This window comes from Acipenser ruthenus, chromosome 3 (assembly GCF_902713425.1).
Source record: "Acipenser ruthenus chromosome 3, fAciRut3.2 maternal haplotype, whole genome shotgun sequence".
NCBI classification, from domain to species: Eukaryota; Metazoa; Chordata; class Actinopteri; order Acipenseriformes; family Acipenseridae; genus Acipenser; species Acipenser ruthenus.
In genome coordinates this window covers 8,609,723-8,753,901 of record NC_081191.1, presented here as the reverse complement: position 1 = coordinate 8,753,901, position 144,179 = coordinate 8,609,723, and the positions used below count along the sequence as shown (strand labels likewise).

General features: G+C 38.8%; 1 protein-coding gene and 2 long non-coding RNA genes across 3 annotated transcripts in view; 1 reads left to right on the top strand and 2 right to left on the bottom strand.

The window, feature by feature from the left end:
- Window positions 1-261, bottom strand: part of LOC131709347 (uncharacterized) — a 3,291-nt gene extending 3,030 nt beyond the window's left edge. Inside the window, exon 1 of the long non-coding RNA XR_009311487.1 lies at window positions 1-261. This exon is cut by the window's left edge and continues 77 nt beyond it. This is a non-coding gene — a long non-coding RNA (uncharacterized LOC131709347).
- Window positions 262-836: 575 nt separating this feature from the next.
- On the bottom strand, window positions 837-3,826 carry LOC131709342 (uncharacterized). Its single transcript, XR_009311486.1, has 3 exons — window positions 3,533-3,826; window positions 1,419-1,476; window positions 837-956 (listed from the first exon to the last, which is right to left on the bottom strand). It is a non-coding gene; the product is annotated as an uncharacterized LOC131709342 (long non-coding RNA).
- Window positions 3,827-42,996: 39,170 nt separating this feature from the next.
- Window positions 42,997-117,313, top strand: ahr1a (aryl hydrocarbon receptor 1a). The gene is made up of 11 exons (XM_034058697.3): window positions 42,997-43,543; window positions 49,381-49,565; window positions 82,674-82,777; window positions 87,249-87,338; window positions 108,729-108,852; window positions 110,800-110,933; window positions 111,670-111,872; window positions 112,851-112,960; window positions 113,548-113,689; window positions 114,089-115,337; window positions 115,709-117,313. Exons 1-11 carry the CDS (start codon window positions 43,449-43,451, stop codon window positions 115,853-115,855), a joined length of 2,583 nt encoding a protein of 860 aa, XP_033914588.3. The 5' UTR covers window positions 42,997-43,448; the 3' UTR covers window positions 115,856-117,313.
- The last annotated feature ends 26,866 nt before the right edge of the window (window positions 117,314-144,179 follow it).

Below are 144,179 nucleotides of genomic sequence, written 5' to 3'. Positions count from 1 at the left end.
AATTGCTGTCACAAGTGACTAAAATAGTGTTATTTTCACCATGGTTTTATGGTTATAATAAGCACACTTTTTAAATAGTTGTTCACTGTTTTATTGTATTTTATGACACTATTTATTGTTGTTTATATTTTTACATGTGTGGTTTTTAACTGTTATATTAATTACCCAAAGGGAGACCTAAATAGCTGGGTTGAATATGTGTGCTGTTAATTTGTGTTAATTGTTTTATCACGGTCACAGCTGCAAGGCTTTCAGCCTGAAACGATGGCCAGGTGCTTGTCATCAGACACCATTGATTATTCCCACCCTAAAAGAGGAACTGAAAGTGCAGGAAGGGAGAGCAGTCGAGGGAAGCACCGTAAGGGACCAGTGTGCCCATTTTTCTGTGGAGAAGCAAGTACAGGATCCTGGACCAAAGAAACAGATGGGAACACTTGTTCAAGAAAAAGAACTGGATATATGGCTAGGAAGAAGGAAAGACTGCTATGCAGTACTAACCAAAGCTAAGTACTCACTACAACAAGGAAAGTTAATAAAAAAAATGATACAACAGAAGATTCATTTTGAGCTTGCCTGTTATTGACATATGATCCTTCATTGAAGAACGTTATCGGTACAGTAGTTGTGGCTTATAATTCAGTTATGATAAGAAAGTATAGTACAGAATGTGTAGTTTATTGAATAAAATATTAAAGATTCAAGAGCCAAAGTAATACTGGGATGCTGAATGGGGTTTCGTTTATCTCTGTCTCCAGGGTACCCTACTGTCTCCCTCTGGTTTGAACATCAGCCCGGGTCATAGGAGTGCCAGGAGGAAGGGCAGAACGCTGCATCATCTGAGACACCCCGATAAGCGAGGTCCTACTTTGCAGGAGTTGGTCGGGTTGGAAGACCAAGACCCGATTTGCAGGGAGGGCTGAGATCGGGGCGCGCAAGGGAAGCCTGCTCAGAGCGATCTGTGGAAGAGAGCAGAATAATAAGTGGATTTTCTTGCTTGTCTTCCAGGGGTCGACATTGTTGGAATGGAGGGAGGGGTTTGAGGGGTTTTTGTTATCACGTTCAGAACGAGTGATGGAGCGTTAACTTTGACCGCAGGAATCGGGACACTCAGAGGACTTGGAAGGCCAGGTGATTTATACAGTGATATCGTGAATACTTACTTTTGCCTTTTCAAGGAATTGGTTTGGGACATTGGAGGACTTGATAGCTTAGTTTTGTGGGAACTGTAATATTTACCTTGATGCTTATAATCTGTGCACTTTAGTTGTGCACTTGTTTTTGTTTTTTTAGGTATTTATAACATTTTTAGGATATGCATGGATAGATGCTGTATAGTGATGATATATCTGATAATTTTTATTGTGCATAGTTATTGTTTACATTTACCATTGTAATAAAGCGAAAATACTTTTACTTACTGGTCTGTGTGTGATTCCTGTGTGCTTAAGCTGGTAGTCAGTATGAGATTCAAACAACCTGTGGGGTGATAGAAGGAACAGTTAAAGTGTGTAATACATAACTGTGTTAAGTCAAGCATACCCTGTGACATTGCCAATGTTTTTTATATATATGTAAATTACCAAGTTCTAGAATGTTAAGAACATAAGAAAGGTTACAAACGAGAGGAGGCCATTCGGCCCATCTTGCTCGTTTGGTTGTTAGTTAAGCAGTTTCTTGAAGGATCCCAAGGTGTCAGCTTCAACAACATTACAGTAGCGAGGTGACCAGAACTGAACACAATATTCTAGATGAGGTCTTGCTAATGCATTGTAAAGTTTTAACATTACTTCCCTTGATTTAAATTCAACACTTTTCACTATATATCCGAGCATCTTGTTGGCCTTTTTTTATATAGCTTCCCCACATAAACTCCTAGGTCTTTTTCATAGATTCCTTCTTCAATTTCAGTATCTCCCATATGATATTTATAATAAATGTAATTTGCCATGTGTCTGCCCAGTTCTGAATGCTGTCTAGATCATTTTTTAATGATCTTTGCTGGTGCAACAGTGTTTGCCGCTCCTCCTAATTCTGTGTTTTCTGCAAATTTAACAAGTTTGCTATACCAGAATCAAAGTCATTAATGTAGATTAGGAATAGCAGAGGACCTAATACTGATCCCTGTGGTACACCACTGGTAACCTCGCTCCATTTTGAGGTTTCTCCTCTAATCAGTACTTTTTGTTTTCTACATGTTAACCACTCCTTAATCCATGTGCATGCATTTCCTTGAATCCCTACTGTGTTCAGTTTGAGGATTAATCTTTTGTGCGGGACTTTGTCAAAAGCTTTCTGGAAATCTAAATAAACCATGTTGTATGCTTTGCAATTATCCCTTGTCGATGTTGCATCCTCAAAAAAACCAAGCAGGTTAGTTAGACATGATCTCCCTTTCCTAAAACCTTGCTGACAGTCTCCCTGTCTCCCAGGATACTGGACTTTCTCTGAAATGTAAATTAACAGAAATAAGCACATGTTCAGCATAGCTTTTATTTCTTTTTTTTGTTTTTATTCCATTGCTCTTGTGAGAACTAGTTTATGAGAATACATTTCTAAGTTATCCATCAACATTACCATTTCTTTTAGAGATCAGGGATGTATTTTAATTTAAAAAGTACTGCCACTGTAACTCTGGATTCATCCAGATGGGGTTTTCTTCCATGAGTGATTAATAGCACACTAACATCTTGCATTGCATTAGTTTCCCGAAAGAACAAATAATAACCATCTGTAGCAGGGCAGAACCCTGCCTATAAAGTGTTTGTGGTGTTGGTTGGCAGGGATAGGGTTAATCTTATCCCTGCCAAAGGACTGTGGCTGTTCCCAAATTAGATAATTGGTGCTAACTGGGAACAGCCACATGCTATAAAAGGGAACTTAAAAACCCCATTAGGGGCAGCAGTTGGGGGTGGGGGAGTGAGAGAGAGAGAGAGAGAGCGCCTAAGCAGAATGCATAAATATGACCACTTTGTTTTAGCGCTTGTAGTTTGTCAACCTTAAATCAGAAATTAAAACCCAATACATCCACAGAAACGCCTTATCTGGCTGTTTCCAATTATATAATGTATTTTGTTGTGGAATGTGTGTCTATATACTGTGTATATATATATATATATATATATATATATATATATATATATATATAAGCCACACCCCCAAGATTTTGTCAGAGCCATGGTCTGTATGACAAAACGGCCCTATCAGCTATTTTATGGAAGTAGTTCAGACTAAGCAAAATATCACAAAGTACATTGCCAAATCATATGTAAAACTTTTTAACCATGAAATATATGAAGATAAAAATCATATTTATATACAAATGTTATAGAATCCATGAATATTTTTTTAAAAGTCTATAGAAAAATGTACTATAACAACAATAAAAAGTATATAGAAAAACAAACTATACTATAAATGGTGACAAAGCAGTAAACCTAGCTATATTGGACTACTGCAATAAATGTGGCCACCACTGTAAAGCTAACAAATAAATAAATCCATAAATAAAAGTGATGTTGTGTGGTGTACGTACTGTCAAGTATAAGCCTGCTCTCCATCTTGTCCTCTTCCACTTCAAAATACGCGCTGGTAGACGTTTTTGATACAATTTGTTTTGTTCCTAGTGCATAGCTTTATCCAATGACAAGGCTCAGAAAGACTGATTTGATTGTCCCACAAATTCTTATTGCCGTAAGACAACCCGGAAATGAGATTGCATTCAGGATTTAAGTCCTGAAAGTAGATTGCTCCGGCAGGATAGGGTTAAACCTAACCCTATCTTCAGCTGATTACTTTGGGTTTCAAAAATGAAACTGGTCATCCATGCCAGGCACTCAGCTCCCACAGTATTCCCTGGTGACTAAAATAAACTTATAAGCTGCATAAGGCTCCGGTGCACTCCAGGTAACCTCTGTGCCCACTGGCTATAAGCGGTTAATGTCAAACAGGAATTACATCTATCTTCCCCTTAGATATGTTCTCTTTAGACGCCTAAGAAGCTTCACCATCATTGAAATGGAATCCTGTTTAATCATAGATTATATTGGATGAGATAAAGGAGTGTCACGTTCTATGAAACCAGTTTGTGAAAAGCTTAAAAAAGGGGTGCGGGAGGAAGCGAAGGGAAATTTAAATCAGAGGCAAAATGTGGCAATAGCTATATTTGCTTTTTATATTAAGATATAGAGACTACAATGTTAGGAATTAGGAATTGTTCTGTTATTACTATTAATATTGGTGATATCCCAAAACCATAATACAATTGTATTCCAAACTGGGCGGTTTCTGCTACAATAACATTGAAAAATAGAGAAAAACCCATTCCAGATCCTTCCCATCAACTATATTTTAATCACAGCATCGGAAGTAAATACTGCACCACATCTGGATTGGTAATGAGGGAATAGCTGATTTATTGAATGGCCCCATGAGCAAAATAGTCCAGTACAGTAGTCATACAATCCATACACAATATTAAGCCATTTTAGTATTGTTTTTTTTACACAGGTATTAAGTTACATTTCCCAAACATATATTTTGTTATATGTATGTTTAATTTGTGTGGGGGCTTGATTGTACTATGATGTCATACAAAAAAAAAACAACCTAGGCTTGTTTTGAAATCGGAGTTCTACAAAGCCACAGAATTTAGACACCCTGCTAAATCCAGGATACTAACCTTAAAGATAAAATTTGCTCTTGAGTAAAAAATAAAAATATAAAAATCCACATTAAATAATGATATTGTGGTGCTTGCCTTTCCCATGTTGGGACGATCCTCAAACGGAGCACATTTGGCACAGCAGACCAGCTCTGAATCTCGTGTTAGTGGCTTCGTACAGTCTATAATATATTGTAGCGATCTCGGTTAACGCAGGCAGTCCAATCAGGCAATCCACACAGAGGCAGAGGGCGGACGCGAACCTGGGATCTCTCGCACTAAAGCATAGAGTTGATACTGCTGTAAAAAAGAGCCGGCTCCCTTGCAAGGAGCATATATCGGGCTTATGCCTCTGTGTGTGATTACGTCACCTACCAGCCCTGCTGCTGCCTTCCCCCGTGCACGCTACAATATGAAGGAAGTGATGTAATTTACCAGTGGGTCCTTACGATACCTATGAATTCACAATGCAATTACTTAAACGTGTGGTTTTTTCTATATTATTAAAAAAATAATAATTAGAAGCAATTACGAAGTCCTGTGTTTTGGGGGAAAGAAGGAGGATCTGTCGCACATGGATGAATACAAGAGTACTGACCTTGGTGAAACATAACTAACTTAAATTATTTACCATTTATTTATTTTAAAACACGCTCTTGGCGATGAAAGAATACACATTAAGAAATTAAGTATAAAGTAAATCATGTTGGGTCCTTTTACGATTAAAGTTACCTTACATTCATTGCTATACATTATTAATCAGACATATATGTTATTTCCTCAGGAGTAAGGTGGAAAATAGATGCATTACAAATAACCATAAAATATACTAGGGGTCATTTTTTTGTTTGTTTGTAAATAAATATATATTTTTGAGAGTTGGTTGTGTAGAAACACTTTGCACCGTTACATTTACAGTTTTATTTCTTTTCAGTGAAACTCCCTGTGGCTATTTTTCAAAACAACCAGATGTTTTAAGGAATGTATTTTCCTCCTGTTATGATGACAGATGTGCTTCTTGAACATGCAGTATGAAACGGTGGGGGCCTGCCATTGGAGGTCAGGAAATTTCATTTGTTTTCTCAGAAGCACTGCTAGTGGGCAAAGCCAGTAAATTCACTAAGACTTTCTCTGCAATTTATTGGGTTTGTCAACTTTAAGCTTTACATCCTAGTGATTGGAAACAACAAACTAAAAACATATTTTTAGATACAGTGGCTGCCAAGTATGTTTGGAAAACGTTCCTATCCATGTGTTCTGGTGATTTAAGTAGGGTTGCAGCTAAAGTCTTGTATGTTGTATAATTATCATTTTTTTCAGTTATATTGACCTCACCTAGCTATTGCCTTATCAGTACAATGCAGTATAAAGTAAACCTCTAAGCTTGGGATTCTTCTTAAAACCCTAAGAGTTCATCCAATGTTGCCAAACATTGCACAAGATCTTCTTATCTGGTTTACTAATGACTTGGAGACTTAAACACTGTTCACATTGAATGGTATTATTTCCTTTTTTTAGCATTGCAGTAACATACATTAACATTAGATGTGACTAATACATGCATATAATAATAATAATAATAATAATAATAATAATAATAATAATAATAATAATAATAATAATAATAATAACAGCCTAAAGAAAATTGTAAGAAAATGTGGAGAATTGCACTTAAGATGGATCTTAGAAAGACCTTAAATATTTTCATAAGAACGTTCTTGTTTTTTCTGAGGCCAGCAGCTGCTAGCTAATTATTTGAAATTCAGCTCTCTATCAATGTATATATGCTTCTCTCTCTCTCTCTCTCTCTCTCTCTCTCTCTCTCTCACACATATATACTATATAACATATTTGATTTTTGGGAAGTTTTCAAAATTATGTTTGTTCTGTAGTAAATGTGTTTATTATTTGCTAACCTGTCACTTAGTTACTAACTGCAATAATAACATTACATTAGAAAGCACTGGTATTGATTTCCACCGCCAAAACACAAGCTGGACTTTACCACGTTGCAGAAACTAAAGGCCTCTGGGTTTGAAAAACAGACTATAAAGGGGAAAAAACTAAGCAAGAAACCCTCTGAGGATCCACGTGGGGAGAGACGCCTTCCTCCAAACTTTATATCATGAATGATTTTTTATTTTTTTTTACTTTAGTTCATGTGATTCTAGTAAGAGTATTTGCAGGAGTAAAAAGTGTCTCGCATGAATGCCTGGAAAACAATCGTAATGTAATGAGCAACCCAATAGTCCCTATTTAGTAATAAGTATAATGTTTAACCCAAGAACCGCCGTGGCAGTCATTCTGACGGTTTGAGGTTTTCAGATTTAAATTACTCTGCGTGTCTGAAAGTTAGGCGGTTGTCCATTTATGACTTTTCCTAAATACATACATTAAATACCGTGATGGCGTTTCAAAGGCAGGATCACACAAAATAAGGAAGTTACAATCCCGTCTACTTAGATCCGCCAAAGCAGTTATTTTGACTGCCCTTTACAATACATGTTTATTTTGAATATAACTTACAATATTCTATTTTTTATATACAAGCCTGTTGTTATCTCTCCTGGACCTGGCAGCCATCAATTCCTTCATTTTGTACAAGGAATGCACCTGGGAAAATATCAGTAGGAAAGATTTCATCTTGAATCTAGCCACAGCGCTTCAGCAGAAACATTTCGATCAGTAAACTGCAAAGCAGCAGCTGCTGCAGCTCCACCTGGATTCAGTGCTGCACTGTCTGACACACGCAAGAGAAACTACTTTCGTTTTAAATTAAAAAATTATTTCGTTTTTATGGTTTTGTATGTATGTATATCTGTTTACACACTAGTTTCTTTGGAATGTTTATTTTATTATAGTTTTTCATTTTTTTAAAGTAGTGCTTTATATGTGGTAAGTTAGAAAATGAACCCTTTTATGTTTAATTGTTCATTTAAATACAGCATTTCAGCTGTGCAGATGTTTGATATGATGTGCTTGAATAAAACTTTCGAGTTGTATCCGATAGTTTGTCTTTCATTTTAATATCGATGTTGTTTTAAATGTAACAGTCATAATGACAGCCAGCGGTGGTTTTAGGTATGAGTATAACAGCGGCGGTTCTAGTGTTAAACACAGGCACAAGGTCAATTATCAGGGCAAGAATTAATTAACTCCATGTATATTACTGTTGCACCTTTAAAAGAGCTCTCTATTGTTGGCAGATAATGGACATGCACCAAGAGAGTATACCAGGGGTGTCCAATCTTTGTCCTGGAGGGCTGGTGTTCCCCCTGGGTTTTGTTCCAACTTTACAGTAAATTAATTAATTGGACCAACTTAGCTTCTAATAAGCACTTAATTGGTCCAATTAAGTCATTTAGGGTACAGTTGGAACAAAAACCAAGAAGGACACCCCTGGAGTTTATATTACCCTAAACATGCGTTCTGCAAATTAACTGTTGGAGAATGCACTCTTTGTGAGTGGCTGTTTAATGAACTAGCTGGCCAAGTGAGGGTTTATTCTTTATAACCTAATATAGATTTTAGCTTTTTGACAAACGTTGACCCTCTTGGAGGTATTGTTGTTTAGAAGGGGAAATTGAGCTAAATGGAATTAAGATCAAATAGTCATTAATATACGTGCTGAATTAAGAAAAGATTATAATTAACTTGATTTATTGCTGACTTCCTGTTGAAGTAAATGGTTGTGGTGACCACTGTCTAGCTGTGCATTACAACAGAGTTTCCCAATCCTGGTCCTGTGCTGGTTTTCATTCCAACTGAGCTCTCAATTACTTAACTATGATTGTAGCATTTCTGTTAGTTATAATTTTTAAAAACTTCTCTGGTTTTATACGTCATTATATGCAACATTAACTCAAAAACTATTCTGAAATACTGCACATCAGGTCACATCAGGTTGAATGTGTTATTCTTCATTCCCTGTCTGGTGTAAAGGCCTGTCCATATTTAGACACAGCTCTCTGCATCCACTGAGTTTGCAAGCAAGCCCAGGCAAAGAAGGTTGGGTCTATAGTTGGACAATATATCCAGAGGCTAAAAAATATAAACATGAAGTTGAAATTACTGGCATTTGCTTTTTTTTTTTGTCCTGCGGTTGCTTTTAATGTATTTGCTCATAGTACTGCTTCGTGTATATTATTTTCTTTTTTTTTAACACGTTCTGCTGCAGTAATGATTGTAACACTTTTTGATTTATTTTGGACACCCATTTTAAAATCTAGGTCTAATTTAATCCCTAACTGTATTACCAGTGAGATCTGTAGGTCATACTAAACCCGCCCCAGATGCCTGTGTCTACCAACCAGTGAGTAGAGCCCAGTTATTGGATGCTGTCAAGTGTCAATCAATAAATCTTGTCAAATTCATGGTGAGCTTTCTTTTTTAAATTGAAACAAACTAATAATCGCATCAGGAACCTGTAATGGTACATATAACTTCATTGGATTTTAGTGCAGAGTAAAAGTACACAAAACAGACCAGATTTCATGGTGCAGAATGAACCTCACGGTCTATGTCACATTTTTCACAGCAGTGAAATGGGTAGGGCCCTACTCATAACAATAAGGTCCTTAGAACGAATTAGCAGCCACACATAGGGATGCAGATAAATATATCACCAGTAACAGTGAAGGAAAATCTAAGGCATTTAATGTATTCAAAGTAAAACAATGATTTACACTATAAGTAAGAAACAAGAATACACAGCAGAGGTGTTTTAACGATAAAACACTGAACTTTATAAAAAAGACCTTCAAAATTTTCAACTGCATTTTTAACACCCTTTGACGACTCATATAAAATACACAACACTACTGCTTACTAACAAAGCACAACAAAGGCCCTGTCCACACTACTTAACCGATCTTGAGAACCGTACTGAAAAGCGTTTTAATTATTCCAGCTCAAAGCGTCCACACTAATAGTCTGGCTTAATGCGTACAAACACTATTAAAATAGTTTGGTTACAGTTCCTAGCAGCGCGATGGACTGTGGGACTTAAAATGGTAGTATCCCAAGATGCACTGGGCAACCTTGCAAATATGGAGCCCGTGCCTACGGAAGACATAGCGCTTCTTAACATTAATGTTATGGATTTGTTTCTTAAAAACACAAGGTACATTTTATCATATTGTGTGTGTTTCATTTTGAACTCAGAAGTTCTTCTTGACTGATTTCATCGCTGCAGATATCAATGTGCCTTGATTTCGGCATCTGATCACGTCGCTCCATGATCCACCATTTTACAACAAGCCTCAAAAAATTGTATTCGATACAGCAGTATTGATAGTCATTCTCATCTCCTCCAGACACCTGTTCTGAGCAATGTATTTGTAATGTGCATATGCCAAAACATATCAGAAAGCATTTTGGGATATTGGAGGATGCACAAAAAATGTAGTTCGGTATTACAGCATCCACACGTCTGATAAACTGCACTACCTGATGTGATGTTTAGAACTGGGCACGAGACTACCCCCTGAGATGGTCTCGAGTACGGTATTAAACACTGCGTACTGGAGACACAAACCGTATTTTGCACTTTTAAGCCGGTTTCAAGGTAATTAGTACGGTTTAAAGGCATAGTGTGGACAGGGCCAAAATATATTTGCTCAATAACATCTATGCTATAAAATATAACAAAACGAGATGTACTGCACCCGTACTTGCTGATTCCATACTATAATGATAATTTTAAAAAAAAGTCTGATTCCGGAATCAATCCAATATCAGTAGTAATAACAGCAGAACTCAAACAGCAAAGGCTTAACATTGCCCGGGTAGTTTACAGTCAAAATCCAAATTACAGTTTGTTTGTTTTGTTTTTTTGCCTGACCACTACGCACAGTAAAAGATGCAATGCTTGTTTTGTTTTTTTTTGACACATCTGTGTTTTCTTCCAATATAGCAGATGGGTGCTTGCATTTTAGATGATAGAGCATTTAACTTGTTGATTTGCGACACGAAATGCTTGTGCTGCAGAGATTAAATTGCACGTGGTCTCGTTAACTTCCATGCATTGCATTTTTTTTAAGATGTCATTTTCACTGCTCATGTACTCCCTTAGCCAATAGCAGAGCTAGTCAATTATCAATGAGGTGAGAATTGTATTGGCTGATCAATTTGAACTTCTTCCTCTCTTAAAAATACCATGCAAAGTTTTTTCGGGTGTAGTTAGAGCATTTTCAATTTGTTTTAGCAATGAACGAGTATTTCGAAACTTGGTGAAAGTATTCGAGTAGTCATTTTATTTAGATTACTCAATTACCCCTAATATTTAGAATGGCTGTATTAGGATCTGCCAGTGCTAAGATCATTTAAATAGACTCCATTAAAACATAGAGATGTGGTGTGTTTCAAGCTGTTGTATATTCAAGTACGGTAAATGCTTACATAGACTAGACATGCTGTTCATTCTGAAGCTTTTATCACTCGGTTCTAAGTAAACTGTGGGTTCCAATGTTGAATAGCAGAGGTGTTAACCTTCTCAACCACCATCTGGCAACACAGGCTTTGCATTCCACTAAGATTCTTATCAATTGCGGTATAAACAAAACAAAACAAAATTCTTGATGAGAGGAACTTAGAAGGAAAATATTTTTCAAATGATTAAGTTTAGAAAAAAAACACTCATGGAGGGTACTATTTTAAAAAAAAAAAAAAACAGTGGACTAAACATGTTATCAAACACTCCATGACTCATAACATATATCACCACCTACTACTGCTGTGCATTTTTTTTCAGTTACACCTTGGCTTTGAGGTTTTTATCTCTATGTCCTGCCCTGCAGTTTACATTCATAGTGATATCACTGCCTTACACACATACAGTACAGTAGGTACACATTCGTTCTTCATTTCACCTTAGGCTAGTCTTGGTGAGGTGAGCTTTTTTATAGTAACTCGCACCAAAGTGACACAGAAAACACATAGTTTGGTGCTTTTTGTTTACACAGATGGCAAATGCAAATGTTTTAAAACATCAATGCCAATCAAGGCCCCAGTTTCCTCCATTCCAGTCATGTGTGATACAGTGAGCCAGTGACCAGTGTTCATGCAGGGATAAGGCAAAATTACAACAAAATCTAAACAAATAATGTGACAGGGAAACCTCACCCTGCTGCAGCCTGTAAATATATTCCAACAGTATTGAAAGAATGTCTGATTGTCTGTGCATGAAGGCTGCTGGGGCACGGCTGGTTGTTTTTTGGCAAACACAGTTTACTCTTCAACATTGTAAAAAGTCTCAGGTTCAGGTGGTATAGATTTCTTTAGCAGTAAGAATCACCCTTAGCTTAGGCAACACCCTTTGTTAGGACAGAGTACAGTAGCTCCTACACTTGTTCACACCTTCCAAATGTCATCATCAGTGGTTATAGATTAATTTTGAGGATGTCCTGGGTGAAATCATTACAAAGACAGCTATGTATCTTAATTATCTGTATCATGTTATGGTGAAACAGCAGCTGGTGGTAGTTCTACAGAGTAAATCTATCATAAACAAAAACCACATTTTTTATCCTAATGTAAGTCGGTCTTTCCCATATAGAAATGACTTGTATTGTAACTTATAAGCCACATTTCATTCACAATTCTCTCCTGTTTTTTTTCTTCAGTTTTAAACAAGAAAATACTTAATTAGAAACACCTGCCATAATTTGTAGCACATATATTTGTGTAAATTGACTCATATGACTGATTACATACAGTATGTCACACTTCTAGTCTTTGCCGCTACGGCACCTGATGAACTTGGGGTGCGAGGACCCAAGATTTCCCCACTTGCTATAACTATCAGGTTTGTAAGTACAGTATGTATTTGTATTATACTGTGTGCATTGCAAAGTAGGAACAGTCTTTCTTCTTTTATATTGTAAAGGGTGATGACAGTCATAAGTGAATAGAAGTGTACCAGACAGCTACAGAAGGATAGAACAATCCTCTTTAATCAGAGGCTCAAGCTGGCAAATTACCAAACATGTACTGCTGAGGTTACACACCCTTCTATATTTATGACTTTCATTTTCAAGATGTATGCCTGAGGCACATTACACATTATTTTTGAGAACAGTAAGTGTGCGCTGTTTGGACAGCTGAAAAGAAATCTTGATCTTCTCATAACATTTGTCTGACCTTCAATTTATTTCCTATTGAAGCAAAATAAAGGAAAGACAGAAAGATAGGTCACATTGACAGTTTGACATATTAAAATGTTATGCTACAAAGAAAGGATTTATTATCAAAAGTTAGTAAGGTGTGTTACATATGTGCTGTTAAGTTACATGATAATGTAAACCATAGGTGCCCAACACCAGAATAGTTTATCTATTAAATAATGACCTGATTACGTTTAATTTGTCCAATTAAAAAATAACTGGTTGGGAGTGCATCCGGTAAAGGTACTCTGTCTGGCATGCAGGATGTGCCCTATAGCTTGAAGATCGCCGGTTAGAATCCAAGCTATGCCACTGCCGACTGTGGACGGGAGTTCCCAGGGGGCAGCACACAATTGGCCAAGCGCTGCCCAGGCGGGGAGGGGTTAGATCGGCTCGGGAGTCCTTGGCTCACCGCACATCAGCGACCCCTGTGGCTGGCCGGGTGCCTGCAGGCCGTCCTATACACATTTCAGAACTGCGTGGTCCTCTGACGCTGTAAGTTCTGATATGGCTGTACGGCGGGCTTGCAGAGCGAAAAAAAGTGGACAGCTGACGGCGCTCGTTTCGGAGGAAGCGAGTGCGAGTGTTCGTCTCTCCCGAGTTAGTTCGGGGGTTGCAGCAGTGAGCCAGGTTGAATAACTAATTGGACATTCCAAAAATTAGGAGAAAATTGGAAAAATAAATAAAAATAATTGTTAAAAAAAATAAATAATAATAAATTACTGGTTGGAACAAATACCTGGGCTAGAATGGCCACCATGGTATAATGTGTTTTTTTTTTACTCACCTATTTTCAAATATAGGAAATACAAATTTACGATAATTTAGTTAAAGTAATTAGTTCCAAATGAAAAATATTTGAACAAAAAACTTGCTTAATCCGGATATTTTCTTTCAATAGATTCCCAGTGCCTAATCACTTCCTCTGCTGTAGGGCAAGTGGTTGTGATTTACAACATTTGAGTAAATCTGACAGGAACGTTTCATCTATAGTGTTGTATTCTAAAATATATATATATATATATATATATATATATATATATATATATATATATATATATCCTTATAAAATAAATTTTAACAAGCAACAAACCAATCTTCAGTAGAGTAAAATTGTTTAAGTAAGATTTTTTTTGTATCCAGTTATCACTCACTTTCAGGCCAAAACAACACAGTGGTACACAGTCATTTGTACTATGATGTCTGGAAGATTTGAACCAGAAGTTGAATCAGTTGTTTAGTTAGTATTTCTAAGGGTTTGAGTCAAATTGGAAAATAAAAAAGGCTAAATCCAAACAAAGTAAAACCTCAGAAGCCGAGACTCAGTAGGGTGGTGTGCAGTTTATAAACTCAATCTGTCAATCTGTCTGAATTCATTCTAATAGATGTGTGTTAATTATGGCAAGCAGGCCTGTTCTCCATTCCATACAGCTCCAGATGTCATCCCAGGTATACACAGGACTATTTAATTTTTCAAATTTTTTCATTGTTATTGAAGAAAAAAAAAGCTGGACTTGTGCCCAATGTTAGCCTTTTGAAAATGATTCAGAAACATGTGCTTTTCAACGCAGCCTGTGTACAAAATTTGCCATTACCTCACATTAACGTGCTCCCACACTATAGTACTGCACAACTATGGATCACCGGGGAGGGTCTCTTTGACTGTGGCACCATGTTCAGGGCCCTAGTCCGGTCACGGGTTAAGTTAGAGCACGCCCACGCGGAGTCCGCTGGTGACATGCATGCTCTGTACCACCTCCCCTTTTGTTTTGCACATTTAATTTACATTTTTTGACTGTTTTTTTTAAATTTAAATTAGTTAATGTCCAGTCCTTGTTAGCACCCCTTTTTTGTTTAGGGGTGCTAAACTGAATTTACACCAGCGGCCCAGTGGGCCTTAAATAGGACTACTACTACTGCAGCCGTTCTTTCTGTTCCTAAAGAACCTCCTGCTGCAGTTCTGGCTGCACTTTTCTCCCACCCTTTTTATTTTCGGGCACCCTGTTTGTGACTCCACCAGGAAGAGGGACCTCCTGGTGAATCTGCTCCTGGATCTTGGTAAACTGGCCATTTACAAGACCAGGAAGCGTAAGATCACCGGGGAGGGTCTCTTTGACTGTGGGGCCATGTTCAGGGCCCTAGTCTGGTCCCAGGTTACGTTACAACATGCACATGCAGAATCCGCTGGCGACATGACAGCCTTTGTCGACCAGTGGGTTCTTAATGACATGCTCTGTACCACCCCCCCATTTTCTCTGACTATTTGACCCATTTTTCTTTTAAATTAGTTAATACCCAGTCTTTGTTAGCACCCCCTTTGGTTTAGGGGATGCTAAACCTGAATTTTTTCACTGGCTGCCATTGGGCAGCTGTTGCACCAGCTGCTACTGAGTAGCTGGTGTGGTCCGCCTGTTGGCCATTAAATAGGACTACTACTACGACTAATAGAAAGCTTGCGAGGTTTCAGGCAGGAAATCTATAGTACAAGTGCCTGCTACATTCATTGGTTAATCTACAAGCCTATTGCAAGCAAGTTCTAATTAACATGTAAGGTGCATATATACACCCTCTTCGCAAACTCAGTCTTGCCGTGCTTTCGAATTAACCGCTTGTCGTTTGCGTACCCCGCCGGTTGTATCAACGTTGTCCCTTACCTTTGCATTATGGGGTGCATTCTCAGAGATCATTTTGCGCAGATTCTGTTCAGAATCTGACCAATTTAGCCAACCCATTGGCTAAATTGGTCAGATTCTACACAGAATGATCTCCATGAATGCACCCATGGATTCAACTCTCCAAGCACAGACCAGTCCAGGATTCAGGCAGAAATGTCCTGACAGGAATCGTCAACCCCCCCCCCCCCCCCAAAAAAAAAACACATCCATCTTATAAATGCTGCATTGCTTAATTTTACAGCAATCCCTTCATCCCAGTCACTCAGCGTTTTTTCTGCAGGCTCTCTATACTGTGGTGATTTATCTGCAGTTAATATTGGTATCTTTTTTTACTGCAGCCTAGTCAAAACCATAGTTACTTCATTGCCTTATTGTGTGTAGCTCCCATGAGCAGTGCAATAAAATCCCTTTGCCTTTCACCAGTTTGCAATTATGGAAATTATTTTTCTTTTATTCGCTGTAGCTGGTCATTGCACATAATTCGTACCACTATTGACCGTTACCACTATTATACTTGCTTCTCTAATGTATTGCTTCCAACCCCTGATAAACTGGATGTTCTATCTCTCACTCACACACCAATCCTCCAGACCAACAAACCATCTCAACAGATCCAATAGAAAATCTATTCTAATTTGGAAATGATGCTGCGGGACATTCAAGTATCTGCTCCAACCTTCAAGATACAAATGTCATTCAGAACATCTAAGATCTACTCTAACCTTCATCTTCCAATCCACCCATCACAAAGGAGTCCTGGAGTTCAATCAACACTCTGCACTGCGGATGCTTCTCCCCATTCAAGGATGTCCTTCTAATAACAACATCGTCTCTGCTACTGTGGGTTCCTCTGGCACTGCAAAATCCCCACCGAAACCTGTTCCTTGATCCATTATCGGACCTCTGCATAGGAGACCTTAAACAATCTCAGGTCATGTATTCCGTACATATTAAAGCAAAAAATAAATAAATATCATATTAATCGTATAATTGCTCTTTCTTCTTCTAGCTGCCTGTTGGTGTTTTTGCTGCAGTTCGCGTGCACCTTGAACTTCAGTCTCGGGTGACCTATTCCGTGCATTTGGAGCACGAGCGGTTTGCGGTTGCCCTTTTCTGCTCCCTCTGGCTTCCTTGACTGGGTCCTGCTGTAGGTCAGGGGTATCTATCTTTCGTATTTGTATCTATCTTTCGTAAAAAACAAAGTAAATCTGATAATTTAAAAGGAGAAACTGTACACATTGCTCGCACTAATTTAGTTTTTTTCTGTCCCCATGCTTCCATGCTGAGATATCTGGCCTCCAGACCTCAATCTGCACCTCAGGACCTCCTGTTTCTAACTGCGCAGAACCCTGCAGTCTCCAGTTCCTGGTTTCTGCAAGACTCCAAAAAGGCGGCCTTTCTTCCTTGATCTATTCGTGCCATTCCGTCAGGATTGGAGCTGCAACCACAGCTGCTCAGCGAAATATTATTATTATTAATATTTGTTTATTTAGCAGACACCTTTATCCAAGGCAACTTACAGAGACTAGACTATGCATCAGCTGCAGAGTCACTTACAACTACGTCTCACCCGAAAGACGGAGCACAAGGAGGTTAAGTGACTTGCTCAGGGTCACACAATGAGTCAGTGGCTGAGGTGGGATTTGAAGCGGGGACCTCCTGGTTACAAGCCCTTTTCATTAACCACTGGAACACACAGCCACACGTATTCCTGCACATGTCATAAAAAAGCTTGATCAGTGGTCTTCAGAGGCTTATGAGATTTACATAAGGAACAATATTAGACATTCTTGTTGCCCAACAACATACGGAACCAACAACCTAAAGAAGGACTTTATTCCAAGATCAACCCTACTATATCCTTTGCATATATTGAAAGAAAAACAAAACAACTGCATTCTGCTATAATGCCACCTATTATGTATAATTATGCTATTTTTTTAGGCCTGGAGTGAAGGCGACTGAAGGTCTAGGGCCCCCGGAGATTTTTTCCTGTTTAGGTTTTATTTTCTTCCCTCCGTTGCCTTCAGTCACGCCAAAGTGGATATCACATTATGTGATATAATTTTTGGGGGGAGTTAATTATTTTTATATTTCTCATTCAGCAAAATGTGTGAGGTGGTGTAGGTGGCCATAATTATATATGTATTTACATATATTTTTATTTTTGGTTTTGTTTTTTTGGTTTTTGGTTTTTGTTCACCGGGATGAACACAACACACTAATTATGAGCGAATAGTGATTATCCGTGAATCTCTCAGCTTCTCTGCTCCTTTGGGGGGAGTATATGATGCTCCTCTGCCTAATCATTTTTGTTCACCAGGATGAACACATTGCACAGATTTATTATTTTATTGTTTGTTTTTTAGCAGACAGCACTGGGGTGCTCCAAGGGATGAGGCTGTGCTCCAACTACTTTTTATTTTTATACACCCATTGTTTGTGTTTCGTGTTTTGGGAAATCTGTAAGATTTTGTAATATAATAAAGGTGGTTATTTAACGCAAGACTGTCCTGACTGAATAATAATAATTGTACATATTGAGACAATGAACGCATGGCAAACATATTTAACAACATTTGTGAACTTCAGTGTACAGTTCTTTAATAGTTAATTGATTCACTGTGTCTTTAAGACATTATTAAATGTATTTACACATTTTTCAAAATAATGGTTACACTTTCTGGAGCCAGCATATACTCCCTTTTTGTGGAGTATATGAGGCTGTGGCAATAGTGTTGCCTGCATTTACAGAATTTTTATTCTTCCACATACTGAAGTTATATCTTGATGTACATTGGAGTTAAATAAAGAGCCACATATACAATAGCAATGGCTTTATATATATATATATATATATATATATATATATATATATATATATATATATATATATATATATATATATATATATACACACTGTATATATATAATATCCAAGGCTGGCAATGGAATGTGAAACAAGCAATGTGATTGGTCGAGCAAGGTTCCAGCTGTCCATATATTGGATGGATATGGACAGTTAGAGCCTTGTCACATATTCTAAAGCACTGCGCTGCCTCACAGAATTTAAAGTATCGGACGGTAACCATCTTGTTTTTACAGTTACAGATGTACGGCTATAACTATGAAATTGAGTGACCAATTACCTGCAAAAAATCCCAAAGTAGTAAGTAGACATGCCGATTTGGAGAGCAATTAAATGAACTGGAAGATAGCAACAAAAAGAAAAAACAATACCAAAAACAACAACAACAACAACAAAAAAATAGCTGTCTTTATACTCTGTCACCCCGACTTTGTCACTTAGAATAATGTATGTAAACACTACAGAAAAACACAAAAAGACACTTCTGCACATTATCCACCCATCCCAAATACATACCTTGAAAAATTACTGAATTCCGAGACATCGTTGTATTTATTTTCATTCCTCCAATCTGTTCTGCTCAAACAGTGTGTCTGTGACAGGGAAAAAAAATAACTCTGTGCCGTCTCAACTCCCTGGTGTATCTTTTCAATGGCAATGTCCACAATATCATAAATACAGATGTACTTTCTTTTGCATGTTCCAATAAAATTAGTCTACACTTAATTTAGTGTGTAGTTCAAAGTTATAAATGAGACTACTTTATTGAAATAAGGATATTTAATTAAAAAAAAAAAAAAAACTAGAATTTTTTGCCCAAAACATGATTTATGCTTTTTTGTCTTCAAATCCACTGTTTGACCTGGATTATAAATGCAATAAGGCCCTTCAGGGCATCCGTATACATTGAATATCTGGACTTCTCACAACACCCTGAGGAGTCTGTATATTTGACATATACAGACGCCCTGTCGGGCCTTATTGCATACATATGTAAGGGTGTATTTTTGGTGTATATAATATAATAGGTGTTATTAATAAACAGGAGCCCCTTACCCGATGTCCTCTCTGGTGTTTCTGGTGTGAGGTTTCAGCAGCCTGGGTTTTGGTGTTTCAACTTAGCTTGGGCGCACAGTGCCTCCAGGGGAATATAGGTTCATCACCTTAACTCTCCAGATATATAGAGAGAGGATTTTTGCAGCAACACAGTAAATATTTCACCTTGTAATATTAAAACAAAATAAAATAATAACCTTTAGCAATAGTTAAATCAAGGTATGTATTAAACTACACAGGCTAGTATTACTATAACAATAGTATTACCAATTTGATTATACACAGCTTAATATCTCTGTAAATACCATGACAAACAGTTTTTTTACTATAATAATAATGATTGGATTTATTATAGTAACATAGAACTAAAATGCCAATAAATGAGATTCAGTTTTCACTTTCAAACAATAAATGCACAATTGAAAAATACTTCTATTTAGTCCAAATTAGAGAGTGACACAGGAATGAAACTTCAGTCCTGTCCCATCCTGTCCTGTCAAAAATGTTCCTGTCCCATCCCATCCCATTTTTTTAAATCTCCTGTCCCATCCTGTCCTGTAAAAAAAAATCCCGTCCCATCCCATCCCGTGATAAACAGAGATTAACTATTATTTGGAGGTACAGATATTTTCGTATTCATGGATAAAATATGGGTTTATATGGTTTTGCATTAAACACTACCAGTGTACTACTAGTAATTTGATTTTAGTTTTTGTTTTTTCAGAAAAAAAATACAGTGCAAGCGGGTCTTTATAAGCACAATGTGCAATATAATGATGTAATATATAAATTCGGTAATATAAAAACAACTGTTTAGAGTTTTGTGCGGCAGTTTCAGTTTCTAAATCGGTTACTAAGCAACATGGAGATTTTAGTATGTAAATGCCACAATAAACTATCAGTGAAATACAGTACTGTATTACGAATCATTAATTCATTAAAAAAACAAAAAAAAAAAAAAAACATGTTATTGAAATAATATTACTGAAACTTTCAGGGAATATTCATCATGTATTTATTTATTAAAAATCGTAGTATTATACAGACCCCTTCAAGGTAGCGTCATAGCAGAACCTCAAAAAACTGTTGCTGCTACAGCCAAATCGTAGCCATTGGCATCTTTGCACTATGATTAGGGGTAATATTCATAAAAACCAAAAATGTGCACATCCTTAATATACTGTACATAAGTATATAGAGAGAGATATGTTAAATACATGCCAGTAGCAATCCACAGCGTTCGGTTATTCTGCTAGTATCAATAATTCATGTATCAATATTGTTAACTAAAGGACTGACATAACTAAACAATTATGGGTAATATGAAATATTTTAAGTATCAATATGTGTTAAATGTAAGGGTTTTTATTAAGCATTCTGTGTTGACAAGATGCTGATTCTCCGCGGACATCTGCTGTCCCACTTGTCCATCCACGTTGGTGTTGTCGGAGTCTCTCTCCGAGTTTGACCCTTCTGATTCGGAGGCATACGGTTCAAATTTATATGGGAGACAATCCCTGTTTTCTCTCTCTACATCAGATCCATCATTACATAATTCACATTCATAAGAGGTGTCTGAAACTGATAAAATTAGGCTACTCTCACCTTCACTGTCGCTGTCAGTCATAGTGGCAGATGCAAGGAGCCTGCGGGTATCTCCCTCTGTGACGTCACAGTCTCCTGGCCCCAAACCAGGAAATGGAGATCACCCTCTGTGTATTTCTGGGTATTATTTGATTAATTGTAGCGCGATTAAACATAATTTGGTCAAATTAATGTGATTATATGTTCAAGTGAGACCTGTTAATATTATTTTGTATGTTTATGGTAACAGTCAAGTTCCATGTCAGAGGCTCTTACGACTTTGAAGAGCAAAAAAACACTCTTCCTGTCTGCTGGTGGCAGAGTACTCCTGTTCCTTCCCATTCCCGGAAGCTTAAATCCCATTCTTGTCCATCCTGAGAGGGATATTTTTTTTTATTTCCCGGTCCCGCCCGTTCCCGTGAGCAGTCGCCATGTGTGTTCTAATTTTTCTCGAGACATTGTGCTCAAGCCAAATGAAAAATAACTGTTTACAAAAATAAATTTACAAACGAGAGGAGGCCATTCAGCCCATCTTGCTCGTTTGGTTGTTAGTAGCTTATTGATCCCAGAATCTCATCAAGCAGCTTCTTGAAAGATCCCACGGTGTCAGTTTCAACAACATTACTGGGGAGTTTGTTCCAGACCCTCACAATTCTCTGCGTAAAAAAATGCCCCCTATTTTCTGTTCTGAATGCCCCTTTATCTAATCTCCATTTGTGACCCCTGGTCCTTGTTTCTTTTTTCAGGTCAAAAAAGTCCCCTGGGTCGACATTGTCAATACCTTTTAGAATTTTGAATGCTTGAATCAGAGTACCGCGTAGTCTTCTTTGTTCAAGACTGAATATAGTCAATTCTTTTAGCCTGTCTGCATACAACATGCCTTTTAAACCCGGGATAATTCTGGTCGCTCTTCTTTGCAATCTTTCTAGAGCAGCAATATCCTTTTTGTAACGAGGTGACCAGAACTAAACACAATTTTCTAGATGAGGTCTTACTAATGCATTGTAAAGTTTTAACATTACTTCCCTTGATTTAAATTCAACACTTTTCACAATATATCCGAGCATCTTGTTGGCCTTTTTTATAGCTTCCCCACATTGTCTCGATGAAGACATTTCTGAGTCAACATAAACTCCTAGGTCTTTTTTTTATAGATTCCTTCTTCAATTTCAGTATCTCCCATATGATATTTATAATAATTTTTATTGCCTGCGTGCAGTAACTTACACTTTTCTCTATTAAATTTCATTTGCCATGTGTCTGCCCAGTTCTGAATGCTGTCTAGATCATTTTGAATGACCTTTGCTGCTGCAACAGTGTTTGCCACTCCGCATATTTTTGTGTCGTCTGCAAATTTAACAAGTTTGCTAACTATACCAGCATCTAAATCATTAATGTAGATTAGGAATAGCAGAGGACCTAATACTGATCCCTGTGGTACACCACTGGTTACCTCGCTCCATTTTGAGGTTTCTCCTCTAATCAGTACTTTCTGTTTTCTACATGTTAACCACTCCCTAATCCACGTGCATGCATTTCCTTGAATCCCTACTGCGTTTATCATTACTTTCATTGCACTCGAAGGAAATTATACAAATAATAATATACCATTTGGTAGTGATCTGGAACAGAGAAAAATTCAGTCTTGTGGCACTGAAGAAGCCCAGGCTTTTTCGTTTGTAACATTATAGTTTGATTTCATTGCCATTTGAATCATTACTAAAGCTTCAGAACTTTATTTCCGTTTTTTCTCTTTTGTGCTGTACTGGGTGCGTGAGAGACATTAATTTGCATCACATTAAATCAGTGTGATTTGAAGATATTAATGAATGTCCTGTTTAAAAGTGAACTATTGGTAATATAAATTCTATCAGTGTTCTCCCCAGGAATTTCGTATTGTCCGGTGGCAGAAGCAACCAGACTGCAGAACATTATTAGCTGGAAACGCTTTTTTCCGTACAGACTCCAAATCCAGCGTTTACTATTGTTCACGCTCTATGTACATTTGTGATACTTTATCATTTTTGGTTGAATTATTTTCAGATTCGTTCAGTGTTTCCCCCCCAAAACCAATGTTTATCTGTAGGCTTGCTCTATTCTACTTGTTTTGGAAGGGCATAAATTACCTAACAAAACACTCACCTAAAAGTTAATTGTTATGACTGAAATCTCTTAACTGCGTCAGTCTGCCTGGGGACAGGGAGTTTATCTATTAAATATGATAACTATGATAACTTTTAAGTAATTATTATGTATATTTTTTTCTTAATTCAATTGTGTCAGCCTTTTGAGTTTTTTTTTCTTGTTGGCAAATCTTGTTTCATGGATTTTTTTATTTTTATTTTTTAAATATTTTTTATTTATTTCTGTGTGGCTGCAATACGATTCTGTAATATCCTAACAAGGTAACACCTAAAACCTAAAACAAAACAAAACAAAACAAAAATGTAGTGGGCTCTGATTTCTGTAGGAAAAACAAATGACAAATTGACATGTACTGCTCATAAAATTACCGATAACGCATTCAGTTTAACGCATAGCAGGAAACGAGGTCAACAGACCTGATTAAGGATCTATAGTGGTCTCGGGCAGTGAAATCATGTGAATGAGGAGACGGTATTTTCATTTTATTTATTTTTTTTGTGCCACGTGGCTAGAATGAAACAATCATTCGTCTGGTGGTCGTCATGAAAACATTTGTCTCTCCGGAGAAGTGTATAAAAAAGAATAAAAAACAGATGGGAATGGTTGAAAGAAAAAGTTGATTTCAACCGGCCAGTCGAGAAATGGTTAAAGAAAACAGACCAACGTGGCCAGGCGTGTGCGTGCTGTGCGACAAGCCATTGAACTACGGTTCTAACGGCAAGAACATGCGAAGGATCCTAATCACAGGTTCGTGAATTTTCATTTTTTAACTTCATAAAGCATAAAGGGCCCGGGGGCTGGTTGTACTAAATGGATCCGATCTTGGATCCAGGCTCCGATCTTGATCCTATGACGTATTGGGTTGCACTGAAAGGATCACAGCTGATCTTGAGCTCAGTTTTGGATCAAAATCTGATCCCATTTCGATCTTGTTTCAGACCAAGGTCAGAGTGGGATCAGAGCTTCATTGATCCAACACTGTATTTAGATAACTGATCGACAGAACAGTAACTTAATAAACTTTTGAAATATTTGCCCAATTTCACAAAAATATTTCCCTCAGATTATTATATGAAAACGAAGACACTTTAACATTTTAGAAAACATTAACGTTATCTAAGTGTGTTTTAAAAGTAGCCATAAATACTATATTAAGAAAATATCGCTGTATAGAAAACACTCAGGTCTATAATATATCATGGCCTAATACAGTAGACCTGACGGAGTGACAAAGTCATACTGCTGTTATCATTTTATTGATTAAAATTAAATCATTGGTTTAATCAGATTGAACACTGTGGTTTTTTAAAAAAAAAATGTAATGCTTTGGTCAATTCCCTTTTTTTTCTAATGAGATTACCTTCTCTGACAGCTTCGATCTCCCCCTGTCTGCGACATTTTTCTAGTGGCAGCTATCATCAGCCCTTGATTCAATTTGCTCAAAACATGTTGAGAATTTGCCCTGAACCGATGCTGCAGCTAGTTGTTTGACCGTGAATGGTAACATTTATTATAAACTTTTTAGAAGTTAAAAAAAAAAACAACAACTTGATATTAACATACTCAATCTGTTTATATAAGCGTTGGATTTTTAAATGATTAATATAGTAGTTGCTTCTAATAGGTTCCAGTATGGACGGGATTTTAAAAAAGAAGTATGGATGGGATTTATGTCGTTTTTAAATTAAATGTACTTGATATTCTGACATTCAGAACCTTTAAACGCTGCGCCACAAATATTCGCTTCTCATTGGTCAGTTCCCCTAATTATGGCATGTGCAGCGCCAGAATCGGATAAGAAAAATCAGATCAGTAACGCCTTCTCAAGATCCGACTCCAGTGATCCCGGATCCGATCCTGTTTTTTGATCTCGTTAGTACAACCGGCCCCTGGGCTCCGATCTTGATGTTAGTTTGAGCTTGCTGCATTGTACTAACGGAGCTCAGCTCAAACTAAGCTCAATTTGGGCTCAAATTCTTATCTTGCTCTTCAGGATGTTGCTTGATCCTACTTTTATATTACATAATATTCATTAGATCATTTTGTAACTTTCTGAAAGGTTTATTTTTCACTGTTTCATCATAGCTTTCCCAGGTGGATTTTACTGTTTTTATTTATTTATTTATTTATTTATTTATTATTACCACTACTACTATTATTTTCTGATGTAAAAGAAAAAGCAGCTACATTATGCATATTACAGAGCACACCCTAGAAGCCCAACAACATTGTAATACATACTGTCACTTGTCTCATCTAAAGAGTAAAACCAGATACATTGTTTTCAAGCTACTATGGTTGGTTCCTTTTACAAATGCTCTCCGTTTGACGGTAGAAAACCTTTTTTTTAAACAATTTTTCCATCATTTTCTTTTAATTTTGCTGTTACTGTTATGTATTAAATGTGCTTTTCCTTTGTTCATATATATATATATATATATATATATATATATATATATATATATATATATATATATATATAGATACAGTGCCTTGCATAAGTATTCACCCCCCTTGGACTTTTCCACATTTTGTAGTGTTACAACCTGGAATTAAAATGGATTTAATTAGGATTTTTTGTCACTGATCTACACAAAATAGTCCATAATGTCGAAGTGGGGAAAAAAATCTACATATTTTTCAAAATTATTTACAAATAAAAAACTGAAAAGTCTTGATTGCATAAGTATTCATCCCCTTTGCTGTGACACCCCTAAATAAGCTCTGGTGCAACCAATTGCCTTCAGAAGTCACATAATTAGTTGAATGGAGTCCACCTGTGTGCAATTAAAGTGTCACATGATCTCAGATTAAATACACCTGTTTCTGGAAGGCCCCAGAGTTTGTTAGAGAGCATATCTAAACAAACAGCATCATGCAGACCAAGGAGCTATCAAAACAAGTCCGAGATAAAGTTCTGGAGAAGCACCAATCAGGGTTGGGTTATAAAAAAATATCCCAAACTTTGAACATCCCCTGGAGCACCGTTAAATCCATTATTAAAAAATGGAAAGAATATGGCACAACCGCGACTCTGCCTAGGGAAGGCCGTCCACCAAAACTCAGTGACCTGGTAAGGAGGGCATTAGTCAGAGAAGCAACCAAGAGGCCAATGGTAACTCTGAAGGAGCTGGAGAGATCCACAGCTGAGATGGGAGAAACCGTCCATGGGACAACTATAACCCGGACGCTCCACAAAACTGGGCTTTATGGAAGAGTGGCGAGAAGAAAGCCATTGCTGAAAAAAAAACATATCAAATCCTGTTTGGTTTTTGCCAAAAGGCATGTGGGAGACACAGCAAACATGTGGAAAAATGTTCTCTGGTCTGATGAGACCAAAATTGAACTTTTTGGCCTTAGTGCAAAACGCTATGTGTGGCACAAAGCCAACACTGCTCATCACCCTGAGAACACCATCTCCACGGTGAAGCATGGTGATGGCAGCATCATGTTATGGGGATGCTTTTTATCGACTGGGAAACTGGTCAGGATTGAGGGCAAGATGGATGGAGCCAAATACAGGGAAATTCTAGAGGAAAACCTGTTAAAGTCTGCAAGAGACCTTGGACTGGGGCGGAGGTTCACCTTCCAGCAGGACAATGACCCTAAACACACAGCCAAAGCTACACTGGAGTGGTTTAAAAACAAGAACCTGAATGTCTTAGAATGGCCCAGTCAAAGCCCAGACCTCAATCCGATTGAGAACCTGTGGCAAGACATGAAAATCGCTGCAGCAAATCTATTTTTAGATATTGACAATGTCCTCACTGACTGTGGATTGCCCTGGGACAAGGTGATTTTTACCTAATGGACAATTGCAGTAATGCAAGGGTGCAGAGGTGGTGTAGAAACACTGATGAGACAAGCTAACAGATATCTCTTGGACATCCACGGTTACACAGTGCACACAGTCAACAATGCTGCCAAACAGTTCTGCAAACCATTTGAAGATTTGGTAGAGATCTTTGCCAGCGAAATTTTCTATGACATACAGCAGTCTATTTTCAGAATTAAATGAACTGTTAAATATGGAAGGAGCAAAAACCTTAATTAGGCCGATAGGATCCAGGTTTCTTCAAATAATTGAAGTCACAAAAAGAATCCACAAGCTAGAAGATGTCCTTCTAGTCTTTTACTTTAGCTTCTTGACAGAGCATGAACAAAAACAACATGCTGGAAAAATTGAGAAAATTCTGGAAAGCCACAACGTTGTATGAAAAACTATGTGTGAGGATTGCTGAAATTCAACACCACCTTATTAAGCAGGCCAAGTCAAAAGCAAACAGTGGCAGGAAGGACAGAATCTTGGTTGAACTATTCAACAATTACAGTTTTTGAGCCTCTACATGAAGCCAGAATCAATAGAGAATCTCAGTGTACAGGACATCCTGAAATTCAACTGCACTACCAGATCAGCTCAGTTTCCTGACAAATACCTTTCCACGGGACAAGACTGTCACAAAGACATGAAGAAACTGAGAGATGACAGACCTAAAAACCTCTGGCTGGGGCGTTTCTACTTGCATCTGAGAAGTGGCTATGAGACAACAGCTTCTGCTTTGATCACCAAGTTGCCATATGACAACTCTACTTTGACCCAGCTATTGGTATTAGACCCAGCTATGCATAAAAGTACAGCGTGCATCATTGCTTTCAACAGACTGGGGGAAAAGCTGCCAAATGTGATCAGTGTGGATGAGCTTGGCCAGCTGCAAATGGAGTCCAGGATTGCTGCTGCAATGATGACTTGGATGCCATCTTCAGTGCATACAGCATCAAGTCAGTGAATGATTTAAGGAGAGATTGTGATTGGTGGGCATTTATCTTTGATGTGAAGCAACCAGACAGTGAAGTCAAGCGATACCGAGTTCTCACAAAGCTTGCGGCAGCATTGCTAAGCATTTTCTCAGGGCCACTTGTTGAAGCATCTTTCAATATCATGGATGATATTATTGAAAAAGACAGAACCTCTCTAATTGCACTAGCTATGATCAAGTCTGATCTGAGAGCAAAACATGTGAGGAGTGTTGCTCTGGATGTGCCTCCAAAGATGAGGAGAAAATGTCACAGCAAGACCACACCAAGGCAGGCCTTTTCATTGGACAGTTGGTTGAAAAGGCCAGCACCTCAGAGCAGTGTTGGTAATGAAACTCCAGCCAAAATACCACATACTGAACTGTTCCTAGATTTTTTTCTCTTAGTGACAAATTAGCATTTCAGTATATTTTTATGTTTTGTCCATGTTCACCATTGGACACCATTCAATGTTATGAGTGACACATTGTGTAATGCTTACAGAGGTCATGCACATATCAAATTAATATGTGCATATATGGTGTCCTGTTTTTTTTTCCAGTTCTATTTTCTCGACCTTCAGAGCATTATTAAAAAGACAGTATGTATGGACAGTATTGTGTGAGTTGTACCAAATATTTTCAGTCCTGGAAATTAGGAGGTGCTAACACCCATGTTAATATAAATGATATAGACATCACAATAAGTGCGTTCCCTAGTATATATATATGGGCAGCTGGCTCTTTGAGCTAATATATATATATATATATATATATATATATATATATATATATATATATATATATATATATATATATATATAGTTTTGCCTACGATGCATGCGACTAGTCCATTTTAAAATCAATAAATTGTTTAATATAAGTGATACAGGCGTCAAAATAAATGCGTTCCCTAGTATATTTCCATGTTGACAAAACAAGTTAATTGTCATTAAACTCGGATACACATGCGTGGATAAAAGTGCCTGGGGTCTGCAAAAGAATACATTAGGAGAAAGAGAAGAAGAAGGACATTTTTACCTTACTTTAGCGACTTATTTCTCTTACTGTATGACAGGTTATGAACGTGTGGGTTGCAGTACTCAGGTGTACAGGTGATGCAGGTGCTTCAACAATGACAAACACAAAGTTGACGGTTCAAAACAGTTCTTTTATTTCACTTTCGTTCTGTTTAGACTGTTAAATAATAAACACTGGCTCTACACACCAATGTGTATTGCCAGATTTAAACCATGGGGTTCAGTCCCGAAATAATGATTACAAACAACACACAACACAGACACAGCCTCTTCTCCTGACAGTGAGTGCTCTGCGTGCAGGTGCTGGTGCAAGGAATGCAGTGACAAGTGGTGTAAGTGTAGTCCGGGCTTGATGATGGCCTGTAGCGACAGCTTCCCGGCTCGTGTTAGCTGTCTAGTAGTGACAAACAGACAGTTAGTTTCCAAAAACAAACAAAACACTTAACACTCACGATACTTTGTACACAGTCCATTTCCTTTTTGGTGGGTCTCGTAACCACATCAAAACAGATTACATTGTCACATCCCCAATTATACCCTTAGTCACGTCCCCTGCGATAGCTAGGTCAGTCACGTCTCCTCCAATCCATGACTGACACATTGCGTACCACTTTAGGGCAATGACGTCGAGTATTGTGACTCCTCCCCCTTCCTGGCTGGCTGGCTTCTGATTGACCCTGGAATCAACTGCGAGACCAGCTGTTAAACAGCACCCTCACACATCGGGAAGGAGATTGTTGACTAGGATTCATTCGCTCTCTGTCACGCAGGTATTTACTTTTTTTTCTACAATTCAAAGTGAAATGGTGCTTTTGGCAGATGTACTTTTGTTGCGCCAATACCCTGAAAACACGTAAACTATCTGTGCTGTATAGATAGTCACTGGCAGTTTTCGTGCTTCGCTGTAACTTGGCGCGAGGAACTATCGTTCCTCTCGATTGTTTTGCTGTAAATTATTATTATTTTTTTTTATCTAACAACTTTTTGAACCCAAATAAAACCACTATTAAAGAATTTATGCTGTGTTGTTTTCACAAAACAGAGATTTACTTCACATTAATTTAAAGTTTAAGAGCTTTCCATTCCTGATGTGAATATGGTTCCCTCCCAAAAATATTTACTTCAGTAGGTTTATGTGTATACCTACGTGATGCAAATAAAATAGGCACTGTCAACTGAAAACATCTTGATAGAAAATGAAGGGAGATAGTGATTATTGTAGCCTGTCAGGCATTTGTTTGTGCATAGGAAACTACAAATCATACAAATCTCACTAGCAAGCCAACACCATGCAGCTCAATCAATATTGCTTTAGCTTGCGGTCATCATAGTATTGAATGCTGCTATTGGAAAGTATTTAACACAAAGGTAGGTCTCTTATAATAATTGTCATTATAGCCTTTTTTGAAACTTGAATGGGTTTGTATATCTTTTACCAGACATATTTTGTTTCAAAATATTACAGTGAAGCTAATGATACTTTGATGGCCTCATTGCTAAGTGAAGAGGGGTAAACACATAACAGACATAGCACATAGTTAATCAAATATACAATATAATTCGTAGTTGTGGTAGCATATTGGCATACGTTTTTGTAACAGCATTCTAAAATCTCACAAAGTTGTTTAATTGACAGTACGGTTCTTATGATGTGTGACATCCAAATTATTACCATAATCCCTCCTTAATTACCATACAACGCCACCCACTCCAGCAGCAATTAGAAGAATTACTTTCAGAAATAATACTGCTACTATCATAGCATGCCACCTCTATGTTTGTTGTAGTCATAGCCATGGGAATTACCACATTTATAAATTAAACATTTGAGATAAAAAGGCACAAAGATTTTTTTTTTCACATATTAACATTCACCAGAAATATTTTTAACAGTATGGATGGGCCTCAGCAATAAGGCATAATCAGGTTTCCAGGACTTTCCGCCAGCTCTCTAAGCCTTTTGTTCGGCTTCAGGTTGTAGCATATGCTGTAAATGTTATTAGATACTCTGATATTATGTTTAATTGAGTCTGGTTCTGCTCCAAAGTCTATTTTAGCCTGATTAAACACTTTTGAAATGTGGAATAAACTACACGAGATGACTAGGAAAAACATCTGTCTGTTATTAGGCCAAAAAGTTTCTTTAGTTGCATTTGGATGTTTTGATGATTGGTTGTTCAAAGCTATGGTAGACATTAAGAATAAATGCACAAGGCTTGAAGTCAGTTTTTGTTACATCTAAACTGTTCACTGGCTTATATAACCCTTCAGGCATTTCAAACATAGTTAAAAAAGCAGTGCAAGAAAAGTCTCTGATTAAATTAAATATCAACCATTTTAATCCTGTATTTATTATTATTTGCTTATTTAGCAGGCACCTTTATCCAAGGTGACTTACAGAAACTAGGGTGTGTGAACTCTGCATTAGCTGCAGTCACTTACAACAATGTCTCACCCAAAGAACACAAGGAGGTTACAGAAAGTGACTTGCTCTGGGTCACACAGTGAGTAAGTGGCTGAGCCGGGATTCAAACTGGGGACTTCCTGGTTACCAGCCTGTTTCTCTAACCACTGGACCACACAGCCTCCTATGGAGCTCCAACTCCTAACAAGTAGATGCCAATTAAAAATTACTTAACTTTTTATCCCAAACAAGATCTGCAGTGTGCTCTTAAACCACACTTACAGGATAAAAATATATTAAATAGTGTTTTTTTCATTAATTAATTTTTGCTTAGGTCTTGATCCTTGAATTATTTAAAATGTAAAGCTTATGAAAATACCAAAGACCAAGGGACTTTTTAAATTGTGTGCTTTAACACGTAGTCTATAAAGCCAAGTTTTGTAGGCTACAGTATAGCCTACACATCGTATGTGTTATGTTCTGTTAGTTGACATTGTATATACTGTTCTGACTGTTGCGTTTGCAAAAAAATCAATGCCGTTGTGGTTGCTGGGTTACATGTTATCGGATGCTGTGGAGTGTTGTAATCTGTGTGTGCGACAGAGACGCCATCTTAGGTATTATAGTACACATCAAATAATAAATGAGCTTAATTTACAACACTGTTTTGTGTCAGTTTGTACAGTACAACACTGGCAACAAGAATGGCAGAATTTTTGTTTGCTCCACCGCCTCCCTTTTTGGCTTTTTGGTGAACCTGTGGATTGCTGGTTGGACTTGTTTCAACATACCTGCTTGCAATGGGCTTGGAAACTGTGGCTGATCCACGTAAACAAGCTATGTTGATTCACTGTCAGGGCACAGAGGGACAATGCGTTTTCTTGACACTGGGTCCTGCTCCCACTTATGATGATGTCATCACTGTACTCGCTGCACATTTCAGAGCCACTCAGAGCATCTTCATCCGACGGTTCAAATTCCAACAACGGGGTCAACGACCTGGTGAGTCAATACTCCAATACATGTCTGCATTGAGAGAGTTGGCGTTGCCTTGTAAATTTGGTACATTGCACAATGAGATGATTCAAGACCAGCTTGTTGAGAAGACATCTAGTACACAAGTGAGGGAGAGATTATTACTGGAATCTGATGATTTAACACTGACTCCAGCCATAAAGATAGCCAGCCAAGTGGAAGCAGCTTTTCACACTGCTAAAAAGATTACTGGGGCACCCTCACCTGCTACAGCTACAGACTCTGCAGTTCAGAACATGCTGCAACCTTTCACCACATTAGCCACAGGCTCTGACCTCGCTGTACAACAAGCGCAGCAGCGCCCTGCGCATTACACGCCACGTGGTGGGAATGTGGATCCATCAGTCACAAGTCCAGAGCCTCTGACTGCCTTGCCCGGTGCAGGAATTGCAGCAAATTAAACCACTTTGCCAGGGTGACATGTTAAATGTGTGGGTAGTCACTGGAAAATACTGACAGACACAGAGCATTGGTGTTGATACGCTGCTCAGGCGCACATTTATAATTTTAACACAGAGCTGACACTTGGGTACCAGCAATGGTAGACCTAGTGTCACAATTAATAAAGAAATAAAAACAAAAACAAAAGCTAAAAATAAAAGTTTGCCACACAAAATGACGAGCACTAGTCCACTAAAAGGAACTTCCTGCTCCAGGAACCTTACTACTCTACGGTAACCCCCTCTATACTGTTTTGGAATCCACATCCCCTAAGCTGACCTACTTCTGTTCTGTTGCTTCTGAAGTCCTGGCCTCCCAGTGACTCCGGGCCATTCCGACGGTCCTGGCTGGGCAATCGCCTTCACAGGCCCCCCGTCGTGCAGTTAAAGGGCTCCGTGTTAGTAGTTCCCGCAGAGCGGACGCTTCCCTCTTGGATTTAAACAAACTCTCTCACTCAGCGCCCTTCTGTACAACAATGGCCTTGCAGCAGCCCCGAGCTGTAGCGCAGCCGCTTTTTGAGCTCTGCGCAGCACCCCCAGGCGCGTCGTAGCTGATTTCTCACAGGCACACACATTTGCACAGGAACCAGCGAACCAGCTTCCTGTCACAAACAGCTCCTCCACTGCCCTCAGACTATGGACATGCCAAAATTGATGTACTGGGTACATTGCAGCTGCCGGTACGTTATGGTACCAGTCTATTCCTACATTCACATTCTACATTACAAACACTGGGAGCAACTTAATGGGCCTTGACTTATTTACTGGCCTTGGGTTTTCCTTGATGGACTACAGTGGCACAGAAATATTGCATGTCTCCTCCCCTGGCAGCAACAATGGCCTGTGCTCTTTGATGGTTTGGGCATTCTCTCTCATTCATCCACCACAGAGCTGAAACTCCTGCTGGAAGCTGGCCTTATAGAGCCCATCAACGCATCCCCCTGGATCTCCAACCTGGTTATAGTGAAGAAAAAGTCTGGGGGACTCTTGAGTTTGCATGGACTTGCGTGCAGTGAACAAGGCCGTCATTACTGAAAAATATCCACTCCCGACAGCTGAAGATCTCACTACCCACTTCTATGGGTCTACTGTTTTCAGTAAGCTGGACTTACGCCAAGGCGACCTCCAAGTTCCCCTTGATCCAGCCAGCAGGGACCTCACAGCATTTGTTACTCGTGCTGGAGTTTTTTGTTGCACCCGCATGCTGTTCGGCTTGAGCTCCACACCCAGCTGTTTTAAAAAAATAATGTCATCTATCTTCGCCGGCATCTCGGGAGTATCCTTGTACTTGGATGACATTGTGGTGCATGGTGCCAACACCTCAGTCCACGACAAACGCCTCCTCCAAGTGTTCCGAACAATCACCCAGCACAATTAAGACTAAGCGGTGACAAATGTCTTTTCGCGGCGCCAGAAATAGAGTTTGTGGGCTTTAGATTAGGACCAAAGGATTTCCTCTCTCCAGGCCAATGTGGAAGCAATTCACTGCATTTCTGAGCCTAAATCTGCTTCTCAACTCGCCTCCTTCTTGGGTATGAAAGCTTACTATCTCTAGTTCTTACCACAGTACTCAGCCACCACTTCACCATACGTCAGATTCTTAAGAAGGAGGCCTCTTGGGACTGGACACTGGATTGCCAAGTGGCTGTACACACACTTAAAATGCAACTCACCACAGCACCTCTTCTGGCTCATGTTGACCTCAACAGCACCACCTTGGTCACCTGTGATGCATCAGCCATGGCATTGGGGGCTGTTCTATCCTAGATGCAGGATGGTGTGGAGAAGGCAATAGCTTTTGCTTCCCGTGCTTTGAGCCCCACAGAGCAGAAATACTTCTGGGCGTGTGAACACTGGCACGTGTACCAGTACGGCCAGGCACTTACAGCTTTGATGTCTGAGCATGATCTGATCCAGCTGTTATGTGGACCCCTCCAGGACGTGGTGTCCCTCCTAGAGCTCCGGCAGGCAGACTCAGCTGTATTTAATAAAATATCTGACAATCTTCCTTGGTAGATGACTGTGATATGATACAATGCAATTACATTGTGGGTGTTATAAATCTTTTTCATGTCCAAAGTTTTAAATCTGTTTTTTAAAAATATTATTAGCCTGTGCAGTGACTTGGTCTTAGGAATCAATGTGATTCAATATCCCTCACACAAAGGACATTCTTTATAGATATTTATGGTTCCAATTCTGCATTTATCTTTACGAGCTTTAGGTACAGTAATGCATGAGTCATGGGAAAATTGCTCATTATTTTCTTTAAGTGAGTCGATTTCTTGCAATTATTCCAGATAAAACGTTTCCTGCAATGCTATACAAACTAATGACTGGCTGTTCTGTGCACTTACAAAGGTCTGGAATTCCCACAACATTAGTCTAAATACTACAATTCAATTAGAAAGTTTAAAATACAATTGTTTGGTTCAACAAAGAGTAGATTACTTCTGTATGTAATTATTAAATAGAGGCTTGAGTATTTGGTGGCTTATCCCTACTGTAAATAATATGTAGAAAAAAGAAACAAAACCTGTTAAGGGTAGCTTAAAAGGAAAAATCAGGCTTCATATTTAGCCTCATATTACAGTAGGCCCCTGTGCTCATAAGTAAGCAATAAGGCACGACAGGGTGTGTCTTGTTGAAAATAGGAGGCACTTTTTTACACAGAGAATTGTGAGGGTCTGGAACCAACTCCCCAGTAATGTTGTTGAAGCTGACACCCTGGGATCCTGCAAGAAGCTGCTTGATGAGATTCTGGGATCAATAAGCTACTAACAACCAAATGAGCAAGATGGGCTGAATGGCCTCCTCTCGTTTGTAAACTTTCTTTTGTTCTAATGTTCTTATATGTGATGTACTCTAATGGTGCATTGCAAGTCACAAGGCGAAGCCAACTGGCATCAACCGCCTGGGGCGAGGTGATATTAGAGTATATCACTGTGACAGAGACAGAATGATTCTTGGTGATAAATCTCCCTCTCGACCTGTGACGGCGCTGTACTGGAGTGCCCTGGACTGGATGGCCAAACAATTAATTCCCAGGGTTAGGCGGAAGTTGGCCATCTAGAAAGGGGGCGGAGCTACGGTTCACCAAATCATTGACCCGGAAGGGAAACGATGTGGCAGCTGCGGATTGGAGGAGCGACTCCAATCATTAACCAAGGGGTCATGATTGACGGTATAAAAAGGGACATAACGAAGTTATCTGTTCCTTTGTTATTGTTAACGCTAACCGGAAGGAGTACCATATTGTGAATAGTGAGTGTTTTGTTTGTTTTTGTCGTGTCTAATTAACTTGTTTGTTATTTAGACGGCTAACACGATCCGGAGCTGTCGCTACGGGCCAGCACAAAATCCGGACAACACTGCACTTTGTTTCACAATAAATTGTATTTGCACCACAGTAAGCTTTCATGTGGTGACCGTGTTTGTATATTGTGGGTGTATTAAAGACTGTGTTTATTGTTTCGGGACTGAACCCCTGGGTCAAACTGAGTAGTACACGGCCTTGTGTACTACTATTCATTATTATTTACCGTTTGTCATCAGACTTTGGATCATAATTAAAATGCCCTTGTACCTTATCATTGTCTGTCTGTTATTGATCACTGCAACACTCTTGCACCTGCACACTGCTAACCACTTTGCCAGAATCACACACCCTGAAGTGCCTTATTGTGCATTATTAACTTACTAAATTGAAAAAAAAGTAAAAAGTTTTTTTAATTGACAAAAAATATATTTTTATTAAATATCCTTCCGCCTAAAACTGAGCTAAGAGAAAATAGTTCCATATAACTTTTTTTTTTAATAAAACCAAAAATGCATTAATTAAAAAAAGAAACAAGCAATTTATAGATTTATTTTGAATTGAACATTGCAATTGAAAGTGCAGTTTTTCTTTATTTGATTTGTTATACTTCTTGAAACTCTTGGTTTGTTCATTACATTTAAATAAATATTACTGACAATTTTCATCATGACAGCACAAACGAGTCTGCCTTAAAATCATGCAGAACCTTCCTCACAAGACCTGCGACAGTATCAGGTGATAGTGTGTGTTTTTTTTAATCATCCTTTGTTATGCAGAGTAAAGACGTATCCATACCAGATTTGTGCTACTGCTTTACAGTGGCGAGAAAGACGTTTTGCAGTTTACGGCTGGACAACATGGAGAACTACTAGGCCAGTGTTAAGAAACAAATTATTGACCCGAAGAAAGATTATTGTTACCGACAGAGGGCTATAATGCCTGAAGCCAAATAGTCTTCCTGATGGGCATAATTTTCCACTATTAGTTGAGCATGCAGGTACATATTTAATATATGAGTCAGTCAAAATAATGAGAGGCAAGGTTGGAGAGTAAATATAACTGTATATACTGTAAAGCTACTTTATACACTGTAAATATTTGCAAGCCTTTATTATGTGTTTTTTGCTTATGAAAAAAAAAATTGGCACAAATATCTTAGTGCTGTACATATAATGAAGTAATATACTACTAGCAATGCAACAGGTTGCCAACACTTCTGGAGCAAAATAGGTTTTATGAGTGTGATTTGCCCAAATATTTTTGCTCTCAAAATAATAATAACACTATGTAACACAATTTTTGTTCCTGGGTAGTAAGTGTTATTTCCTAATTGCTTATGCCTCAAAAGTATAGAAAATGGCTATTATTCCCCACAAACTTTGCTTTTGTGACCAGGACAGTGGTATTTTGAAATTTACCTATTTCCAATGAGAAAATGGGCGAATTTGTGTCTTTTCGTTCACATAAAGTCAGAAAAAAACAACATATGAATCCAAATTAACATGTATTTGTACTAAAGTAAACCAAAAATGCCTACAAAAAATTTAGAAGTGAGTAGTTTTTCGAGATTTACGATTATACTGTAAATCACTTTCACGAATCAGCCCCCAAATGTAGTCTCCCATCATGTTCTCGTTATACTGTCCTTGGTAGCAGCGTTTAAAGTCCAGTATATCCTGGTGGAAGCGCTCGCCTTGCTCCTCCGAGTACGCTCCCATGTTCTCCTTGAATTTATCAAGATGAGCATCAAGGATATGGACTTTGAGGGACTTCCTACAGCCCATTGTGCCATAGTTCTTCACCAGAGTCTCAACCAGCTCCACGTAGTTTTCGGCCTTGTGATTGCCCAGGAAGCCCCGAACCACTGCGACAAAGCTGTTCCAAGCCACTTTCCCCTTACTAGTGAGCTTCTTGGGGAATTCATTGCACTCCAGGATCTTCTTTATCTGTGGTCCGACGAAGACACCTGCTTTGACCTTTGCCTCAGACAGCTTAGGGAAGAAATCTTGAAGGTACTTGAAGGCTGCCGACTCCTTATCTAGAGCTCTGACAAATTGTTTCATAAGGCCCAATTTGATGTGCATTGGTGGCATCAGCACCTTCCGGGGGTCCCAGCCATACTCATCATACTTCAAGGCGTCCAGCAAGGTCTTGATGCTGTTGTAATCCTCTTTGAGGTGCACCGAGTGAGCCAGGGGAAGAGATGGGTACTTGTTACCATTATGGAGCAGCACGGCTTTGAGGCTCCTGGATGAGCTGTCAGTGAAGGACAGTATAACGAGAACATGATGGGAGACTACATTTGGGGGCTGATTCGTGAAAGTGATTTACAGTATAATCGTAAATCTCGAAAAACTACTCACTTCTAAATCTTTTGTAGTCATTTTTGTATTACTTTAGTATAAATACATGTTAATTTGGATTCATATGTTGTTTTTTTCTGACTTTATGTGAACGAAAAGACACAAATTCGCCCGTTTTCTCATTGGAAATAGGTAAATTTCAAAATATCACTGTCCTGGTCACAAAAGCAAAGTTTGTGGGGAATAATAGCCATTTTCTATACTTTTGAGGCATAAGCAATTAGGAAATAACACTTACTACCCAGGAACAAAAAAAAAAAAAAAAAAAATGTTACACGGTGTAATAATAACAAAAGGTGAAATCAAAAAGAGACAATAAAACACAGTAATCAAAACTACAAAGCAAAGGTGCTGCACTCGGCAGGGTTACCCCGACCGTCGCTGCCTGCACTGCCCGGGTCCCCATCCTACACTTCACTGCTCCCTCAGCCTGCTTTTTATATTATTATTATTGTTAGTTTACTTAGCAGACACCTTTATCCAAGGCAACTTACAGAGACTAGGGTGTGTGAACTATGCATCAGCTGCAGAGTCACTTACTATTACATCTCACCCGAAAGACGGAGCACAAGGAGGTTAAGTGACTTGCTCAGTGTCACACAATGAGTCAGTGGCTGAGGTAGGATTTGAACCGGGGACCTCCTGATTCCAAGCCCTTTTCTTTAACCACTGGACCACACAGCCTCCCATATACTTTATGGGGTCTGCCCAAAGTTTCCCCACAACAAATATCCTTTCCTAGTTTGGTGTTTCTTTTTGTTTTCTTTTTCTTTCTTTCTTTTACCAGCCGGGCTCGGTCCTGGAGCAGAACTCCCGCTGACTCATTATATTGTCTTATAGGGGCTGACCTGAGGGAACAACAGAACGTTATTTATAGGGCCAGCAAGCCCATCAACGCCCGCCTCTCAGCCACTCAGAGAGCGGGAAAGCCCACACACCCTCTCTCTGGAGAGGAGATCAAAATAAGAATATGAAAAATATAATAACAATTGCTACCGTGTCTGTTCGTTTTGTTTGTCCATTTATTTTGGCCCAAAGTGCTGTGTTTTGTCTGTTCAACCTTTTATTTTCTGTTTCAATAAACAGGCGCAAGCAAGTGCATTCACATTTCAACCTCAGTACAGTGAGTTTCTTCCGGGTCTAACGTTACCACTCAAACCATCCTGTCACACCTATTATATTCTAGTGCTGTCTTGTGACTGCTGATCCTATTATGCATTATCCTTGCAGACAAAAGTGGTGTTAAAAAAAAGAAAGATGTTGTTGCAGATTTAAACATTCCCATGAGCACTATCAACCATCTGCAAAACCGGAATACAATAATGCAGGCCTATGAACAGCAAACTGTGGATGCAAATTGTCAGTGTTTTTGATTTGCTCAGTACCTTGGTGTTGAGGACACATTGCTTTTGTGGAATATATACAGTACTGTGCAAAAGTTTTAGGCAGGTGTGAAAAAATGCTGTAAAGTAAGAATGCTTTCAAAAATAGACATGTTAATAGATTATATTTATCAATTAACTAAATGCAAAGTGAGTGAACAGAAGAAAAATCTAAATCAAATCCATATTTGGTGTGACCACCCTTTGCCTTCAAAACAGCATCAATTCTTCTAGGTACACTTGCACAAAGTCAGGGATTTTGTAGGCATATAGTCAGGTGTATGATTAATTATACCAAACAGGTGCTAATGATCATCAATTCAATATGTAGGTTGAAACACAATCATTAACTGAAACAGAAACAGCTGTGTAGGAGGAATAAAACTGGGTGAGGAACAGCCAAACTCAGCTAACAAGGTGAGGTTGCTGAAGACAGTTTACTGTCAAAAGTCATACAGCATGGCAAGACTGAGCACAGCAACAAGACACAAGGTAGTTATACTGCATCAGCAAGGTCTCTCCCAGGCAGAAATTTCAAGGCAGACAGGGGTTTCCAGATGTGCTGTCCAAGCTCTTTTGAAGAAGCACAAAGAAACGGGCAACGTTGAGGACCGTAGACGCAGTGGTCGGCCAAGGAAACTTACTGCAGCAGATGAAAGACACATCATGCTTACTTCCCTTTGCAATCGGAAGATGTCCAGCAGTGCCATCAGCTCAGAATTGGCAGAAAACAGTGGGACCCTGGTACACCCATCTACTGTCCGGAGAAGTCTGGTCAGAAGTGGCCTTCATGGAAGACTTGCGGCCAAAAAGCCATACCTCCAACGTGGAAACAAGGCCAAGCAACTCAACTATGCACGAAAACACAGGAACTGGGGTGCAGAAAAATGGCAGCAGGTGCTCTGGACTGATGAGTCAAAATTTGAAATATTTGGCTGTAGCAGAAGGCAGTTTGTTCACCGAAGGGCTGGAGAGCGGTACACAAATGAGTGTCTGCAGGCAACAGTGAAGCATGGTGGAGGTTTCTTGCAAGTTTGGGGCTGCATTTCTGCAAATGGAGTTGGGGATTTGGTCAGAATTAATGGTCTCTTCAATGCTGAGAAGTACAGGCAGATACTTATCCATCATGCAATACCATCAAGGAGGCATCTGATTGGCCCCAAATTTATTCTGCAGCATGACAACGACCCCAAACATACAGCGAAAGTCATTAAGAACTATCTTCAGCGTAAAGAAGAACAAGGAGTCCTGGAAGTGATGGTATGGCCCCCACAGAGCCCTGATCTCAACATCATCGAGTCTGTCTGGGATTACATGAAGAGAGAGAAGCAACTGAGGCTGCCTAAATCCACAGAAGAACTGTGGTTAGTTCTCCAAGATGTTTGGGCCAACCTACCTGCCGAGTTCCTTCAAAAACTGTGTGCAAGTGTACCTAGAAGAATTGATGCTGTTTTGAAGGCAAAGGGTGGTCACACCAAATATTGATGCACAGTACTGTATATATATATATATATATATATATATATATATATATATATATATATATATATATATATGGCGTGAAAAATGCCCAGGTACCCGGATCTTTTTCAGGTGATGATTTAAAAAAATCACACATATTAATGTTTTAAGTGCATGATACATATTTAAATATAGTACACATACATTTAGTCCCTTCAGATCTGTAGACTTGTGTAACCTTTTTCAGTGCTGGAAACATTGAAGTAATAATAATAATAATAATAATAATAATAATAATAATAATAATAATAATAGCTGCAAGCAGCAATGACCGGGGGCCAAGCGCAACATATGAGTGGACATTTTTTGATAGAGCATATATGGGTTCCTATATGTGTTCCATAGTGACCCTTACTCTATCTGCACTCTCTGAAGAGTTATAAGCTAGTTTTTCATTTGACCTTTAGGAGAGGTCAGAGGTCATGGGCAAGGACGTTTTTTGGATAGAGCATATATGGGTTCATATGTGTTCTATAGTAACCATGACACTCTGCACTCTCAAAGGAGTTATAAGCAAGTTTTGCATTTGACCTTTAGCAAGGTAATATGTGCAAATATGTGAAAATTGATCATAGCTAAAATTTGATTAGCTTGCGGCAGCCATGAACAAACTTGATAAACAACCTTGCCAAGCCATGTATGCAAAGTTTCGCTTCAATCGGCATAACAGTTTTAGAGAAGAAGACATTTGAATATGTTTGACAAACGAACCATGTGAACAATCAACTTCTGTTGAACAAATCTAAATATAGGGCATAATGGTAGTCTGTTCCACATCTCTACCATAAGTGGTTTCGGAGAAGAAGATTTTTTTAAATTGGCCCAGATTTGCAAAAAAATCCAATATGGCTGCCAAACCGTGTGACCTTTGATCTTCGTTTCGCTCTCACAACTTCCCATAGGCCTCTACCACCCTACTTTTTCGTGCAATGGTGTTGATTTTACAGACATTTCAAAATTAGGCGTAATAATAAAAATAATAATCCAAACAATAACAATAGGGTTGCAGCAACTTCATTGCTTGGCCCCCTAATAATAATAATAATAATAATAATAATAATAATAATAATAATAATAATAATAATAATAATAACATCTCTATTTAAATACAGTTATTCATGTTAAATGCAAATCATGCTACATTTAGTAATTTGGCCTTTAAAGTCTATCAAATATTTGAATTAAGTAGGTTTCTCTTTAAATTAATAATAATAATAATAATAATAATAATAATAATAATAAAAACATATTTGATGTAAATACTGTTGAGGTTGAAGTTCTTGAAATCTGGTACATCCCACTATTTTATTACCTATAAAGTTCAAGCATTTTGTCATTCATGTCTGAAATCCTCGACCTTCTTGATAAGATTTTCCACTGTCTGACCTTATCAAAATGGCATCCTTTAGAAACATTTTAAAGCCTGAACTTCCCACGTTGAAGTTACGGGAAACGTCAGAAAAAATGTGACGCATTGTCTGGGTTTACGTACCTGGGACTTGCCCAAACGCAAGGCAAGTAAGCGACAGTGAGTGAGAGTGAGTTAAGTGGAGAAGCAGCAGGTTTGAGGAGGAAGTAGGACTGATACGGTGTCATGAGAGCAGCCTTCCACACTAAGTACATGAACCAAAACACCCCCACATAAATACATCGACACTGTAGACTTCTTAGTGGCTATACTGCAAGAAGAGGATTGCAACATCTGTAGAAGATCAAGCTGGAATACCGTAGCATTCTGCACACATTTGCTTTTTTGTTTATTATACGTCTAGAGTCGCGTAATACAATTTGACATCTGTCAAGTTCACAGTGTGTCCTTTGGCTGACAGTTTTAATGAAACCGGTGGAGTGGTATGTTTTGGTCTAAAATAACTTCCCCCTATTGTGACCGCTGTGTAAGCTTGCTTTCTTTTTAATCTACTTCAAGGACATCTTTTGTGAGACGAGGGATTCTGGCTTATTTTTTTTTTCAAGAAGCGAATTGTGTCGCTTATTGAGACATGATGATGAATATTAGCAGTAGTAATAGTGGTACTAGTGGTAGTACCAACTGCATTTATGCAAGCCGTAAGAGGCGAAAGCCAGTGCAGAAAAGGTAAGCACTTTTTTTTTTCTTTTAGTTTAATATTTGTGTGCAAATGTGTACTCCTGGTTAGGTGTCACTATTTTTTAAACTGCTGGTACTGCTTTCGGTTTTCTCTGTCATTTTGTGCAATACTTTAATGCGGTTTATTGCTCCTTTCTACAACTTTATGGGGAGAACATGGGAACACGCTTTTAAAACGATTAAGTTCAAGGTCGTTTGTGAATGTGATGACAAAAAAAGCACAATCTGACAATTACAGCAACAACAGAGGGCGTGCAAAGGTGATGTGTATGTCGCTGGAACAGACTCTCTGAGTCAAATAACCGAAAGGGAACATTAGGTTTTGAGGACACCTCTGTCACGCGAGAATGCACAGCAATGCGCATTTCGTTTTTGTTAACACCTTTCTAGTCAAATATTTGTGTTGATTTAATGCATTTATGAGACTATGCTTTGTTTTTTAAAGTTTGTTATTTTTGATTTTGGAAGCAGTTCGTCATCAGTATGCTCTGAAGTTCAGGTTCCCTTGCCTTTTTAGGCCACTGTCTGTGTTCTTTGCATTACACTATGTGATGTTTTCATAATGTAGACTGCAATCTACTGTGCACATTGTACTGCTGTACTCATTTTAAAAACAAAATTAGATTTGGACATGTTTAGACTTCTAGTTTGGTGATCTAAGCTGAAGACCTGAATTCCTCCACCATACACAAGCCTTTCTACACTGCATTGTTATTGTTCTGAGATCACACTCTCATACCAGTGTCCTCTGCCCCTATTGCTGAACCATGTCTAGTCAACTGAAACTGGCAACAAGACCTGAAGCTGAGCTTTGTGCCATTACCTAATAGAGTGTTTTGGTTAATTATTAGCAATGTATACCAATGCATTTAAGTGATACATTGAAATCAGGTTTGCTATCTTTTACAGCCTCTGTTCTTGTTAATGGTGAATTCATTTTGCTAAGTTAAAGCAAGGATCATTCTTTCAAAGAAGTTGCCAGTTTCTTATCAAACTTTATAAAGAAAAAAAAAATGACATTCAATTTTAGTTTTAAAATGGTGTCTTGCACATAATGCAGAATTTGGGGTATTTTCTGTGATAACCTGATTGCCTTTATTTTTGTTTATTTTATTTAGTTTTGTTTTTGTTTGTTTCTTGTAGATTTATGTGTTATGTGATTATTCGATAAGTAGATACTACTGGACAATTCTAAAAGCAATTGGGTGGATTATTGTAAAAGAAAAAAAAATATTCAAAGGTTGCTTTATCCAAGATTTTTCTTTCTTTGTAGCCTCGAGGTAACCTTATTAAGATGTGCTAAGTTCTGTTAGCAGTTGTTGAACTTGCACTTATGCTACCTTGCGGTAGTGGATGTGTTTGTTTTTTGATACATCGTTGGGATTGCTTTTCTTAATTATTATAGCAGGGACTTATCGAATGTTTTTTTTTTTTTTTTTTTTATTTTTTTTACAGCTGTTCAGTTTTTAAAGATCATTGGAAGGAAAAAAAAAGAATTGCATTTAGGAAAAACAAGTAAAGAAATAATTGTTCTGTTTCATATATTTTATATACAATGTAATGACTCATAAAAAGTGGTTACATATTTAATATACAAATTTCAACTTCGAACGTGTTTGTACAAAATCAAGTGTCATGAAACCGAACCTTTTGTGTTCATACGGTAGGCTAGACAGCAGTAATATTTTATATAAAGGTACAGCTTTATAATTATAAAGTGTATCATCATCGTCTTTACTGCAGGTCGGGTCTCTGTACAAAATCAGTACACTGTAGATACCTCAACCTTAAGCCTAACCCAAAGATTAAACCACAACCTCAACTGAAAACCTCTCTGATTCTTTCAGTATTTAACCAAATGTACTGAATTACAGTACAGTAGTATGCCGTTTTTGACAATTGTATCAGGTTTTAAATATGTAAAATATATTGTTTGAAGTAGCTGTGAGTGCTAAATAGCCTAATTATTGTAAATACTGCTCAATGAAAAACCAGTAAATAAATACATAAGTAAAAACTGAAATTATGAAAACATTCGCCCTACGAACAAGGGTGGGGATCTTCTACAAGCTGTAGAATGACCCATATATGCCATTACTTTTCCTATTTTTCCCATTGAATTAAAATAATATGAATGATAAAATCTGTGCATGGAGCACTCCAGTTAAGCTGCGTAGTGGAAAACTATGAATTACGTAGGCTATTTAAATTTAATTTCTAAAGTATACTCATAGCAGTTTTGCTGCACAGCTGGAGTTCACATGTCATCAAGCTTTTTGTACTTTGTTGTTTCCCGGCATCTCAGTAGTCAATTGTGAATATACTGCATGCGGGTAGCTTGAGAATGGATCATGGAAATTCCGGAACAGGTAATTGTACACTGCCTGCGAATGCTTGCCTGGGATGCTTTATATTGCTATAGCAAAGCGATCAATAAGCAATACAATATTATCGATTTTTTATTTGCATTAGTGCCGTATCATTAAAAAAAACAAAAAAACAAAAAAAAAACACATTTATATATTTTTAGGGAGAGTGTGTCGACTCGGTGAACGCAGTAGGTAACTACATCGAGAGTAGTTACTTCCTGGTGTAATATGATTGAGGCAGGACTTATTTTTAGGTGGAAAATAAGGAAAGCTCAGTGTAAATTAAATTGTTAAAGTTAAAATGTAAGGCTGTAGTTAATGCATACCTCATAAGTTAGCATTAAAGCATTTAAAGTATTTATTGAAAGTACTCATGACTTCAAGGTAATGTTGCATTTTACTCACATCGTGTCTAAATTGGAGAGTAAAAAATTACTCAATGACCCAAAGTCTTATCTGGAGCGCGGTGTGCATGTATACATCATGTATATGTATTGATTTATGAAAGTACTGTATGAATGTACAACTGACTGCTACAAACATGTAATATACAAACTTCTTTATAGTTTTATTGCAAGGGGTACAGTAAATACAGTCTTTACAATAACATACAAAGCAAGAGGTTATTTTTGTTTTGGAAAATCATAGCAATGAATGGAGAACAAATAGTAATTACAGTGCAATTCTTTTTTATTGCTGGAGCTAGATTTGGATATGTAACAGCATTCAGGTTACAGTAAATATTTAGTTATTTATTTTTTAAACATGAAATAAAACCATTTGTTTGTATGTATCTTAAACATTTCTAAACTACTGCCCTGAAAAAACGTTTTGCAAATTTTTTGTAGATTGTGCAAGACCTTTTTTTTCAGGATTCTTTTTTGAAATGGCATTATTATGCTCGTTAGAAATCCATGTGCTTGAAAGGCTAATGTTTGTTCAACTCCAGATGCAAAAGTGAATGAGCACTGCAGGTACCAGATTTTGAAATTATTGTAAGTTGGTATTTTTACCCCTGAAATTGGTATAAAATAATAGTATTTGAAAAAATGTCCATACATTTATACAATTTTTATTAACCCTTTAGAGTCGTGTGTACTACATAGTCATATACAATAAAGCAAAGCAGACACAAAAGTTGTGTATATATAAAAGGAATACAAAAAATATATATTTTTTTGTAAAATAAAACGAAATACTATCTATATACTTTAGACAGTAAAAACCCATAGAACAGACGGCAAACCTTGACGTAAGCAGGTACTGCAAGTGCTCTTTCATTTGATGTACATGCATATGTCCTGGAGCTGAAGTGGTTAAACCACGCAAATCATTTTATTGTTTGGATTCAAACACTTCCTAATTTGGTGTGTACATGCGGCTCTACGTGTTGTAGCCCAAAGAGCACTGCAGCCATTATGGCAGTGAATAGACATACATTTTTAGCCCTCATTTTTATAATGAACAGTCCACCCACATGCACATTTCTTTTTTATAACCAAAGGGGTCATTGGTCCAAAGTTGTTGATACAAAGAACTTCTTCAGTGAGATCACATCAGTATAGTAAAACCTGACCTTTCACTGGGCTTTTTGATTCTCAAAATCAGTGTGCCAGATGCAGATGCTTTTCCTTTGTGGAATACTCAAGTGACTCCACAAAACTATTCTGACATGTGACCAGAGACAGAAACTGGTTGGGCAAGCTGTTCGTATGATTTAGACTTGGACATGTACAGTACTAAGTTATACTTAACAGAGTAACAGAAAAGCGTATCATAAATCAAGACTGACAATGTATAGTTTTGCAGCATACTGTAGTCAAATCACAAGAAATTCCAGGAAACCAAAGGATTGACTGACAGAAGAATAAAAAATGAATGACCCTGACAACAGAGTAACTGGAAACCTCATGTTATTCTGTTTGCCCAATTTCAAGATGTGTCCCCATGCATACCAAGACGTTTACCATGAGATCATCATCACCCAAGACTGAAAATCAGTGCAGCAGTATAAGTAGGGATTGACAGAGATTATGGAATTCCCCAAGGACTGAGAAACTGCTTTGGATAGACTTGTGGTGTCGCTTACTGTAAATACATTGATTAAGCATGGTTACTACTGAGTTTTTGATGGGGTGGATTATAGGATGGCTACAGCTTTTTAAGATGAAAATAAATATAAAAGAACAGGTCATTAGAATTGTGCCAAACAATTGCAATCTGTAGTAGCTGTACTGCAGAGTAGAACAGATAACTCCTGTCAGAGGAGGCCCCTGATGAAAGATAACAAGCAAGGTGTGTTTCTGTGTCTGCATGTTGGCTTATACAGTTTATATAGTATGTGTGATTAGATTGTACAAGGAGCTAAGAAAAAAAAAATGTACAAATAGAAAAAAAAGAAGACTGGAGCAACACAGTTTTCATGGTATGGGTATTTTAAATTATGGTCAGGCACAACTTTGGCATGGCTTTTTGTGTTTTGTGTAATTATGATTTTATTGACTTAATCTTGGTTTTCACGAGGATAGTCACATTCGTTATATATTGTGTAGTAACTGGAAATGTTAACATTTAAATGTAAATGGGTCTTATTTAACAAAACAAGCACCAGTGGAATTACAGACTTCTATTTGTGCAAAAAACTTATATCCTCTCACTGTAGCGACCTTTGATCTGCTGTGCAAATGAGTGGCTTTGTTTCAATCAACTCAAACATTTAAACTGAGCCACTTTGTTTCGAGAAACATGCCTTCTGTTGATTCCTGCTAACATTTTAAAAGCCAACTTTTGTTGGCATAGTGCCATTTCTACTGCTTCCCATCTTGTGGAATTAGAACCATTTAAAGTCTCTATTGGGTCATGATGACTGTATATATGCCTGCACATGTAGTTTTCTGCTCCACAGCTATGGATTTATACACTAGGAACTTCCTCTCTACACTAGTAGTGTACCTCACATCAAAACCTAAAATAAAGCTGATGACATGTTGTACTCATTTATTTTGCAAATTGATCACTTGAAGTTTACAGATTTCTTCTGCAATCTTTGAAATGTTTTGGTGAATTAGTTAAAAATTAAATGTGTGGCACATGCAAGTAAACTCTCCAAAGCATGACATACTTAAATGTTTATAGGCAAACATATAGTTGATCCCATTGGCTGGGGATGCATGTTACTAATATACTGTGGTTCTTTTAACTAAACTGTGGCCAATTCGGGTGTCATATACATGTAATTTAAAAAATATGTTTTAAGTTGCTCTACAACAATTGAGGTGTCGTCCTACATTTAGTAGCAGCCTACATTGTATATCTTTATTTAGTAATCATTACAGTTAGAAAGTACAAGTTGACTGCAACCCATACAACATAAAAAGTTGGTTAAAGGTCTTAATTTGTGTTTTTGTTGTCTGTTTATGTAAGAAATTAACACTGCTAATGTATTTTGCCCCACAGTGTAAAGCCATCGCTTCCTGAAGCCAAGTCCAACCCATCCAAGAGGCATCGAGACCGGTTGAATACAGAGCTTGAACGGCTGGCCAGCCTTCTGCCCTTCCCCCAGGATGTTATCTCTAAACTGGACAAACTCTCAGTACTGCGGCTGAGTGTCAGTTACCTGAGAGCCAAAAACTTCTTCAGTGGTAAGTCACAACAAGCCTTGCCGTTTGTTCATGTATGTGGGAATTTCTTTTTAAACCTTGAGACAGTCACCAGGATCGCTTAAGAGACCCTCTGGACCATCATAGCAACAGCAATGATTGTTGAGGAGTGGGAGCCTTTCTTTTGTTCTTTGTGCATTGTGTACATTTTTCATTTCATGAAAAGTAAACTGTTTACTGTCATTTAAAATGCATAAATACTCTGGTTTGAGTTGATGTTATATAAATAAAAATGTAATTTATCATCTTTGTTAGGGTAAATTAATTTATTTTATTTTATTTTATTGCCAGAAGTGGGACATGTTGTATGTAGGATCATAACGTCAGGACATTTGCAAGACCAAAACTACATTATGTAGGCATGGATGATTAGCCCTGATTTCAGACAATGTCTTTACAAACTGTATTCTACAATTCAGGTGGTGTCTGGTTGAAAAAACCTTTTCACTGCCACATTGCTTAACTTCTGGACATAATAATGATACAGATATTTTTCACATTTCCATTTTATTTTAGTTGACAAACCATTCAATCAGATATGACATACCCCTTAGATTATTTTACCGGGGAAGCTTTGTTTTTGTTAACAAAAACTCTCAATTTTTAGATTGAAATATTATTGATAGTGTATGTGTGTAGTTTAATGGTTGAATCTATCAAGTAAAATGTCCTTGGACACCAACAGATCAAATCATTCAACACTTTGATAGGCAGATAAAAAATAAAAAAAAATAGTTATTTACATTTTAGATGATTTATTTTGAGTGGTACATATGAATGGTCTGTTCGTATGTTTGTAATGTGTGCCAGAGGCCCCCTTTTATTATGAATGCAGTAAGCTAAAATAAGGGAAATACTGTGAATAACAGGATGCAAACAGGGTGTGTTAATTCCTGCGGAAAGTAAAATATAAATGTTTAATCACATGATCTTGTCTGAAAAGGAAGCCCAAGTAGTGCTGTAACAATAGATATGTTTCAGAAGAAAATAAATGCACTTGATCTCGGTTTGAATAAACCAAAAGAATGAAATCATATCCTCATGATTTTAGCTGAATATACTACACAAGGAACTTCTGTTAATGATACACTAGTGGTGTTGATAAAACAAGATTCTCCACGATGGATTTCAGTTGCTGGGAAGCCTGGATATTCATAACATGTTAATTAATCAGTTTGTATTTATTTATTGACAGTCAGTCATTGAAATCTAATTCATTAATAACAAATAGTTTACCACAATATGAAAACAATGATATCAAGTTACAATGTTGTAACATTATATTTAATACATTCCCGTAGGGAATATAGGGATGAATACATTAATAACAGGGAGATGTTTTGTTTATACATTAATAATAGAGATATTATTAGATTATTATAAGACATTCTGTATTTTGGAAGGAATACATCCAATGGACAGGGGCTTTGTGCTTGCCTATGTCAGCACATCCCTTTCTATCGAAAAGTGGGAAGAAACACACTCTCAGCCATAGCCCAGATATAGCTATGACTGAAACTTTTTTTTTTACAATTTAACAGTGGTAATACCCATGGTTTACCCCTTTTAACTTGACTGTTGTTGCTACTATGAGACTTGATTCCTCCTTGTCATTGTCTAATCATCACCCAGTCTGGAATTAAGTCTTCACACCCCTTGAGTCAATACTTGGTGCAAGCCCCTTATAAGTGTTAGGATAAGTGTCTACCAACTTAGCACAGTGGGATTGTGCACTTTTTGCCTATTCTTCTTGGCAGAATAGCTCAAGCTCTTTCAAGTTGGCTGGGGATCATCTGTGGACTGCAGTCTTCAAGTCTTGCCACAGATTTTCTATAGGATTCAGGTCTGGGCTTTGACTAGGCCACTTGAGGACATTTCTTCTTCACTTTCTTCTTGCTGAGCCACTCCATTGTTGCTTTTGCTTTGTGCTTAGGATCATTGTCCTGCTGAAAGGTGAATCTTCTCCCCAGTCCCAGGTCACTGGCAGACTGGAACACGTTTTCCTCCAGGATCTACCAGTACTTTGCACCATCCATCTTTCCCTCAATCTTCACAAGCCTCCCTGTCCCCGCTGCTGCAAAGCATCCCCAAAACATAATGCTGCCACCACCATGCTTTACTGTAGGGATGGTGTTAGCAGGGTGATGTGCCATGTTTGGTTTACGCCACACATATCGCTTAGCATTGAGACCAAAAAGTTCCACTTTGGTCTCATCAGACCACAAAACCTTCTTCCACATGCGTGCAGTGACCCTAAGTGTTTCTTTGCAAAAGCTATGCGGCACATCATATGGCTTTTTTTCAGCAGTGGCTTCCTTCTTGCCACCCTCCCATACAGGCCATGTTTGTGGAGTACTCTTGAAATTGGGAAAAATGTTGACTGTTCAACAGTCTCAGCCAGAGACCTCTGCAGTTCTTTTAAAGTAATCTTAGGCCTCACAGTGACCTCCCTCAGCAGTTTCCTTAAGCCACGGCTACTGACTTTGGAGGGACAGCCTGATCGAAGCAGTGTCTTAGTGGTGCCAAACTGTTTCCACTTTACAATGATGGACCTGACAGTGCCCCAAGGGATATTCAAAGACATTGAAATTTTCTTATAGCCTGCCCCCAATCTGTACCTTTCAATAACTTGATCCTGGAGTTCTTTTGGTAGCTCCTTGTTTGGCATGTTTTGCCATTTGCTTCAAATTCACTTCATACAACAGAAACAGCTGGATTCTTCATCCAGGAGTATTCAAATCAGTTGAACTACTGTGATTAGACACAGGTGGGCTCTATTTTACTTATTATGTGCCTTGTTAAGGCAATGTGATGTACCTGAGCTAATTTGGGTTTGCTATGACAAAGGGTGTGAAGACTTATGAAATCAAGACTTTTTGGTTTTTTATTTTTAATTACTTTTTGAATATTTCTATAATTGTTCTTTAATGTTGAAAGTGTAGATGATGTTGTGTAGATCAGTGAAACAAACTCCTACTTTAATGCATTTTGAATTGTATTTTTTAGGCAGTAGAATGTGAAAAATGTTCAAGGGTGTGAAGACTTTTTCAAGGCACTGTATATATTGTTTTGATGAAAGACTTTAGGTGGCGCTTCATTTATTGAAGCTTAATTGCTAGTGGTCAAAGGCAAGTGTCTGCAAAAAGCCATTTCAACTACTGTAACAACTCCATATTTTTAATGTTATGGAAACTCCGTGGGTTCTCAGTCAACTTGTCCCAAAATTAGGTCGGCCTAAGCACTGTTGAGCATAAATGAACTCGGATTGAGGTGAAATCAGAGGCAAAACCATTCATGAATAATCCCAACCAGAATCAAGATTTCACTAACTTTTGCGTGACAGACAGCAAGCACATTTAATAAATATTGAGTGAGCTTTCATTACGGCAAGTCAAAATGATAAAGCCAGGACGTGATTTGAAATTTGATTCACAGTTTATGCTGTTACGTAGCAGAGGGCATCTACTGTCTGACAGAAGCCTGCTAGAACTGGAAGCTGATTGGCTGATGAGACTGAATCTAATACATTTTCTAATTTAAAGTAACCATTTTAATCTGGTCATAGTTGCTTTTTTGACCAAAATCCAATTTTTGCCCTGGTGGTGGTTCACTAGATTGGATTTGGTAAAAATCATCATAATAATAAAACAACATTTGAAAAACTGTACTGCAGTTCCTTGACATTACATTTCTTAACGAATTGGATCCCACAACTTCTGTTTATGTGGCACCAAGATGGTTTTTAACATCATGTCATAGAAGAGGTTGGATTTGTGGCTACCCTTTGATGGTTTAATGGGTGGAAGGATAACAATTGATAACAATTTGGAAAGTAGTGGTGACATCAGACTATAGACAATAGGCCTTGGAACTAGAACATAGAACATTCATTTTCTTTACACTGATTGCATTTGACATTTTTCTGTGTAGTGTTTTTTTTTTTTTTGAAAGACATATTAATACTGTAAGAATACTACACAATTTAACTATTTAGATATGTACCTAAAAGCATGCTTATATAGAGAACAGAAAATCCATAAGTATTCAGAAAGAAGGGGTCAGGCTTCCTGCATCTTTTTTTTAATATCTTTATATCTTTATTCCAGGTATTAGTTTTTTTTTTTTTTTTCAAATGTGTCAACTCAGTGACAGCAGGTGTTATCTTGTGAGCAACTGTCTGGAGTCCTATGCTTTGCACTAGACTAGGTGGTTTTCCTTCTCAGACACTCGACTTCCTGTTGGTGAGATTAAGGGTTATGTTTGGGCAGGGGTGTAGAAGCAGTTGCAGTTTCAATTACATACAGGCTTTTCCCCTTTTCACCGTGAAATATATATATATATATATATATATATATATATATATATACACACACACACACACACACACACACACATACATAGTGGAGAAGTTTGTGTGTAAGGGAAATTGCACCTTGTAACATACAATAAATAATATCTGTCATAGTATTCTATGTATTGATTCTATAAAATACTATGAAGCCAGTTGTTTCAGTTTAAATGTATTTTATTATTAAAGTAAAATAAAACCATATCAACATGTTTTAAATGCACTTAAACCACAGTTACGTCTAATTTGTATAGAAAAATATAATGCCTAATACAAACCATTAGGAAATATAAGTGACCATATCAACATGTTCCCTGACTGAAATAAATAAAATACAGGTATATATGTATAAGTGTTTTAAAATCATACAGTATATATTCTCCATTTGAATATTCCATACTCACTGTGTTAACTCATTTGATACAATCTGACATTTTTTTCAAGTCCACTGCTGTGCTTGGGTGGACCTTTACTGACATGTTGGCACCAACATCAGAGAAAACAAAATGGCAGTAAGCATAATGAAATGTGTCCATAAATTACTACATCACTTGCCAGACACACATCTGTGGCTAGCATTATTTTTTTCAGAGCCTCATGAAATATAGTATCTTTTTAGCTTTTTTTTTTTTTTTTGGTTTATTCAAAGCGAGATATAAATACACATTTTCATTCATCATTGTTATGCTTTGGCAGTTATGATTTTCTGAACATTTTAATTTAATGGAAAACATACTGCTTTAGAAGCAAAGGTATGCCATTATTTTTATATTTAGCACAAAGCAGCTGTCACAACCCATTGCTCCTCTTATGGATATGTGCAAAATAAGTCTTGGAGTCTATTTGGGAGTTGTTGTTTTTTTCTTACCTAAAAATAATTAATAAATGAGAGGCAGAAATAAATGATGTATAAAATTATAAAGACACAATGTTGTTGTTGCATGGTACAAAGTAGCAGATTTCTGCGGTATATTCTTATGATAACTTTTGAGTATCTTCCTCTGTTCTCTTTTTTAAGTGTCTGATTCAGTGGTTAGTTCAGAGCTCTTCCACAGCTAGAAAATATGGCACAGCTGGACTCCAAACTGAAACTTGCACTGTTGATTTAAAACATGTAAAAATGGAGGTCTGACATAAAAACAGATGGCTCAAAATACTCCTATATACTGATCTGTTCAGTAACCTAAAGAACTTTGTATCGTCTCTCCAGTGAGGATAATGACTTTGCTGCTGTACTAATGTGCAAATATGAGAGTTTATTAATGCTCAATGGTACAGTAACACACCAACGTGGCAAAACTCTGGTCAGAATTTTAGAAGTAGGTCACTTCCATGAAGAAACTTCCATTAAGTGCTTATACACTATATGAAATGGCCATTAGTACACCGGATATTGTACAATACAACGAGAAACAAGAATTTCATTATTCATCTGTGAGTCAGACTAAAAAATTATTGAACAAGACAGGAAGGTTCTTAATGCAGTGCTGGAGGTGAACTAGAGCCCTAGGCAGCAGTTGCGGTTTATTCTGTAAAATTAATAATAATTCTGTTAATAAAACTACTACTCCTCCAGTCTCCTTGGCACGAACTGCAAGTGAAAGCTGCAGGTACCATGAAAACCTCTTCCTTTGTTTATATTGTTCCACATGGCTCCATAAGTTTATTATTTTGTGTTGTGTTGGGTACAGTATCAGTGTCTGTAAATAATACTTCAAGGACGTTCTACCCAAAATAATACAACAAAGTAAACAGTCTGTGTGACAGGGCGGAAGCCCTGCACATGGGGAATTATGTATATTTGAGATTAATTGTCGTAAATACGGGTTTGTGTAAATAGATTAATTGAATTATTTAATTGTGATGATGCTCTGTTTGGGACCGCTGCCTGTCTGTGTGGAACAGCAGCTGAAAGCACTGAGCTGTTCCAGCAGGCAGGTGGGCGTGTCTCAGCGGAGCGTCAATATAAAAACATGGCGATCCCTAGGATCGGGGCTGCTGCAAGGCCTGCTGTTTTCACTGCACCTTTGTGCGGTACCATTGCTGGTAGTGTCACATGACATTATTGTTTACTTTTTGTTTGTGTTTATAAATGAAATCCCGTAAATCTTCCGACCTCAGTCTTTGTGTTTTCTCCTTGGCCGCCTGAGGCAAGTACACCAGGACACTACCACAGTCTGGTTTCAGGATTCCATTCACAATAATGAGTAACAATCGACAGCAATGACCCCATTTACTTCCTCTCGTGATGTGCAGTTCATGAATGATTAGTTCTTTTTGAATGACTCATTACGGTGAATCATAGGAATATCAAACAAACTACATGACATGAGTCGAGCTAGCAGCCCAACAACAACTCATGAAATGATTCAGAAATTACTCTCAAATCTACCGGTACCATAGTCATTCTGAAATATCGAACTCACGAGCCCACATAAATGAATAAATAAATACGTCAAAATAAATAACACAGATTTCCCAGATTTAGCGTAAAAGTTTAATATTGTACTTCTTAATAGCAGCTTGGGACATGCGCTGCGTTAAGTCAGACATGTCATATTGAAATGTACATGTCTGCTATTTGTTTAAGATGTTTATGTATTATTTTGAAGTCCACGTGGTGTGTGCTGAGCGCAGCTAATATCCCAGTCAGGATTGCCTTGCCTTGCTCTGTTTTTGTCTTTGATTCATCGTAACCAGGCAACCGTTATAGTTGAGAAAGTTATGAAACTGAGGCTGTATCAGTGGCTAAATCACATAGTTTAAAATACTTAATACTCTAAAGTTTTCTCCTTTTTACGAAAATGTAGTACTTTTTAAACTATGTACCATTTCATGTGTAAGCACAACTACCGAGACAATCCGTTATTATTTCTGGACATTTTCTGTTCAAATACATTTTCTTAACCAGGTAATTCAGCAAAGATGTATTTGTTTCGCACCAGTAAATCAGTGAATCAAATTAACAAATATTTCAAATTGATTCACTAAACTAAACTGAATCAAACGAATCGAGTCAGTAAAAATAATCGGTCATCACTGTCAAAGCACATCACTACTCTCTCTTGCACACCAAACAGGAAAATATCAGCAATTGAATTACAACGGCATTGTACTCACCCTGTAGTAACACAAAATACCCACTAGAGAACCTTTACTGATTGGTTAGACTTTAGCTCCAGCCTTTTTCTTAACTATCCCATCTTAAATTGTCTGCTTACACCAACAATTTATTTATTTATTTATTTATTTATTTATTTATTTATTTATTAGCAGACACCCTTATCCAGGGGGACTTACGGCTGTTACAAAATATCACAATACAAAATATTACATTACAGATAAGAGCAGTTGTAAAATTAGTAGTAAGGGCAAATTCAAACGAGAGAAATAAAAAACAAAAAACTGTATATATATTTTTACATTTGAGAGCGATTACGATTAAGACCAGTTAAACTTACAATAAATGGATAAGAACGATTTAAAATAAGAGCAATTACAAAAAAATGTTAATAGAGTTACCTTTAAGGGTAAAATCAAGTACAAGATACAGAAAATATAATCTTCACTGAACAACCGTTTTTTCGAGCCACTGTCAGTCACATACCTTATAAAAACAAGACAGCTGAGCTGCGTTTCCATCGTCGATTGTTTAATCACACGAATTACATCAAAACTTTAAGAATACTATCGCACCATCCTCAGAAAGATAATCAGATTTCTTTTAGCTCTGTCCTAATGAAACATTGCTTTTCTTTTTCTTCGTTGGTGCAGCCACCGTGTTGAGTTTCAGCAGAGACATGGAGTGAAGTCACATGATGAATTAACTCGCAAAAAAAATAAAATAAAATAATGGACATGGTATGTCGTCATCAATTACTATTCATTTAAATGTATATTTTCCACTAATGTGAGGATTACATTTTTACCAGGTTCAAAACGCTTGAGATGATTTCTGAAATGGTCGTTTTTTAAAAGGGAAGTAAAACAAAAGCTGTCAAAGTGAGAGTATTGTGATTTTATGTTTAACAGAGTATTTGTACTTCTAAATAATGCAGGAAGATTATTATTTGTTTATTATTTGTTTATTTAGCAGACGCCTTTATCCAAGGCGACTTACAGAGACTAGGGTGTGTGAACTATGCATCAGCTGCAGAGTCACTTACAACTACGTCTCACCCGAAAGACGGAGCACAAGGAGGTTAAGTGACTTGCTCAGGGTCACACAATGAGTCAGTGGCTGAGGTGGGATTTGAACCGGGGACCTCCTGGTTACAAGCCCGTTTCTTTAACCACTATTCAATTATACGACGAGTTAAAAACTGTAACGTTCATGAGCAGCACCGAGCAGCACTCTCTATAATCGCCAGACGCCTGCTTCGCCCGCCCTGTACCAGTAGATTCGCTGGTGCCCGAGCAAGCTCTGCACTCATGTGACGAGCATTTTTACAGGGAAATCAGAGAGTCAGCTGCAAGACAGACACAAATATGCTTATGTTAATGCTTTGTAAGAATGGTCTCAAAATAATAGGTTTACCCCGAGAGGCTGGAGTCTCGATTGAGGTTGATATTTATGATAATAACTTGCGGAAGTTAGTAAACTGAATGTGAAGGTTGTTGCCAGTTACTGCGAAAAATGCGCACATTTTAGCCTTGGAGGTAACACGGCTTGCGATTTAATGTTTCTTGACAGCATTCTTTGTATTTATACATTCTTGAGTAGGTATCCTCGAGTCTGGTGGAAGATCCTGGAATGGACTAGCTCTTGTACTGGTTCCAGTTTTTTTTTATTGGCCGAGAGCTTGTCATGCAAGAAAATTCCACAATATAAAATTTGGCTAAAAATTAGTTGGTATGAAAATCGGAAACACAGTCCCTCCCCACCCACTCATTTAATGAACGGAATATATATATATATATATATATATATATATATATATATATATATATATATATATATATATATATATATATTTTTTTTTTTTTCCTTAAACTGCTTTTTTACCAATGTTTAGGATAGCATAGCTAAAAAATGGTAATTTAATTCCATACAATGAACATCTGTTAGAAATTATGTTCCCCTATCTTCATGAATCTGTTCCTCTAACTGTACTTGCAGACAAAATCAACACAATTCAGTATTTTTTTTAACTGAAAATGTACAGCGCTGTTTTCTTCTTTTGTTGTTTAAATGAAAGGACAATGCTACCAGTATGTATTTTTCAAATGTTTTGCAGCAGTAATGTCTTTTATAATTTTAAAACAAGATTTGATATTTTTAGATTGTTTATGCTATAATAATATGAGAAACTTTGCAACAAGACCTCATCGGCTGTCAACTTTCTTTCCTTTGTAGGATTTCATGAATTTATCCATGTAGTTCACAGTCGTTTAGTTACACAATTGGTGCATTATTCAGTTTGATAAGTGGTGTTATATGTAATTGATAATTGTTGTATATATTGTTAACGTTTATAGCTTGGGAAGTATCTGTAAATTTGAAGCTTGCAAACAAACAGTCCAACCATCAAAACTTTGAATACGGGAGAAGGCAGTAGCAGGGCACACGAAGACGTAAGCCCGATATATGCTTCTTGCAAGGGAGCCGGCTCTTTTGTACAGCAGTATCAGCGCTATGCTTTAGTGCGAGAGATCCCAGGTTAGCCTGCCCTCTGCCAGTGTGTGGATTGCCTCGCCCTGTGTGATGCGCCTGCCTGCGTTAACTGAGATTGTTACAATTTGTTACGCTGAAAGTCAGAATTTGGTCAATCTTATGTTTTACCGGTGTAATGTTAGAAAGTGGTACATCGTCAGAATGTGGTACGCGTACCAAAACTTGACCCGTGTAATGTCTGATTTTGGTACAGGTGCAATCAATTGGTGTTTTTCTATTGTCAAACAGAGGTACATTTTTTTTTTTTTGCAAACTTAAACTGGAAACAGACAATCAATTTCTCTAAAAAGAAAAAAAAAACAATTCAAGATGAAATGAGAAGTCCACCGCAAAGTTGCACAAGTAAAAAATGTACAAGACCCAATGTACTGCATATGATAAATATTTGCATACTATTTTCTTAATGGTGGTAAAAGACCGAAAAAAGCATAATGTACCAGATTTGAATGGCCGCTTCCCTGCTTTCTTAGTGGAAGTTGTTTAGGCATGCGTGAGCAAGCGCAGTGTGCTGCGTACCATTTTTTACAATGTACCTGAAAATAACACTACACTGGTAAATGTCAACATTTACCAAATAAGGAGGTAATTGTCCGAAATAATGAAGAAAAAGATTGCATTTCGGACACTGACAGGTTAATCTTAACATTTACCAAGGCTTATTGGTAAATGCAAGTATGTCATCATAGAATGTATTTATTCCTGCATATACATGGTCAATTAACAGAATTATCATTAATGTCGAACAATATATTAATTTCTGCATCCGCATTTAGCATTAAGAAAACAGTCATGAATGAGCTTACAGTAATGTACAATTGAGCAACCTGCACAAATGCATTTTGTTTAAAATAATGTAAAAACAAGCACTACATTAACTTCTCTTACACATTTAAATCTGTGTTTATGATACAGTTACAATTTGAATCGTAAGGTAAATTTGGCATTTTCCCACTTTATTAGTATGATTTTAAAGCCTTTGAAGGAAAAGTTGTGTCAGGATTGAACATTCTCTGACCCAAATAGCATCATGAATGAGAAAAAACAAGCAGTAATTGGGCCCGTTTACAATGAGTTAGCGTGCTGCACTTTGTCAATGTCTTTCTTATTCTTAAAATAAATTATATAAATTAATACATTTTACCTGGTCATAAGCAATATATATATATATATATATATATATATATATATATATATATATATATATATATATATATTTTTTTTTTCCTGCAAATGAATTCCTCCTTGCTGTCTCTCTGTCATAAGAACATCAGAAAGGTTACAAACGAGAGGAACCCATTTGGCCTATCTAGCTCGTTTAGTTGTTAGCATCTTATTAATCCCAGAATCTCATCAAGCAGCTTCTTGAAGGATCCCAGGGTGTCAGCTTCAACAGCATTACTGAGAAGTTGATTTCAGACTTCCACAATTCTCTGTGTAAAAAGTGCCTCCTATTTTCTGATCTGAATGCCCCTTTATCTAATCTCCATTTGTGACCCCTGGTCCATGTTTCTGTTTTAAAGTCAAAAAAGTCCCCTAGGCCGACATTGTCAATACCTTTTAGAATTTTGAATGCTTGACTCAGATCGCTGTGTAGTCTGCTTTGTTCAAGACTGAATAGATTCAATTATTTTAGCCTGTCTGCATATGACATGCCTTTTAAACCAGGAATAATTAATTCTGGTCACTCTTCTTTGCACTCTTTCTAGAGCAGCAATATCCTGCTGTGGCAGACATATTAAAACATTTTCCTTTGACTCATCATGATATCAATAATATTTTGTTATAGAAATAATAAACTACCAATCAAAAATGAATGAATGTCCGACAATGCTTTGAGACTAAGCGTGAGCAATTATATCACATAGCAACCATCGCCGACTTCCGGGATCTGGATTGGATTAAAAAAGAATTGTGTTTGAAAACACAATTATTCATTCGCGTAGAAAACTTCAATCATCTTATATGTGATTATATTATATTCTGCAGTGTCTGGGAAAGACATAATGGAGCATATAGGCCTATGACAAGTCTAGCTCCCCCCCGCCCATAGCAATTGACACCTCTGATCGTATGTTTTCTTTGTCCCTATGCTGTTCATGTAACAGTCTTTTATTGCAAAGTGTGAATTTTAATGTCTACATTGGTAAAAATGCCCTCAAACAAAACTCTATTTGATATTGGATTGTGTATTAGTATTAACCACTGCAGTTTAAGTATAAATAATTATACCATGACTGCTGACAATACTGCATTGTATGCTGATATCTCTTTTTTGTGCAAAATATCTCTATTTTTTGTAGTCTCTTGTATTAATTAAATTGATTTAATAAAATATAATTTTAATACATGCAATGGTGCAAACCAGCCTCCTGTGCTACCCATAGCTACAGTATAGGTATCACCCTGCACTTTTAAAAACGCGTGTTTTTTTTGTCCTTCAGTGGCTCAGTAATTTAGATCCATAGAAAGAAAAAAGGATGCATTTATAGCACTACATTGGGCATCAGACCTATTTATATTTGTTGCAATACAAATTGTATTAGCACTTTTCTAATCGATTATTTCAATTAGACGTTCCCATCCCTAATTTCTTTATCGTTGTTTTCATTAGATTGCATTTCTTTTAGATCCAACCCCCTTCATTCCTCTTTGATGTTCTCAATTGCTGTGAGCAAGTTCCCCTTTCAGGGGCCTGATGATTAGAACAGTGTGTCCCGGTGTGGATCAGCTCTCACATTACCACTTCCTCATCCTGTTTTCCTGTATGTGAGATCATGTACCCTTTTGTTATTGCTTGACAAACACAGGGACAGGGAAGAGATACTCTGTTAAGCTACTCAAGTTTCAACTCTTGTAGTGTAGCTGACAGCCAAAGGTTTCTTATTAAAGTGGTAATATATTGCTACTGTACACTACCAGTACCATACCCTCCAACTGGACCCATTTGGCCAGTACAGTACCGGTTGTCTTGCTTTGGTACCGGATCCTCACAGCTTGAAAGTGTGGACAAAATTTTGAAATCCGCTCTGTCCCGAGTAGGCTGACAATGACTATGCTTTGTTGTGATATAAATAACATATCAAAAACATACGTATTTTAAAACAAACTTCATGCTTTTCTATGAAATTTCACTAGGATTTGAAACATATGATGCGTCCAAAGAAAACAAAAACTTGCATAAACTGAATTCCCACCATAAAATAAACACTGATCATTTCTGAAAAATAAAATGCTGCATTCCAGTCTGAGGCTGTATTTTTTAAAAGCCAAAACAACTGCTTTAGATTTGCTCTAAACTTAATAATAATAATAATAATAATAATAATAATAATAATAATAATAATAATAATAATAATGATAATAATAAGACAGTGTACCTATTTTCTTCTATCAAATGTTGGAGGGAACACATATACATTCTCAAAGAATGAAAAGTAAATTACTGAAATCTGAATTTCATTGAAAGGTGTGTATTTTGTTTTACTGGTTTGATTTCTTTTTTTTGTTGTTGTGCTAATCTATGTAAATATGTGGTGCATTAAATTAACCTTAAACTGTTTTAGGCTTCAATATAGACTCTGTTACTGTTCACCTTCACACAAGATCATGGAATGAGTTTACCCAGCTCCCAAATCTAATAAAACTGCACCTAGAGGTACTGTAGTTGATTACTTGTCCTCATACAGTTTATTTGTTACTGGTGCCACAACCTGAAATTGATTTATTCAGCATTTAGCAGTGAATGAGAATATCACTTAAAATGCATGAAACATTCTTATATTGCTGTACTCTCAATTTTGCTGGAAAAATGACATTTTAAGTTTCTGGTTTTGTATCGTTTGTTTGTCATTTCTCTCCTTGTGTATATATAAACATGATGAATTAAAAGTGTTTCTATACTGTGCAGTCTTGGTAAGTGTAGTACTGTATAGATCTGTGAATGGATCAAAATACAGTACTGTGCAAATAAGAAGGTTGTATAATACAAACAACAACAACAAAATACAACCCTGTGCTGTTATTGAATTGATTCACATGTACGTGTAATTGTATAGTTGTAAACATTTCTGCTAATCCTGTTCGTTTACTCACTGACTGCTGTATCTTGTTATGCAGTATTTTTTACCAGTAAGGTGCAACACCTTGTCATTTTCCCCTTCATTATTTTTTCATTAGATAATACAGCAGGCAATATTTAGGGCACACTGACAAAGCAATGCAGGGTAATTTACTTTTGCACAGCTGATTTCTATTCAGAGTCTTCTAAGCAGTATCTAAAAGAAAATACTGTAAGGATAAGTGGTGATATTCTTCCATTAGTTAGCAGGTTTCTGTTATTTTCTGGCAGTCTCGTAAATTTGAGTTTGAGATTATTATTTGTTTTAAGGGTGGAGAGGAGTGGTTGAAATACTTAAACTAATAGAATTGACATTAAGCTGTAAGTGCTGTGGATTTCTGTTTGCGTCCAGTAAAAAATTAGAAACATGTTTTCAACAAAGTAGTTTAAGCATCTTGAGTGAGAAAAGGCAACACTAACTAGACCCATCTGTATAACAGAAACTCCACTGTTACAAATTAAAACTGGCTAGGATACAGTATTGGGGATTATTGTCACTTCAGACTTGTTCACCAAGTCTGTATGATTGTTGTATTCTGTAGGATGCAAGTGCGTATAGCAGTTGTATTCTATAGGATGTTGAGTGGACTTGTCTAAACCATACATTCCACATAAATTGTAATGTCCGCCTTGGTTTCCATATAGTGATTCACAAGTCTGCTATGTGTGTATATGTATGTGTGTATATGTATGTGTGTTGTGTATGTGTAGGTGGTAAATGCTCCTGTGTAGCACCATAGAGACTGTGATAACTCTTTGTTTACAGATTATGTAGATGAGCAAGCAAGTTAAGTTCCTGTAAAGTTTCCCTGTCTGCAGAGGAGGACATTTCTAAAGTCACAATTGTAATAAGGTTTTTATATATATTGTATAATTTAATTTAAAATACATTTTCCAAATGATTGTGAAAATATTATATTTATATGAAACCAAACCGTTCTTTGGGGGCACGCCAGGAAATTATGTGGGACGCAAGATTTGCTTAATTTAACAAAAACCTCAGTAAATGGAATCTGATTGAAATGTTTTTCTTTTCTTTCTACTGTAGGACACCTTCCCTAAATTCTTTGCATCAAGAGTTTAGTCAAAAAACTTAGTCAAAAGCCTTAAGGTTTTCACACACCGGACACGATGCGATTTGTCCTGTGAGAAAATGATACTTTCGCTGTGACACTACCTTTTTTTTTAGTCGACTGATAAAATATTGTAACTTGTCATGCACTTAACTGATACAGTATCTGGCTACTACAGTATGTTGTCTTTTTTCTAGGGGTGTTGCAAAGTTGACAGTAAAAAAATGAATTTAAGTTTTATGAATGAAAATGTGATCTAGCAGTATAAAGCCTCTCTTTTCTTGGCACGCTGGTGTTTAATGAAATATTAAACGCCTATCTATATTAAAGTGCCAGTTCATGTTTTCTTGCAAGAAATGTAAGCATGCACAGTCCATAGAAAATCAGGCCAGACTGTGCTTTGAGTTGTTCTAATTAGTGGGCTCATTGTTCAAAAATATTGCATGGTATTTTACTGAGAAACCTCCTTCAGGCACAGAATATTTTATAATGCTCTTGAATGCACAATGAGATGTTGTTTTTTTTTTCTAAGCAAAGGAGACAATTGATTTTAGTCAAGAAATACAAGCCTGCAGCTGCCACTTAATGACAGCCCTGAGACGATATTTTATTGCCTGTATTTTACTGCCTTGAATAGGATTTGCCCAAGCAACAAAGGTTTCATTCAAAGCCACTCATTGAAAATGAAACACTGTACTTTTTATTACATTTTTTCATTCTGTGTGTTTTATAATGTATATGCAAGTTTACCTATCATAAGTTGCTCAAGGTGTATATATAAATTATTATAATCGAAAGTAAACCTCATTTGGATAAATTAAGTCTGTCATATGCCCTTTTAAAATCTCTGTGTTTGTGAGATGAATCCATTGTGAGCTGGCCTGAGTATGAGGGACCTGCTCTGAAAGGCCAGTGATATCTATCACAAGGCAAAGACAAGAACTTGGCAGGAGAGACTTGTTTTCTGGCTCCAGTTAAGTTACACTGTGGGCCTCAAAGACTTGCCCTAGATTTACCAGAAATCACACCGTACGTTTGCTGGATTTTTATTATTTTCTGAATTGAGCTAAGAATGTCTAATCTGATAGCATTGCAAATGTTGGTTTACTGTTACAAGATACAGAGTGTTTTTTCTATTGCTTAGGCTAGAATATATATATATATATATATATATATATATATATATATATATATATATATATATACTAAAAGAAGTTGTCAAGCACCTGAGACTCCTAGTAAACAGACTCAAAGTGTAATGGATTTGGAATGTGCTTTCTTAGTTCTGTGTGGTTTTAATGTTGCTGTTTACGTTTTCTACACTTTATAAAAGGCTCACAAACTGAAACATGATGAGATACGTTGTACAGTAAGCTTCCTGGCAAAGCCATACTATAAACTAAAATCTTTTGTACAGACAAAGTAGACTCAATTCAAGGCAAGGATTTACATTATGAAACAGAATAATAAGCTTTAAACATAATTTGCTGCAAAAAAAGAAGAAATTGCATTAAACACTCAATGTTCCAGACCATATGCAAGTGTAGGCTTGGCATAAGTGCAAGGTAGGTTGGTGAAATAGTTAAGTAGTGCAGTCTTGTTATCTGTGCTCTGTATCCCATCATCCTGCACCAAGCTGCAATGCACACTGAAAGCCAACACTGCATTAAAAATGATGATGATAAAGAAGTAACAGAGAAGGTGCCAAAATACAATATAAAGAAAGAATGCGTTCTAAATGCCAGACACTGAGATATGGGTTCATATCTAGGAAGATAAGTTGTTAGGGTTGGGTGGGATTTAGCTGTTGAATGTTTTTTCACGGTTCTTTTTTGAGAATGAAATCTGCTTGCATTACATTACTGGAATATCATTCCTTTGGATACTCACATGGCACTAATTCATGATGGAAAAAGTCATACATATATCTATGTCTATACAGTGTGTGTGTGTGTGAGCGGGTCGGGAGAGGGAAGGAGGGAATGGGCTCGTCCCAGGTTCGGCTGCCTGCGTGTATGGAGGACCGAGACTTTTTGACTTTTAACTTTTTGGGAGAGAGAGCTAATAAAGAGTAGTTTTAATCGCTATTAAAACCAGCCCTGGTGTCCTGCCTTTTCTGCGCCGCCACTGGAAACCCAGCACACAGTCGCTACATTGTTGTCAGAAGTGGAGGCGAGGCAGGTAACCTGGCACGCACTTGGAAGCTGGCAGGGTAGAGTGTAGAAATGCAAAACTAGACTCGCCCAAATTAATGGCATGATGGGCGAACCAGATTCGCCCAGCATCGATTTTGAAGCGTTGGACGAAACTAGACTCGCCTGGGCTAGCCCCAAAATTCAGTGAAAACAATTGAAAAAACGGTTTCGCCCAATCTTCTTTTTCAAGTTCTGGGCCAGTCTAGATTCGCCTGATTGGACGTGGGCGAGTGCCGAAAAAAAGTGGTAACTTCGGGATTCGCCCAGAAGCCCTTGGCGAAACTAGATTGGCCCGGGCAAAACTAGACTTGCCAGACCACCGGGTTTCGCCCTTAACATATGGATTATTGCGGGTGGGAATATAATTTTGATCAGGTAATTAGAATTATTTGGATTGACCTCTAGAGTTGAGTTTTTTACAAAGTACTTACAAAAAAACATCGACTTGCATAAAGAAGGAAAAACATTGAGTGAAATAGCTCGCATCACTTGATTTTCAAGGTGTGGTATCTGAAGCATAATCAACAAGTACAGAGAAACATCATCTGTAACTGACAACAGGTGTCGTCGTCCATCCATCAACAGTCCAAAGTACCTTTGACCATTGTTCCATAGTCCAAATTCTGTGTTCTTGTGCATGTTTTAGCCTTTAAGTCTTGTTCCCCTTTCTTAACAGATGAATTCTTACTACAACACAAATCCTGTAAGTCCTGATTTCAAGAGTGACCTTTGTACTGTTGATGGATGGACAACGACACCTGTGCCTTCTGCCAGTTCTGTTGTCAATTCAAGGTTTCTCTTCTTTCTATTCCTTAAGGCTATTGAGTATTGCTCATCCTTGTTAGACAGATTTTTGAATCTTCCAGTCCTGGGTTTGTCAATTACAGCTTATGTTTCTCTGTACATGTTGATTATGCTTCAGATACCACACCTTGAAAATCGAGTGATGCGAGCAAGTAGTGACAGTATGTAACACTAAATTCTCACTCTTCTCTATTTCTAAATCATAGCGATTTATATAAAAACCCTCTGTCTAAAAGTTTTGCAGAAAGTATTATACTGTCAGAAGCACAGTTTTTCCATTACTTTGATGCACCACAAGGCATTATTAAAAGCTTCTATAAACAATTAGATTTGTACGATATACCTGTGGTTCTCAGTTATGATCCTTTTAATCCATTTCAATTCAGGACATAGTTAACAACACTATCCTTGACTGGAATGTATAGAAAAAGCCACTACTGTATGTTGTACTATACAGATGGTTTAAGGTTGTTTAAAGTATTGTATTCCATAGTTTAGCCTCCTGTGCCCTCAACTGTATAATAAGGAAAGAAAGCTAACCTCAACTTCCAATAGTTTTATAATTCACACTACAAACCAAATATGCATGCTTCTACTATTCTTTTAAATGGCATTTGCAGGGAAGCGTTATTTTGCCTTAACTGTGTAAAGGCATTCCAAGTGGTAACCACCCACCCACCCACCCCATACATACACACACACGAACACACACACACACACACACACACACACACACACAAGATCCCTTTACGTGAGGCTGGACGAGGGCACTAAGGTTCTGCAGTTTACAATACACATTCCCAGCTGGTTTGCCTGATCATGGGAATCTGTTGTGTTCCTGGGCCATTTCTGAACAGCATTCCAGAACGCAAAGTAAACAGAGAGCTTAGGTTGTTTGCTCAAGTAATCCACACATTTGTTACTGGTACGTGTTACGCTTTTCTTCCAATAAAGAAAAAAAAAAAGAAAATAATTTATGATTTCTTAAGGGGGTTTTATTTTTTACAATGTGAAACACTAAAAATAGTGGTGGGCAACGATACGGAAATTGTATATCGATATCGATAATATCAGTCTTCCAAAACACAGAAAAATATAATAAAACAATTGCAATATCAAACATATATACACTATAGACGTTAACAGATAATTACATATGAAAAGAAAATCAATGGAATAAAATGGTTAAATAATACTTTAGTGTGTGGTGTTTGCCAACGAGACTCACAACGATTGGTATGCATAGGGTTTGTTGTATCTTAATATACAATTCACTTGATTATACTGCATTTTGTATTTTTAGCAGTATTAGCAAAAAAAAAAACGTATGTCCCTGAAAGTGTATGTTATTTATTTATTTTTTTAAATCCCACAATGTCACAATATGGAAATTATTATCGATATCGAGCTTTAATAATTTGTTTATAAATAGCTCTGCTATTATAATTTTTTTAAATCTACAAAACAGTTTCTCAGTTTCTTTTTTGTACCACTTTTGTTATTGGGCTTTGTGTGCTTTGAGGCTGGGTGATTGAACAGACTCCCAGAGGAGAACGGACTTGGTTGCGTGCGTAGTCTAGAACAGACTCGTTGAACTCTTGACTCTACTAGAGGGGTTGTGAAACAGTTTGATAGTTGTTGGCTCAAAATACAAACTTTGACCTGTTTGACTGAATAGAGGGGGCCTTGCCAAAACTTGATATAAACCAGCGCTGGGGAAATTCTTTAGGGCCATGTTGTGGGGTTGCATGTGAATGGTGCTAAGACTCTGTAAAAGATGGTACCTCATGTTTTGTTTGCAGAAATGGCAAATATAAAAGGAACATTTGTGTAAGGCTGAGGAATCACTAGATGGGTCAGTACTGTAGATTTACATCTGTCTAACTGGGAATTGGTCATGAAATTGGTCATGAAAGGCAGCAAGTTAGAAGTGTCATGTTCCACTTCCATTTCTAAGTCTACAATAAAATGTTGTCCTATTCTTTTTCAAACTTGTGGCATATTTTATGACTGCATTTACAGCCTGTTCTCTAAAGTTCCTCAGATTTGGCGTCTTTGTGTTTGTAAGCTCCCTCTTCGGAGGAGAGGAGTTTTTTTTTTTTTTTTTCCACGACAGCAAGATCCTAATGTTCAAATAGAAAATATTGTTATAGTATTGAGACCATGAACATCAGAAATGGTACCACAATTGAGAAATTTCACAATGAAAAAAATATACATTTGTAGAAACAGATCTTTACTACTGGGCTCTGCTTTCTCATCTTTGCTTGAGTTTGCCCATAATGCACTGTGTGCTAACGCTTGTCTTTTACAGCATTACTGGTAACTGTATAAAAGTCGCTTTAGTTAGATATGTCCAAATTGTAAGTACAATGTAATTATGTCCATGGTACCACATCAAGAGATGTCTGTTTTTTATTTCATTTCATTTAATACTTGGCATGCAGTACCTCCTGAATGAGTTGATACAATTGAATGCACTTTTAAGGTTTGGTGGTTATTGTTTTTGGAAATAACAGGAAAAAAGTCTGGGTGGGGTCATGAAGTTAAATGGGAGCGGTGGTTAATGTGTAAGTTATGCACGATTTGGTTTAATGAGTATCATTGTCCTTATTATAATATAACTTAACCAATATTCTGAGGTTGGGGTTAGCATAAAGAAAAGTATTGCATTGCTGTGTGGCAAATGCTTTTAGGTGATGTACAGAAAGGAAGATGCAGTGAGAATGAAACTCAACAGTGAACTTTGGACAATCATTTTACAGTATCTCAAAGCATATTGTAAATTGAAGCTGCTTTGATGTGGATCCAGCCATTCATAATACTAAACATAACTAATTTGGTTCTGTTAGATTAAATACACTTCAAAGCAAGCGAATGGATAGTAGCTAGTGTTGGATATTGCCGTGATAACTACTGTAAATGAACAACACAACCTTGTACAGTTTATCATTCACACATTGTGTCTTCATGTGTGAATCAGTATTTGATGTTTAAAATGTTCTTGTATAAGTTGTTCAAGTGTAAATAAAAGTATATGGTGTATGAAAATGTATAATTCTGTAAATCTGATCTAAGAAATATCCTGTCATAACAAGGCATGAAAAAAATGGTCCTGAGACAGTGAGAGTTGTGTAAATACTGTAGTAAATGTTTCACTGTGCAGTGCAGTGACTCAATTATAAAATGTCTGGATTCAAGTATGTTTGTTTGTGTTTTCACTTATGTGGAAAATAATTGCCAGCATGATCAGGAAGATATTTCTTTCACATGCAAAAATGTGATTCTGTATACTTGGATTAATCCATGCCAGGATATCCTGAAGAGAAAGTCTGATATGTAGGGTACAGTCCTAGAGAAAGACACATGTATGTATGTTTCTGTTCGATGGGGGGAGGGAAGCTGGTTAGTGCCACATCTGCTTTATAGCAGCATACGTTTTCTATACTGTTGGACTCTTGAATGGAAGTTTCACATATTACAGCATAGTAAGCCTTTGGAAACAGTTTGCAGCATTGGTATTTGGATAATAATAACATAGGTTCGGATATAAGCCTGAAGTGCATACTTTTAAAAGTAGATGTAAATTGCATGTATTGTACAGTTTACAGTTGTGTTAAAGGGTATATAAAGACCTTTTTATTTTAATGTGGTACATGTTCCCATGTCTTGCAGCAACTGTTTACGCAAGGTATATGTATTGTTTTAATTTTTAATTTTTTTTACATTTTGACCACGTTTTTAAATTTTTAAATTGTATTCCATGCCTCAAGACGGCTTCACATGTACCCACATGGACCTCTCAGAACTACATTTCCTATCGTCCTCCTGCTCACTGGTAAATCCATCTCGGTTACATATATGAGCAAGAGGATGATGGGAAATGTAGTTCTGAGAGGTCCATGCGGGTACAACAGTTGTAGCAACACATGGGAACATGTAACACAATAAAATAAAAAAGGTCCTTATGTACCCTTTAAGTGCAAGAGCACAAGTTTGACTGCTTAATTTACTAAGTTGCTAAAAAGAGATGGGTCGGGTCGGGAAGATGTATTTTTATAAAGTTTCTATCTTTGGAAATGGCACAAAAAATATACATTGCCCTTGTGTGGTGTGGGGAAAGACGTATATTTATGGTATTCCTTTGTGATTCAGTATCTGTGACCTAAGACCTAACCTATAAATAACTTGTAGTGTTTACATCGTTCTGTGCTTTGAAGGTGTGCATAATGCCCTTGTACATAAGCTTATCAGACCTGTCTTGAGCCGTGTTTATACAGGGGAATTGAACTGTACTTGGAGCAGGCTGATATTGTCCTCCTCTATTTACACTGGATTGGAGCAGAGAGAATGGTCTCGGTTGTTGATGTATGAACAGAATGTATGCTCAGTCTGCACACAGTGGGGTAATAAAGGCTCCATATGGGAGCTTGGCCTTAGTTGAAAATAAGCAAATACATAAAGGTTAATGACTTGTTGGAATATCTTACAGTGGGGCAGGGCTTTATTTATGTATTTATTAATATTTCAGCTTCTGGAGGTGTAGAGCTTTTGCCTTCAATGTTGAAGGGCATTGGAGCATTGGCATCTAGAGTGTAGACTGAGAAAGAGTTAAGTAAATACTGAAGACTATTGAGATGTTGATGGGAAAACATACCTAAAATAGTAACTATACACTGTAAATGTTTGAAGTAATTGTTTGTATTTAGTTATTTATGTATTTATTTTGTTATAAGCGGTGCTCAATGACAGGAATAGATTTATTTGTCACAGTAAAAGGACACATCATGAAGATACGGTAATGATGTACTTGAAATTCCGTTCCCTGCATGTGGCCTCGGAGTGATTTCTCACACATCACACTATAGTGGGATACCAGTGAACTTGTATAACACACACATACAGTACTGAAGATGACTACCATTCTCAGTAGAAAACATCTGTGCTTGCAGTTTAATGACACGTATCAAAATAAGGGTACATTTACTTGTTTTGGTTTATATAGGCATTTTGTACCAGATGCATGTTTTATTGACAGCATATCAATTTAAAATGTAAAGAAAAGTAATGTAATGTCCCTCAAGGACTTCTGCTGAGGTGTGGTATTCCTTGTGTTGAGTTTAAATCAGTATTTTGATGAACATTTTGCAAAAATAAATAATATCTATGTGAAAACGTCAACAACAAACAAAATATTTGGGCACTTTTAGTTAGTTTTGAAAATAATAATGACTGTTTAATATCTCTTTAAACACTACAAGGACTTGGCCTGTGTCCTCATAAGATATGTTTTGTCAGTCATGTTTTGTTCCTTCCTTGTGGAGACTTTTTTGACACAGCAAGCACTAGAAACACAGCAAGTACACATTACAAACTGTCTACTCATTATGTGGTTTTGTATTGTTACAGTCATGTAGCAAAGACCTTTGGACTGCTGATTCTGAAATTATTAGAGCAATATATATTAATGTATAGTCTTATCCAGTGGTTTTAAGATGCTTTATGAATGTGGGCCAGTATATTAGGAGTTTGTGAAATAACTGTAATTAACTGTCAGTGCTATAGTATTATTTTTAGCTACTGACAAGTAGCTGTACCGGTACATCTCATTTACTTGTAAAAGGGCTTTTATGACTGTGGCAAAGGTGCCCACACAATGTAATCCATATAGCTATAAATTTCAAACACAATAAAAGCATTCATAAATTGGTTTGTGGGCGCCAGATTGTCTCTCTTCAAAACTATTGTCTTGAATGTCCTGTTTCAAAGATGGCAAGTTAGATATTTTGGTGCCTTATTGCACGATATTATTATTATTATTATTATTTATTTCTTAGCAGACGCCCTTATCCAGGGCGACTTACAATCGATATTCCAGATAAAACAGTTCAGTTTATTCATACAGTATGTTCAAAAGTATTATCTTCCATGAAAGTGAGTACAAGTATAAAGATGTTAATACAAACTGCACTTTGAAGGCTTGTCTTCTCTCAACAAAAGTACCAACAATACCCAGATTAAATGTTTCCTCCTGAAATTACACAATTGATAGAAATAAGAAATCCGTATTGCACCGTGTTTTGCCAAGCACTGATTTACCACCTTGCCAGAATTTGCACTGTGGTTTCTAAATTTAGCAAGCGGAAAAATAGCTCTGTCTTGTGGGATTTCGGTATAAAAAAAACAGGTTGCCACAGTTGCTCGGTCCCCAACACCAGCATTTTAAACAGAGTCCAGATTAGGATGCCCCGCAAAAAGATATTTTTTAACCGTAACTACGACTGTATATGACATCCATTTTATAGTTAATTCAGTGGGGATAAAGTAAGGCCTTTACCCCACTGAATTAACACAAGTAAGGCCTTCGCAACCTAATCTTACTTTTTGTGATTTTTTTTTAAATGTTTGCAAATTAATGAATTTTCAAATACTTGTCTTAATCTTAAACGAGTTACAGTACTCTAATAAGGACAAAGAGGTTAACCTTTTTGGTCCTTTTCTAAAAATTAATAAAATGTGTGAAGCCAATTTAACAAAGCCTTTTTGTATTTAATTCCAATCTTGCAACAGTTCAGTGTGTTAGTTTTATTTTCTACTTGTGTTTTTTTTTGAGGGGGGGGGTTTGTGTTTTTTTTTTGGGGGGGGGGGTTGTGTTTTTTGTTTTTTTTTACCAAATCCACCTTTTTAAATGTAATTTTTTTGTGTGATATCTTAATATACATTGTACCTGTGTTGTGTTTCTGTTTGCAGTCTCACCGTTTCACACGTTACTCGGTTGTTTTCATCTGTATCCTAACGTCTAACTTATTGGTCTTTTTGTAAGCAGAATGTCTGTCTGAATTCACGTTTCTTGGATAGATTCTTACCACTGACCCTGTTGAATATTGGAAATAATAATCCTTTTTGAAGGCCTCACACAGAGTCTGTTTGGCTTGTTAAATCTAGCTGACTGAATAGTTTTGCTTTGGCAAATGTTGTCAGTTCAAATTTTAATTGCTTTGAGTATGCTGAATGCACTGAAGCCAGCTACACAGTGTTTACTTTAAACTCAGTAATTACCTTTTATTTTATCTGAATACCAGAGAACGCATGCTTCAGCAGCTGTGGTTAACAGATATTTTTTTAATTTAAATTCTTGCCTAAATGCATCAGTAAAAACATATCAAATATGGAAATCAATCAATCAGTCTGTTGTAGGCACACCCTAACATTTTTAATAAGTGCTCCAGGAAGCGTATTTATCTGGTCAAAAATTCTACTTTAGTACTCTATTGTACTGTGGAATCACAAAACCTTGCTTCTGCATAATGTAGTTTAAAACCAAAGACTGAATCTTCATATAATCATTTAGCAAGATTACCTGAAACAATGTACAGCTGTAATACTAATAGTACTTAATAGCTCCCCTTGCCACTGACCCTCAATTTCCACGGTACATGAATTGACTTGAAATTGTGAATTTGAAATATTCTCATGAGCCCCATTTATCATGGGTCAACAACTGAACTAACTTCCTTGTTTTGTGTGAGTTGGCACAGAATGACACCAATGAACTACAGTATATTCTTGATGAAAACGTGTTGTTTGAGAAAGTTTTACTTTTGAATCTGGGAAGCAGGGGGGCGGGGGGGCGATGCTGTGGCCTATGAAATCACCCTCTTCAGAACCACCAGTGGGTTTATTCTGCAGCACAGTATTGTTTTCCCTCAGATCCAATATAGTCATTGTTTTCTAGTGCTTTTTAAAAACATGAGCTCAAATGCATGATTTAGGAAACCATATATTTTTGTGTAGAGCAGGTGGATTTTTGTAATGAAGATCTATCCTGTCAGTCTGCCAATATGGATTGCTTGGACTCTTGTTGGTTGGCTGTACAAATACTGAAATGTACCTTTTTATCTCCATTTTAAAACATGAAATGTTTATACATGTTTATACATGTTTATACATGTTTATACATGCAACCATAGCCCGCTGTTGAGTCGATGCCCCCGGCTTGTCTCAGCCCACCTTCCCGGCGCACTTAAAAAAAAAAAAAAACATTGCAGTTCACCCGCCTGGCGCGGCGACTGTTTTTCTTTTTAATTCTACTACAGTGTGTCTGTACCTGTGTTTTTCTTATTACTGCTTACAGTAAAAAAAAAAAAAGTTCCCTTTTCCAATGCTCCCGGCCTCGGAGCCCTCGTGCCCTTGGTGCCTCAGGAGCTTGGGGTTTTCGGCCCTCAGTACTTAGACGTGCTCTCCATCAGTGCCCTCAGTGCCACAATGCCATCAGTGCCTCAGAGCCTCTGTGCCTTAGTGCTTCGGCTCCCTCGGTGAGTGGACGCTCTATGCCTCGGTGCTTCGCCCCAGCACGTCAAGAGATATACAAATTCCACCCTTGCATGTCCTGTGGGAGGATGCTCACTCCACAAGATAAACGCCTACTCTGTGTATGGTGCCTGGGCATGCAGCACGGCTCCTCCGCCTTGGGGAATGAGACGTTCTGCGCAATATGCGCAGCGTCCCAACCACGGACCCTATGTAGGAGGCTGGCAGAGTTCAGGAAGAGAGGTCCAAGAACTGACTCAGGAGACGGGCCCCAGCTCAGAGGTCAACTCAGAGGCTGATGTTACCCTTCTCTCAAGCTCAGTTCGGGCACTTATGGAGCGAGCCTCCAAGTTCCCTGGACGGCTTCCCACAAGTGGATTCTACCGTTGCAGCCCTGGTGCGAGCCCCCCCTGTAGGAGGTCTGGCTAAGGACCCTGCATGCCCTAATAGCCAATGCAGGATAACAGAGACCTACATTAAAAGGGCATATGCGGCTGAAGTGCAGGTCACGCTTCTGGCCAACATGGTGGGTCTCCTCACGGCCTACCTAGATGGCATTTTGCAAACAGCGCCTCTCCCTGAACTAGTATTTCAGAGCTACGTTTGGTTTCAGGCACCCTGCTCAACAGCAGACTCCAGCTCAACCTCAGCAACCCAGGCAGGGCCCCTGAAGGCTTGCGGCCTCAGACCCACCCTTTTCACAATGCCAACTACAATACTGGCGCACTTGCACCTCAGATACTTGGGTGCTTGCCACCGTACACACACCGGTTACGCACTGCAGTTCCATGCGGGCCCTCCTCCTTTTTGATGGATCACGGTCACATCCATGAGCGACCCTCTCCAGGTCTTGGCTCTCAAGTTCTCAAACAAGCGATCCGCCTCGTAGAACCCAGCTGTCAAGAGGAGGGGTTCTACTCCAAGGTATTTTCTAGTGTGGAAAAAGGACGGCTGCCTCCACCCCATCTAAGACCTGAGACACCTCAACGGGTTCTTTAAGGTGGACTTAAAGGACGTGTATATTCATGTCCCTATTCGTCCCGTGCATAGGAAACATCTTCGCTTCGCTTTTCAGGGAAGCGTTTTTGAGTTTTCCGTGCTGCCATTCGGCTTCTCCTTAACTCCCCACACATTTTCAAAGTGAGTGGATGCCATCCTAGCCCCACTGCGGCTGCAAGGGATCAGGGTGTAGAACTACCTGGACGACTGGTTAATCTGTTCCCAGTCGCAGGAAGGAGTAGTGGCCCACACGGTGATAGTGACAGAGCATCTGTTGAGGCTGGGTCTCACCCTCAACGATGCAAAAAAAATGAATACCATTACAGAGTATGGTCTACATAGGACTCCGTCTGGACTCCCTTACAATGACAGCCTACCTGTCGGACTACAGAGTAGCTGCCATTCACAACTGTCTAGCCTTGTTCCAACAGGGATCGACAGTCTCTCTGCTGTTGTGTCAGAAATGACTGGGTCTGATGGCTGCAGCTGCATCAGCTATCCAGCTGGGCATTCTCCACATGCCCCAGTGCTCAAATGGAGACGTGTCCTTGTCAACGTGGACATGATGTCTGTAGTAGCATATGTCAGCCACCAGGGAGGGCTTCAGTCCCCGGATTTGCACCGCATAGCCTTTCGGCTGTTGACCTGGGCAAAGAGGAACCTGTTATCCCTCTGGGCTGTCCATCTTCCTGGAGTAGTGAATTGGACGGCGGACCTCCTCTAGAGGGAGGGTCCTCACCCGTCAGAATGGCGGTGGTAGAGAGCATTTGAGAATGTTTGGGAAGGGCACAGCAGAGACCACTCATTGCCCCTTATGGTTCTCCCTCCACCGCTGCGGTGGTCCACTAGGCGTTGACGCCCTAGCTCATGAATTGCCCAGGAAGCTCTTGTACGCATTCCCCGTCAATACCGTTGCTCCCGGCTTTCCTACAGAAAGTCCGGAGGTAAGAGGTGACAGTTCTCCTGGTGGCCCCCAGATGGCCCAAGAGAATCTGGTTTATGAACCTTTGGGAGCTCCTGCAAGGCCAGCCCTGGGAGATCCCTTTGTGCCTGGATCTCCTCAGTCAGACGAAAGGCTCTTTTTTTGTGGTGTATGACCAAAGGTCATGATCCCATCTATTGCCCTATAGCAACTATATTACAGTTGCTGCAAGATCTGCAGGCAGGTCCCCCTGTACGCTGAAAGTGTACCTAGCAACTATATCTGCATTCTACGTCCCCATTTCCCCGGGCACTTATTCTGGCGATCCATTTTCTAAAGGGTGCTATGTCCTCCTAGAAAGGATGCCTGCCCTGAGTGGAGTCTGGATGTGGTATTGGAGGCTCTCACTAAGGCCCTGTTTGAGCCCATACATTCCATAGAGTTTAAATATCTCTATGAAGACAACCTTTCTATTAGTCATCACCTCCGCTAAGTGGGTTAGTGAGGTACAGGCTCTGTCAGTACACAGTGCCTGTATGCGTATTTGGGATGATGGAAACAGGGTATCATTACGCATGAACCCTGCTTTCCTCCCTAAGGTGGTTACAGCTTTCCACTTGAATCATTCAGTGAAACTAGAGACTTTCCATCCCCCTCCTTTTTCTTCGGAGGAGGATCGGGGATGAAATACCCTCTGCCCGGTTTGGGCATTGAGAAGTTATGTGGATAGGATGAGAGCTCTGCGTCATTCTGACCAGCTCTTTGTCTGTCATGGTGAAAGAACCCTGGGTCAAGCCCTCTCGAAGCAACGACTGTCCCACTGGAATGTGGACACAGTTTCCACTGCATATACTAATGTCGGCTTACCCCCGCCTTGGCGGGTGGCTGCGCACTCTACCAAAGGAGTGGGCCCTCTTTAGAGGTGCCTCACTGACTGATATTTGTACTGCGGCTAGCTGGGCTACTCCACATACATTCACTAGGTTCTACCAGCTTAATGTGGTAGACTCCTTTGTGCCTTCACTAGGCACAAGGGTCCTTGAGGTTGCACACTCGCACTGCTAACTGTGGTTTGGCAGTGTCGAGTCGTCCCTCGTCAGCTGTCTCTGCTCACTCCCTCACAACGACTTTGGTATACTTTTCACAAAAGTATTGGTTGGTGGTCACATTACTCGTATTCGGGGGTTCGATGCAAAAGAGGAAGTGAGCTCTGCGGAGTGACCACTTATTCCCTCAGTAGGTGGGACCGAGGATGTCACTCCCCGGAGAGGCAGCTCTGACATAAAATGCTCAGTAAATACCTGACCTGTGGCAGGCATAGCCCAAAAGTATTGGTTGGTGGTCGTCTTTCTTCTCTTTCAAGGAACCAGGGTTACATCCGTGATCTAACATTTTAATTTGCCAGATTGGCAAAGATTTATATTTTTAAACATCATTTAAATTTGTTTATTAAAACTGTTATTTCTCCATCTGGCTTATCTGATCATAGTTTGGTATATTTAAACAGAACTATCCCTTCTTTATTATTATTATTATTTGTTTATTTAGCAGATGCCTTTATCCAAGGTGACTTACAGAGACTAGGGTGTGTGAACTATGCATCAGCTGCAGAGTCACTTACAATTACGTCTCACCCGAAAGACGGAACACAAGGAGGTTAAGTGACTTGCTCAGGGTCACACAATGAGTCAGTGGCTGAGGTGGGATTTGAACCGGGGACCTCCTGGTTACAAGCCCGTTTCTTTAAACACTGGACCACACAGCCTCCTATGTGTGTAAGTTTCTTCAAAACTTACACTTCTTATTGGCACTTCAATACTAAACTGCTACAGGACACACTTTTTAAAATGTTTCAATTTTTGGGGGGAAAGGGGGAGAAGGAAGCAAGGTGATTTCTCATCTCTAAGACAGTGGTGGGATGTGGGTAACATTCAAATTCAGCAGTTCTGTCACAGTATACTATGAAAATTAGGCAGAGCACTAGAATAGCGATAATAGAGCTGGAGGAGGGCATTACCAAGCTGTACAGAGCTCTGGAATCCGGTTACAACGATAAGCTGTTTCAGGATTTAAAATTTTTTAAAAAAAGAAAAATGATCTGATCTGGTGGATGCACAATTACAAGGGGCACTGGTACGTTCAAGGGTTAGAATTTTTTTTTTGCCCTGGAAAAGAAAGCCAAGCAATGGAAAGCTGCTGTATGAGCCTGAGGAGAGCCGGAGGTTTCCTGTAGACTTCTATTGACTTCTATTGAATGGCGCAGGCTGTAGATGAGTGTTAGGGAGCCCGTCAGTTCCTTGAGGGTCTGTCTCCGGTTCCTGAGGAGCAGAAAAATCAGCTTGAGGGATAGCTGAGACTGCAGGAGCTCTCTGAGGCTCTGGATGGACTGCACAGTGGCAAGGCCCCAGGGATTTATGGATTACCTGTGGAGTTCTGTGGAGACTCTCTGGCCACTGAACGGCAGAGACCTATTCAATGTCTTGGGGAAAGCATTTAGGAACATGAACTGCCGGCGTGCAGTGTTGACTCTGATCCCTAAGAAAGGGGACCTGTGCGATATTAATGCCTGGCACTCTGTGAGCCTTCTTTGTTCAGACTATAAGATCCTCTCTAAGGCTTTGTCCAATCAATTTGAGGGGAGTTATGAACTCTGTTGTACATTTTAACCAGGCATACTGTGTGCCTGACAAATCTTTTTAATTCGAGATCTTTTAAGTGTTTCCAGTCTCTTTGGTTTTAAAGCTGATGTAATATCTCCTGATCAAGAGAAAACTTTTGATCGAGTTGACCATGTGTATATATTTAGTGTTGTTATATCCTAAGTATATGTAGAATATTTTGGACCAGAATTATTTTTTAGATGGTCACCACACTTTTTAACAAATATGTGTGAATGCGGGATAGTCAAATATACATATTAAATATGCAATCTTCTCACAGAGCTATAGTGGGCAATTTCTGTCTTTTGTGTATGACATACAAGCTCCTAGGTTTTTTCAGCTTTAACCGCTAGCATCTATAATATTTTAGAGGGCGGCACGGGTACCCAAAAACCCTACCCGGGTCTCTTTTTACTACCCGGTTTCGGTTTATTAATTTGAGAATTTAAAGAAAATTGAGAAAATATGACATTACAATTGTAAGCGCGGGTCTCTGGCCGGCGTAATAAAGACAACGTTAAAACAAGCTATTGCATTGAGGTTTTTCTTAACTGACAGGATATCAGAGAGCGCTGTTTGTAAATGAGCAGGCAGAGCAACCATGCAGTAAAAAGAACGCGAGAGAAAGACATTTAGTTTTTTTGTTTAAGAAGCAATATTATCCAAGTATCGAGTAAACAGATGGTTAGTGCTGATGCGGGCTGGATTTGCTTCCTTTGGAGTTGTTTGTTCGGGCCACCATCGCCTGGATTAACTGGGACTGTCAGCTGTTTTACTCGTTACTATACACTGTCAATTTTTGTGGGAGCTGGGCAAGAAGACTTTGACTTTGACCTTTTTTGGGTTTTAACAGAATAGAAATGGCATGCCATAATTGCTGTGAAACATTTTCTTTCTACTAATCTGGGATATTTATAAATGTGTCAACTGATTAACTTGAATGACTTTCTATTTAAAGTTACATTCTAACATGTATGACATGTTGTAATACTGTGAAATTAAAGTTGTGCTGATATTGAAATATTGAATCTTATGCTGATAATAAGTGGATCGGTGTAATCAATTAGTCTTATTAATTCTGATCGAGGTTATAATAAGAGTTAGCGATTATACAATTAGTGTTGTTCTGCCGAGTCCTAGTACTGGTTACATATAAAGGTAATTCTGTTTCGGTGGGTTAAACACTTAACCTGCATTCTAGGTAAATCACTGTTGCAGAATTTGGCGTCCACGAATGAGCACTGTTACATACTTTGTCTACAGTTATTGCACAGATATAGTTTTTTACCAAAACGATAAAATAAGTAAGGAAATAAATACAATAAAATAATGTGGAGCACATTAAGTAAGTGTGCTTCTTCCTTTTGAATGAAATATTTCCTTGGCTGAGTTTGCAAAATCCACTGGCTCAATCTATGGTAGCTATTGCGACAGTGCAAACATAACAGCGGTGCTTTACTACTGTTGGTTTTAAAACTGAACATAACAGCCATGTTAACAACAACATATGGCCAATATATGTTGCAAAGAATCCCACAGCATAATGCGCTTTTAACATTAATAACTGTATTTAAACGGAGATGGGTTTCTTTGTATTATTATTATTATTATTATTATTATTATTATTATTATTATTATTATTATTATTATTTCGATGTTTCCAGTACTGAAAAAGGTTACACAAGTCTACAGATCTGAAGGGACTAAATGTGTGTGTACTATATAGTATTTAAATATGTATCATGCACTTGAACATACATTTATGTGATCCGGGTGGCTGGGTATCTTTCATGGCGGGTACCCGGTTCCGGATTTTCTACCCATGCCGATGTCCTATATATATATATATATATATATATATATATATATATATATATATATATATATATATATATATATATATATATAATGACTTAATTTGTTGGTAATTGTGCTTTTATTTTTTTAAGTGTGTTCTTCTAAAAGATTTTTTCTTTCTTCTATTGTAGCATCTGTAAACTCTAACCGCTTCAAAAGACCTGCTGGAAATGGCCTCCATGACATTAATAAACTTCCTTGTGGTGAACTGCTAGAGGGAGAACTCCTATTACAGGTGAGACTGAGAACATTGAAAAGTGGGAAAGCATGCACTGTGGGTTTGAATTAAAATTGCATATATAAAATAAAATATAAAATTGTTGTCATTTTTGTGAGTTACAAAATGATCACAGATTGTGAAACAGGGCCTTCATGTTGTGATTTGCCCACTGGCGCAATTTTATTAGCACTGACCAATGAAGAAAGAGTAGTGTCCAGTCTTTTTCCGTCTGCATTTGTGCCAGTGGTTGACCTAACTTTTGGGGTGTGGCCTCATTTGCATGTTATATAATTTTATATATATATATATATATATATATATATATATATATACAGTACTGTGCAAAAGTTTTAGGCAGGTGTGAAAAAATGCTGTAAAGTAAGAATGCTTTCAAAAATAGACATGTTAATAGATTATATTTATCAATTAACTAAATGCAAAGTGAGTGAACAGAAGAAAAATCTAAATCAAATCCATATTTGGTGTGACCACCCTTTGCCTTCAAAACAGCATCAATTCTTCTAGGTACACTTGCACAAAGTCAGGGATTTTGTAGGCATATAGTCAGGTGTAAGCACAAAGAAACGGGCAACGTTGAGGACCGTAGACGCAGTGGTCGGCCAAGGAAACTTACTGCAGCAGAACAAAGACACATCATGCTTACTTCCCTTCGCAATCGGAAGATGTCCAGCAGTGCCATCAGCTCAGAATTGGCAGAAAACAGTGGGACCCTGGTACACCCATCTACTGTCCGGAGAAGTCTGGTCAGAAGTGGCCTTCATGGAAGACTTGCGGCCAAAAAGCTATGCCTCCGACGTGGAAACAAGACCAAGCGACTCAACTATGCACGAAAACACAGGAACTGGGGTGCAGAAAAATGGCAGCAGGTGCTCTGGACTGATGAGTCAAAATTTGAAATATTTGGCTGTAGCAGAAGGCAGTTTGTTCGCCAAAGGGCTGGAGAGCGGTACACGAATGAGTGTCTGCAGGCAACAGTGAAGCATGGTGGAGGTTCCTTGCAAGTTTGGGGCTGCATTTCTGCAAATGGAGTTGGGGATTTGGTCAGAATTAATGGTCTCCTCAGTGCTGAGAAGTACAGGCAGATACTTATCCATCATGCAATACCATCAGGGAGGCATCTGATTGGCCCCAAGTTTATTCTGCAGCATGACAACGACCCCAAACATACAGCGAAAGTCTTTAAGAACTATCTTCAGCGTAAAGAAGAACAAGGAGTCCTGGAAGTGATGGTATGGCCCCCACAGAGCCCTGATCTCAGCATCATCGAGTCTGTCTGGGATTACATGAAGAGAGAGAATCAACTGAGGCTGCCTAAATCCACAGAAGAATTGTGGTTAGTTCTCCAAGATGTTTGGGCCAACCTACCTGCCGAGTTCCTTCAAAAACTGTGTGCAAGTGTACCTAGAAGAATTGATGCTGTTTTGAAGGCAAAGGGTGGTCACACCAAATATTGATTTGATGTAGATTTTTCTTCTGTTCACTCACTTTGCATTTTGTTAATTGATAAATATAAACTATTAACATGTCTATTTTTGAAAGCAATCTTACTTTACAGCATTTTTTCACACCTTCCTAAAACTTTTGCACAGTACTGTATATCTTTTTTTTTTTTTTAAATAAGCAGTAAATAATATAGGGGTACAAACTGTGATGTGTAATATGCCTTTGTTAACTTTAAGGCTGCTCTGAAAAAATGTAGATTCATATGGGGGAAAAAAAGAAGTGAATACAGATATATATCATACTTCATAATGACTGGAAGTAATTTATTCCAAAGTGTTTTACATTTGAATATGTATGTAATCATGTAATCATCAGCTTTGTAGCATCTTTTGGAATTTGCATGTTTCAAACACTACACAAGGAGAAAATATTTTCTTAAAAAAATACATGATCAGAAATACATTATTTCACACATTTATGAAGTATGGGCTTTATATTTTTTAAGGAACAGTTTTTGTTTGTCATACTTTTTCATAGCAGCACTAAAATGCATGAAACTGGCAGGATCACTCTGCCTGTACAGTGTCTTGATTTTTCACCAAATGTTATCGTAAACTCCTAAACTCCTATAGACGTTTCGGTTTGCATTTGGCTATAATCCGATAAACTGCTCCTCCACTTGGGAAATCACAAGGTTATGCCAAGTTCAGATAAGCAAATGGAAGTTGAAAGAATAAACAAAAGCATTTTATTACCAGATGCATTGCCAATGGTGTGTTTCTAAGTGTACAGCTCCATTTTAAATCCTGTATAAATATAAACATTAAAAGGGATTGGCTGTGCATTGGAGGAATTATTCTGAAGGTAAACCTAACCACACTGAATACCACCAGTCATGTTTTTGAAAAGTGCCTGTAACAGTTATGTGTTTTTTCCTTAAATATTTTTCATACTATGCTTTTTTTCACTCTCTGTGTCACATTAAACTTATTGCTACACATATTTTTCGTTGGTGTTTTTCAACATGTTCTGTTTTGCTCAGTTATGTTATGTAAACGCGATTTGCTGTTTTAGTTCAAGAGTTTTACAAGCATAGATGTACTCAATGTAACTTACCAAGTTTTAAAAGTAACTCCCCAGAATGTACAATTATTTGTACTTTTTAAATGTAGTTTTTGTTGTTAAGGCATCACGGCAGCAAAGAAAATGATTTGTCAAATGTAGCAAGTTAACTCTTGTCTTGTTTAGAAGAACTGGCAGATAAAATTCCCGCCAGAAGTGTCTAACTCGCCTCCAAAAGTTTCACTTTCATGTCCTCTTCAGTTCGGTATTGTTTTCTTTTCTCTGTCTAGATATTAGTACAGCTTATCTAGTACAGAATCACAGTAGTGACTTTATAAACTGTATTAATGTTTTCTGGCTCTGTGTCTGCAGTTGTAATATTGCATACTAAAAGAGCACACCTTCATCTTCCCAGCAATTCAGTAATTCAAAGGAAAACAATATATCTCAGCAGACGTCACAGCTATTTACATGAATTCAAACTCCTACAGTCACAGTGCTCTCCTATACACCTTTATAGAAAATCCCCAACTAGAAGCAGTGGAACATTATCAAAACCTATTAGACGATATGCCAAGTCCTAAATGTTGTATTTGCTATCGCAGCAAACACCATGAACTGTATTGATTGAAAGAGCAGATAAATGCCCCTTGCGTGACTTATCAAAATGGAGACGCTTTGTCTAGTGGCTTGTTAAGGGGAAATCTCTTCCAAAACATTGTTTGTTTGTGCCCAGACTGCAAGTGTAGGGGGTTTTAAGTTAAATTACTACTGTTTGTTTCAAGGCATACCGGTACTCTTAATTTTATAAGTTGCCGGATGCAGGGTGTTTACATGCGTGAGAACTGAGATGATATATTCTTTACACCATTATGTAAAAAATATAAAGCAACCACTCCACACATATATGCCCAGAGAATACTTTTTTTCCCTTCATGGCAACAGTTTGCTTTCCTACACACAGTATTTGCCTTCCTATTTAGACACATTGACCAAATTGACTAAAAGATCTCAGAATCATCATCAGTTGGCTTCAGTAATTTTGTTCTTGTAATGTAAATCAGCTGTTGCCACCATTAATAGCTAATATCCTAGAAACCATTTGAGATCTCTACTTCAAGTTATGGAAATGTCAAAGGCTGCTCTTAACTTTGACTTTATTATGTATTGTTTATAGAGATAGTCCTTATTTCCTTCACATTTGGTACGTGTTTTCTATTATTTTTCTCAGTTAAAGGAATACTCTGCACAATATATATATATATATATATATATATATATATATATATATATATATATATATATATATATATATATATATATATATATATATAATGTTTAATATCCTGTAATTTATGTTTAACTGTATTAGAAATTTTACCTTCAATTCAATCTCTGAGCAAGATAAAAATGATGACTACAGCCATACACACCATTACATTCCTCAAGTAAAAACAAATGGTTTTGCTCTTAACTGTCTCCTTGATATAGATTACACCATTTACTTATTTAACTAACCATTGCATAGATTTGCCATCCCATTTATATAATGCCCACAAGGATGCTTTTGTTCATTAATATACCCACATTTTATTTATTATAATAAAGTGGCAGACACTTCTGCTTTTTTACAAACCTTTTGAAAAATATTTGCATTTATCCTATGAACATTGCTACAGTTATAATGCCACCCCATCTCTCTCTCTCACGCACGCGTGCGCACACACCACACAAACACGCACATGCACACGCACACACACACACACACATCATACATGACCAAGTGTACATTGCTTGTCTATTATGTTGCACATAGCCAAGCAAATATAAATTCAAGTTAAAAAGTTCAGACACCACTGTACATTTTTTACTTTTTTTTTTTTTTTTTACCAACGTTTTTTGTCTCTTGATTTATGTGTTGTGCATAATCTGTATACTTTTTTTTGTATTGTATTCCCAGGTCCTGAATGGATTTGTGCTTGTGGTTAGTGCCGATGGTTCAGTCTTTTATGTTTCACCTACTCTTCAGGACTACCTTGGATTTAATCAAGTAAGGTTTTTTTTTTTCTTCTTCTTTTTTCAGACTATTGGTTATTGGCCTTGACTTCAGGAGGTTATTATTTCCTAAGGTTTCGTGCACACAGGCGACAATTTGCGTGTGAAATTCCAGTTAAGTCCTATGAACTTAATTACTTTGGTATTTCCTTAACATTAGCGGATACAGAGATGCAATCTAATGCCAAGGAAAATAAGAGCAGTTTTTGTTTCTGCCATGTAACTAAGCAAAGGTTGAACTTTTACAGTTACAAAGAAAGAAAGAGCGACTAGCCATAGCATAAAATAGGCAATTCAAACATTACTGGAATTAAAATAACGTCTCCCTGCTCACAATATATATATATATATATATATATATATATATATATATATATATATATATATACACACACACACACACACAGTGGTTTGCAGAAGTATTCACCCCTCTGCAAAGTTTTCACATTTTGTTGGCACCTGAGCGTACTCCACGACGCTTTCAAATTAGATTTTACATGTAGAATCTACACAAACTACTCCACATTGATAAAGTTAAAAAATGCATATTGAATATAAATAAGTAAGATTTACAGAGAAAAACAGATTCATCTCAGTTGCATAAGTATTCAACCGCTTTGCTACTGCAGCCCTAAATCAGCTCAGGTGCAAATGTCACAAATTAGTGAAATGGTTTCAGCCTGTGTGTACTCAAAGTGGATAACTTCACCTAGGTATATAAAGACTTTCAAGCTGCAGCTCACACAGTGATCCAACAAAGCAACCATAAAGACCAAGGAGCTTTCGAAACAAGTCAGGGATAAAGTGGTAGAGAAGCATTACTCAAAAAAGCCTCATCTTAAAGCACGTATGGAGTTTGCAAAAAAGCATATAGATGATACTGCAGACATGTGGAAAAAGGTTTTGTGGTCAGACTAGACAAAAATTTAACTTTTCTGTCTAAATTCCAAGCCAGTCAACACCATTCCAACTGTCAAGCATGGTGGTGGCAGCATCATGTTATGGGGATGCTTCTCTTCAGCAGGGACTGGGAAGCCTGTCAGGATAGAGGGGAGAATGGATGGTGCAAAGTTCAGGCGAATCCTTGAGGAAAACCTGTTTGAGTCAGCCAAGACTCTGAAACTGGGGAGGAAATTCACATTTCAGCAGGACAATGACCCGAAGCACAAAGCCAAAGCCACTCTGGACTGGTTGAACAAGAAGAGAATTAATGTTCTTGATTGGCCCACTCAAAGTCCTGACTTGAATCCAATCAAAAATTTATGGCGAGACTTGAAGATTGCAGTCCATCAATGATGCCCAACAAACTTATCAGAACTGGAGCAATTTTCCCGTGAAGAATGGGCAAAAATGTCACCATCCTACTGTGCAAAGCTAGTAGAGACCTATCCAAAAAGACTCATAGCAGTAATTGCTACAAAAGGTGCTTCTACCAAGTACTGACTTAAGGGGCTGAATACTTATACAACCAGTAAATTTCATTTTGTACATTTTCTTTGCAAGTTTTGCTGACATTTAACCTCCTCCTCATATAACAGTGTTCAGTTTAACCACTACAGCTTTGAATAAAAAAAAGTTTGTTTGAAAAACTGTGCATAAATTATTTGTAATTCAACAAAATGTGAAAACTTTGCAGGGGGGTGAATACTTCTGCAAACCACTGTATATATTGTGAGCAGGGAGACGGTGAATACCTCCCTGCTCAAGAAAAACATGTGCAAATGCACGTTTGTTTAATAATTGTGTTCTGTGATTGCGTTGTTATTAAGTATCACTTGCACCTGGTTCTCATTGTAAATTAGAACCAGGTTCAGGGTTTAAAAGAAAGACAGCCAGTCTGTTCTGGGCTGCTGTGTGTGAAGAAGCCCATCTGTCCACGCGTGTACAGCCGTATGAAAGGTAGTGTTAAAAGTGTATATTTCGTGTTCTGTAAAGGTGTGTGTTTTGTTTGTCCGGTGAACAGCTTAGCTGTCTGGCTGTAGCTGCATATGCTTTTGTAGCATCTCCTGAAAACATGCAATAATTGTATTTAGCGACTGCCGCTAATTAGTCCCTGCTCACTGCCTGCACTTCTCCTTCCCAGAGTCCTATTGGAGAATGACGTTGCAGTGTAGTGGAGAGTTCACCTCTAAATGTAAGCATAATGGTGAATTTGAGAGAGTTGTATTAAACAAGACAAAACAAGTTAGTTGGCCCTCCAATTTAGAGCCCCTGCAGATGTGTAACAGCAGCGCACCCCATAGACTAAAATGTCCCGTTGGTAAGCATTGAATCTCCACGTAGTTGTGCGAAAACGTATTTAAAATCTAATTTGTGGCTTGACACCAGTATATTTCATGAGAAGGGTCATCGGTTAGGTGAAATAAGACGTTTTGATCACAGTTCAGGTGTCCACACAGGTTTTATGGACAAAAGGAAAAACTTGGACTTGGTTTTTTGTCCAGTGGTGGGTTCACAAATTTTTCCTCGGCACCGTGTACATTATATATATATATATATATATATATATATATATATATATATATATATATATATATATACAGTGCCTTGCGAAAGTATTCGGCCCCCTTGAACTTTGCAACCTTTTGCCACATTTCAGGCTTCAAACATAAAGATATGAAACTGTAATTTTTTGTGAAGAATCAACAACAAGTGGGACACAATCATGAAGTGGAACGAAATTTATTGGATATTTCAAACTTTTTTAACAAATAAAAAACTGAAAAATTGGGCGTGCAAAATTATTCAGCCCCTTTACTTTCAGTGCAGCAAACTCTCTCCAGAAGTTCAGTGAGGATCTCTGAATGATCCAATGTTGACCTAAATGACTAATGATGATAAATAGAATCCACCTGTGTGTAATCAAGTCTCCGTATAAATGCACCTGCACTGTGATAGTCTCAGAGGTCCGTTTAAAGCGCAGAGAGCATCATGAAGAACAAGGAACACACCAGGCAGGTCCGAGATACTGTTGTGGAGAAGTTTAAAGCCGGATTTGGATACAAAAAGATTTCCCAAGCTTTAAACATCCCAAGGAGCACTGTGCAAGCGATAATATTGAAATGGAAGGAGTATCAGACCACTGCAAATCTACCAAGACCTGGCCGTCCCTCTAAACTTTCAGCTCATACAAGGAGAAGACTGATCAGAGATGCAGCCAAGAGGCCCATGATCACTCTGGATGAACTGCAGAGATCTACAGCTGAGGTGGGAGACTCTGTCCATAGGACAACAATCAGTCGTATACTGCACAAATCTGGCCTTTATGGAAGAGTGGCAAGAAGAAAGCCATTTCTTAAAGATATCCATAAAAAGTGTCGTTTACAGTTTGCCACAAGCCACCTGGGAGACACACCAAACATGTGGAAGAAGGTGCTCTGGTCAGATGAAACCAAAATCGAACTTTTTGGCAACAATGCAAAACGTTATGTTTGGCGTAAAAGCAACACAGCTCATCACCCTGAACACACCATCCCCACTGTCAAACATGGTGGTGGCAGCATCATGGTTTGGGCCTGCTTTTCTTCAGCAGGGACAGGGAAGATGGTTAAAATTGATGGGAAGATGGATGGAGCCAAATACAGGACCATTCTGGAAGAAAACCTGATGGAGTCTGCAAAAGACCTGAGACTGGGACAGAGATTTGTCTTCCAACAAGACAATGATCCAAAACATAAAGCAAAATCTACAATGGAATGGTTCACAAATAAACATATCCAGGTGTTAGAATGGCCAAGTCAAAGTCCAGACCTGAATCCAATCGAGAATCTGTGGAAAGAACTGAAAACTGCTGTTCACAAATGCTCGCCATCCAACCTCACTGAGCTCGAGCTGTTTTGCAAGGAGGAATGGGCAAAAATTTCAGTCTCTCGATGTGCAAAACTGATAGAGACATACCCCAAGCGACTTACAGCTGTAATCGCAGCAAAAGGTGGCGCTACAAAGTATTAACTTAAGGGGGCTGAATAATTTTGCACGCCCAATTTTTCAGTTTTTTATTTGTTAAAAAAGTTTGAAATATCCAATAAATTTCGTTCCACTTCATGATTGTGTCCCACTTGTTGTTGATTCTTCACAAAAAATTACAGTTTCATATCTTTATGTTTGAAGCCTGAAATGTGGCAAAAGGTCGCAAAGTTCAAGGGGGCCGAATACTTTCGCAAGGCACTGTATATATATATATATATATATATATATACAGTACTGTGTAAAAGTTTTAGGCAGGTGTGAAAAAATGCTGTAAAGTAAGATTGCTTTCAAAAATAGACATGTTAATAGTTTATATTTATCAATTAACAAAATGCAAAGTGAGTGAACAGAAGAAAAATCTAAATCAAATCAATATTTGGTGTGACCACCCTTTGCCTTCAAAACAGCATCAATTCTTCTAGGTACACTTGCACACAGTTTTTGAAGGAACTCGGCAGGTAGGTTGGCCCAAACATCTTGGAGAACTAACCACAGTTCTTCTGTGGATTTAGGCAGCCTCAGTTGCTTCTCTCTCTTCATGTAATCCCAGACAGACTCGATGATGTTGAGATCAGGGCTCTGTGGGGGCCATACCATCACTTCCAGGACTCATTGTTCTTCTTTCGCTGAAGATAGTTCTTAATGACTTTCGCTGTATGTTTGGGGTCGTTGTCATGCTGCAGAATAAATTTGGGGCCAATCAGATGCCTCCCTGATGGTATTGCATGATGGATAAGTATCTGCCTGTACTTCTCAGCACTGAGGAGACCATTAATTCTGACCAAATCCCCAACTCCATTTGCAGAAATGCAGCCCCAAACTTGCAAGGAACCTCCACCATGCTTCACTGTTGCCTGCAGACACTCATTCGTGTACCACTCTCCAGCCCTTTGGCGAACAAACTGCCTTCTGCTACAGCCAAATATTTCACATTTTGACTCATCAGAGCACCTGCTGCCATTTTTCTGCACCCCAGTTCCTGTTTTCGTGCATAGTTGAGTCGTTTGGCCTTGTTTCCACGTCGGAGGTATGGCTTTTTGGCCACAAGTCTTCCATGAAGGCCACTTCTGACCAGACTTCTCCGGACAGTAGATGGGTGTACCAGGGTCCCACTGTTTTCTGCGAATTCTGAGCTGATGGCACTGCTGGACATCTTCCGATTGCGAAGGGAAGTAAGCATGATGTGTCTTTCATCTGCTGCAGTAAGTTTCCTTGGGTGACCACTGCGTCTACGGTCCTCAACGTTGCCCGTTTCTTTGTGCTTCTTCAAAAGAGCTTGGACAGCACATCTGGAAACCCCTGTCTGCCTTGAAATTTCTGCCTGGGAGAGACCTTGCTGATGCTGTATAACTACCTTGTGTTTTGTTGCTGTGCTCAGTCTTGCCATGGTGTATGACTTTTGACAGTAAACTGTCTTCAGCAACCTCACCTTGTTAGCTGAGTTTGGCTGTTCCTCACCCAGTTTTATTCCTCCTACACAGCTGTTTCTGTTTCAGTTAATGATTGTGTTTCAACCTACATATTGAATTGATGACCATTAGCACCTGTTTGGTATAATTGTTTAATCATACACCTGACTATATGCCTACAAAATCCCTGACTTTGTGCAAGTGTACCTAGAAGAATTGATGCTGTTTTGAAGGCAAAGGGTGGTCACACCAAATATGGATTTGATTTAGATTTTTCTTCTGTTCACTCACTTTGCATTTAGTTAATTGATAAATATAATCTATTAACATGTCTATTTTTGAAAGCATTCTTACTTTACAGCATTTTTTCACACCTGCCTAAAACCTTTGCACAGTACTGTATATATTCGTGTACAGTTTGTCCTTTCATGTTTGAATGTTTCATATATGGATGCAGGGTTAGAAACTAACAATATTGTGCTACTAGTCCAAAGGACTAGTACCTTTTGAAACTTGCTAGTCCTTATGTGAAGTGCCTAACTTGGAATCAACAACAACAGGGTCCCTAAAAATAGGCTTAGATTTTATTTTGCTAAAAAGTAAACACAGACAGAGGAAAAAATATTCTCTCAGCTGAGTCACCTTGCCGACCACGAAGCTCCGCCTGAAATTGACACCAGTGACACAAATAAAATGTTTCTTTCATTGTACATTACAAAAATGCTGGCTGGCTATGAATTACTATCTACAATAATTAATATACTCACGTACACATGCGGTCTTCATTAACGTCCCAATTTAAAGTACGTTTTACTGTAGCTCTCGGGATGAAATTGTTAGCTACGTGGCTGTTTTTTTTTAAATAGCAGTGGGAGAAAACTGCTTCAGCAAGTACAGTAGAATCTGGTTTAGATACTAATGAGAGCATATCAAATACAAAAGAAAAACAAACAAGGGAAACGCAGATCTTTTCAAGAAATCTGGGAGACTTTGTATAAATTGATTCTATATTTTTAAACGCTGCAATAACAGTTCTGCTTGTGAAGCATCCACACTATAATTTGACAGAAGAGGTGATTTATTTGCACTATGGGGGACCTTATTTTCCTCTATTGGTGCTTGAGCCCCGGAGCACTCACGGAATCACACCTGTGCACCTATTATCAGTGATTAAAGCCTGGTTTTCAAACAAACTGATTATCGCTCACCTATACTGTATTGGTATAAGAAAAGTGTGTTTTAAAAAAGTAATTTCAGCTTCCAATCACTTAAAATATGCTGACGATAATGTAAACAACACCAAGCTACAGACAGCGAGTCCCAAGCGTTAAACTAGTTACTGTTATAGATAAGAACTCAACTTTATTATGAATATATTGTGTTATTATGTTTTAAGCAACATACTATGATAATGTTCATTATGGTAATTGTTTATTCATTTTAAAATGTTTTGTAAAACGTGGCCTGTTCTTTGACCTCGTTTGTACACCCGGCCCCCTTTGCTAATGACATCTTCAGTCAAGGTCGTAACCCAGTATAAATCAACACATTTTTGTAAAATGACTTACACTTACTTCAAAAGATGCAACGTGTTTCAGTAAATTCAAACGATAAACTTCACATCCCGTGCAGTGGGAGAACAGAAACGTAAAACGCCATTAAGTGGGGTTGGCATTGCAGGGGAGATGAAGGGAGGTTTCAGTTCCGAGTGACTGTTTTCTAAGCATTATTTGTGAATGCTTATTCACCACTGCTACACCCCGTTAAAAAATGGACTTCCCTGCATTTTTTAACGCAAGACTGAATGTGAGAGTATATGTGTACATTTGTTTTAAGTACTCGCCCAGAGGATTACTGAGACACAGACATCAGCTAGTCCTCATCAGATTTAATTCACCTCGGGCGAGCGTGAGTTTATAACCCTGGGATGTGTGAGAACAGTTAAGACTACAATTATAGGTGCTTCATGTTTTCTATATATACGGTTCTCCTCTTTGTTTTGTAAATACAGTTCTTAAATGGCTTAAAACAGACCAGTATAATTTCATCTTTTTTAAAGTATATGTGTCATTTTTTTTTTAATAAGTTCCTCCTCATATTTGTTTTGCGAATCAGTTGTTTTACTAAAATCGTTATTGGACAAGTGTTTCAGGAAGACTGCTGTAGTACACAGCTTAAACTGGCGCCTGATCAGCAGCTGTTTACATATAAAGCATGAGAAAAAAAAGCCAGCAAGCAGGCTTTTTATAAACTTTGATAGTGGCATGTTAGTGACAAATTATCATATCTCATCAAGTTACATTGCTAAAGCTAAAGCAGAGTACATGTAAAGATATGCACTGGGAACATGCACAGCTTCTCTGGCAGGAATCCTAAATCAGGAACACAAGGCAAGAATGTGGATTTTCAAGGCCATACCAAGACAGTACTGGGTTTTTGTTGAGTGGCTGGGAAGTGTTCTCTCATAATGCTAGCTATTCTGTTACTGGCTTAAAAGTGTATATCAATGTGGGTTATGCACTAACTAGGGGGGCTCCCGAGTGGCGCATCCAGTAAAAGCACTCGCCAGAGTGCAAGATGCTCTCAATAGCCTGGACGTCGCGAGTTCGAGTCCAGGCTATTCCACAGCCAACCGTGGACGGAAGCTCCCAGGGGGCGGCGCACAATTGGCCGCGCGTCGCCCGGGGGGGAGGGAGGGCTAGGTCGGCCATGGTGTCCTCGGCTCACCGCGCACCAGCGACCCCTGTAGTCTGGCCGGGCACCTGCGGGCTTGCCTGTAAGCTGCCCAGAGCTAAGTTGTCCTCCGATGCTGTAGCTCTGTGGCGGCTGCACGGTGAGTCTGCAGAGTGTAAAGAAGCACAGGGGTGGTAGAGGTGAGCTGAGCCTAAAATAATTGGGCATTTCAAATTGGGGAGAAAATAATAAAAACTAATTGGTAACGACTAAATTATATAAAAAAAAAAAGAATCAACTACTGGAGGGGCAGGGGGTAGGGAACTCTTTCATTACTTAAAGGTGTTTGTATTTAAATTTCAAAGCACAATTAAAATGACTTCATTCATTCTAAAAGAAGTGTGTAGATTTACAACTGCATTATTGCAAAACTGGCTTTATATAGTTAAAATCTGTACAGGTCTGTGACAGGGTCCGTGTTGCCAAGGAGACTCAGAGACCAGGAAGCTGTAGTTAAGCGTTCACACACACATATTTATTTACATGCACATATACAAACCAAGCACACCGTCCACCACACCATTCCTTCACCAACACAAATCTCACCAACACCCATGATTACCCTGTTTATACACTTGTGGCTGCAGCCGTAATGAATCATTTAAACATGTATTCAGTTGACGGCTCCAGCCACATTCCCACGTGTGTTTGCAGGGAGGATTTTAACTCCCCACATATACACACCTGTGCAATGGCAGGGCTTTCACCCTGCCGTGCTGCCACACGGTCATCATTTGGTTTTTTTTGTCTCACCTCTGAATTCTTGCAACAGTTTGTACACAGTTTATTTGGAGGGAGAAGTAAAACACAAACAAAAAAATATATACATTTATCATTACATATTAGGGCTGACATTTCTTCGTGGTAAAAAAAGTGCCTTTTTTGCAGCATTTTGCAATCAAAAAATAGGCATCTCAATAAACATAAAATTTATTAAAGCAAAAAAAATAGCATTGTCACATTCAAAATCATTTTCTCTAGAGTTATTATACAGCAAATGTTCCTAAATATGTAAATGCTTAACTGTAAAACAGTACATTTCAAGATTTTCTTTGTAAGGCTAATTTATTTTTTCACATACTAAGAAAATAAAACTTTCCTTTATACTTTTAAATGTTTTTTTGGTGGTTTTAAAACTCCTCTGTTTTTTACAAGCTTTTTACCCAGGGAGTAAATACATTCAAATAGATATTTACCATGATCCAATTGCTGTGTTCTGATCATTATCATGATTTCCCTCAGAAAGATTTGCAAGGCTCAGTCCACACTGGTCTAGCTAAGAAAATGTGCATACTGTTTCTGTGTGTGCTGTACAGGCAGAAGCAGGAGTTCCATTCTCCATGCCACAGAAACTTCACATACAGACTCCAGCAGAGACTTTTAAGCATTGTACTGAGTGCTGAAATAGGTATTTGACTGATTATTTCCATATTTCTAGTTTCTTCATAACCTAAAAATGCAGTTCCATTTTGTTGGTGTAGGTACAGCCATTTGACAGTCTTTATGTTATATGAACAGAATATGCTTTATTATTATTATTATTATTATTATTATTATTATTATTATTATTATTATTATTATTATTATTATTATTTATTTTATTTATTTATTTATTAGCAGGCGCCCTTATCCAGGGCGACTTACAACTGTTACAAAATATCACAGTACAAAGTAACACATTATAGAATATCACATTATAGAATATCACTTTGCAGAATATCACATTACAGATAATGGAAAGTGCATTGATATTGTTTATGTTTTATGAAACTTGGGATCATACATTTACATACATTACAATTTTGAATTTGTTTTTATGGTAGCTTAAAGCCATTCTGTACTATTAGGCACCATAATAAGATTAGTGTAAAGCAAAATGTCCCGCTTGATAAGCATTTTATTGAACAAACTGAATGAGATTTAATATGCATCCTTAGTGTGTGCTGTGTTTTGTACACACTGTCCACAATACACCACACAAAAACCAATGCTAATCCAGTATGAATTGTTTTGATCCGCCTTCTCTCACAATGTTTAGTTAACCATTGTAAATGTCAGCATTATAAATGCGTCACTTATCAAGTGCACTGTATTAAGCTGCTTTAATTAAACCTCTGTATTTAAACACGTTTGTTATGCGGACTGGATTGCTTTAACATAGCTCTATCTTGATCACCCCAATTTTGAGAAAAACAAGTGTCAGAATGTAGGGTTAGGACGGTGTACATTTGTGTCAGAGGAGTATTGGCTGAAAGCCCAGGTCCACGCACTGCAAGTGCCAAAATAACCCACGCAGAGAGACTCACAGTCCTCTAAACTGGTTGCCTGAAAGGTCCTCAGAAGCATAATCATGGCTGCTGTATTATGGATTGCTTTTTGGCACTTCTCATCCCTAGAGGTGCAAGAAGCTTGTCACAAAACTGAGATCTTGGTCATCGTGACTTACTGTTTGAGTCCTGGCTTTGATTGCATATATATTTGGAACTGTTACAGAGTTTGCTGCATTGCTGTCTGTGTATGTCACACTAAAAGATAAATGCATTCTGGGTCACTCGTTTTCTAATATGTATTATATAATTTGCGCCGGGGATATGCACTCTGTGTTGCTTAGATTCCATGTTTTGTTATGGGAAAGATTCACAAAGCTTTTGTATGCTTTTGCCCCTTCCCCTCGTAAACATTTTGCAGCTGTTCCAGACTGGTACAGCAGCTTTCTGGCTGATTCAGAGTCTGTGAGCACTATGCAGTTTGAATCAGGACTGGGCAACCCATGGCATTCTTATATTTTTGTCCTTTTATCAGTAGGTGAAGGTAGCATTGTAAGATTTGAGTGAGATTATTTCTTATTAGAAAACGATTCAGTACCGTCAGCCAATCGGCTTCCAGCTCTAGCGGGCTTTAATAGATGGTAGATGCCCGCTGGAATGTCTGAGCACCAACTGTAAATCAAATTTAAAATCAATCCGCGCAAGTGCTGCCTTCTTCTTTTTGACTTGCTGTATTTTCAGCATAGTTCACATCTATTGAACAGTAAATACTAAACAAAGATACAATTGGTCCAAATTAATTTTATTATCCACCAAAACCAGCCAATCAATATTTTGCATCTACGAAAGCAACCAATCCTGTACCTGCAACTGCCGAGAGCCAATCACAGACTGCCAGCTCGACTGGAGCACAGACACGGCATCTTTCAACAACAACAAAGCGAGACATGGACAGTTCAGTAATATTGCTCCATTCATATGTAGATTCAAGAAAGAAAGGCTTTGGCTGAAGGTAGAAACATGGTGAGTTAGGAGGCATTTTAGAGTGGTATTTGATGAGAGATTGTATTGGTAGTTCAGACTCCATCGTACATGGACTGTTCAGTAATTGCTCTGTTCATTCCTCAGGCAATGTCCTGACTATAAATAGGGGTTTAAAACCCTAACAAGTTAATAAAAAATAATAATCTATTTACTAAATAAAATCTCATTGTTTTTCCCTTTATATGTATATCATCCTTGTTCTTTATTTAAAAAATGTTCAGGTCTATTTTCTTTACTCAGCGGAAAGGTACCCAACGAATCAGTTTTAAGGTGTTTTTTAAAGAAAACAATGGTAAAAATCGTTTAAATCTCTCGATGATGGCTCTACCATGTGATAGTTGACCTTGACTTTCGTTAGCGCCCTCGCCTTTGGCTCGAGACGCATAACTCCCATCGTGGTCATCTATCACACGGTAGAGCCATCATCGACGGGCACTATCGCGTAATTATAATGATGTAAAAAGCCTGGTTACGGGGTAGCAAAAATATTAGTGTTCTTAGATGAAAGCAGATGGGAAATCCTTAATTAGAGTTTAGTCTGTCAGCTTTCATCCAAGAATACTAATTTGTTTTTCCATAGAATAGTTTGGAAATGTATTATTGTGGCAGAGCAGGGCTCTGCCCTTAGAAATACTGGCAGGGAAGGAGTTAAATTCTCCTCCCTGCCCAGATTGATTGCTTTAGGTGGGAGCAATCAGTCAATTAATCATTCAATTAAGGACTCAGCCACCTGGCATAAAAGGAGGCCTCAGCCTCCCATTTGGGAGAGAGTTCTGGAAGGAGAAGAAGAGTGTTTCCTGGTCCGGCTGTTGGAGGCGTTGTTTATCCCACTTCTGACACCAACTGTGACAGGATTGGCAGAGGTTGCGACTCAGAGACAGTTTGAAAGTTCAAAAATAAAGTTTTTAATTCACAAAAATCCAAAATAAACAGGCACAAAGGCCAAACAAAAAGGTTTTAAACATAAAATAAACACAAAACAAAAAAGCAAAACTTACAAAAATAAAGGTTTCCAGGCTGGGCGTTGCCTTCACTGGATTCAAAAACACAGCACAAACAGAAAACACTCTTCTTCTCCTTCCAGAACTCTCTCCCAAATGGGAGGCTGAGGCCTCCTTTTATGCCAGGTGGCTGAGTCCTTAATTGAATGATTAATTGACTGATTGCTCCCACCTAAAGCAATCAATCTGGGCAGGGAGGAGAATTTAACTCCTTCCCTGCCAGTATTTCTAAGGGCAGAGCCCTGCTCTGCCACAATTATATAGTACAGTATGTGCACTACAGTAAAAATCACTCCAAGTGAAGACATGCTGTAGCCTATACTTTTTTTCGCAATATTGTTATTATACATTAATGCATTGCAACCTAAAATTGTGTTTCATCTGGGGCATTGTGTAACACTGTGTACTGTAGAGCCCTCAGATTATCAGATAACACAAACATGTGACAGGCATGTCTCTACCACAGAGGTTAATTCAGCCAAAGGAGGATACAGTGGTATAGGCTTTGCAAAACCACCTAACCTTACACAGTAGTGAGGCTTTGGCATGAAACACAAACTGCTTCTTAATTAAAAAAAAAAACGTGTTTAAATGTTTAAATGTTTAAAAAACAAACAAACAAAAAATAATAAATACTGAAGTAGTTTTGCAAAGATTGTTGTCTTTCATTATATATACAGACGTGCTCAAATTTGTTGGTACCCCTCCACAAAAAACAAAGAATGCACAATTTTCTCGGAAATAACTTGAAACTGACAAAAGTAATTGGCATCCACCATTGTTTATTCCATATTTAATAGAAATCAGACTTTGCTTTTGATTTTTTATTCAACATAATATTGTAAATAATAAAACAAATGAAAATGGCATGGACAAAAATGATGGGACCGCTAACCTAATATTTTGTTGCACAACCTTTAGAGGCAATCACTGCAATCAAACATTTTCTGTAGCTCTCAAGGAGATTTCTGCACCTGTTAACAGGTAGTTTGGCCCACTCTTCCTGAGCAAACTGCTCCAGCTGTCTCAGGTTTGATGGGTGCCTTCTCCAGACTGCAAGTTTCAGCTCAATCCATAGATGTTCGATAGGATTCAGATCAGGACTCATAGAAGGCCACTTCAGAATAGTCCAATGTTTTGTTCTTATCCATTCTTGGGTGCTTTTAGCTGTGTGTTTTGGGTCATTATCCTGTTGGAGGACCCATGACCTGCGACTGAGACAGAGCTTTCTGACACTGGGCAGTACGTTTCGCTCCAGAATGCCTTGATAGTCTTGAGATTTCATTGTGCCCTGCACAGATTCAAGGCACCCTGTGCCAGGCGCAGCAAAGCAGCCCCAAAACATAACCGAGCCTCCTTCATGTTTCACTGTAGGTATGGTGTTCTTTTCTTTGAAAGCTTCATTTTTTCGTCTGTGAACATAGAGCTGATGTGACTTGCCAAAAAGCTCCAGTTTTGACTCATCTGTCCAAAGGACATTCTCCCAGAAGGATTGTGGCTTGTCAATATGCATTTTAGCAAATTCCAGTCTGGCTTTTTTATGTTTTTCTGTCAAAAGTGGAGTCCTCCTGGGTCTTCTTCCATGGAGCCCAATTTCGCTCAAAAAGCGACGGATGGTGCGATCAGAAACTGACGTACCTTCACCTTGAAGTTCAGCTTGTATCTCTTTGGCAGTTATCCTTGGTTCTTTTTCTACCATTCGCACTATGCTTCTGTTCACTCTGGGGTCGATTTTCCTCTTGCGGCCGCGCCCAGGGAGGTTGGCTACAGTTCCATGGACCTTAAACTTCTTAATAATATTTGCAACTATTGTCACAGGAACATCAAGCTGCTTGGAGATGGTCTTGTAGCCTTTACCTTTACCATGCTTGTCTATTATTTTCTTTCTGATCTCCTCAGACAACTCTCTCCTTTGCTTTCTCTGGTCCATGTTCAGTGTGGTGCACACAATGATACCAAACAGCACAGTGACTACTTTTCTCCATTTAAATAGGCTGAATGACTGATTACAAGATTGGAGACCTGTGTGATACTAATTAAAGAAACTAATTAGTTTGAAATATCACTATAATCCAATTATTTATTACCTTTTCTAAGGGGTACCAACAAATGTGTCCAGGCCATTTTAGAATATCTTTGTAGAATAAGCAATAATTCATCTCTTTTCACAGCTTCTTTGCTTTATTCTATGACATACCAAAGGCATGCAAGTATACATGATAAAATAGCTTTTAATTTCATCACTTTTCAGGAGGAATGAAGCATTATTTCAATGAGCTGTAAGGGTACCAACAAATTTGAGCACGTCTATATATATACAGCTCTGGAAAAAATTAAGAGACTACTGCAAAATTATCAGTTTCTCTGGTTTTACTATTTATAGGTATGTGTTTGGGTAAAATGAACATTTTTGTTGTATTCTATAAACTACTGACAACATTTCTCCCAAATTCCAAATAAAAATATTGTCATTTAGAGCATTTATTTGCAGAAAATGACAACTGGTCAAAATAACAAAAAAGATGCAGTGTTGTCAGACCTCGAATAATGCAAAGAAAATAAGTTCATATTCATTTTTAAACAACACAATACTAATGTTTTAACTTAGGAAGAGTTCAGAAATCAATATTTGGTGGAATAACTCTGATTTTCAAGCACAGCTTTCATGCGTCTTGGCATGCTCTCCACCAGTCTTTCACATTGATGTTGGGTGACTTTATGCCACTCCTGGCGCAAAAATTCAAGCAGTTCGGCTTTGTTTGATGGCTTGTGACCATCCATCTTCCTCTTGATCACATTCCAGAGGTTTTCAATGGGGTTCAGGTCTGGAGATTGGGCTGACCATGACAGGGTCTTGATCTGGTGGTCCTCCATCCACACCTTGATTGACCTGGCTGTGTGGCATGGAGCATTGTCCTGCTGGAAAAACCAATCCTCAGAGTTGGGGAACATTGTCAGAGCAGAAGGAAGCAAGTTTTCTTCCAGGACAACCTTGTACTTGGCTTGATTCATGCATCCTTCACAAAGACAAATCTGCCCGATTCCAGCCTTGCTGAAGCTCCCTTTTTCTTTCGCCTTCTGTTTTCATTATTACTTTTGAGCACTTGAAGGTGCACGGAGTTGGATACCTGGCTTGGTTGTGCACTCGGGTGGCCGTGTTGGGGGAAGTACAGTGTCGCTGGCAGAGGAGTCCAGCGTGAAACAAGGAGCAGGCGAGCCCGACTGAGGGGACAGCCTTCCGTAAAAATAATTTACAAAGTAAAAGAAATAATTACCTACCTGAGGGGACGTGTGTAGATATACGGGGAACCCTGGCCAACCCCAGTGTATAGGAACAACTGAGTGTAGGACGGAGACCCGTGCTGACCTGCTTAGCGGCAGTGGGGACACTGCATAAGCAGCACTTTTGTTTGTAGTTTTATTACTGTGTTTTATTTTCCCTTTTTCTTTCGCCTTCTGTTTTCATTATTACTTTTGAGCACTTGAAGGTGCACGGAGTTGGATACCTGTGTTGGTAACACCGTGGTCCTGGTTTACTGTCGGCAGTATCCAGACACCGGACAACAGCGCCCTCTGCGGGCTAAACTAACTAAAACAACTAATAAGAAAAATAAATAAATCTGGGCACCTGTGCGGTGTTTCCAAATAAAATCCTCTGTCTCCCGTGTCAGTGAATACCCCCACCCTTCCACACGTGGTGTGAGAAGTGGGATTCACTGGCACTGCCCACACAAAGCAGTGCAAAACCAGGGAGCAGAATGGATCCCCAGCAGATCTCCTGCGGGAAACCCTTACTGCGGTGGTGCAGGGGAGTGCAAGAGCTGCGGGGCCAGACCCATGGCTACAGCAGCCCACGAAAATGACTGCAGAGGATCGGCCAGAAGCATACCTGGAGGTATTTGAGGCGATGGTGATCTCTGCCGGGTGGGCCCGCGAGCAGTGGGCTAGCTACTTCCTGCCCAAGCTGACTGGGGAGGCGCAGGCGGCGGCGAGGAGCCTGGATCCGGTGGCAATGATGGAGTACCCCACGCTGAAAGCTGCCATCCTCAACCGCGTGGGTGCGACTCCGGAGGGATACCGCCGCAAGTTCAGGGAGGAGAACTTCTCGGCGGAGGAACACCCCAGGGCCATCGCGCATCGTTTGCAGGATTACGCACGGGGATGGCTGAACCCGGGAGCCACCACCACTGCCAGGCTGGTGGAGGTAGTGGTGGTCGAGCGGTTCCTGCAGTGCTTGCCTCCGGAACCGCGGGTGTGGGTGCAACGGCAGGCACCCGCCACCCTAGAGTTGGCGATCCAACTGGCAGAGCAGTACCAGGCAGCGGAACCAACGCCCGCTAAGCTGCCTGGAAACCGAGCTACACCAGCATCACCCCCTCTACTGGCCCCAGGGAGGGTGAAGGGCCTGGGGGGGAGGGGTAGCAAAGTCTTTGGACGGAGTGTGGCGGTGGGAGCTCCCGGCCCGAGAACTGGGGCAGAGTGGGGTCACCCACGGGCTGCTGCAGTGTTGGACCGGGGTCTCGCGCGGCCACCCTACCGTCGAGCCCCTTTGATGGGTCCTGTGTTTCAACCTCCTGCTGAAGCTTCCTGGCGAGAAACCAGTTCACTTATGTGTGGAACAAGCTGGGAGGTGAGCCACATCGACCGGCTATGGGATGTGACGTCATTCGACCAGGTAAGACTGTTCCATTCCATCAGTCACTCCAGCAGACGGGTTTTGTGATTCCTGTGTCAGTGGAAGATACACAAACCCAGGCTCTCTTAGATTCAGGGTGTAGTCAGTCCCTGATACAAGAGAGCTTAATCTCACTGGGGCATAAGCAAATAACGGGACAGGTGCATATAAAATGTATTCATGGGGATGTGCGCACTTATCCCAAAATGTACGTAAATCTGAAAATTGGCCAGCAGGTGATTCGAGAGCAATTGGGTTTGTGTCCTCGATTGACGGTACCGGTAGTTCTGGGACAGGACTGTGAGTAGTTTAAAAATTGGTTGGCTGCTGTGACGGCCCCGTCCTCCTTATTGGCTAAGAAAGAGGAAGTAATTGGCGAGATCTTTCCCTTTCGTGACCCGGATTGCTATTGCCACAGATTTAGACCCCGCAAAACTAAACGGGAACGCCGGGCCGCTAAGAATGAGGGCTGGCAATGGAGGGAGTCCGAGAAGTTTCAGGTGGGGGCGATTGGTGAAGAGACTGGGGGGGAGGTCGCGGAGTCAGCGCAGGGGTCTGGCTCTGCTGTCTCCGCTCAGGACCGACCTGATCCCGAGCTGGAAGCCATGGGAGCTGATTTTTTAGCTCGTTCCCATGACTTCCGACTCGAGCAAGGGCGTGACGACGTGCTGAGCAGGCTCTTTGACCAAGCAGCAGTGGTTAATGGTCATGTGGTCGAGCCCAGACGCGCCGCCACGTACCCTCACTTTGAAATTGATCGAGACCTTTTGTACCGTGTTGAAAAATTACCCCAGACGGGGGAAGTGCGTCACCAGTTGCTCATTCCTCAGCCCTTTAAGGAGGATTTGTTGCAGCTTGCTCACGCTATTCCCGTCTGGTCATTTGGGAAGGGACAAGATTAAAGTGAGGCTCGTGACACGGTTCTATTGGCTGGGGCTGGATGGTGACGTCAGATGTTTTTGCGAACGCTGTGGGGAGTGTCAGAAAGCTAGCCCTAGAGCCGTCCCGCGAGCTCCACTGGTGCCATTGCCCCTAGTGGAAGCTCCGTTTGAGCGTATTGGAGTAGATATAGTGGGACCGTTAGAAAGGAGTGCGGCAGGATACACACACCTATTGGTCATTTTGGATTATGCTACGCGTTATCCAGAGGCCATTCCCCTCCGATCTGCGTCTGCTAAATCTGTTGCCAACGAGCTCGTGAAGGTTTTCTCCCGGGTGGGGATCCCCAAGGAAATACTGACCGACCAAGGCACCAACTTTATGTCCCTGCTAGTCCGCGGAACATGTAAACTTTTGGGGATTAAGACCATTAGGACCTCAGTTTTTCACCCCCAGACTGATGGTCTTGTGGAGTATTTTAATAAGACCCTCAAAAACATGTTGCGCAGATTTATTAGTAGTGACGTGCGTTACTGGGACCAGCTGATTCCTCCCCTTCTCTTTGCTATCAGAGAGGTACCCCAGGCTTCCACTGGTTTTTCGCCATTCGAGTTGCTGACCAATACTGTCCGGTATGTGTTGGACCTGCGCAAACGTCTTGAGTCTGTGGGAAAATGGGCGCATGACAATTTGCAGCAGGCTCAGCACAGACAGGAGACCCAATATAACAGGGGGGCCCAGTTGCGCACGTTTCAGCTGGGGGATAAGGTGCTTCTGTTGTTACCCAGCTCTGAGTCCAAACTTCTGGCGAAGTGGCAAGGACCGTTTGAGGTTACACGCCAGGTTGGGACGGTGGATTATGAGATCTGCCAGCCGGAGTGACGGAGAGAAAAGCACATTTACCACGTAAACCTGTTGAAGCCTTGGTTACAGCAGGAGGCTTTGTTAGCGGCGCAAGCAGATGACGTCACCGACCTGGGACCTGATCTTTCTGTGTTGGCGAAACAGGGGTCGGTACAGATTGCAGATAATCTGACACCAACCCAGAAATGTCAGGCTCGGGCGCTGGTGGCGGAATTTCCTGATGTGTTTTCTCCTGTCCCGGGGCAGACTCGAGTAGCCCATCATCACATTGAGACTGAGCCGGGGGCGCTAGTTCGCCAGAGGCCATACCGCATACCTGAGCGCAAAAGGCAGGTAGTAAAGGCGGAGATTGACGAGATGCTCAGACTGGGGGTAATAGAGGAGTCCCAAAATGACTGGAATAGCCCAATTGTTTTAGTGGATAAGCCGGACGGGTCGACTCGATTTTGCATTGACTTCAGGCGAGTTAATGAAAAATCGAAGTTTGAGGCTTATCCCATGCCCCGGGTAGATGAGTTGCTGGAGCGTCTTGGCACGGCTCATTTTATGACGACACTGGATTTAACGAAGGGGTACTGGCAGATACCCCTGACCCCAGAGTCCAGAGAGAGGACGGCGTTTTCGACTCCCTTCGGGTTGTACCAATTTAGGACCATGCCCTTTGGGTTGCACGGAGCACCAGCCACTTTCCAGCGGATGATGGATCGCATTTTGCGGCCCCATCAGCAGTACGCCGCTGCTTACATAGATGACGTGGTTATCCACAGTGAGGACTGGCCGAGTCATCTACGTAAGGTAGCGGCGGTGCTGCAATCCTTGCGGGAGGCTGGGCTCTCTGCTAACCCAAAGAAATGTGCCATTGGGAAGAGTGAGTCGGAGTATTTGGGGTATCGAGTAGGGAGTGGCCAGATCAGACCGCTGATTGGTAAGGTGAAAGCCTTGGCTGACTGGCCAGTCCCTACAACCAAAACCCAGGTGCGCTCTTTCTTGGGACTAGCGGGCTATTACAGGAAGTTCATCCCGAGCTTCGCCACGCTCGCTGCTCCTTTGACAGACCTCACCAGGAAGGCTGCCCCAAATACGGTTCAGTGGACGGAGCCGTGCCAGAGAGCCTTTCTCGCATTGAAGCGAAGGCTGTGTAGCAAGCCAGTGCTATGCAGTCCTGATTTTAGTAGGAGGTTCACCCTGCAGACGGATGCGTCAGAGACAGGTCTCGGGGCGGTGTTGTCTCAGGAGGTGCGGGGAAGCGAGCACCCGGTCCTGTATATCAGCAGGAAGCTCCTTCCCAGCGAGAAAAACAATAGTACCATCGAGAAGGAGTGTCTCGCAGTAAAATGGGCAGTCGAGTCACTCCGGTAATACCTCCTGGGGCGACACTTCACCCTGATTACAGATCATGCCCCCTTAGCATGGCTTCACCGGATGAAGGATAACAACGCCAGAATCACGCGGTGGTACTTGGCCCTGCAGCCCTATGCCTTCAGGGAAGTCCACCGAGCAGGGAAACTGCATCAAAACGCAGATTTTTTCTCTCGGGAAGGCATTGGGTTGTAGGATTTTCGAATGGACCGGTGGTGCCATTCTGAGGGGGAGAATGTGTAACAGGGGAGATCTGGACTGACTGTCTGGCACATTCGTATTACTGCAGGTAGAGGGCAGCAGTCTCGTGGGATCTGCCTGTCGGTCATGGCGATGCCACGGAGAGGTGGGGAAAAGGGTGTGTGTGCTTTCCCTCTCTCTGAGTGGCTGGGGGGCGGGCCTTGGGAGACTGCTTGGCCCATAAGATCTGGCTTGGTTGTGCACTCGGGTGGCCGTGTTGGGGGAAATACAGTGTCGCTGGCAGAGGAGTCCAGCGTGAAACAAGGAGCAGGCGAGCCCGACTGAGGGGACAGCCTTCCGTAAAAATAATTTACAAAGTAAAAGAAATAATTACCTACCCGAGGGGACGTGTGTAGATATACGGGGAACCCTGGCCAACCCCAGTGTATAGGAACAACTGAGTGTAGGACGGAGACCCGTGCTGACCGGCTTAGCGGCAGTGGGGGCACTGCATAAGCAGCACTTTTGTTTGTAGTTTTATTACTGTATTTTATTTTCCCTTTTTCTTTCGCCTTCTGTTTTCATTACTACTTTTGAGCACTTGAAGGTGCACGGAGTTGGATACCTGTGTTGGTAACCCCGTGGTCCTGGTTTACTGTCGGTAGTATCCAGACCACGGACAACAGCGCCCTCTGCGGGCTAAACTAACTAAAACAACTAATAAGAAAAATAAATAAATCTGGGCACCTGTGCGGTGTTTCCAAATAAAATCCTCTGTCTCCCGTGTCAGTGAATACCCCCACCCTTCCACAGAGGGTTAAATAAAAAAATGGCAATGTTTGTCTACCTATTTAATTTTCAACTGCTGTGTTGGTTCAATTAAAGGTATGAACTCCAGAATAGTTTCTGCCTAATTCGAATTCTATAGCATTTGGTCATCACCGATTTTGAGGCTACATTTTATAAATCATCTTCACTAAAGGAATTGTACCTTTTTTTTTGCAGTCAGATGTCATCCACCAGAGTGTTTACGAACTCATCCATACAGAAGATAGAGCAGAATTCCAGCGTCAGCTTCACTGGGCCCTGAACCCAGGCCCTCCACCTGATTCAGGGCCGATTGTACCAGGTGAGTTTTCGTCTGGTTGGGTTACATTACACTGGTCATCATGGTAGGGTTTCAAGAAAGTGTTGAGCAATGCTTGTATCGTAGAAAAAAGGTTGCACCTACACTCAGGCAAGTTTGATTATGGAAATCATCTACTATAAATGTACCTTTTTGCAGGGATAAATGTCCAATTTACACAGACACACAAATGGAGAATCAGCCAATGGCTTCATCCAGATAGCCCTAATAGGTCAAAGCATTCTACGTCTGCAGCAGTCTTGGGAAGTTACCGCAGAAATGTAGACAACACAGTTGTCATCTGTACCAATCTGTCATTCGATTTTGCTGAGTAGAAGATAAAGGAAATAACTGTCAGATCTCAAAGCAAGCCATGTTTTTATATGACGGGCCAAGTGATACTGGATCATGTAAAACTAAATACTCACATCTCTCTATGACTCACAGCTGATGTCGCTGCCATAAAGTGGACTGATTCTGTTACTGAGCCTGCTCAGTTTTCACACTAGCCCATGATTGTCTTACACTGTCCATCTGAAGACATGCTACATGGCACAGCTTGCTGTCTGAACTTTATATAGTGAACAGCTGTTATCAGTCAGCATAGATGTAATGGCCAGTTTACTCTGGAGTAAGATGGTATTCCATGGGTCGTGCACTTTTAAAAAAGAGTGCCATACCAAAGCGAGTCACCAGTATTTTTAAGGATACTAACATATTTTGTTATATCCTTTGATTATACAAAATGTACATTTCTAGATTTTAAAATTAAGTACTCTGGCCTACCATAAAAAGAGATCCATCTTCATACTTCATATGGCCAACATGAGAAGTCGGAACCATCCTAATTCAGAACTGCATAATTTGTATACTGCCGCTAAACGTCTGTGTGATTTTAGCCTATTCATCTTGATGAGCAGTTTAAAGTAGAATGCCAGTGGTTTTCCATTTGATTCCTGATGACAGTGCTGGGTGATCTAGATGGCTAAATAACATGTCTGACAAGAGTTTTAAATGATCTGTTGAGTTCACCCTGTCCTTCATAGGGATACATTGCTAGCTTATGATACAACAAATGTTGTGCCAGGTGTGTTGCTGGGTAACATGGTTGCATCATTATAAAATTAGTCCAGGTAGTAGGAGTGCAAATAATGTTTCTAAGAAATTTTGTTGAACATCGCATTCTTGTTTTTAGGCAAGGTACTAGTACTGTAATTTATTACCCTGTAAATGATATACTGCTTTTGTTTTATAAAAGGCTGGTGATGTTCAGTATTTGCTTGTTTTTTAATACAGTATGAAAAAAGTACTAGAAAAATATAACGTTTTGCTCTGCATAATCAGCGCTTTTATTTTCTACTTCTTGTGAAACAAAATGGTAAATTAGAAAGTGTGGTGGGTTTGCAGCTTAGTAAGTCTCTCTGTATGGTAGAAGTAGTGATGATGGTGATTTTGGGGTGAAGGCTTTTTTTACAGGTTACACCTGAACACATTAAATTGTCTCTAGAAGATTAAATGGGGCTTTCAATATTAATTACATACAAGTGGGACCTCAGCAGCTACTTTGTAGAGTTTTCCTATAATATCCAGTATTTGCAACATATCTGAAGCTAAACACTAATTTTTAGTGTTCCTCGTCCACGTACTTCAAAACTGTTTGAATGTTATGTGCTGAATTAAAGCAGTTTGTTTTGGTATAAAATGTTGTGCAAGAAGCACGTGTGCTCAATATGTACATTTCATTTTGTCTCACAGTATTGCCTGAATTAAAAAAGAAAACAAATTAAGTGATAGTGAACTGAACACAATTTGTTGTTGTTGTTGTTTTGCTGGATAGTTTCCTTCTCAAATCTAAAAGGCTAAAAAAAAAAAAAAAAAAAAAAAAAGGATACACCAACATTGCTCACTTTATTGTATCAGCGCTTCAAATGTGTAATATTTTTGTTTTAGCTGCAGACAATGGGCTTTCCTTACCAGTCACCTACTACAATCCAGAGAAGCTTCCTCCGGAGAATTCTACATTTTTAGAAAGAAACTTTGTCTGCAGGTTAAGATGTCTTCTGGACAACTCCTCTGGATTTCTTGTGAGTGAAGTCTTCTGTTATCTTGATTTATGAAAAAGAAAATATATACTGTACGTTTATTTTTACAGGGTACTATACACTTTTAATTATTCAACATTAAATTCTGAAGTCTACAGATAACCCTGTTCTGCTTTATTGTTATAAATGTGACCTTGTTTGTTTAGTAGGGCATGGGGTTAAAAATGCAACACATTCTGTTTGAACACTGCAATCTGGTTAGTTACATAAGAAGTTTCTCATCTTCTAGCATTTCACTGGGTTCAAGTAAGGGTCATCTGCAACTAATCTGGTACAGGAAGTGATTTTACTGATGGCTTTGCGTGCTAAGTCTAAATCTAAAAACTGTTTTTAAATACACCATAATGTACTGATTCCCTACTTCTTAAAGTGTTTCACTGTAATGTCTAGTGGAGTGTCTGTATGACTGCTGAACTGTATTCCTCAAAATAGCCTGCAGCAGCTCTTTTCAGTTTTACACAGTCAGTTTTATCTGATAGACTTCTGAATAGGGCAGTCTTAAGTGAAGGCTAAGGCATGTTTTAGGGCTGAAATGACTTCTCAGTTGTTTGTCTTTTAACACACAGCTTCAAAATATGATACAGGTTCACTATATTCTCCTTACAAAAAAGTAAAGATAGTGGGAGAACAGTCTGAAAGCAAGCCACCTCTCCAACTCTCTCTTTTGTCCCTGTTGTTAATTGATTTTATGTTGTTTATTTGTTTGTTAAATCTTCAGGCTCTGAACTTCCAAGGTCGTTTGAAGTTTTTGCATGGACAGAACAAGAAGTCCAAAGATGGTTCCATAATCCCTCCTCAGCTGGCCCTGTTTGTGGTGGCTACTCCCCTGCAACCCCCATCCATCCTTGAGATCCGTACCAAAAACTTTATCTTCAGAACAAAGCACAAGCTGGACTTTACTCCTACAGCTTGCGATGCCAAGTGAGTATCAGACCATCCCTTTGGGTGATTCCAGGACTTGACCAAGCCAAACCAATCAAACCTGAACTTTTGTAGATTTTTTTCTTCGTCTATACTTTTAAATATGAAAATGTATTTCACAAAACCTCTACTGTTTTAACAAATTCAAATTCTAAAGATGATAGAATATAATATTTTGCTACATTCTTTGAGATTTTGCTTACTCGCCAAACAAACCTTTAATAAAGATGCACAAATGACTGAAAACAGTAAATGGCATAAATACAGCTTTCCACAGCTTAATGTCCCCATTTGTTTATAGAGCTTGAAACAATTAGCTGTCAATGAAATACAGGCAGCTTTGGTCTGGATTCTGAAACATCTGCTCATAATGCTGGTTTGGGGGTCATGCAGTCAAGTGCACAGTACTTGGCAACCAAGGGTGCTTGTAAAGGTTTACTTTTTTCTGTGTTATGAGATATACAACATTATGCAGCAAGTTTTCATACAATCAAATGTGGTGCACAGAATGTTTTGTATAATTTTACACTCACCATTAAAATGCAATGTTTTTCAAAGTCAGTATTCTGAACAATATGGTTTCTTGCTCACAGCGTGAACATAAACCTTTATATTTTTTGTTCAATATATAGAAAATGAACTTGAGAACCTGAAAACTATAGCCAAGGGGAATTAACCATTGGCAAATGTGTTTTTGAGTTTTAACATAACGGATTGCATATGAGCTTTGGAGGTGGACCACACAGAACCTAGTAGGAGTCTATTTTCTTTTGACACCTCAGCCCAATCCAGCACCACATTGTAAGTCAATTGCAGTTTATTGAGGTTCAGTAGTTGAAGGGGAGGGGGTATAAACGGTACATCTATACAGGTTTGCTGTGTTGTACAGATAAAGTGTTGAAAAGGATGGTAATACTTTATATCATGTTGTAATTGTTTATGTTGTAAAAGGTCTTGTTGTATTTTATTGTTCTGCAGAGGAAAGATTGTGCTGGGTTACACGGAGGCCGAGCTGTGCTATCGTGGAACAGGATATCAGTTTATTCATGCAGCCGATATGCTGTATTGTGCTGAGAACCACATACGAAGTGAGTATAGCCATCTCTTCTGTAACCTTAAACATCCATGTTATCTTGCCTTACATTGGTTTTCCTTTAGTTTATTATTCATGCATTAATAATTACCGCGCTTTTGAGCTTTTATTGTGCCAACATGTCAAGAAACTGGTGCAGAAAAAATTTGTAGAAATGACCTTGCTTTAGATTTTCTTTTGGAAAAAAAAAATAACACACATGAAGTCAAATAGGATAATCGAGAGTAGATGTAAACTGTAACCTTTCAGCTTGAAGTTGGGGTGGGGCGATCACTCGGTTTTTAAAGGGCATCTCTACAACCGAGTCTGGTATTACCATAATGTGATTTGTTTTAGTTTTTTTTTTTCAGAATCTAAATATGGGTCATGAGGTGTTTTGCAAGGAATGCTGTTCAATATTATGGACATCATTTATTCTCAATGGTGATGCAATTAAAATGATAATAAATGTGGCTATTTCTACAATTATTAAATTGAATAGAGCAGAGATCATTGGTTTGATTGGGGTTTTTCTCTGTGCTACACAGCTTCTCACTAATTGAATAGATGCAGTACTACAGTGTGTAACTTTTCATCTTTCAGTGATTAAGACCGGAGAGAGTGGCATGACTGTGTTCAGACTCCTTACCAAACAGAACCGATGGGCCTGGGTTCAGGCAAACGCACGCCTGGTGTACAAAAATGGAAGGCCAGAGTATATCATTGCTACCCAAAGAGCTCTTTCGTAAGTACATGCAGAGTTTATACATGCTATAAAGTAGTAATAAAAGTGTTCTATGCACAATATGAAAGCTGTTTGTGTTTAAAGACAAAATGCATTGGTACTTTTGAAATCACAGGTAGGCAAATCTTAAGAATGTCTGTCTGGTTTGTGTTTTCTTTTTTTTTTTATTATTTATTTGTGTACCACCCACATATTTTCCAGCTGAGGTATTTGATTAGCTTGAGACATTTTGAGATAGATCATGAAATGCTTCACGTTATACACTCTGAGAGAGAGAGTGACCTGAGAGAGATCATTTATACGCTTTCTTGGATTACAAGTTCATAGCATAAAAATGTCTGGGAGCATCTAAATAGCTCAATAATAATAAATATATATATATATTTTTTTTTTCCTCAGGGATAACGAGGGGTTAGAAAACTTACGTAAACGGAATCTAAAGTTGCCTTTTAGTTTTGCTACTGGGGAGGCTGTACTGTACGAGACAACTTTCCCACTGGCAATGACAGATCCTATGCATGCCAAGGCCAAAGGCACATCAGCCACAGCAGCTCCCTTCAGAGTAAAAGATCAAGAGTCCTTGGATCCTGACTCACTCCTGGGTGCCATATTGAAACAAGATGAATCTGTCTATGTCTGTGCTCCAGCACAAAACACAATATCTTTTGAAACTGGCCCATTTATTGACACCAAAGATGACTTAAATGGTATTCTGTCAAGTGACTGGCAAGATAACATTTTGCCAGTGGCACAAAACAATGCTTTGAGAGCAGAGGAAAGTGAGTGTACTTTGGATGGTAGAAACAATGAGTTGTCTAACTTAATGAAAAATCTTGGGATCAGTATGGACGACCTGGAACTTATTCAGCAAGATGAAGAGTTTCTGAAAGTCGAGTGGGATGACCCTGGAGACATCACCGATGTGGCAGATGACATCCTAAACTATGTCCAGGAATCGCTGAAGAAGAGATCGGACTGTATGTTCTCAAGTTGCACTCTTCAAAAGCCATTGGTACAGAGCCCAAGCGGCATGCTTCAGCAACAGCAGCTACATCCACAGCTGCACCCAGAACAACAGCAGCAGCTACATTCACAGCAGCTTCAACAGCAGAACCCACAACAGCAGCAGCTCTGCCAAAAAATGAAACACATGCAGGTCAATGGCATGCACACACTTTGGGCCCCAGTCAATGTACTGCCTGCAAACTGTCAACAAACACCCCAGCCACTACAGCAGCAATCACCACAACAGTACGAGTGCTTTCGTCTGGAAGGCACTGCCCAAGATTTCCTGTACAAAACTGAGCTAAACACAGTCCAGCCAGACTGCACACAGGACTTTATGCCATCTGAAGTATCTCAACATCAACAGCCACCTCACCTTACACACATGAACTATCCAGTCAATGACTTTAACACACAGGAATTGGAGGATTTCCTGGAGAGTTTACAGCCATGTCCAGAGACTCCACAATGTGGAATAAGCCCTCAGGATAGTATGATTACTTCACAGACCTATTACACGGGTGCAGTGTCTATGTACCAGGGTCTGCCGGAAACTCAATCTACTTGTATGAATCAAGTAAATCAGATGAATCGAATGTTGTTTAATCCGGGGACCTCACAGCAGCAGACATTCTTACCCAAGGTGAGCAACAGCGTCTTACCAATATATTGGTTTGAAGGATACATATTTAAATAGAACAAGTAATTTAAAAAAGATTGTATATCTGTGAGCTGATTAAGAATGTAGCCTGATCACCTGTGAAATCAATCAGTATTGTTTTGTATCCATTTCATAATGGGACATTGAAGATGAAATGTGTTCTCCAAGGGTTCAGTTGTGGGCAGTGAAATTTCACCTGGAGCAATTAAGGACATTTGCAACACACGTAATGAACATTAGGCAGCTACAGTACGGAGTGAGAAGTGACATTTGTTGATAAGTTTAAATACATAACATTTTCCTAATCTCTAAACAGTGTTCTTTTTACGCCTTTTTTTTCTTTTCCTTTTCAGTTCCAAAATGGAAACAATGGAACCATAAATGAAGCCTACCCAGAACCCTACAGCTTGATGGATTGCACTCAGTCTAAACAACTTCTTCACCATCAACAGTCAGAAACAAGACCTAACTCGGACCCAACATCCAGTGGCTTTCCATAACTTTGAACTCTCGTACCATGCCTGACGGGTTGTTTTTGCTTGCATGAGTGCTGCCTTCTGAAGGTTAGCTTATTATGTGAAGAATGTGAACTGGCAAAATGGCTTGATAAACCAAAAAAAATAAGAGGAATAAAAGGCTGGTTATACTGTGCAGGATTTTAATCCAAAGCTTTTTTGAGGAGGATGATTGCTTTTGCTTTCTTGCACTACAAGTGCATAATCTAAACAAAGACATCTAAGAAATGTATTTTGATTTATAAACCATGTTCTTTGTTTACCTTTGCTTTCAAAGTAAATGTTGGAATATAAGATAAGGCACATGTTAGTAGTTGGAATAGAAATACAATGCACTAGATGAACATTCTGCCCCCAAATGATTTTACTGCACTAAGGTTTCCCCTGTTGTTAAGGTCGCTGCAACCATGGAAATAGTTGGTGTTTAATCAAGATGTATGTCTTTATTTGAAGTATTGTAAGTCCAATAGTTACAAACAGAAGATGTGGACTGAAGGAGTGTTCTGTTAATAATATGGGAGCTATGAATGGAGGTTTGATATAATGTGACAATTATTTTAATAAAATATCCTTAACAAACTACAAAATAAAACTGTATTTTTCCTGAAGTTAGGTAATTATAAATCCACACTATTTAATTGCACCTTATGATACTAACCTGTGAATGATTTCCTTATGTACATAGGCAGCTAAATATCTAATGGCAATATTAACATGTGTATGGATCATTTGTTGGTGCCACTTTAATTTTGTCAAGATTATTGTCTAATTTGCATTTTACAGTGTAATGTAAGTGGTCATTTTAATAGGCATTTTTATGTCAGAATTAGTAGCTTAATTTGTTTCAAATGTTTAAATCACGTGCCTTATCTTATTAGAGATCAGGTATATAGGTTAATAGTGTTTGCCTAAAATTCTATGCAACTATTTTTCAGCGCTTTCAAATTACAAATTACACAGTTACAGGTAATGATTCACGTTTACATGTCTGCATTAGTGAGGGTTTTTTTTTTCATCAAAAAAGAAAATTGTGTTTAGCACTTTTGTAATTATTATTATTATTATTATTATTATTATTATTATTATTATTATTATTATTATTTTAGAAACGACAAAATTGAACATTACTTTTGTATTGCACTCTTAAGAGAAAGAAATCAGAATTTTTTAAACGGTGAGATTTTATTTTAGCCTTTAGATCCCATTCTCTCCTTCCGAACCTGTATAACCTTTTCTACTTTAAGACAGCTGTTGACTTCAACGCTGTAGAAATAATATATTTGCTGGCGGACATGCCCTGAGTCCAGTGTCTATGAGCTTTGTGGATTGTAACGTGTTTAACAGGGCAAATGGTTATGGCACATGATACCTGTATCAATGGCTTTGCTGTATTGCACTTGCTCAGACAAAAGCCTCAGTTCTATTAAAGATATACAATTTTAATTTCTTATAGAATTTTTTTTATATAAATTTGATACAGATACATCTGTGTTGTCTGCCACAGAATGTATTTTAAATGAAAATCAAATATTTTCTATTTTGTTGTAATGCATATTTTAGCGTTTGTACCATATTATGTATATGTAATTAACAGTTTTATTTGTGGGGTTTTTTTGTAATATAATTATTACGTCATAAACACATTTAATTAATTAACTGCCAGTCGTAGCATAAAAAAGTGTTTTGAATAATCACACATTAAGTTTTGCTTGTTAATTTAAAATAGCAACAGCAATATAGTATTTAGATATTGTGTTGAAAATCATTTAGAACAGTAGTACAGTACTGGATGACAAAGGGATGTGTTGACATGGTATTAAATAGTCTATATACTGTAGTCCTGTTCAGTGATATGTAGGCACAACACTGGAGAGACACCTGACAAAAAAATATAGTTATTAGCTGTCTACTGCTGCAGTTTCATCTGATTTAATGCTTTGTAAGGGGAGATGCCCTTTATTAAGAAAAATACATTCTATAAACTTTTAGCCCCCAGATTAGAATGTTCTTTGCCTACCACCGTACTAACCCTTTTCTAGATTTTGGAAATGTGCATTCCAAGTGTGGAACGCATGGAAGAGGAAGGCCAGTGCCATTTTGGTATGATCAAAATATGTCAAATTCACGGGTCAAATTGAAGAATTATCAGAGCCTCCCCACAATTCCCCACTGTAATGCTGTTGAAGCTGACACCCTGGGATCCTTCAAGAAGCTGCTTGATGAGATTCTGGGATCAATAAGCTACTAACAACCAAACAAGCAAGATGGGCCGAATGGCCTCCTCTCATTTGTAAACGTTCTTATGTTCTTAAGTTCTTTTCTTAATTGTGAATCGTACATTATTTGGAATTCATCAACATACTTCTCTGAATACAGTAGAACCTATCATGTCCGATCCTGTAAGACATGATACCCTCTATTAACAACTGAACGGGACAGATGGAAACTGATCCATTCAGCTTTTATAATGGGTCTAAAACAGTAAATTCAGCGTTTAGCAGGGCAGAATGGATTAAGTTGCAGATAAACAAAGGAAAGACAGAGCGTTTGTGAATTTGGTTTTACTTTTTGGATACTATCACTTTGCTTAAAACAAACTGCCCAGTTTAATGATTTTCAATAAAAGAAAGCAAGTGATTAATATAATTAATGTACCGTAAAAAAAGGTCAAACAACATTTTCTTGCCAACCTCCAAAGCCAGTTTGTGTTTGTGTGCGCTCTGTTTTGTTTTTTTTTTAAACACCATTTCTGTTTCGGGTTAACATGGTGCAAAAACAGGTCAGGTTTTTCTCAACACATCTCTCTAACCAAACATGTAAAGTGAGTGTGAATTGCCGCTAAAGGAATTGAATGGTTTTGCTAACTAGTTACCAAAAGCGCACACCTGTCCGGGGCGGGAATTACTTCCTGTGAGGATCGTTTCCATCAATCAGACCTATACAGCCTGCTGATTTGCTGTGTTTTTTTGATTGGGGTGGGACTGTGCAAAGCAGGAAGAATAAATAATTAAATTAAATAAATAGAAACTTAACTACAAGGTTAAACGAGAAAGAGTGCGGGTGACTGCAGAATTCTCTTTAATGACGGAATTGCACTATTTTGATAGAATGTTTACCATATACAATTTCAAGCAATACGATTTTAATATGATGCTCTCCTGATAGAATCGCCACCTGTCTAGTGTCCCGGAATTATGGGGCCAACCCTACTTTGGCATGAACTAACAAAGCACGGTAAGAACTGGTTTTGGAATGATGTTTCCTAAATTACCCAAATCCTGTATTACAGTGCTTTGTTTTTCGCTGATTTTCTTTGCATAGTAGACGTGCAGTGCCATACTTTGGTGTTTTTGTCACACTGATGTACCTGACGACAATAAAGCAACTACAGCTATGGCCAAAAGTTTTGCATCACCCAGATTAATTTTGCTTCATAAAGTCAAATGAAATATGCTGAATAATGTTACGTTAACATATTGAATTACATACCGCTTTGTAGTTTTCCATATACTTAACAAAAAACTGACAATTTAAAAACGTAACATTTCAAAATCTAACATGAAATACTGTACTACTATTATGGCTTCCGGTAGACTTTTGAAGTATAATTTTGTAGTTTCTTTGATTACATGATGTTAATTAAAAGATCTACATTATGTTCAAATAGTTTTTTTTTTTTAATTCTGCCTAAATGTCCTAAAATTCTAGGTGATGCAAAATGTTTGGCCCTATGGATATGACTGGTTCTACTGAAATCTCAAAACAGGTTAATCTTTTTGTACTGTACATTCTTTAAATATGAATTACAAATACAGTATAAAGTCAAGATATACACATGTCAGAACCAAGCAGAACTCTCTGCATACTGTAAAGCCATAAATATTTGTGACCAAAATATTTGGCAAATCACACCCATAAAAAATTTTGCTCCAGAAATGTTGGCGAACTGTTGCAATATACGAAGTATGTGTGGAATTTGATTTCGTGCCATAAATGTTTGGTTTTTTTTTTTCATACGTGAAAAATGCATAATAAAAGGCTCGCAAATATTTATAGCTTTACAGTAGCTTACTTGGTATAACTTTAGCTTACAGTTCTTAATACCATAGAATCGAATCATGCTGTTGGAAAATATTTTAATTCAAAGGTACTTCTCTTGCTGTATTATAGTAATTATAGCTTCACTGGAATAACCTATTCCAGTGAAGCTATTGATACTGATGATCACATTTCTGATGAGTGATAACCGCGTGAGACACTTATTGACAGCACATTGTTCAAAAAATAAACTTAAAGCAATTAGTAGTAATGGAAACATTTAACAAATAATTACATTAAACCGTCTTCAGGAACAAGTAAAATGATCCGGTTACACCTGTTGTTTACCTGGAAGGCTACGATTCCTAGGTAAGTAAAATTAGAACACTTCTGTAATATCATTCTAACATCTTACAAAGTTGTTGTAACGCCCTCTGTAATACAATGCATGGTTATTTTTATGATTGACATCCAAGGTATTAGGATAGCCCCTCTTAACATAAAATCACACCCACTGAAGTTTGTTCTAATATATAATAATAATAATAAAAAAGGACAGGGTCAGGTAGATTTGTTCAGGAATAGTAGTGCTAAAATTGTACCGTGCTACCTCTATTTCCGTTGATAATGTAGCCATTGCGTTCATAAGGCAAGATCCCTTTTCACCTTTACAAATCATAAGGTGTGCTCCCTTGAGAGAGATATGTACAACATATTGAAACGCTGTGCCGTGGTGATTTCACAACGTGTGATTGTTTCCCTAAAGACAGTTATCTGAAGCAATGTAGAAGCAATCACCATAGACTGATGTTTAGCATTGTGATGGAGAAACTGTATGCTTTTGTAATTAATCCCAGTAAATAGACTTTGAGTCTCTATTTGTCGAACAGTGCCACATTTTGTTATTGTTTTTTTAATCTTTCATATTGAATTTGGATGATGCAAAGAAAAAGCTACTTTGTTTTCTATTGTGATAGGTGTAAGTTGCCTTGGATAAGGCATCAGGTAATTTAATTAATAATAAAAATGTAGTATATAGGCAACTTGTATAGAAAATACAAACACCTTTTCTCCTATAATAAATTATATATATATATATATATATATATATATATATATATATATATATATATATATATATATATATTATTAACTTGTGGTCAGGTTTCCTTATTTTCTGCAGTAGTTGTGCACTACATTGCACTGGCTCTGATCACACTGCTCCCTTGATCTATTAAAATACTTTATAATACTTTATATGCATTGTTTGGTTTGTTATTGTCATATTGAAGTCGAAAATGTTCAGCTACGTTGAAGTTGTATTTTTTTTGGAAAGTCAGATTAGCCAGTCATATTTTCTTTAAGTCGGTCACAAAACCAAATTCAACTGACTCCTGGGTAGACAGGCTCATTACTTTCCAAAACAAGAAGTACATTTAAAAATATTATTTTATTTATTTATAATCACAGAATATGAGGCGCATATAACTTACCATGGGTTTTAGCAGTGTGCTAAATTATTAACAATTTTATAACATCTTGCTTAGGAATTTTTTATTTGATTCAAATTTGCCAAACAATTAATACAGTTCTAAACAAAACAGCATTTACAGTATAAAACCCGAGGGACGAGCCAGAGTTGCAAAACTATTGGAAGGCTGCTATAATTTCAGATTTAAGGCATAAAACTCTCTTATGTTTTGTTCGTCAGGTGATAACTTTCCCTTAGGGTAAACAAAAGACAGCTTGCCTTTAACTGCTATAGCCAGAGAATGTCATAAGAAACCCCCATGTGCATATTTATTGAGTTCATGTGTTTTCAGTAAAACAATGTTTCTCTAGCTTCCCTAGCACTTGTGAAGATAATATGAAAAATAATTCAGTGTTAGTAAACATACAGAGTTGGAAACAGATTGCACATCGGTTTTAAATAAAATAGTGTTGTTTTAAAAAGATATGATTTTATATAATCATTGTAAAAAGTTTCTTATGCTATGGATAATCACATTTATTAAGCCAAATACATATTGCCTGCATCACTAAGTGCCAAACATGCAGTACAACTAAAGTACTGTTTTATTGTTGTATTGTACTATATGCATACAGACAGCATATTCTTATTATTGCTGTAGTAGCTGAGCCTCGGTAAATGTTTAATGTCTACATCAGACTAGAATCAAACATACACAAGTTTTGATTTTGCAGTTTTTTTTTTCTTTCGTGTTTCTTGTTGTAAAGTATTACCTAGTGTTAACAGTATTATTGTACATGTTATGTTTTTGTAATTTTTTTTCTTTTTTTCTTTCAATGTATTTCTTCTCATAAATTTGCTATGCTTGCACATACTATGTCTATTTATTTTGAGGCATGGTGTGTAGTACCTTCACTGACCTTCAGTGAAATGTGTAAAATATAATATATTCTAATAAATCATCACTGAATGTATCTTATTTTTGTCGTTGTCATTATTCATTTTGTACAAAAAACACTTCTATTTTGTTTGTAAATTAACTTGATTTTCAGTGTGCTGCATCATCCCATGTGTAGCTAACAGCTATACATGTTACTGCAGTTTAATATTAGTGCTGATGCAAACCAGAATTTTGACCCTGATTCTGACACATTGAGGGTTATGTTTCATAATACTAAATTGCTAGAAGCAATTACAGGTAGTGGACAAAAAAATGGAAACAGCAATGTAAAGTCACTTAATTGGGCCACTATGGTATCCCACTCTGTGGAGTTCTCGGCGGACCGTTTTTTAATGAAACTGGCTGCTCGCGACTCAGGTTGAAATTTGCAGTCACTTGATCTGCAGTTGCTCGCCTGTTTTGCCTTGCACTTCGAATTAATGCACGGATATCACGATCCTGGAGTATGCGCTTCCGCCCACTGTTGCCCTTTGCTGATGATGTCTTTCCCTTGGAGTTCCATACCGACATCACCTTAGACACCGTTGCTCGTGAAACATCAGCAAGTTGAGCTGTCTTGGTCACTGAAGCTCCTGCCTAATGTGCTCCAACAGTCACCCCTCTTTCAAAGTCACTGCGGTCTCCTCTTGCAGCCATGCTAGCCATAATTAAAGGCAACCAGGCCTGTCCAGCATTTTTATACATGACCCTAAGCATGCTGGGATGTTATTTGCTTAATTAACGCATGAGCCACACCTGTGTGGAAGCCCTTGCTTTCAATATGCTTGGTGTCCCTCATTTACCCAGGTGTTTCCATTTTTTTGTCCACTGCCTGTAGCTCGGCCTGTTGTAAAAGCACATCCTACTTACTTTAAAGAAACCTTCCACTTTCCAGGCCTATACAAGCAAATGGAGAGAAGCTGTCCTCTGATGTGATTCAAAATCTCTGTACCACACAGATATCTATCTAATTTATTATCTTACCTCAGCCACCTGTTTCACAAGGATCTTTCTCTGTCCTCCACCAAGGTGCACATCCCTGCAATCTCCAACATACTACCTGGCTAGGAAGGTCACCTGGTAGGTTCCCACCCCTATGGTGTCCAGATTTGTTTGGGGGATTAATAACTACCTAAGGCCCCCCAAGGAAACATATCATCCCTCAATGAAGCCACTCTGGTACTCAACAACTTTATGGGACCACTGTTCGAACCCATGGCTACGTGTGAAGAGAAATCCCTCACTTTGAAAACAGCATTTATTGTGGCAGTGACATCAACAAGAAGGGTAGAGCTCCAAGCCCTGATAATCGCTGCACTACTTCCAGTCTACAGGCCTAACACCCAGTTCTTACCAAAGGGGTTTTGTGGCAAAGTGGTAATGACGTGCAGGTGAGTGCAGTGTAGAATAATCACACGGACAGACGTTGGTACAGGTGCAAGGGTGTTTATTTAATTTAATAAATGTCCAGAGCCTCAAGGCAAAACCTGTAAATAATAATGGTGCTGGAAGTGATACAGCGGCGTGTATCACTTCTAATTATAATCCTACGGGTTTGACCCGCAACCCCAAAGTCCCGTTCCGACACCCACACTAAACACGTACACAAAGACAGTGCGTGATACAAGTGTTAAAAGGTGCAAACACAGAGACAGTTCCGAAAGTGAGACAGGTGAGTGGTGAAGTCCGGGTTTTCGCTGGCCTGCGGCTGCAGCTCCGGATCGTGCTCAGTAATCTTAGTGAGACAATAACACACAAGACACACAGTGTTAGGACACAGACACAAAACACTCACGGTCGCGTTCACGTTTCGGGCTCCTTCTCGGTTATATGTTTTAACCATATGCAAAGGAACAGATCACTCAAGCCATGCCCCCTATTTCTACCCTCGCCCATGACCCCGAGGTTAACGAGCGCATCCGCTCCTCCAGTCCTCGGATGCCACGCCGCTTACCGTCTGGGTCACTGAGCTCGGGTGCCATGGCTCCGCCCCCTTCCGAACTGACCGACTTCCATCTACCCTACGGAATAAATTGTCGTGCCATTTCATTAAGGGTACTCTGTTCCTCGTATACCGTGCTCTCACAGGTCGAGAGGGAGATCTAACACTAAGACTCATTCGATCTCTGTCACAGGTTTACATTTGGATTTGGTCATGATGTTTCCGGATTTCCACCCAAAACCTTAGAAATCGGAGGAGGAGGCCAGACACCACTTAATTGATGTCCAAAGAGCAATTCATTTCTATGTTCATAGGTCTCTCGATAGCAGACCATTGGGACAACTGTTTATCTTTTTTTGCTCACACACTTGGGTCAATCCTGGCTTCAAACAGACAATTTCTAATTGGATTACATCCTGCATCGAGTTCTGTTACAGCCTCGAAAAGAAACCAGCTCCAGAATCTAGTTAAACTCACTCGGTGAGGGGAGTGGCTACTACATGGGCAAAACTAAAATCTGTCCCAATACAGGACATATACAACACTGCTACCTGGGCCTCCTTTTAGACCTTTATTAAACATTATCATTTGGATGTGGCTTGCTCTCAGCCTACTTTCGCTTACTCTGTGTTATCTGTGGCTTCCTCTACCAACATCTAACTTTGGAGTTCATGAAAAGAGGTAAAAAAAAAATACCTGTAATATGATTTCTTTGTAGGATGATGGACTCCACACACCTATACCCCACCTTCCACCTTTTTTCCTTTACTGTCTTATTTTTGAAATTTGGACAATGATACTGAAATTACATTGGGTTTTATGGAGGAGGGGCACTGACTTTGGCGCCAAAAAGGATTATATTACAATGATTTCTGGGTAAGAGATTGGTTTACTTCTCTTGACACAAGTAACATACAGGAGTGCACTTTGTGTGTAGAGTTCATCATCCTACGAAGAATACATGCAATCTTTATATTACAGTGACCATCCCATTTTTTTTATACCAAACAGGTGGAAATACTGTTTTGAAGTCTAATTTCTCCAAAATAACCAACTTTATCTATTGTGGATAATTGTGAAAAAAAATATGGAGTTTGAACTTGAAAGCAAAACATGGCCCTGATATTGAAAGCTTGTTTTAAAAGACTTTTTCAGTTGAAATTGCACTCTTCTGATCCGTAATGAAAGTAAAAATAATCTTATGCTTTTTTTTTTGCGATGTGACCAAGTTTTCCCTTGCATAAACAACAATTAGATTAAATGGAATCTGTTTTAGTTACCAAATTGAAATACCTGTGTGTGACTCTTAATTACTGTACTGATGCATACTGTCTGTTTATAAATGACAGAGACATTCCATATCTGTTGTGTCTCCAGCATGTTCCGGGTGGGGGTTCCACTCATGTCAACATTGCATTCTTCCATTCTAAGTTTAAACACATAATGTAAAACTAAATTTCAGGCTGGAAACTAAATACACTTGTAAATGTGGCCATTTGATTTCAAGCAGACACTGGAGTGGGTAACTCCCACATGTATGACAGCTGTTAACTATAGTATTCCAGCCAGGTACATTTAAACCTACACGTGCTGTGCTCTGAATTTGCCTCCTCCGCAAACTCCATCTACAAAATCAATATGTCAGTCTGACAATGACAAGAGCATTATTTCCTGCAATATTAGATTCTGACCAGTAGAGGTCTCTGGTTCTCACTGAGCCAGAACAGTGGGATGGGATTGAATAATTAAAGTAATGATTAATGACGTGATGGTAATTGGTTAACCAATTACGGACACCTGGATAAAAAGGCTCTGACTGATAGCCTCATGTTGGTTCTGTAGGAGAGCTTTGGAAGCAAGGAAAAGAAAACAAAACAAAAAGAGAACAGATAAGATAGAGAAAAATAAGATCAAGGCTGGGTTGAGGATGTGGAGGAAGGCCTGACCAAAGGTGGTGCGGTGTAGGGGAGACCAGCACTACACTCTAATACGGGGAAACAGATGTGTTTGGTTACGAGTTTTGTGTCAGGGAAACGGATTAGCCGTCCTGACTTTATAGAGGGAAAAGGAACCAGTATATATAGTGCTCTGAAACTCTGTTCTTTTGTTATTTTGTTTGTTTGTTTTGCTTTCGTGTATTTGTGAAAATAACCTTACCCTGTGGAACTAATTAAACACCTGTAGGTTTGAACTTCAACTGCATGACCAATAATTTATTATACCAGCCTGGGCCCCTCACCACAAGATATATATACAGTGCCTATAGAAAGTCAACACCCCCTTGAACTTTTTTCACATTTTGTTGTGTCAGTGCCTCAGAGTTTCATGCATTTAAATGAGGATTTTTTTCCACTTATCTACACACCATACTCCACACTGTTAAGGGGAAAAAAGTTTTTATTGAGAAAAAAATATATATATTAAAAATACAAAACTGAAAGATCATAATTGGATAAGTCTCCACCCCCCTGAGTTAATACTTGGTGGAAGCACCTTTGGCAGCAATTACAGCTATGAGTCTGTTGGGATAGGTCTCTACCAACTCTGCACACCTAGATTTGGCAATATTTGACCATTCTTCTTTACAAAACTGTTCAAGCTCTGTCAAGTTCTTTGGGGAGCGTTGATGGACAGCAATCTTCAAGTCATGCCACAAATTTTCAATTGGATTTAGGTCAGGGCTCTGACTGGGCCACTCAAGGACATTTACCTTTTTGTTCCTTAGCCACCAGTGTAGCTTTGGCTGTGTGCTTTGGGTCGTTGTCATGCTGAAAGGTGAACTTCCGTCCCAGTTTCAGCTTTCTTGCAGAGGGCAGCAGGTTTTCCTCAAAGACTTCTCTGTACTTTGCTCCATTCATTTTCCCTTCTATCCTGACAAGTGCCCCAGTCCCCACCGATGATAAACATCCCCATAACATGATGCTGCCACCACCATGCTTCACAGTAGGGATGGTGTTCTTTGGGTGATGCGCTGTGTTGGGTTTGCGCCAAACATAACGCTTTGCATTTAGGCCAAAAAGTTCCATTTCAGTTTCGTCAGACCACAAAACTTTTTGCCACATGGCATACTTCAAACGGGATTCAAGGTGGGCTTTCTTGAGTAATGGCTTCCTTCTTGCCACCCTACCATACAGGCCAGATTTGTGGAGTGCATGGGATATTCTTGTCACATGCACACTTTGACCAGTCTTGGCCATAAAAGCCTGTAGCTCTTGCAAAGTTGCCATTGGCCTCTTGGTAGCCTCTCTGATCAGTCTCCTTCTTGCTCGGTCATCCAGTTTGGAGGGACGGCCTGATCTAGGCAGGGTCTTGGTGGTGCCATACACTTTCCACTTCATAATAATCGTCTTGACCGTGCTCCAATGGATATTCAAGGCTTTTGATATTTTTTATACACATCTCCTGATCTGTGCCTTTCAAGAACTTTGTCCCAGAGTTCTTTTGAAAGCGCCTTGGTGCTCATGGTTGAGCCTTTGTTTTGAAATTCCAGGCTATAAGGCAACAAAAGGTGGAAATTTTGAAAGGGGGTGTACACTTTCTATAGGCACTGTATGTATATATACACACTGCTGTGCAAAAGTCTTTGACATGTTGCATTTTTCTACTCTGAAGCATTATGTGCATCAACAATTTACTCAAAGCCTCCACTAGAGTTTTCTACTATTACAACAACCTTGACTTGCATAAAGAAGGAAAAACATTGAGTATAGCTTGCATCACTCAATTTTCAAGGTGTGATATCCGAAGCATAATCAACAAGTACAAAGAAACATCATCTGCAATTGACAAACCCATGACTGGAAGACCCAATGTGCTGTCTAACAAGGATGAGCAATACCAATTATATGGAGACACGGCCGGTAGTCATGGCTATACCCACGCAAAAAAAGAAGATTGGTGATTGGATGGGCGTGAAAGGTCATCATTAATACATGATGAATTTTAAACTCTCTGGTGTGGCATGCTTTTTTATTCAGTATGCTTAGTCTTCCGCATTTCCGGTTTATTCCGAATTGTACTTTAAAACGACAGGATTTTTTTTTTAACTGAACCTCAGTTTTTACTGATTTATACTCGTTGTTTAGTCTACTGTTCAGTAATTTCCCTGTAATATTTTTTAGGAAATACATGATATTTTGATTAAAATGCTGTTTTATTTTGTTTCCGACATTGTAATAAGCAGCTCTACACTGTATCCTAGGTTACAGCACATATGTTTAGACAGAGGATCAACTAACATTCAAACGTTGCACGTGATTAGTTCTCTGTTGCTTCACAAACACATTATCACTTGATTCTGTTGGCCAATTGCCAATCAAAGTCTGATTATTGTGGCAAGTGCTGAGCGTAGTAACTAGCTTGATCAAAAACTAAACTGAAATACTTACATGAAAATGTAATATTTTGAGTGGATGAGGTATGGGTAGAAAACGTAAATCAGTTTATGAATATTGGAAAGAAAATGACGTTTCCAAGTATATCAAAAGCCAAAGTGGGCCAGATAAGGCAGAGGATGCATTGCGTTGCAAATACTGCTGCACTGAGGTACATGCTCGCACTGACAGAATGCAAAAAACATACTGAAAGTAAGCGACACATTCAACTTTAATAAAAGAGTGCAGAATGACTGTGTTAATGAGTTTGTCAGAGCTCCGTGCTTTGCTGTCACTGTTTATTGCAGAGGGGTATGTATTGGGGACTTTGTGTGACAGTACTGTCCATCAGCTAAACACTGCCTAACGCCGACAATCTTAATCGTAAATATCTGACAGAAAGTGATGATGATTTAGTTGGTACTTGGACCATCCAGTTCTGCCAATTTTCTTTTCTTGTTATGATTTCAAGGCGAATAAACCTGGCTTGTTTTGTGCTTATGTCACTTCATACCTTCTGCAGGTATTTGCTCTGTCAGCACAGCAATTGCCCACACATTCGCAAAGTACCAGTTAACTTGGAAAAACGTGGCCTCGATTTGCACAGATTCTGCTTCATTATACATGCCAGGGACATAAAACTTAATCAGAAACCAGAACTGCTACGCATCATATTACACATGTATAAATAATGTATAAATATTACACATTTGTTGCCAGATTTTTACTGATGTTTGAATTAAAAACACATTTTTACAGATTTTATCCCTGTTTTAATATATGTAAAATAAACTCTGTTTGGAAAAATGTGTTAAGATAAAAACCCAAAATGCTGAACACTAAGCATACTGTAGTTGTGCAAATATTTTAATATTCTGTATATTTTTCCTTTTTTGTTTTGCATTTCATGCATCAATATTAGCACTATATTCTTGAACAATTACAATAATTCTCGCAACTGATACTGTCTTTGGCTTTATGGTGTATATGAATGTGTGTAATGGAAATATTATATAGGTGTTTCCGTAGTGTTTTGGTATTTTGGACTGCAGTGAAGTTCAACGGTCGATCAACATGTTGATTAGGCTTCATACAGTGAAGGATCCTGAAAAGGTCAAGAAGGAGGGTCATTTAATTTGGTGTCAAATTTCAATGACTCGCCTCACATAATCTCATGTGAGGGTAGTCAGGAAATATACCTACTAGTCTTCCCTGATGAAAAACTCATGACACTTCATTGCACTAAATGACACTCTTATACCATTAGAGTCAGAGTCAACTGTACATATTAACGTTACTTGCATTTACATGGTAACATTCCTATATGGAGTGACTAGGGATACTACAAACACTATTGTATCTCCAAACTGAAAACAAAAAATAAAATAAAAAAAGGCCCTAGGGTAATTAAGAACTCTTACAGTGATTAACACAGACATGTCTGCTTATTCCTCAGTGTGCTATGAATTTTCATTTAGTTTATACTGATATATGAATCTACACTTATGTGTAATACGGTAATTTTAGATGCGCTGTGTGATTTTTACATCGCCCTCAGCTCTCCCGCAACTCTCAACAATATATTCTGCCGGTAAGCCGGAGCTGTGACTGTGGTATGTGAAAATGTTTAATCACATGCAAAGATATTACGCGATCTTCAGAAAGTTATGACATATGTTCATTTTAAACATGCTGGTGTGCATTTGCACCCCTTGCTATGGACGGTTAACAATGCTTTTAATTATTTTGAAGTCCTACTGGATATCCTGCATTCTAATCTGTTACAAAAGGTTGAGGCCGGCATGAAACAACCCATGACAAAGTTCTGCTATCACATTCATTAGAGATATTATACAAAGCAGTGCTGGCTTAAATTACTGTCACAGACTCCATGTCAGTCTAATAACTGGATCTGCTAACACTCAGGGTTTCCAGTTTAATAAACCTGATATTGAGTCCTTCTAACCAACAAAAAAAATTCCTCCATTATTAGGTAATTTTATTGATTAACAAAAGCATACAAGAAAAACAGGTTTTATGTTACAGCGCATTCAGCACAAAGTGAATGGATGCCTGTCTTAAGCACTTTATAGCATATTCTGGTTTACATTTCTGGCAGCTTGCAACAAAGAGCTCTTTCTAGCCAAGACTGGTGTTATTATTCATCAGATGAATGTTCATTTGTTAGATTTTCTTTAAGCATGGCTTGTGAAGTATTACCTTTCCACATGGGCACTTGAAAAACAGTAGAATATCAGTTTACTACCGGCACTTGCTCTTTTTGTTTTGACCTTGTGGCTGCTCAGGAGAGTGAGTAAATGCATTTCTATCAGTGTTACAAATAAAACCATGGTAAATAAGTTAAATGTATGTAGTTTTTAAAAAAAATATTTGTATTCTTTATGTGAGATTTTGATATATAAAGTCACTCAAGTGGCGTATGCTGCTGACAGTTAAAGCATTTCCAGGGATTAGCTGCAGCACATGGTGGAAGTTTCTGCATGTTTTTGTTGGGGCTTCGCTTTATAACCTGTACATAAAAGCACAACATGATTGCTTTTCTCTACATTTCCAAAAGGCAAGAGATTCTTACTAATCCAACTTTCTTTTCTTACAATTATACTCCACACAAACTACAGCACTCATGTTTCCAAACTAGGCCCATTCCACACAAAGAGTACAAATACATATCTGTAATTTTTCCGAGACAAAGTCATACACAAATCATTTTGCTGTTACTCATTATTCGGGGGTGGGATGTAAAAAAAAATGCATTGATCTCCTGACTCCAGCAGGGCAATGACGAATGGCAATCTCAGTTCTTGGGCGAGGGGCACATTATTGAAAAAGATTTGATTTGGTAATTTTAGCCCATTTTCAAGGTTTTCAAAGAAAGAAAAAAAAACTAGCATATATGCTTTTGAAAGGAATTTAGAAAACATTTGTTTTGTTCAGGTTTTCAGCGTCCAGCAGCCAGTCCCATATCTCCCTCGAGGGCTTTGGAAGCTCGTGCTCCCCTTCGTGGGTGCTGGACGCTCGGGTTCCTCTCTCATGGACGCTGGACGCTTGGGCTGCCCCCTCATGGGTACTGGATGCTCGGGCTCCTTCGCCTTCCTCCGAGAATGGCCGCTCCTCCCCTTCTTCCTCTTTTGGGCAGGTGGCTGGAGTTGAGTTTTTTCCCTGAGGAACCAGTCCTCCGCCAACTTCACCTCTTCCCAGAAGAGGGGGTTTTCATATGGGCACCCATTCCTGACATGCCCATCCACTGTGCACACCTTGCATCACGGAGCTCCCTCTCTCTTCTACCACCATCAGCTCACCAGGTTGCATTCCCCTTCCTCCCAAAAGGGGCATTCTCCAGTGTAGTTTTCCATCACCTTGCAGTGCTGGCACCACAGACGTTCCTCCATTCTCTCCAGCGCATACGGCTGAAGGGGGATCATGAACGAGGCAGCACACGGTGGAGTGCCCAGGCTCGGCACAGGTGAAGCACCACTCTTCCCCTTTCAGGTAAGTGAGGCAGCCGTCCAGCCCTTGGTCCATTTCCTCCACTCAGATGCAGCACCTCCTTCGCGTCTCTCTGTGATCAGCCACTCTTCCCCCTTTTCTTCATGTTGTTTTTTATTTTTAAAAAAATCACACAAAAAATAAAAATAAATGTTCTTCACAAAAAAGAATTCACCCGTACTTTTCTTGACCTGCTCCATGGAGGCGCTGTTTTCCACTTCTTGACACCACATGTGAACAGGATAACTTCTGGTGACGTCAGACTAGGAAGAGAGACACAGTTCGGCATATTTATTGTAAATAAAAGCTTTGTACAAAACAGAAACGAAAACAAAAAGGCACGGTGGCCAAAACAGACAGACAATAATCGTGCTGGTTTATAGCCAGCACAAGCAGCAATTGTTTGGAGTAAAATTATTATTTTCTTTAGTGTGGCAGAGAAACTACCTGAATATTCGAACAATCATTGCTGCACATTAATTCGAAGGCAAAAATCCACTTCAGTGTCCGCCATAAATGACATAGTTGATAAATATTAGAAATAATAATCACAAATGGCAAGTGATGTGTGGGACAGTAGGGATTAACATAAAAAACAGGATCAACAAAGTGCTGCTTCAGATTTGGTAAGCGAGTCAGAATCAGGATACAGATGGAGGTGTGCTTCATGCTTTTCAAACACTGGCCCAACTTTCAAGGTACATGTTAAGTATAGTGATCAACGTTTTGTTTTGTTGTGATCCTAGTATCTTTTGTTATGAGGACCGTAATAAGCAAAAACCAAAACAGTGAGGTGTTTTTTTCTTTGTACAATGCCTCCTTTTCTATATTTATGTTAAATTTGAGTTTTCTCATGCATGTAAATCTAAAAAAAAAATGGTGCAAGTAAACCACAGTAATGATGTTACTTTACAAAAATGTGTCTTTTGCCACTTTGTTTATTGTGCTGAAACCACAATGCCAGGGATTAAAAAAAAACAAAAAAAAAAACAAGATGTCTATTGTTATACTGTTTCTGTCTGAAAAAAAATATTTTTGGAATACATCATGGCAATGAATCTACACAGAAACACAACAAAGAAGCTCACAGAATATAATATTGTAGTATAAGTAATAAGTAAAAAAAGGAAAAGGGGTAATATGTTCTAATCCAAGGCTATCATTGTAGCATGGCCAGTGATACCAGCAGAGGGTACAAAGCTTTCAGTATTTTTAGCTTCCTTGTTTATGATGAATTGGTTATATTTTATCAGTTATTTTTTAAGGCTTATTTAGTATATTTAAATGTATCATGTACCGATATGTATAAGTATTTATTCATTGGTACTCAAATTGTCTCGATTTTTTTTAAATGTTTACACCCGGGTGCACATATGAGTACCTGCACTTTCTTCTTGAGAATTTCACCCCTGGTATTACTGTTTCTTTATCTTGTAGTTTTACTATTTATCTCTTTGTCTAAGTAAGGGGTACATACAAACAATAGCTAATTTACTACTACTTTGTGATTTGAATGAATTTGGTTGAAAAGCAAAGCAATATATCTTGTCTGTCCTGTAACAGGACAGTGGTTTTATCTAAGATATTTTTTTTCCAGTTTCTTGCTGTTAAAAATAGGTACTACACCTTGCAGTGTCTTTCATTGTTTTTGTTGAGATACGGTGTTTCTGATGTACACTGCATACATTCAATATCTATTTTGTGTGTCTTTTAAACATTTTAGTCTGCTATCTTTGTGCAATGAAATCATAGGATATGCAAACTTAGAAACGTGATTGGCTGTCACGTTAAGTCCCAGAATAAATGCTGTCTGATGGTTGACAGAGAATTTCCATGACTCGAAAGTTGAGTGACACAAAATACAAATGATACCTGATACAAATAACAGCTGACATAAAAAACACATGACAGAAAAAATGATTGAGAAATGACGACTGATCGCGAAACTAAATGATCCATGACAAAGAAATTCCTGATAACTGACGCTGAGATGTGAGAAATGACGATGTCCTGATATGGACACCATACATTCTGTTGAAAAGAAAAGCAATACTATATTTTTATGGCAAAGATATGTTCCATGAATTGCATGCATTATTCTTTTCCCTTTTTAAAGGGCAATTGAATATACCGCTTTCTAAAAAAACTAAAAATAAATTTCTTGTGTGTTTGCGTATTTGTGAGGTTGCAGATTCAATAAGCAGCCATTTGCCTAATATTGAAAAATAGCATTTTCTTTGTTGTACACAAGCACCTCTCCATCACAATAAATAACTAAAATCCCCAAATACTACTCAAATAATAAATAGTATGTCTTGCAGATTTGTTGTCTTATAAATAAATAATACTAATTATTATAGTTTTCAGATTTGTAATATGGTGTAAGTGGTCTCCTTTTCAATTGTGTACATTAATCATCCACCTATCACAGACATCTCATACTTTGATAATATATAATATGAATATAATATGAATAATTGTCAAATAAACATTTAAACACCCTATAGTCACTATCTGAGTGAAAATCAGGACGAGAAATTTATTTTTCCGGTACTTCTGGTGTTAGACCTGCCCACATCCGGAGACTAATTAAGTACCAATATTTCTATTGGTATGAGTATTGGTTTCCGGCCATTTGTATACCATTTGTATATTAGTGGAGCGTCAGGTATAAAAAGGTCCCATTTATTCACCTCAGGGCTACTGTAAAGCCAAAGAGCTGAACAGCCTGAGGAGGAGGAACTGCCATCCCCGAGAGCGAGGAAAGAGAGAAGCCTGCGCTCCCATCCGCTGCCTATGGGTGAGTGGAATTTGCCAATATCCCTTTGTCAGGTCCAGAGTCGAGATCAATCGCGCCTGTCCCAGTCAGTTGAGGAGCTTGTTGACCCGGGGCATGGGATATGCATCATGGAGATGGCATTGACCCTTCTAAAGGACTGCAACACTTTTCATGGGCCAAACAACCAACCAATTTCAGGGAGTCTATTAACGTTATTACATACTTCACTATGTTTTGGGAACTTTTATTTTGCTCCTCCCACCCTTCTTTTACTTGATCCAGGATACTTCGGGGGTTGCCTCCCATACAGCAGCTTGAAGGGAGAAAACCCAGTCGAACTCTGAGGCACCTCTCTCACAGCAAACATCAGGTATGGAAGGAGTTTAGCCCAATGTTTCTGTTCTCAATTGACAAACCACCTCAGCATCTATTTCAATGTTTGATTAAAACGTTCCACCAAACTGTCGGGGGTCCAAATGGACCGAATTTGCAACAATTTATACAATTCTTTTAAACATTGAAACATAAAGTTAGTTCCTTGATCAGTCAGGATTTCTTTGGGAATCCCTACTCCGTTATAATCTGTATTAACTCTTTTGCAATTGTCAATGCACTAGTGCAGCGTTTCTCAACCGGTGGGCCGTGGCAAGACACAAGGTAATGGGCCACTGGGAAAGTGAAACTGACAGTCGTAGCACACTCACATACATTCTGAATTTTTTATTTATTTATTTTTTATTATGCTTAAAAGAATTACAATAGACACAAAATGAAAGTACAGAGAATACTACATTCTGGAATGTAGTTCTGGAGTAGCCAGAAAGTCGAAGCGAGTAGTGAGAAAGTACGATCCCAACTACATTAAGTTTGGTTTTACAACAACGGGTGATCCAGAGCCAAGGCCCCAGTGCATTGAATGTGGTGAGGTGTTGTCCAATGAAGCACTAAAGCCTTCAAAGCTGGAAAGGCATTTACAAACTAAACACACTGGATGCGTTGGAAAGTCAAAAGAATATTTTGAAAGGAAGCAAGATCAGCTAAAAAGTCAACAGATGTCTATAAGTTCACTCGCAACACATTCTAAAAAAGCCCTGAAAGTGTCTTACCTTATTGCAGCCCGTATCACCCACTGTAAAAAAGCCTACAGAATTGGAGAAGAGCTTATTTTGCCAAGTACTCTGGACATTTGTCGTGAAATAATTCAGAGCTTTTCCCTTTCAAACGACACTGTCGCTAGAAGAATAGTGGATATTAGTGATGACATTGAAAGTCAACTTTTGGAAAGGATGATATCCAACCTCTGGAGGATGGCCTGCTTGATGAGGTTGTAATCCAAGGTGGCCTCGTGTGTCATCGCCCGATAGGCCATTTGGGCTTCTCCAATCAAGCAGGGGCCCAGTTGATTGGCCCACTATTCCCAAGGCCATTTGGCTGCCGCGCAAACGCAACCAAATACACCTCGGACTCATCTCCAGCGTCATTTTGGTGGGTTTGGCCTTGGGGATCACCACTTCCGGTTCTGATTGCAGGTCCCTTGCAGCGCCGGTCCGGGTCATTGTGATCATCCTCTCTACCAGAGTGAAGTACTCTCTGTCACACTGCCTCATTATTATTCAGTGATGACCCCACACGTTACATACCCCTTTACGATTTTCACTCTACTGAATGACACCACAGTTGCAATAAAAGACAGAATACCAAACAGTGGCCTAATTCTTAAAACTTGTAATTACAAGTATTTGGATGCACAATATTTGGGAATCTCTTTGGAAACACAAATTTGCTTTCTATTTGGCAAAGTTATTATAAATAATCCTAACAGTCTTTACTTTCCATCTCAAGTATGTGTGTCATTTAAAATGTTTACAACATCAAATACATTAACCACAATGATAAACTTGTTATTAAAGCCAACATAAAAATGATCCAAAGGGACTCATTATAACTTTCTGTCGCTTTGCACTTTCTCTAGACTCTTTTGTGCTTTCTTCCTTGTTTTTTTCTTTTCTTTTTTTTTGAAATTACGAAATGTATAATTTGAGGAATGATAAACTGGATAATTTGGATGTACTCTATCAAAACAAATACCCTTGTGCCTAATGAAGGCTTAGAGAGATTTACCACATTAAGTCGGTAGAACCTGGTAAATGTATGCAGAGTAGCCCAGCTAGCTGCAATACAGATGTCAGTCAATAAGGCACCTCGAAAGAGAGCCCATGACGTAGCCACACCTCTGGTAGAGTGCGCGGCCACCCTCCCAGAACTGTCACTTTTTCTCTCCTGAGCTATGGCAGAACAACAGTCACCACGCCAGACGGGTGAGCTGTAAAATTGTATTGTTACTACCAAGCGCACCAAGTAGGTGGGCTGAAACAAGCCAGCAGATTCAACTCAACAGTGGGGTGCAGCAGAGCTGGGTCCCGGTGGAGGAATCGCGCTTCTTTTTTTTTAAACTGCAAGGTAGTAAAGAAAAAAAACACATACACGCACACAACAGCAAAGAGTAAGGGTAAATAGAACAGACACCATGGCAACGTGGGTGAACTAAGCGCACCGAGAGGGCAGGTCGAGACAATCCAGCGGAGTCAACTCAACAGCGGGGCGCGGCAGAGCCAGGGTCCGGTGGAGGATCACGCGTCTCTTTTTCTTTTCTTTGTTGTTTTCTTTATTGATTTTTTTAGCTGCAATAGCAGAGGAAAAAACACAAAACAGCCAGTGCTGTAAGGTTAGAAAAGCAGACTACAATTGCAGGCTGTTGAAAAGAAAAAGATAGCGCAGTTGTGGCATTTATAATGCAGGGGAACTCTAGAAAACTCAAGAGAGAGCTGTTTCACACCGGCTCAATCATAGCAACTGGACAAGGGTATCTATCCTGGACTGCATGCAGTCACACAACTGGGGCAGTGCATAGCCTACAGCGGCGTGGAGTACCATCTACAGGCAGAGGGCACCGAAGCACCGTTCACACCGAGTGCACCGTGCGCACCGAGCACCGTGCGCACCGAGGCACCGAAGTACCAAGGGCTGAGCGTGCACCGAGGTACCGAAGCACCGGGGACAGCTAATGCAGCGGTGCCTACCCAACCGTGTGTAGTCAGCCACCTGGTCAGTGCACAGCATGCACCAGGGGAGACACACAGGCCGAAGCCGTGGCGGACGAGAGGTCAGTTAGTTGAAGGCCAAGAGAGAGATAGAAATCAATATTGCTAAGGGGGCTAAAACCAATTCCAAAATGTTTTTTCCAATATTGTAACAGCAAGAGAACATTCAAAGAGGAGGTTAAATGTCTAAGAGACACAAATGGCAAACTCATAGACGAAGAAAAAAATAGCAAATATATTAAATTATTACTTTTGACAGGTTTTTTACAAAGGAGGACACGGACAACATGCCCCACATGTCGACCTGTTCCTATCCAGTTTTAAATAACTTTAGCATAACAGAGGCAGAAGTGTTAAAGGGACTAGGAGCTCTTAAAATAAACAAATCCCCTGGGCTGGATGAGATCCTCCCAATAGTACTCAAAGAAATGAAAGAAGTTATTTACAAACCGCTACCCAAGATCATGCAATAGTCTCTTGACACAGGGGTTGTACCGACAGACTGGAAAATTGCAAACCTAATACCAATCCACAAAAAGGGAGACAAAACCGAACCAGGTAACTACAGACCAATAAGCCTGACTTCTATTATATCTAAACTTATGTAAACTATAATAAGATCTAAAATGGAAAATTACCTATATGGTAACAATATCCTGGGAGACAGTCAGCATGGTTTTAGGAAAAGGAGATCGTGTCTAACTAACCTGCTTGACTTTTTTGAGGATGCAACATTGACAATGGAGCCCCGGTGCAGGAACGGTGTTCTCCCTGAAGGTGTAGGTTGAAAGACAACACACACCAATACTGCACAGGCAGTCACGCTCACACGACGGACAGCAAAGTAAAGACCGTAAGAAAAAGGAAAGAGACACTCAAAAAGGAGCCGCTGATTCTACAAGAGTGGCAAGCCGGCCCTCAGCATAAATGCAAGGGAATTTCGAAAAACACACCCTGGTTAGTGACACAGAAGCACCTTATTGTAGGTGAGAGGCAAAGGAGGAAGTGATATCCGTGGAGTGACTACTTATTCCCTCGGCAGGCGGGACAGAGGACATCACTCCACGAAGGGGCCTATCGGCAGCTCTGACATAAAATGCTCAGCGAATACCTACCTAAGGCAGGCATATCCCAAAAGTATTGGTTGGTGGTCATCTTTGAATTGAAAGGGAACCAATATTCAGATGAACGTGTTATTTTAAAATGAGTTACTATTGTTTGCCTGCAGGCTTGGCCGTTATTTAACAGACAGTGATTAATACTGCTGGTGGACAGTGGCCAAGCAGCTGCAGCTTACATGGTTTGGAATGTTTATTACGCAAGGTGCTGGTAAATGTTTAATGGAAGTCAAATCAAGACTGTTTTTAAAGAGCACATTAACATTGATGTGTGTTTCTGCAAACAACAAGCACTGTTACTAATTTGATAATGTTTAAAGTTCATGAACAGATTTAGGTGATACAATTCATGTGTTGGTGATAAAAGCCAGTTTTACCAACATTGCACCTTAGTTTCTATTGCATTAGATTACTAGCTGGTGTATAGGATCTGAAACAAAAACACATTGGAAATGTGAAAAAAACGCCAAAAGTGCCCAGCCATTTAAAGTGGAGATATCAAAAACACAAGCCAAGTTTCAAGAAACCATTGGAGCAACCTTGCCCAGCATAAAGCCAATAGGCACAACTGTAAAACCGATGGGGGTCAAGGTTGCCCCAATTGTTTCTACTAAAATAACTTGTTTTTCATGTGTTCGATCCACTTTTATTGTGCCTGAAAAACAAACAACCTTGGCCCCCATCGGTTTTACAGTTGTGCCTATTGGCTTTGTGCTAAGCATGGCAAACGAGGTAAGAGTATACCCAAAGGTATTCCATAAAGCAGGGCTGTTAAACATCCTACAGGTCCTACAGTTCAAAGTTAATGTTTGTTGTGCTTTGCTTTGATGGGTTGTTTTTTTTTAGCACTAATAACGTTACAAACACAAAAGGACAGTCAGAGCTACCAGAGGTCTGGGGACATAAACTCATTTTTTTATCTTAACTTAATAGAGAACTGTGACAGAGACAGAATGATTCTTGGTGATAAATCTCTCTCCTGACCTGTGAGGGCGCTGTGTAATGGGAACAGAGTGCCCTGGACTGGATGGCCAGACAATTCATTCCCAGGGTTAGAAGGAAGTCGTTCATCTCGAAAGGGGTGGAGCTACGATACACTAAATCATCGACCCGGAAGGGAAACAACATGGCAGCCGCGGATTGATGGAGTGGCTGCACTAGTTAACGAAGGGGTCATGATTGACGGTACAAAAGGGGGCGTAGTGATCTGTTCCTTTGTATGGTTATGCTGAACCGGAAGGAAACCTGTGTTAATATCGTGAGTGTTTTGTTTTGTTTTTGTCGTGTCTAAACATACTGTTTGTTATTATTAGACGGCTGAACACGATCCGGAGCTGTCGCCAAGGGCCGGCACATATCTGGACATCACTGCTCTTGTTTTCACGATAAACTGTATTTGCACTACGAACACTAGTGCACACACTGTGGACTGGTGATTGTGTTTGTGTTACGTGTCGGTGAAAAAAAGGAATGGGATCATGTATGTTGCCATGTTTAGTTTTCGCTAAAAACTATATAAACTACAACTAAACAAGTAAAACTAATAATAAAACAAAAAATAATAATTTAAAACACTATCTATATATATATATATATATATATATATATATATATATATATATATATATATATACTTGTAAAAGTTGAATGACTTCCCGCAATATAGCTCAATGTTCTGAACGGCCACAGGTAGATTGGAATCTCTACGACACGCAATTGGATACAAACGTCACCTGACCCTCCCCCGACATTCATTGCACATTCCACAGTACTAGCACTGCCTTAGAGAATGAAACCTGAAACGCTAGATGATAAAATAGAATGGGAAACTTGACGTATGCACGTACAGCATGGTACTGTAAGTTGGTTTTCATTTGACGTACATGCGTACGTCATGGTGTTGGCAGGCAGAATTAAGCAGAATTAAGCACTTGAAGTTCGAGGGTGTACCATGGGCAGTTTCGATCTTTCTTGACGGTTCTGGTTGTAAGCGGGGCAACAGTGTCGATGATATGAGTAAGGGTGGCGTTGTAGAGGGTCACCGCATCATCAACTAAGGATGGGAGAGTACCAGTTAGAGGGGATGCAGAGACACATTCCGAGAGTTTCAGAGGATTCTGAGGCTGTGTGGTCCAGTGGTTAAAGAAAGGGCTTGTAACAAGGAGGTCCCCAGTTCAAATCCCACCTCAGCCACTGACTCATTGTGTGACCCTGGACTACACTTTCTCACACCCTGTAAACAACAACACACATTCTCCCCACTCATTCACTCACTGCCTGGTCCCATGCTAACAGATCAGACACGTCCTGCAACAAAATTATTTTCCAGGTCATTACAATATATTTTTTAATTTGAAAGTAAAAACATATGAAAGCATGACGACCTTTATGTACAAAAATTTCCACTAATATACAATTGAACAAGAACTGTTGAATATTTATTTTCATTTCATACAGTAAATGGTAGTGTTTATCTGATAGTGAAAAATAAATAAATAAATATCAAGATAAAGAAATAAATGTCTATGTATTCATTTATTTCAATATTTATATTAATTTATTTATGTTTTACTTTTACCAGATATATAGGCTATCCTTCAGCATAGCTAATTCTCAGAAATGAATGTTCCTTTTTGTCCAGTGGGGACCACAAATAGCGTTACTCTCATCAACCAGTATCGAGAGAGGAAACTGTACTTCCTTGCGCCAACAGGGACCACGAGCGTTACTGACAGGAAACCAAACATTTTCAGAGCTCAAGATCAGAATCTCAGAATGAGGATGAGGATGATGATGAAGATGAATGATGACTTGAAAAATCTCAAAAATATAACTGGCTGACTTCATCTTTCAAAATACTGCTTGTCTCAACTAATCATGTAGCTTTTGCAGGCAAATGTTCCATTTTAAAACAGAAATAAATAGTTTAATATAAATGATACAGACTTCAAAATAATTGTGTTCCCTAGTATATTTCCATGTTGACAAAACAAGTTAATTGTCATTAAACTCGGATGTCCTGTAATATACATATGTTTGTTCGCTGTTTTTTTTTTTTTTTTTTTTTACATACCTCTACATAGTAGTACATACCGATAAATCATCTCCTGATCACTTGTTTTATCACCAAACTCCTCAATAATGCGATCCAAGTCATTATTTTATTACTATAACATCTAAAAAAAAGCTCTGCAAATGTCTGTGATATTCTTTGAGCGCTGGATGCAGAAGCAGCTATCTTGTTTGTTTATGTCTGTGTTATCTATGTGGTGTCGGGGCTATCTGTATTCATGAGATATGCCCTTTTTTTTCGGCTTCTCTCAGCTCCTCTCTTAACTCCTTCCCTGCCAGTATTTCTAAGGGCAGAGCCCTGCTCTGCCACAGGTCATTATCAAAGTCGCTGTCTAGCTCCACCTCCTCAGTTCAAACAATTGGGATGTCAGAGATCAGGGGTGCAAATGTGGTGGTAGATTCTCATGCCAGGGTACCTCATATAGCACGAGCAACAACAAATTCTGGTGCCATGTTTAATTTATTGTTATTAGTATTATTATTTTATTTTATTTTTTTGGTATTTGTTAGCAACTGTAGAGGAGAAAAGGTTTGTGTCGTGTGAGAAGTTGTAAGGGGGGCTTGATTAGGGTGGTATTTAATAATTTAGCACCAGCAGGCTCCCTGGTTCTAAACTTTCAAAACAGTTTAGCACCAATTTTCTAAACAATTTGCACCCCTGTCAAGGATGCTGGGTTCATGCATCAAGGCAGAAAGGCGTGAGGCTGATAGGCGAGATCGATATATATATATTTTTAAATGCTGACATGTGAAAACCCACGCTCACAAGCAGCACAGCTTAATGGCAGTGTCAGAGACAACAATAATAGTTTCTGAATGTTTAATAGAACACCAAAACAAATGCTGAGACGCTTTGTGGAGAGAGATACAAATAATTAGTTTAAAATGCTTTCCTCCTTCTGTTTGTTCTGAGAGAGGTACCCCAATTATCCACCGGCTCTCTATTTGAGTTGCTCTATGGGAGACAGCCAAGGAGTATTCTGGATTTGGTGAAAGAATGGAGGGATCAAATCAAAATCGAGCCTGCAATTTTGTAAGATACGTGCTCAAACGAAGGGATCATCTGGAATTGGTCGGCCAATTGGCACAAGAAAATTTACGAGTGTCTCAGCAGGCTCTAGAGCGGAGCTATAACCAGAACACTCATTGAGTCATTTCAACTGGGTAACTGGATGTTACAGCTTCTCTCCATGTTGGAGTGTTAACTGTTCACAAAATGGCAGGGTCCCTTTGAGGTGATTCGGAAAATTTTAACTTTAAATTATGAAGTTTGGCAGCCAGGGTAGTGTTGGTTAAAAACCTTTGATATATTAAAAAAAAATTAAAATATTACCCCCCCGATAGGTGGAGGCACTAAAAGTAGCTGCTTACACAACCTCACCAAGATAGGGTCTCGTTGAGGCGGCCATCTTGGGAAGGGCAGAAGCACAGGTGTTTCAGGTTGCTCTGATATCAAGCATAACCGAGTAGCGGTTGGCTGTGATGGATTGATAGAGGTGTTGGCTGGGGTACATAAGGGGCTGTGTGGATCTCAGCAAGGGATCCCATGGTGGAGGTGGAATTCTGGTCGGAAGCTGTACAGAGGGTAATGCAGAAAGCGCAGATCCAAATGGAGGATTGTTGGGGATTGGGAAACCGCAGAGAGAGCAAGTAAACATGAGCAGTACCGGGGAGTGAGCATGTTAGCCCACGAGAATGGCATGACCAGACTGGGGATTACAACGAATGAAGATTGTTGTTATTGTTGTTGTAATACTTGTAAAAGGTGTGTGAATGTGACACAAGCACACTGTCAGACAACCCACAGTGTTTCACCAAACTCCTGACTTGTGTTATTATTCCATCACGCACCCTTCCGCTTCACAGTGCCATACCACACAGGGATTTAGATTTTTTGTTTTAAGCAATCAAACCTCAAGTAATGCACAACAAATCCAAGTGGAATTTCAAACATATTTATGAATTATG

Excerpts from the sequence above, each read along its gene's own strand:
- ahr1a (XM_034058697.3), top strand. The coding sequence starts at position 43,449 with ATGATGATGAATATTAGCAGTAGTAATAGTGGTACTAGTGGTAGTACC. Across the intron at positions 111,873-112,850 it reads CCTACAGCTTGCGATGCCAA|AGGAAAGATTGTGCTGGGTT; the intron begins GTGAGTATCAGA and ends ATTGTTCTGCAG. Across the intron at positions 113,690-114,088 it reads GCTACCCAAAGAGCTCTTTC|GGATAACGAGGGGTTAGAAA; the intron begins GTAAGTACATGC and ends TTTTTTCCTCAG.